Raw genomic sequence first — 127,655 nt, 5'->3', positions numbered from 1 at the left:
GGCGAAGGGGTCCGATGTGGTCTACGTAATGTAAAAGCCTTACAGCTAGGTGAATATCAAAATAAGACGGACACAACTTTTCTTTGAGTGTTTGAGAAACACTAAGTCCCACAACTATTTCTGAATTACAACGATAAAGCTATGATACCGTATTGCCTTTAACGGAGGAGAAAAAGTGGATAGCTCGTTAGTTTTAGCCCCATTTTCAGGCCACTAGTCACACCACAGGTAGGATCTCTCACAAGCAAATACTCCCACTGGAAGAGAGGGAGATGAATAGATAGCGACAGGACAGAGGATAGCTAGCAACAGGTATCCATTTGATAGCAAAGGAGAGACAAAAGAACAAGTGGCCAAAAGCCTCTTGAGCTAACTTAGAGATGACGGTGAAAGTCTTTTGTTTTCTTCAAGGATAGGTCAGGATTTAGTCTGCCTTAGTCTATCTTAATCCAACATTAGTATGCCATACGCACAGCGAAGGAGTTCTGGTTCGCTGTAGTTGTTCCTGCTGTAGTGATTCCTTCCAGGAGCAGCTACACTGTGAAAGACAGGAGGCACAATCCACAGTCCTTGTTCCTTATTCATTTTCAGCTGACGCTAATATAAGGCTTCACCTGTCTGAGCTACACTAACTAACATTAGCTAAGCCCTTCCCCTGCCCAATCACAACCTAGCAACAAAAGCTAGGGACAGCAGGCCCGTGTTCATGGGACCTATTCAGCTTTTTTTTTTTGTTCTTTTAGTACAGTACAGTGCAGTGTATAACCATATAACCATCAACTGCATGTTTAAGAGCCCTTTAGGGCCCTCATTTTAAAACAAATCAGTTAGAGTATGAGTTTTCAGCCAGCTATGGAGCTAATGTTGGCTTAATTCGCTAGCTACAGCTACAGCTCATACAGTTGTCTTTTCAGAAAAAAAATGACGGTTGCTGCCTAAAGATGAGAGGCCTGCTTTTGCTCGATTTTCCTGCTCTGCCTGAAATCGAGCCAGAGTTTTGAAAATTGAAAAAATTTGAGCGGTAGTGTCTATAGCCTTGTTTCCTGTAGCAAGTTCCCTCTTTGTATTCCCCTGGACGGCGTTTCCTTGCTGAGTTGTGGCACAGGATACTTACAGGAGCAACAATACCAGAGTTAATGAGATTAACAGTTTCCTCACGTGAACGTTTTTTCCGACTCTGTTGCTTGTAATTTTATTCTAAAGTATATGCTGCAGATCAGGAGCAAGATTCAGACAGCTAAAGCCTCGTATTAGCTTCAGCTAAACGTTTGAATGCATTGTTGGAATGGGTTGTGTCTCATCTTTTACAACATGGTCATGTCAGGAAAGGATCACTTCAGGGCCCGTATGGAGAGGATGAATGATTACAGAGACCAGTAGCTCTTTCGGTGCACATATTGACACGTGAATACTGTATTAAGAATGACTTGAAAAAAATTCCAAATAAGAAGAAAATTAAAAGCCATGAAATTGCAGTACTTTAAAGTGATGGAAATGTGGGACTAAAATAAACAGGCTGGTCAAACAGGGAAACCAAGTGTACCGACCGGTCTTTTTAGACCCAAAGTTAAGTTTTGTTTGACGGTAGATGCAGAACGATGCAGGGCTCACCAGAGCCCCAACAAAAGACTCAGCCCTTCCTGCCTGTGAAAGGAGAGATGGAGCGAGTACAGAGAGAGGCAGGTGGAGATGAACAACTAATGTACTTTTCACAAGAGGGGAAAAAGGGAAAGCAAAAGGACTGGGTGTGTCTTTTGTAATAAGAACTCTGCACACATGCCTGGAGGGGGGAAAGGGAAAATCACGCCACACATAAAGAATGAAATTTAGCTTTTTTAGTTTTTCTTTTTTTTTTTAACTTTCCATTCCTTTTTCTTTGACTCCTCTCTGGTCTTTGTGGGTTTTTTTTTTTTAATTTTTTGTGTGTGCCACCAGCAAACTAGAGGGCAGCGCTAACCATGTGAATGTCAAAAACTTTTTTGAAATTTTTGCAAGAGTGTAAACATATTTTGTTCCATATAATTACTGAAAATGTATTTATTTATTTTCCGTGTATTTGTTGAAAGTGTGATTTTTTTTTTTTTCCCCTGACTGGAACAGCAGGAGATGGGTGAAGACAGGGAAATGTCACTTTCAAGATGTCTGACACTGCAGAGCAAACCAGCTTTTCCCTGAGGAAACATACTTTCTAAAAAAAACCTGATGCTTCAAAAGTACCTTCCAGCCAACCACCAGCAGGTCAAAGATTTCACTCAGCCGGTGAAATATCTCAACATCTACTTGATGAATTGGCTCCAAATTTTTAACATTCGTTTTCTCCAGATGAAGGATAGTATCCTTCTGACTTTGGGATCCTCTGGCTTTTCACTTAGCGCAGTTGTCAGGTCAGATTCCAATTTGTCCAGTACTCCGGTTTTATGGCCAAATACTGCAAAACTAACATTTCCTTTAGCCTCAGCTGCGCTTTGTGTGTAGTGCTAACTAGCTAAATGTTAGCATGCTAACACACTACACTAAGAAGGTGAACATGGAAAACATTATAGCTGTTACACATTAGCATGTCGGCGTCGTTTTTGTGAGCATGATAGCATGCTGGCGTTTCAGCTCAGAGCATCGCCGTGCCTATGTCCAACCTGACATAGCTGCTAGCATGGCTTCAGGCCTTCGGTCTTGTTCAGAGTGTTGAATCATTCATGAACAGTGACTGCAAACACAAGTGTATTTCCCTGTATTTCCACCCATTTTCATTCCCGGTGAAACATTCCGTGTGTATTCATGCAAACCGACACGCCACTGACACCACCATACGTTCCTAATTGACTTTCAGTAGCCTCTTCACTTACTCCACACACTTAACAGAAGCAGCTGAAAGAGACAGGAAAGAAGCACTCGTTTGCAGTTTCACCGGCCAAGTGCCGTCCTAGTCTTTCACTAATTCCTGGAAAGCTGAAAAATGCGGTTAGGAATTGTACTTCGACATCCTAGACTGAGTTTACACAAGGGATTAACATCCAGATGCAAACTGAACCTTCTCAGAATATCATCATACCCTCAGGTGAGGTTTTGGCATGGAACAGTTATTGAACGCTTTGGGAAAACAATTTGCCTACTCGTCTTGACAGTTTTGTACTTGTTTGTGGCACAGCACCCTTAGTAGACATAATCGAAGATCTTCAGTCTGTGCTGGGTTTTAGCATCAGAAGTAAATGTGTTTTTCCCCCCTCTTGTGTAATTGGAGGCTTTCCGATCCCATCCTGGTGCTCAAAGAAGGCCCCTTAGGAGACTCCAGCGGTGAGGTGCACACATCGGAAAGGTCAGAGGTCAGGGAGGTTTAAAGTTACACGCACGTACACAAAAGAGATTGTTATGTCGTGGCTCTTTTTTTTAACACAAGGTCAGAGTCCACTTCACCTTCGTCCACTTTTAGGAAGACAGAATCTAGTTAAAGGATAGAAATGGGGAGAACACAGAAGAAGAAAAAAGGCTTCTCCAGAGTCTGCTCTACTCTGAGCAAATTCTGCATCAAAGTCCATGCAAAGACACAACGGGACCCTCGGCACAATTGTTATCTGAGAGGCCCCCCTGCTAGCTAAACTCTCCTATTGAAAGAAATCTCATCCCTCGCTCCCTCCCTCATTCCTCCTTTACTCCCCCGTCCACCCATTCATGTTACATGTGCTTCCGCCCCATTCCTGCTCCACGCCCATCCTTGTCCAAACTGCACATATTGCACCCCCTTATATAATCAACAACCCCCTCCCCTTGTATACATTTTATACACTGTATACTTCAACGCAGATGCTGTATACATTTGTATACACTGTATGCCTGTCTCTGTCTCCATTGTATTCCATTCATATCTATGTAGCATTCACTATCTTTTATCAACATTGTAGTCACTGTACCACTCTTCTTCTCATCATTATTGCTCATTCTTCTTCTGCAGATAGAATTGTACAACTATAATCTCTTGTCTCCCGCCCATATTCCCCTCCACCTGTGCCCTGCCACAGCCCATCCATGACCATCCACGACCCCCTCATCTTGTGACCCCCCACCCCAAAATTCACAATGTCAGAAAAAACTTGAGGGAGGAGGAGGTATGTGGGGGAGGGTGAGTCGAGAAAACAGCTAACACAAATAATGATGACAACAATGACGAAGAGAAATGTCTGTAGTATAATTACAAAAAAGGAAAAGTGCACTATAATGACAATGATTATTATTGCCTGAGAAATACTGACCAATAAACAACAATGGAAATATACGCGGGTGTTTGTGTTCTGTTTCATGGTACACTCATCAAGACATTCGGTAATTATCTTCACTTGGAATGAATGCAAAATCCCTATGATAGTTCAGTGAGTCAGGTCAGCTAAATGTAGAATACGTGGAGCATTAATGTTTGACGTCTAGGATCTTACCTCGTCGCTCCCCGCGAGCAAACGTGAAGCTTAACTCGGCAGGGAGCGCGGGGTGACGATACTGGCCTCCCCCCGGGATGGAGGCTTTTGAAATGCTGACAGCAGCAGTGGCAGCGAGCAGCAGCATAGCTTTTGGGCGAGCGGCGTGGCAGCCAGCAGTTCAGCGTTTTGGGAAACACTCTTGTTCACTTTTTTGCTGAGAGCTAGAAGAGAGCTAGAAGAGACGAACATGAAGCTACCACAAGCAGCCAGTTAGCTCAGCTCAGCGCAAAGACTGAAAACAGGCAGGGCGACGGCTAGCCTGGCCCTGTCTGAAGGAAGCAAAGTTCAACCACAAGCACCACTGAAGTTCACTGACTGACACGTTATTCGTTTTTTTTTATTTAATCAACAAAAAAACAAAAAAAAAAAAAAAGTGTGGTTTTTTTTTTTTTTTGGGGGTTCTGGAGTCTCTGCTGGCTGGCGACGTCATAGGGGACAGCAAAAACTCCAGGAAGTCTCTGCACCAGGCCAAGAAACATACTCAACACACAATAAAATGTAAAACATGTTGAAGTAGCGAGCTTTAGAGGTGCTTATGAGCTGGGACAGTTGTTTCAACATTTCCAGTCCATGCTAAGCTAACTGCCTGAGACTTGAGAGCGGCACTGTATCTTCTCGTCTGGAAGTGTAAAAAATAAGATCCCAGAATTGATTTGAATTGATTAATGCAGAAAACTGTGACAAAAAACGAAGGCACCGCGTCTTCAGATGAAATAATATTTATACTTTATTCCTCGAGCATATACACCAACGTGTATCGACTCTAGATCTTGATCAGGATGAGCCGGGGCTATGCAGCGCCTGCGTCCTCCTTTGTAAGCAGTTAAGTGCATCTCATAAAGTTCTTTTAAGTTTGCTTTTTTTGCAATGTGCATATATATTGTGTATAGTTGTGTATATTTATATATACATATATATATATATATATATATATCACACATATATACACATACATATATTATATAGTGTGTATAATAATATAATATATGATATACATAATATGTAATTTAATAGTTGAATGACTATCTGAAACTTTTAAAAGCTTTTTGGTGGCTTGACGTAAAATTTGGGGCGCTAGACTCCTGCCTCGGTGACTCTAAAATCCTTACTACGACCCTGTTCAGGCATGGTCTCTGCACTGAGTAGAGGAGATTTTGGATATTCGGATTGAGACGTGGTTTTTTGCTGCAATATTTTCACCTGAAAAATTGTAGAAAAACACTTACATAGGCCTACATACAGTATAACTGTCTGCATGTTTTGATGTATAATACAACTTTAGTGTTTCTTGAGTGGAAAAGGGGTGGAAAGGTAATATAAGGAGATAGTCATACGCATCATAATGACAACTCCCACTTGCGAAGGATAATTAGTGATCCAGCTTTTGCTTCTGTGTTAAATTTTTACTTTAAAAATCAAGATTTTATCTAGCTTTTTCTAGTCGTAGAAACAAGTAGGACAAGCTGTGAGGCTAAATGGGAAGTGATGTTGGCCATGTGACCAACTGTAAAATAAGCCTTAGGGAAAATGAAATTAAACAAAATAAGTGCAGTTCTATGTGTCATTCACAACATTTTTTATAAATAAATAAATCTTTGCATTTATTTTACATGACTTTTGCCTGCTGAGCAGGGCCCTGCCTGTTTGTCCTGCGCGTGCCTGCGTTTTTTAACACCCGGAACGACGCGGTCCCTGCGCGCGACGTCACTTAAAGCGTCCCGCGCGCAGAGGCTGTAAAGGAAAGAGCTCTCACTTTGACCGTGTCACCGATGACGTGTCAGTGAGGCGTTTCTGTAGAACCGAAAGTATTTTTTCTCAAATGAATGGCGATATAGCTGCGCTGCAGTTTACCAATAAATCGAGCTGGAAAAGGACTTAACGCTACTACTTTACTTACCTATTACTTTACGCAAAACAACAACAAAAAAAAGTTGTCATATCTTATTTCATCGTATCTTGTCTTATTGCCTAGAGCCCACGGTCGCAGCCCCGGCATACACTGTAGGTTATACCGTAAGTCGACGCCCACACGTCCACAGCCATGGTTCAGCCCCCCGGCTTTTCAGATGAGTGTGAGAGTGGCTCCTCCTCCCACGCCCAGACCATCTTTGCTCGCCGTGGCCGGTGCTGGTGCAGGCGGAGATCGGCCTGGTGGTAGCAAGAGGGAGCCGTCGAGCAGGCCCGCGAAGAAGGGAGCGGTCCGAACACACGGTTCTCTATCGGCCTTCTCACCGAGAAAACTCCTCGAAAGGCACCTCAGGTAACCTTTGAATGGAATTCACCTGGTCCGGCTTTCCTCCACGTTACATGTATCCCTCCGATGCGCTCGGCCGTCGTGCACCGTGCGGGGGTTGAGATGGTGCTGAGATGGAGATGGACCACTGAGTGTTGAACAGGAGTCCTGTTACGGTACTCTCGACACGGCGCCTGTGCCAACACACCGTACGTTCGCAGGAGTGCTGTACGTGTGTGTGTGTGTGTGTGTGTGTGTGTGTGTGGAGAATATCTGCTTCGGACTTGTTATTGTTTTGGTAGCCGCGGGTGTTTCTGTCCACCCACACAGGAAGGACGTAGTGATGGAGAGCAGAGCGACCGCGACGCGCAGTCACATTTTCTTCGACTGCACTGCTCCGGGCTCAGTCACGTTCAAACAAGTCCTGGCGGGTGCAGGCACTCGATGACAAACGCGTCCGTTTGTTAAAGTTCATTTTATTCACACGAGGAAAACCGCGTAGATACGTGTAGGGGCGACGTCAGCCCATTTCCCGGCAGCCTGTGCATTCAGAAATGAGGACTTCTCCGGCGCGAGAGGCTCTTCCGCACGGGGTATGGCAGATAAGCTAACCGTGGCACAGCCTTCCACCGAGGGAGAAAAATGACGGTAGCCGGAGTTCTGGGCTGAGAAACGAACAGACGGAAACTCCCCGGAGGGCCAAAGGCCTGGGTGTCCGGCTGATAAGTAACGGAAACGGTCACCTGCGGACTGTTGCATCTGCATTTCATTAAACTTTGGTCTAGTTGTGGTGAGTGTGAGTGAGTGTGTGTGTGTGTGTGTGTGTGTGAGTGAGTGAGTGAGTGTGTGTGTGTGTGTGTGTGTGTGAGTGTGAGTGTGTGTGAGTGTGTGTGTGTGTGTGTGTGTGTGTGTGTGTGAGAGTGAGAGTGAGTGTGTGAGAGAGAGAGTCCGCGCACGAGCCTCTCTTCCCGCCGTCCTCGCGTACGCGCGCACAGACTGACTGAACGAGCTTAGCTGCTGTAGCTGCCTTTCCGCTCTGGCAGGTAAAACCTGCTCGTCAGCTTCGTCCTGACAATGAAGTATCGACCAAAATATACCGCACAACTTAACTTCGGTCTCAGAGGTGCCGGAAGCAGAGTCAACACGCCCTTACCTCTTTGATTAGCGTTGCAGCTTGAGAAAGAGGTCAGGAATCTTTTTAATCGGGCACCGGACAGAATATTTTTTTTCATCCGGGTGGATAGAAAAGCCTTTGAGGATTCTGTGAATATCTTCAAAGCACCGGTAAGTGTCGTGAAACGGCCCGGTATCTATTTTTAGTCAAAATCAGTTCCCTAGCTGGTGAGAGGCACCAGCTGGGACTATATTTGGATGAGATGGGTCAGCCAGATACGCCGAGTGTTGCAGTAGTGAGCCGGGTATGTGACCAGCAGACAAAAATGTTTCAACTTTAGATTAGGAACCTGTCTGCGGTACTTGCCATAGACAGGTTCATCCTTTCCTAGCCAAGAGTGAGCACTGGACTGGGCCCTGTGCAGCACTCTGTAGGCAACAGTGGAGCTTTTCCAACAGGGAAGTTGTTCAGACCAGTCACTGCTTCGTGATGACGTACTAGTCCTGGCTAGAACTGGGTTAGAGTTTAGAGTAGAGGCAAGGGTCAAGATAAAGGCAACACTTTGGCCTTTGGGTTTAGACTGGAATTAAGTCAAGTTTGGGGCAAGGAGAACGGTTAGTGCGAATGCCAATCATCTGGAGGTCCTCCAGAGTCCGTGGATAAAGCATCGGCCGCCGCACAGCTACTGTGAGCTGCCTAACAGGGCCACGCTTTTCCTCCCATCTTCGTTCTCTCCAGCTCATTTATGCACTTCACACGCAAACGGTGAAATAGCTGTGGGAAGTGAGAAATATGCGGCAATGGGTCGCTCGGCTGGACAGAGAGAAGAAGAGATGAGAGAGGTCTGCACCCACAGCTAGTACGCATGCGCGGAGATTGTTGGCAGACGACCTCATAGGGACCACACACCGACCAGTCACCACATTAAAACCGGCACCTGGTTTTAGTGTGGTGGCTGGTCGGTGCATGATGACCTACTTTCTATAGGCCCTGTGACTGTTGCTGTGTTCTTGTCATCTCATCATCCAGTGTGTACCGGAGCCCTCGTTCAGCTGTAACAGCTGTGCATAAGCGTTCCTTCAGACAGTGCGGGGCTGTCTCACGCACACATTCACCGTCGAAAACCTGAGAAGCTTTTCTCCAAGGTGTCATTCTCTATTTAGCCTGTAAAAATTGAGCTGCAAAGCAATGACTAAAAGTTTCTTTTAGTTGTCACCCATGTGTCACATTGTAAAGAATTAACATAAGAAGTAAAGGAATTTAGAAAACAAACCAAGGCAACAGGGGCACTTTCTGTCAGATTCCTGCTGCTTCGCGTTGGTGTAGCCACACTCTGGACTGGAACATTTATAATTCAGCCCTCAGCAGCAGACAGTCAAAGTTACTAAACCTAGATAAGGAATTTAGAGATGCAAAACCATATGCTTCTGAAAAAAACATGGATGTTGTACGTGCAATGTCACGTAGGCTTGTAGGCTTGTTAAGTGATGTTTTAAAGCCGCGAATTGGAAGTACACTTGCTGGACACTTTGTCATCGGAGTGCAGAAGAAAGAACGCTCCAGTCAGTCCAAGCATGAAAACACCCTAAGATAAAGATGGGGACAGAGGAGCATTATACCCAAAAATAGTTATACGCACGTCTTAAAAAGCACTGAATTCAGTTTAATTCAACCATTGTAATTTAATGCTGAGAAGAACTGAGATATAATAATGACTAATCTAAAGCCTTCTTGTCTCTACTGGTTTTCCATCATGCTTTCATACTTTGACCAGTATGATCATGAAAAAAGGTATTAAATTACCTTCTGTGTGGTATTGAAAAGGTGTCTCAAACTCAACTTGGTGAACCGCACAGAAACCCTGACACAGGTCTGTGTAGTGTTGATTTGTAAAGATTTGCTCGCTTGCTATTTACTCAGAGTCAAATGAATGTGACTGGCCCTCATTTTTCCAACATCCGTCCATTCACCCATCCATCGTAACTTCGCTGGGGACAGGAGTGCCTTTTCAGCTACGCCCTGCTTTTTTACTTGCACACTAGCCGGTTACTGTGCCTTGCTCAAGGGTGAGCGGTGGCCCGTTGGAATGTTTACTGGTCACGTTCTGTCCAGTCGCCTCTTTTAGCAGGCTCACTTGGCTGGGCAGGAGGCTATAGGTTTATTACGACTATTATTATTTTTTATTTGACAAAGGGAGAAAAATGTTGCCAAAACCACCGGATTATCTTTTTTTACCCCTAGAAACGTGATGTGATTAGGTAGCGTGGACAACATACACGTAATTCATGTTGATGCCCAGCTTAAAGGCCTTTTTCACAGCAGACATTGTGACTTGTCATAGAAGGAAAAGCACAGGTGTTACCAATAAACATTAACAACGCTCCTGTTCTATCCAAGTGTCCCCGGTAAGCCGTGACAGTGTGAGAGTGAGCCCGCATGTACAATACCGGGACCCTGAGACTGAAGCAGAGAAATGAAATTCAGCCCTCATTCATTTGGAGAACTTCGGATGTTACGTAGATTGGGTAAAGAACAACTTGGGAGAACATATTTATTGACAACCGGGATGTTAGGAATGGCCTCAGTGGCTTCTGAAATGTGTTGTGTTTTTCACTTACGAAGCAAAACCTTTTGCTTAAGAAAACAAAATAATCAACTGGATTACTTGTTTTTGGTTGAAGTACTTTCAGGATTTTTCTTGCTCAACCCCCTCTGCAGAGACAGAACTCACCTCTGCTACCCTGTCTGTGGTGGGACGTGTTGCATAAACCAGCAGTTATGCCGATAAAATGGATGTACAGTTACATATTTACGTAGTGCAGCCTTTTAAAAGAAGAGAATAGTCGAATGTCCTATGTCCTGGCCATACCTTTTGAATCTGGTTTTTAGTTTGTTTATTGAATCTGCTTAACCAATTAGTTGCATCTGCTTAGCTGCCAGTATGATGCCAGAGCTTGTAGCTTATAAGTTTCCAATAATTCAAAATGTCAAACAGAGGCTTGTGCTTGCTCAGGCAGGGCACCAGGTTACTCCACAGTGTATTAACTGCAGGCAGCACTGTGTTTCCTAGCATTTTTCATAAACCAAATCAGCCATGCCACAAAGAAGAATGACCTTCCATCAGTTTGACCATTACCTCTCCACATTTCTTTGACTTCCCTAATGTAAGAATCAGAGTCCCTTTCAAAGTAAAAGTGCAGGAATTTGTTATGGGAACCTCGATGAACCAAGAGCCAGTCGGCAATATAAGAACATGCCTACACCAATGTAGGACATACGGGCTGTTCTTGTAAATTACTTTGCATTTTTAAAGGCTGCGTGACTGACACAGATTTGTGGTGTACATTGCACCTGATACCTCCTAGATACATGCTAAGAGGCTCATGATTTTTGTGCATAACTCTGTTTAAAATTACGAAAAATGATGGAGCTTTGTTTTTCAAAATTTGGTTCAAGTTGTATGTCTACTAACTAAACATACTGTTAAACAGAGGGCTTTGCATTGTGTCACATTGCATGGCAGAACAGCGTGCTAGGAGCAGTTTCTACCCAGTGTTCTTGGTGCTGTGGCAGGTTTCAGTGAGACAACAGCATTCCACTGACACATTAAATTACTCAAGTATTGTCACACAGAGCATTCACACAAGAGAGACGGCAAACACACTGCGCTGTTTGCTGGCTCATAAAACTAGCTGTTATTGCCAGTTACTGTCATGAAACTAATTAAAAAGCAGTTATTCACAGATTATTAAATCTTGTTTAAAGTCAGTCAAATTATCCCCAAGTCCCAGTGAAGTAATGGATGTTTTCAAGTTGTAGGCTTTAAGTAATGTCAAATACTATTTTTTTTTTTTTTAAGGAAAAAAATAGACTGGTCATTTGTTGAAAATAAACAATACCGTATTCATTGGTGAGTTACATGTAGACATCGCTGTCTTCGTTCTAATAAACTATTCACCATGAATTAAGACAGAGTGATATTTGTGTTTACATTTTTGTTCACTTGTGTTTCCATAGCGATGGCGGAAGCCCACCAGGCGGTGGCATTCCAGTTCACCATAACGCCAGAGGGCATTGACCTGCAGCTGTCCTATCAGGCCCTGAACCAGATCTACCTGTCCGGAGTGCGATCGTGGAAGAAACGAGTCAGCCGCTTGAGGGTGAGCGTGATGGGAAATCCCTGCGTGTGTCCAGCGCTGTGCGCACGGGGGTGCGCCTGTGTACTCGTGCTTCTGTCTTTGTGAAGAGCAGTTTGACTATTAGACCTTAAAGAGTGGGGACATTTTGTCCAGTCGGCACAGCTTCAAAGGGCTGTCTGCAGGCCCAGACCTGGTTTTAGGGTTCGGCTTAGAATCGGGTATAGGTTAGGGTTAGGGTAAGGGGCTGGTGAATGCATTATGTCAATGAGTGTCTTGAAAAAGATATGAGTAAACGAATGTGTGCGTGCGCACGTACAGTACTTCTCCTCGTATTCTACATTTAGGCTGTCATCATTTAGTATTGGCATTATATTGGCATTCGCCAATACACATCTAAGGGTTTGTGTGTGCGATAAGTGTGTAGGGACGTAAATTGTGTGTGAGGGATGGGGGAGCTGAATGCAGACGGCCTTATTACAGAGCGTGAATTCCCATCTGTACAGGTCAGGAATGATGAGCTTTTCCTAACATGTACGGACGTGCATATTTTCCTCCTGCTGCGGTGACAGAGACACAGCTGTGCATGTATATGTGCATGTGCAGTTGTGTGTTGTTGTTGTAGTGGTGCTCAAAAACAAGCTTCTCAAATCTCCTTAATAATCTTGCCAGTCCTGCTGATGAGTCCATGCAAGTGAATGTTGTGAGGCCAAACATTGTTCAAACCCACAAAAATGTCTTTATTTTCTTCCAGTCAAGCAAAGTCAGAACGTTTAACAAGCTGCCTCCTCAAGGCATCCCGTAAAGGGAGCATTCGCTCTTAACGGAAATCCAGTCCTTTCTCAAATTAACCCTTGTTTTCTGCAGTTTTGCCCCAGTGTAAAAGAGGCGAAAGATGTTTCACTAATCGCAATTCCTGTTGTTTCTTCCTCTGTGGCAACAGAACAGGGTGATAAAGGGCGTATACCCCGCCAGCCCTTCCTCTTGGCTCTTTGTTGTCATAGCGATCCTGGCCACCATGTACATGCGCTCGGATCCCAGCATGGGGCTCATCGCCAAGATACAGCAACACCTGCCGCTAAGGTACACAGACACGCACAGACACACAAAGACACACAGCTACACCAGTAGAGGCGGATATATCACTAATGGTATACACTGTATGTCAGCCAGTAACTAACAAGAAGTTGCAGTTTGTCCACCAGAGAGCACTGACAAGTTAATTATTACGCCGCAAAATTTCCTGCCTAGTACATATCTTGTTCACAAGAAACGAAAAAAAAAGAAGGGATATACATCCGGGGCGGGTCCGCGGTACAGCGGTTAGCGCTGTTGCCTCACAGCAGGAAGGTTCGGGGTTTGAACCTGCCGGCCGGACGGGGCCTTTCTGTGTGCGGTTTGCATGTATCCCCGTGCGTACGTGTGTTTCCTCCGGCTTCTTCCCACGGTCCAGAGACGTGAAGGTTAACTGGCAACTCTACATTGCCCGTAGGTGTGAATGTGAGCGTGACTGATTGTTTGTCTCTAGGGCGTACCCCGCCCCTCGCCCAGTGTCAGCTGGGATTGGCTCCAGCCCCCCTGCGACTCTCACGGGATGAGCGATATAGCTACTGGATGGATGGATGGATGGATGGATATCTATCAGCTGATATGACGTAATCGGACTTTTAAAAACTGATACTTAACGTATCAGTCTCAAAAAATCCAGTAACGCTCAGAATATACGGCCAGCTGCAAGTCACAGCTCCACTTATAGTATAAGCAAGTCTTATACTCTGTGTACCAGTAATATTCAGGATGGAAAAGGGTTGGAGTTTGGCTGATCCAAACAAAGAGATATTAATGTCATATAAAGCTGACGAGTCATAATGGAGAAGCGTGGGTGTGGCACCTGCACCTCACCTTTCCCCTACTTCCCTCCCAGTCTATTACACTAACTGTTGCTTTAGATACTTGCAGCGTTGCTGACTCACTGTCTGTCACATACACACACCTGCCACATTCCACCCTGATAATATGAGAAATGCGTGATTACAAATCTCTTTTTATTGTCGTTGTATGCGGTATCAATTTGAATCATGTCCTATCATATGTATATCACACACAATAGATTATACATACATGTATGTGACATACGAAAAACAAAAGACAACATGGAAATGATGGAGACTGACGGTGGCATTCCTTTGACTCACATCAGTGTTTTCCCTATATGTACCTAACAGCGGCGTTACGCTGCCACTGACATATGACGGCTGCTGTTGTGTTATTGATTTATTGATTGATAGATTGATTGATTGATTGGTAAGGGGAGGAGAGGAGAGGAGAGGAGAGGGCTCCGTCTGATCTCTTCAGAAACTAACGTTATATTATTTTGCGCTTCGGAGGCTTCATATCCAGGTCAGTTCACACACCTGTGAGTAAAGCATATAAACGAGAAACGTTGTAGAGCCTGATCATGACTGAACAATGACTATAACAGCAAGCACCGGGTAGAGGTTAACAATGAAGCAAGCGGTGCTGATCATGGATTCAGGATTATCATTCGCCGAAGGGAAAACAGTCCAGCAACTTCACGTGAGCGTCACACAGTAATGTTACGGCAAACGCGCTCGTTTGATAGGAATACCCAAGGATGCGCATATCTGTGAAATAAACAACTGTTGGAAGATCCATCTTGATACAAAGATGGTAGGTATTCCACATACACCGCTTGTTTTCTTCTTCCTGGAGGCGGGCCTTGGCGCAAGGGCCAACGTGATGCGCGAAAGCTGTCGATCTCAAAGACAACTGACAGATTCCCTCACGGAGATATTAACCTTACATAATATTTGGATGGGATTCCCGTAAAGAAACGTCGTAAATGTGAGTTATTTTATCATTGAAAATGTCAGTACATTTAAGTAAATGAACACCGTCTGACTATACAACAGTGTAGCGATGCAAGTTAATTCCGGGAAAAAAAGACCGTTAAGAATGAATGGCAGCTAGCTAGCCGCTAGCTAACACCCAGTGGATGTAAACAGTCACCCGGTGGGTGACTCGGGTCACACATAAACTAATAGCTTGTTTGTCAAATCACATGTTTGACTTTACAGATGAGTCTAAAAGACTGGCTGATCAAAAGAAGAAAGAGAAGTGATGCCAGCGGCGATGAGGGGGCAGGGGAGGGGGGTCTCTCTGCTCTCTGGCAGCAGTGTTTTTGAAAGGGGAGCAAATGGATACACACTGTCTATACCTAGGCCTGAAGTGCCCCTCTGGTGGTGGCAGATACATACAAACCTCCCGGCAGCGAGGTTACCATCATTAATTACCATCAAGTATTCCTCTGATATCTCCTAATGTTGAGGATATGCAAATGTTGTCATAAAAACGGCCTTATAACGTTGGATCATATAATAAGTATAGCATAAGCATAAATATGACTTTTTTACACTATGCACACACTATTGCAACGATATTACCGTCGTAAGCTTGTTGATATCACTTATTCCATAATTATGAATGTCAACTGCTGAAAAGGGGAAATGATTCTATATAATTATTTTACAATCAGTCATGACTCAGCTGAAAGTTTCTACATACTACTGGCTTAATGAGTGATTGATTGTTTATGCCGTTATCCATACTTTTATGTGTACTGATGCCAGGTCAACAAAATAACTTCAGCTAATAACATTACCTCAACTCTGTCTACAGCAGGTCTCTCTGCTCTTGAACTGGCAGTAGTCATCCTGGTCAAAATGCTCAAAGCAAACCTGATGGTCTGCCAGGCGCGGTTTAGGGACGGGAGTGTTTTCATCCATTTTTAGCACAACTAGCCGCAACTTCAGATTGTCCCCGTGAAAGCTTTGCGAAGTGTGGCACGTCATTTTGTTGCTACAATTCAGATATGTGCAAACACGAACCATTGTTTGTTTGTTTGTTTTTAATCTTTTAGATAACGGTAAGCTACGCCTTCTGTACTCCAACTCTGTAACGTCACTCCGCTCTCCTCTGGACGACTCTCTCTTCCTCTCACTCAAGTTTACACTGTTGTCTTCCTACAACAACTCACTCAGATGGGAAAACAGGGCCCTCATTTAAAAATACCAATTTTTATCTTTTAAAGGACAGCCGAACAACAGGAACTCGACAACAAAACATGCTTTTCCCATACCTAAATCAATATTCAGGTGCTGAACCCAAAATTGGGGTTTCTATTTTTGGATATTTGTACTTGGACACCTCAGAGAGCATTACATGACTTCTACCATGGCCAGTTACCACAGGATACAGATAGACTGTTTATTCGTGATTCATTTTTAAGGGATTGTTTGTAGCCTGTCTGAACCATGGTCATGTCCGTTTCACCGCTGAGTCAGGTGGCGATGCGAAGCGAAGGTATTGCTGCTGTGGTTACGCGCAGTTTAATTTACCTGGAGGAGGACAGTGAAATGATGTTTTGTTAATATATAATGCTAACAGACATCTCCCAGCCAATCAGAAACGAGCATGTGCTATGGCAATGGTGTAAGACATGGTACACTGTACAATACTCAGTTATGTAGATCAGCAATAACATATACAAATTATATTTGTTATTTAATTGTTCAACCTTTCAATGAAAAATCGCACTTTCCTCTAATTCGCACATCTAATATCAGTTTATTTGTGTCATTCTGTCTTACTGTTGATGCTGTGCATATCCCATATTATTATACCCCATTTTCTGTATTCAGGTTTTTCTTTTTCTTTGTTTTTTTTATGCTTTGTGTGATTCTAAAAAAAAAATCATAAATTCACTAGCTCATTGACCCAGCAGATGTTGCTGTTGTACTTTCATGATGTTTACTTGTCTTTCCTCACTGTGAAATGTGAAATGAGAAATGTGGAATGGCTGTAGAGACTCATGCCTTTTTTAAAGTTTTGCATTATTTACATTATTTAAGGTAGTTAACTTGCATTCATGAGCCTTTACAGATTACCATCCCTGCGTCTGTAATTGGTCTCGGTCTCATCACTGTGTACAGAGTGCGTCAGTCTGCTGGTTGTAATGGTGCATGAATTTGGACAGATTACAGTAGTATCTCTATAACATACTCTATAACACAGTTTAGTATTGGTACAGTAACACTACTTTCCCCATCCCTCCGTCCAGTCTCCACGTCTCCCTCAGTGCCCAGGGTCAGACGATGGTGTCAGCGCTGGTCTTCAGCACTCTCCTGTGGCTCTCCCTCATCCTCGCACTCAGGTTCTGCCTCAAGCTGCTGCTCTCCTACCACCAATGGATGTTCGAGCAGCACGGCCGAATTTCCAACACCACTAAAGTCTGGGTGGTAAGACATACTTTTACTTGATATCACAGCTCGCTCCTGTCGCCGCTCTGCAGAGGTTGTTTTAGGCCATGTACACAAAAATGCCGCAATCATATAATTTTGGTTACTGGTAATGAAAAAAAATTATATCAACATGGTATTAAATCTAACTCCCATGCACAGGAAGATCTACAAATGGAAGGGACTATAATCCCAACATTTTAAAGATCATGTTGCTGTTACTCATAATAAACCAACAGAATATATGGAAATATGTTTTAATGTACAACGCAGTGACGTCACTTAGATTTTAAATAGTTACTGGAAAAAGTCACAAGTCTTTTTTTTTTTTTTTTTTTGTTTCTCGCAGACTCTGGTGAGGTTACTATCGAGCAGGAAGCCTCTGCTGTACAGCTATCAAACCTCTCTGCCTCACCTGCCTGTTCCTGCCATCAAAGACACACTGAGCAGGGTGAGTATACACACATGAACACACCTGTACACATGCTTAAACATATTTATGGGCACATCTTGCATTCAGTTCACACCTTTGTTTGGCTTATCTTCTCCATGTATGAATCAATATACATGTATATACTGTGCACACTGTATCTTCATGTAAATTAAATAATGAAATAGCCCATTACCCTAAATCACAGAACCAAATTTTCTCTCTCTGACCCCCCAGTACTTGGAGTCAGTGCGCCCTCTGTTGACTGATCCAGAGTTTAAACGGATGACTGAACTGGGCAATCAGTTTGAGTGTAGCCTGGGAAACCGTCTCCAGCGCTACCTGAAACTTAAAGCTCTGTGGGCCACGAACTATGTAAGTGTGCTCATTCATACACACACACATCCATGTGCTCACTCTCACACACATACCCTTGCACACCCTTGTTAAGACATTTCTCTCTGACATTCATACCCCAATGTCAGTCTTAACCACTAGCACCACTGGACCCTTTTTCCAAACCAAGTGTCCAAATTCCAAATGACCAAATTCTTTGTCCATAGTTGCAGAAGAGTTCCAATTATAAATAGTCATAAAAATTCTGAAGTGTTTTTTTCCTTTTGTTTATAATAAGTGGAAACCACTGGTAACATTCAAGAACAGAAAGGCCTGGTTAGACTTGGCCAGAAAACATCTTTAGAAAAAGCCTCCCCCGTTCTGGAACTAGATTCTTTGGACAAATGAAACCCAGATTAACTTGTACCAGAATGATGGGAAGAGAAGAGTATGGAGAAGGACAGGACTGCTCGTGATCCAAGGCCACCACATCATATGTCAAACATGGTGGAGGCAGTGTTATGGCATGGCCGTGTACGGCTGCCAATGGAACTGGGTCACCGGTGTTTATTGATGATGTTTCATGGCCAGCTGTGAGCTGTTCCCTCATTATTTCATGATATATTAAGCAAAAAAAGATGTGTAGTTTATTCAAAGTGTTGAATTTGCATTCAATAGCTGTTCATGGGAATTCTCAATATTTGGTTCAAAGAGGTGTTGGTACAATTTAGGGAGGCCTTCATCCATCTGAAAAACTAAACAAACCTATCAGACAGAGTGCAGAAACTTGGAGGAGTGGACAAATCAACAATGTGGTTGATTCTTAAAAAAAAGGAATGCACTGGCAAGTTCAGCAACACACAACTTACAACACAACAGAATGATGGGAAGAGAAGAGTACTGAGAAGGACAGGACAGCTCTTGATCCAAAGCCACCACATCATCTGTCAAACATGGTGGAGGCAGTGTTATGGCATGGCCATGTATGGCCGCCAATGGAACTGGGTCACCGGTGTTTATTGATGATGTGACTGCTGGTAGAAGTAGCAGGACCATTTCTCTATAGTTCTGTACTAATCTGCTCAGATTCAGCCAAATGCTGCAGGAATGATAGGACGGTGCTTCACAGTACAGGTGGATAATGACCCAAAACATACTGGGAGAGCAACCCCAGAGCTTCTCAAGGCAAAGAAATGGAATATTATTCAATGGCCAAGTCAGTCACCTGACCTCAACCCAAGTGAGCAGGCCTTTCACTTCCTGAAGACCCAGTGTCCAAATTCCAAATGACCAAACTCTTTTTCCATAGCTGCAGAAGAGTTCCAATTATAAATAGTCATAAAATCATTAACTGTTTTTTCCTTTTGAGTAGAAGAACAAATTTAATGTCCTGTTTTGGTGTCAGGTGAGCGACTGGTGGGAGGAATACATCTACTTGAGGAGCCGAAGTCCTATCATGGTCAACAGTAACTACTATGGAATGGTAACCAGCTGCTGTGTCAGTTTTACACCGTAGAAAAAGACTGCTATATTTGTGAAATGTTACATATCTTTTGGAAGGAGAAAACTTAGGTTGGGCCAAAATGGATGGAATCATCTTTGTTATTCATTAGCTTTGCTCTTGCTTGCCTCCATCCTTCCTAGCCTCCTTCTGTTCCTTAACTTCCTGTCCTTCCTTACGTGGTCCTTACAATCCCTGCCTAACCTTCTGCCATCTCTTATTGTTTATTTTTAATTACAGTTAGATAAGAGTTTAATATAACAGTTCTCTCTTCTTCTGTTTGTTCTTATGTCTTCAAAAACATAAATCTTAAGATTCTAATTTTGTATTATAGTTAGTTACATAAGTATTTGGACAGTGGCACAACAAGGGGTTTAACAAAAATATCACAGCCTTTTGGGTATTACAGCCATGTTTAAACATAGTCCCTCATTTTCAGAGGCTCAAAAGCAATTGGACAATTTACTGACAATCAGTTTCATGGCCAGCTGTGGCTTGTCTCTCATTATTTCATGACATATTAAGCAAATAAAAGGTCTGTAGTTGATTCGAAGTGTTGAATTTGCCAGAAAACATCCTTAGAAAAAGCCTCCCCCGTTCTGGAACTAGATTCTTTGGACAAATGAAACCCAGATTAACTTGTACCAGAATGATGGGAAGAGAAGAGTATGGAGAAGGACAGGACAGCTCGTGATCCAAGGCCACCACATCATCTGTCAAACATGGTGGAGGCAGTGTTATGGCATGGCCATGTATGGCCGCCAATGGAACTGGGTCACCGGTGTTTATTGATGATGTGACTGCTGGTAGAAGTAGCAGGACCATTTCTCTATAGTTCTGTACTAATCTGCTCAGATTCAGCCAAATGCTGCAGGAATGATAGGACGGTGCTTCACAGTACAGATGGATAATGAGCCAAAACATACTGGGAGAGCAACCCCAGAGCTTCTCAAGGCAAAGAAATGGAATGTTCTTCAATGGCCAAGTCAGTCACCTGACCTCAACCCAAGTGAGCAGGCCTTTCATTTCCTGAAGACAAAACTGAGGGCAGAGCGACCCACAAACATGCAGCAACTGAAGGCGGCTGCAGTAAAGACCCGGCAAAGCATCTCAAGGGAGGAGACTCAGTATTTGGTGATTTCCATGGGTTCCAGACTTCAGGCAGCCATTGAATGCAAGGGATTTTCATCCAAGTATTAAAAATATAATATAATATAATAAAATTATGTTGGTTTGTCCAATTACTTTTGAGCCTCTGAAAATGAGGGACTATGTATAAAAACGGCTTTAATTCCTAAACAGTCAATGTGATATTTTCGTTAAACCCCTTGAATTAAAGCTGAAAGTCTACACTTCAATCACATCTTGATGGCTTTGTTTCAAATTCCTTGTTGGTTGTGTACAGAGGCAAAATTACCAAAATTGTGTCGCTTTCCAAATACTTATAGACCTAATTGTAATTCTAATTCCCTGTGTGCGTGCCTGTCCAGGACTTTCTGTATGTGACCCCAACCCCAGTGCAGGCTGCCAGAGCAGGCAACACCATTACTGCCTTGCTGCTCTACCGCCGCAAAGTAAACCGGGAGGAACTCAAACCGGTAAGGCTGCATACATTTCTGTGGAGTTTATTCATGAGTAGCATTGTGTGTGTGCATTTGTGTGTTTTGTGGGAATGGTGGCGCATTTGCAAGGGGTCTGGAACAAAACAGTGTAGTTTTAATATCTATATCATCAATTAAAATTGCCTTTTTAGTAGTGATTTCAGTACTGAAATGAATGCCAACAGTCAGTAAGGAAACAAGCTTTCAGGAATTTCCTGAGTCTAACCAGGGATGTTGGAACAATGATTGCTCACTTGAATTTTGGACTTGACCGGGTCTCTTGGGGCAGTGGGTTAAAGGGTGGTAAGAGGAAGCATTTAAAGTCAGATCTGATGTCTCTGACCCCTCACTCAAACAAACGCACACTTCACGGAGCAAAGAGAAAAATATTCTTACATAAAGGACCTCGGTTGCTTCATAAATTTCACACTGTTGAGTATTGGTACATGTACTATTCTATAAATATAGATTTAGCCACCAGAGCTAAACAAAAATATGTGTTATACCCTACATTCATTCAGTTTATTCTTCATCCAACATGTTGGCAGATTACTGTGGCAAAAACTACACCCTGCAACTAATTTTTACACTCAGAGTGTATTGACAGCTCAGAGAAGGACATTTCTAAAGAAGGTGAATTAATTAACATAAATACCAGAGTTCACTCTCTCCATTAATTCCTAAACTGTCAACATCATTGGTTCAAATTGACCAGCGCTGATTTTGAGCCATGCCAGTGGTCTGAATATGTTGGTCGGTTGTCTGATCGGTCCATCACTTTGGTCCAGATTAAAATATTTCAACACTATTGCATGGATTAACCTGAAATCTGGTACAGATATCCATGGTTCCAAGAGGATGACTCCTACTGACTTTGGTGATCTGAGGGTGTTTCCGCTAGCTCAACTCTGAGTTCTAACATTTCTGGTTTTGATTGAAGTGTCTCAACATCTTTTGGAAAAAAATTGCCGTGAAATGTGGGTCCGACATTCATGTTTCATTCAGGATTAATTGTAATGACTTTGGTGATCCTGCAACTTCTGCTCTAGCTTTCATCAGTTCAAAACTTTAATTTGTCCAGCACTTTTGTTTATGACCAAATACTTGCTAAACTGACATTCCCATCAGCCTCAGCTTTACTTTTTGTTAAGCGCTAATTAGCAAAAGTTAACATAACATGCTAAACTAAGATGAACATTTTTCCTGCTAAACATTAGCATGTTAGCATTGTCATTGTGAGCATGTTAGCATGCTGATACTACCATTTAGCTCAACACACCGCTGTGCCTCACAGAGCTGCTAGTATGAGCTAACAGGATTCCAGACAAGCTCCACAGGTGAACAAATATATTGCCAATCAACACTTGTTAGTTTGTCAATAATAGTTACAGATAAATTGCAGAAGAATTTGCCATGTGGTAATGAACAATGTGCAAAAAACACAAGAAAACAAAAAGAAATTTGTAACATCAGTTTAGTTTCATTGCAACATGCTTTGTTGGCTTGAATGCCATAAAATTGATCTAATTTATCTAATCTAAAGCATCCGTCAAAAACGATCTAATACAGATATTTTTCATTTCAAATTTTTATGTTCCTACGTAAACAAAAACTAAATGCTTGTATATGCATAACGGTCTTCCTTTCTAGTTTAGAAATAATTACAACCAAAGTGAAACCAGCATTAAAATGAGAGAATGCTCCATTAAACAATGAATATTAATAGTAGATGTGTGTGTGTCTCTGTGTCAGAGCCGTGTTCCAGGTACTGTCATCCCTCTGTGTGCCGCTCAGTGTGAGCGGATGTTCAACACAACACGCACTCCAGGAGCTGAGACCGGTAACATACACACACAAGCACAGCTACACAGACTTTATTGCTGCAGATGTGTACTATGGTTTATTGTTTATCAGATGGAATTCTGTTAGCTGATGTTCATAAGCCAAGCTAGTCCTCCAGAAATCAACAGGTAACGTCGAGTCTTATATAAAAGTATAATATACAACTATAAACTAGAAATGAATTATAAACGAACAAAACAAACACATAAATAGCCTCGTCTTTTATCTGCTAACATAATTGGCAAGCTTCAGTAAAACGAATCATTGTTAGAGCAGATTATAGAAATTACTGCTTCGCCAGTGGAATAATCTTCGTTTCCTCCTCAGATGTGCTGCAGCACTGGCAAGACAGTGAATTTGTGGCAGTGTACCACAAGGGGCGCTATTTCCGCCTGTGGGTGTACCGGGCAGGCCGACTGCTGTCTCCCAGGGAGATCGAGTACCAGATCCAGAGGATCCTGGATGATTCCTCACCACCACATCCTGGAGAGGAAAAATTGGGGGCTCTCACTGCTGGAGACAGGTAGGAACAGTGGAGTGGGCGCCAAGTCATAACAGAAGTTATCTCGGAGCACTTTCACAGGGAGCAAATCTAGACCGAACTCTGTGTATTTATATTGACAGAGACCCAACATTCTCAACATTCCATGAGCAAGCACGTGGAGACATCCGCCAGGAAAAACTCCCTTTTAACAGATAGAAACCTTGAACAGAACCTGGCTCATGGTGGGCTCATTGGTTTGGTTGAGAGAGAAGAAGGGGGGCAGTTAGTAACAAGCATTGATGGGATATGAATGTAATATGTATGGAGAGGGAGAGGAGGAGAGAGGAGCTTGGTGCATCGTGGGAAGTCCCCTGGCAGTCTAGACCTATAGCAGCATAACTAGGGGATGGTTAAAGACAGGCCTGAGTAGCCCTAACTGTAAGCTTTATCCAAAAGGAAGGTTTTAAGCCTCCTCTTAAATTCTTAAATTACAAAACCCCAAAATTTCTACCCTATGGTGGTGCTACTTTTTGGATCAACTACATGTATCAAATCCTCCTACAGACTTTCTGCTTGAGTTAACAAATTCAATCTTGACAAAAAAGTTATTTTTTGTTTCAAAATGATTTTTTTTTATGTGCATTATCGTGACACAGTAATGGGTTGTCCCGTAGCCCCAAATCATCAATCATCAAACTTTTCTGTGGTAACATTTGAGTTTGGTTACATTCATAATAGCAATCCATTTTCTAAGTAAATTGAATATTTTTGGCAATCCTTGTTAGATAAAACTTTTAACGAAGTGAAACAAATGAATCGTAATGAACTTCAGGTCGTTGAACCTAGCAAAGGGCCGACATCACGTATAACTCTCATGTCTACGTAGTTTAAGGTCTCTGAAAGATGTGGCACATCTTACTAGAAATTTTCCTTGTGTACAATTGTGTACAGTCTTGTTAAAGGCAGATTCAAATGTAACACCACTTTTCTTTTGTATTTACTTTAATGTCCATGTGATTATATTTTATGTTGGAAAAACAAAATATAATGTAAAAAACTCATCAGGAATCATGATGATAAGTCTCCTGTAGCCAGACATTTCAGCGCTTATAATCATAAGGTTTATGACCTTTGCTTTATGGACATTGAGGTTGTTCAGGTTCCCTGACGGGGCAGTGATCGAGAAAAGAGGGGAGTGTTTATGGATTCATTACCTGGGTACTTTGACGCTGCCTGGCTTGAATGAGGACTTCGCATTACTCCGTTTATTGTAGTGGCCTTTTTGGAATATGATTTCCTGTTTAGTGAGGATTGTCTTTTGTTGCAACTCCCTTTTTGGTATGAGTGTTGTTTGAAATATGAGACCTCTTATCGGCTACATTGTTGTACGGTCAAATTGTTATACAGCTCAACTGTGCTTGGCTGTCACACCGTGGTCAGTTTGCATGCAAAGGAAGGGCAGCTGCCTGAAACGTCTGCGCAATGCATGAAGAAAACCATTTAAGTGGAGTCCTGTCCTACATCTGATTATTTATAGTTGCCTCTGATGATTCAGCACCCATCTGTATAAACTGAGTTTGAGCACGGTGATACAGTACTCAATTCATAGTTCAGCCTGAGCCAAAGTGGTGGACTGACCGACGTTGCCATCCGTGGTGGCATGGCAGAAAATTTTTAAAAACATCCTAACTAAATATGGCAAAGCCAAGATGCAGTGTCTTAACCAGCTCCTTGCTGAAGAAATGCCAAATAAATCTAGCATGTTCTTACAGTTGAATCTGACATTTTAATCATAAATGGAAATTTACAGTGTCCTTCATGAACTCTCTGTGCTCATGAGACTCATTCTGCACTCTGTTTTTTTTTTTCATTTTCTTCAGAAATGTCTGTTTTTATTAGCATTGTGATCGGTGATGGTAATGATAATGATTATGAGTCCAAAGTGTCTCACTATTTGTACGTGTCACCTCCATTCCTAGGATACCTTGGTCTCAAACGAGGAAGCAGTACTTCAGCTCTGGCGTCAACAAGCGATCACTGGACGCCATCGAGAGAGCAGCCTTCTTTGTAACTTTGGATGATGAAGAGCAAGGCATGAGGGGAGAGGACCCTGCAGGAAACTTGGACTGCTACGCCAAGTCCCTGCTCCATGGGAAATGTTATGATAGGTGAGGAGGAAAGAAAGTTCCTGGGCCTTACAAAACCGCTAAGGGCCTTGAGATCACAGCCTGATACATTATCTTGATCTCTTGGTTACTTTTGAATCCTAAAATAACCACAGGTAAAATCATACTTTGTCAGCCTCTAAACTGCAAAACCCCATACAGTACTGAATTCTCATTTCTCAGTCATCAATATAGATCTCCTTTATACACCTTAAGCAAATGTCGTAAATTCAATTTATATTTAAACTGGATTAAACTGTTGAACATCGTGTTCCTGGATCAAACAGATGGCATCCCATGTTTATTATCAAAGTGACAACATGCTCTTCCAAACACCCCAGTCAAATGAAAAAAAGAAAGTAGAGGAAGTAATTATGGCAGGATTTCTCCTACATGCCACTGCAGAGTTGTGGACAGGACAGGCAGAGGAAGATATAAAAGATTTTCTCTCATCTCAGTTTTCTTTCACTTTGATCTTCTATCTGCTGCATATCCTGCATGAATCACAACAGACTTTACTCCACCCTCACTGGTCACCTGTCACCACAAACAGTATTTCCGCATATCCTCTCGTCTGGCTGTCATAATGCCTGTTTGACTCTCAGACAAACAGATTGCCCGACACAATTTTTAGATACTCTTTGGATCATATCAGAACCGATTGTTTTCTTCACATTATCTTTCATAATCATACTTTTGTTTTTTGTTTTTTGAACACGCCTGCAGTACAGGGTGAGATTAGTCCTGCTCTCAGTCCTTAAATGGTAAGCGGTATCTGAGTTTAATCAAATAGTAAAGTGCTTTCTTAAGCTCTGTGATTCATAGCAAAGAGCTTAAGTGGTGACATGCTGTAAAAAACAGACAAACAAATGAGAATGCTGTGGAGAGGTGCCTTAATTTATCTATATTTCATCAAAAAATACATTCAGTACTAGTTGAAATGAAGCAGACAGGTAGAGGAATGCATATCTCCTACGACATCCACAGGGTTGGATATCAATTTTCAAATCTACTCAGAACCAGTTGTACTCTCTAGCACCAAATATCACGTATCAAATATCAAAAACTATCGAGAACTGAAAGTTGGCACTAAATGTTTGGGCAGATTCTTTAAAGAGTAGTTTTTGAACTTTGGACTAGACGCTTCTTTGCTTTGCTGCCAAGAAACCATGGATGGTAATGATGAAAGTAACCAAAGGAAACCTACCAGTGCCCGTAAGGCTCATTCATTATCAGGTTGGATCAAATTTTTTTGATCCGTACAAAAAAAATTAAAAAAAAAAAAAAACGACATGATGCGGTTTAACCAAGGGAGTGCTGAGGTTTAGAAGTGGTGGTAGGAGGTAGGTGGAATACACAATCATTGGAAAAGGAGTGGCTGTAAAACACAAACCCCGCTGCTGCCAGTGGCTGCACAGGACACGAGAGTGGTATCAGTCATATCATCTAACTCTCAACAAGAAAAGCAAAGAAAGCGTATTTCCTGAAATATTTGTTTCTTTTTTTTTTTTCTTCAATCCGTAGATAGACTTCTCCTGCTGTTGCACGATTAGCAGTTCTTTTTTTGCTGTCAGAATCATTATCTAGATCTCCATGTCCTAAAGTCGTTCATTTCCGCTCAGTCTCCGTACACTCAGTCTGTCATCCTCTGTCTTTTTCTCCCTCCAACCAACTCCTAAGACCTTCTTAAATTCTTGTCAGCAGCAAAAGTAATCTGTTTCTCACAGATCAGGACAATGACCCAATGTTCTGCATTTACTTGCTTGTGTGTTAACTGCTGACATTGGTCTGGATGTGTCAGTGGGTTGCCGTCTTTCTGAAGGCCTAATTGACTGAAATGCTTTCGCCAACAGCAAGACATTTACCAGTCACATTTTTAACGTTTCCAAAAAATGGCCAGTGTATATATAGAATAAAGACTATAAAGCATACATAAACTATTTGATGGCTTGCATGAAATTTTGTACAGATATTCATGGTTCCTACTGACTTTGGTGATTCCCCTGACCTTTCCTTTTGGTTTCCACCAGCGGGTCAAAATTTTCTCTTTTTTTGGGAAATATCTCAACATCTATTTGATGGATTGGTGAGAAATTTGATACCATACATTTATGGATATCCATGGCTCCCAGAGGACGCATCCTCATGAATTTGATTATTCCCCGACTTTTTCTTTAGCACCACCGTGAGATTTACATTTGTGGTTTTAGGTGAAATGTCTCAACAACTAGTAGATGGATTGGCATAAAACTTTGTACAGGCTTACATTCTCCCCTCAGGACAAACTGAAATTACTTTGTAACTACTCAGTAACTGTACAAGGCCTATTCTCTCTACTCTGCCTATAAGAAGCACTACTTACCTCTCTGTGTTTGCAGCTGTATTACATTTTATTCAAGAAATTTTGTTCCTTTTTTTGAATTACCCGGGGGGAAAAAGTGATAAAAGAGCATAAAATCTGTCTTCTCAGCTGACATTTGCATGAATATTGACTTGTGCATCTATTCTTTTAAATTCAAGTAGAACATGAGTGTATGAATATATAAATACACATTTCATCACTTTCTCAGCAGTTTTTTTAAATACGATATAATGCACTCTGTCACATCTAACCTCTCCTTTTGCTGTTTCTCCATCTTTCTTCTCTCGTGCCCCAGATGGTTTGATAAATCATTCTCCATTGTGATCTACAAAAATGGGAAGAATGGCCTGAACGCAGAGCACTCCTGGGCTGATGCACCAACTGTGGCTCACCTTTGGGAGGTGCGTTTGTCTGTGTGTGTGTGTGTGTGTGTGTGTGTGTGTGTGTGTGTTTGTGTGTGTGTTTGTGTGTGTGTGTGTGTGTGTGTGTCTAGGTTCATGGGCTCGTGTTTGTCTCACAAATGTAAATTTATGCTTACTAGCATTTATCCATCACAGTCTGTTCCTCATAGCTCAAGAACTGCCACTGCGAGATACCCTTTTACGAGAAATGGCAGTGTGCGACTAGAAGAACAGAAAAATATACTGAGAGAAAAAGCAGCACAGATAATGATGGCACTGCTGCCATCACCACAGCTGCAAAGCAGCATCAAACCACCACTGTTGTAGAGTGAGTCAGCTGCATATTTGTGTAATCAAAAAAGTAACAATGACCCAGCAAAGGCAATATCACTGTCAATATATCATACGGTGCATGTGTATAATTCTACCAATGAAGTGCATGTTTGCAAAGTTTGTCATTTCAACAATGAAAAATATAGCTGAATGAAATATCGATTATCTCAGAAACACATTAACAAAACATCCAAGAACTCTGCCTTAAATGATGCATTATCACCAGAATGACTGATCTTTGACTTGATTAGCCAAGTACCAACTATTTCTTGCTACTACTTCTAGTGATTCACTTTGTTGTCAGTACCATCAAAAACGCACATACAGGATATGTGTGCATTAACTGAACCCATCCATAGCCCAATGTATTATTCACAGACAATTATACACACAGTGGAAGGGCTTTTATCATTCCAGTGCATATATCAATAAGTCTCTTTGTTTGGTGTCTTGAACAGACTTATTATATTTTTCGTGTTGATCATGGGTGCTGAGGATTGTATCAACGCAAGTAGCAACTTTATGTTAGAGTACATACTTGGCATTTCAGCCCCACGAAGCGTGATGATTTGATTCTCAAGAAGCTTTTTATAATTGTCAAATAATTTAATAAATTATTGTTATTATTTTAACTTATTTATACATCAAGTTTTAGGTAAAGAGATGCCATACAGCGTGTTTCACAAAAGACAAAAAAGAAACATTGAAAACAAAGCAAAAAGGGTTTTTCAAAGTGTCGACCCCAAAAAAAGTCACAGTGAGAATTTGTGGGGATTTCTCACAGCAGCAGCTGGTCACAGTGTAGAGAGCTAGGTCTCATCTTTTAGCTGCCAGCCACAGCCAACGGTGCATATACTCTTGCTGTGTTCATAAACAGCAGCTGTAAGTAGTAGTGGATATCAGAAGAATAGAATAGTAGATAATAAAAAATATATCATAAAACAGCCATACTATTGTAAGAGCTCAGCCCTTGTCCGTGGGTCAAAGGGAATGCAAAAACATATTGTGAGTTAACTCAACACATTGAGTGGGAATGCTAAAGTTAATGTGAGGTAAGGCAGAAATATTGCAACGGAATGCAATAGTAATTGATTAAAACGAAATCCCGCTTTCAGGGTCTCCGTATAAAAGAGAAAACAAATCAAAAAGATGTTTAAAATGAATGGTTTGAGTCATTTTAGTGTGTATTTGTAGCGTGTGTTTGGATGAAAATATGAGCATGTCTCTCCCTTTCCCCAGTACACCCTGGCCACAGATGCCTTCCAGCTTGGCTACACTGAGGACGGGCACTGTAAAGGCGAGGTGGACCGCTCGCTTCCCCACCCTCAGAGGCTTCTCTGGGACATCCCCTCAGAGGTACATACACCCGGTCAAATGTGTATGCTTGTGTATGTGCGTGTCTTTTGAAACATTGTATATTGACTCACTAACTGTCGCTGTAGTTATCGCCACTCGACACACGACACACGACACACATAGCTATACGGCTGTGATCATATCGTACATTGTTATGAACATGCCTGAATGATTCCATTCTGTCACTTGTACCTGGCTGTATAAGCAGGCACAAATCCCACGACGTCTCATCTCCCACATTGGTTGCCCATGTTGTCTGGACCCACTTGAGAATGACCAACTAACACGCTTCAGCAATTTCGTATGGATTTTTTCCCCTAGGACCTGTTTGTGTACAGTCTGTCAGGCATGTTGTTATGACCATGACTGATCCTTTTCATTCAGTTATTTTCATTGGTTTAATAACAAGTCTTCTTCACACCAAGCTGAGTTTTTGGGCTCTTTTGAACATTCACAACATATAGACTACTGGTCAAAACTTTTAAAACACCCCCATTTTTCCAGTCTTTATTGAAATTTCAGCAGTTCAAGACTGAGACACTTAATTATGTCAATTTAAATAACTGGAAAAATGAAAGTGTTATAAGACTTTTGACCGATAGTGTATTAACTAAATGCTATGCTGTGTATTATGTCAGAGTAGCTGTAGTGGTTTAAATTATCATTTTTGTAGCTGTTGGATAAGAAGATAAAACCGTCTTTGCTCCCCTGGAGGATGACATGCAGCCGTAGCCTACGCACAGAGCAATGACCCCTTTCCTCTTGTTGTCGTGTTTCTCAGAAAACCGCCCACGCAGCCTTGGATGTCAGACTTAGGCAACAACCCATTAATATCATACAATTGTTAAAAAGCAACATATGGATGAAATCTAAGACGCTACTTACAGACAGGATTGTTTTTATTTCACTTTTACTTTCCATTCTATTTTACATATCACTTTAGATAATGGTGTCAGATGTGTTTATAGATCCATACATGTGTAGATCCAGTTCAAAGTGATACCACTGTAAAAATGATTAAGCACCACATATATACATATGTGGCGCGAAACTATATAAAACACAATTTATGTCAGAGCTGTACGAGCAATATAAGTTCAAAAAAAAAAATGTATGTAATTTATACATTTCATACATTTATGATTCTAACAGAGCAAGTTCTATAACCACTGCAATGTCAGTGGTTATAGAACTTGATCAAAATTTACAAAAGTTCCAACTTATATCTGTCATTGCTACATTTCATTAATTTGTACCACCAGGGCCCTGTGACAGGCACAGCCATAACAAATTACAATTATTCTGGAGAGCAGTATGCTCACACAGCCCTGCCAGCATGGCTTTGATAGTCGGTCCAGCTCCAAATATGGGGGCCACAGTATCAAACCAAACTATACTGTGGCGAAAATACAAGAATCCTATAGGCCAGCAAGTAATGTTGTCAACTGCAAGTAATGTCATCAACTGTTTACAGACAGTTGATGATGTGCGCACAGGGGTTAGAATGTCATAATAGGTTATATACGGTCATTTTCAGTATTTAGACATAAAGCACCTTGCTGGAAACCAGTTTAAAAAAAAACTTTTTGGAGGTGAGGTGAATAGATATGTGACACTTGCCCTTGTATTTTCTTTTTACCACACACAGAAATCTGTCGGTTCTATCTAAGAGCACAGAGCCTCCCCAGATATTATATCAATTATGTTGGCATTTATGGAAATCCCGCTCATACACTAGATACTAGAATCACAGCCATTTTACACATAGTCCCTCATTCTCAGAGGCTCAAAAGTGATTGGACAAACCCACATAATTATATATATATAAGGATTATTTTTAATATTTGGATGAAAATCCTTTGCAGTCAATGGTTGCCTGAAGTCTGGAACCCATGGACATCACCAAATACTGAGTCTCCTCCCTTGAGATGGTTTGTCAGGTCTTTACAGCAGCCACCTACAGTTGCTGTTTATTTGTGGGTCTCTCTGCCCTCAGTTTTGTCTTCAGGAAATGAAAGGCCTGCTCACTTGGGTTGAGGTGAGGTGACTGACTTGGCCATTGAATAATATTCCATTTCTTTGCCTTGAGAAGCTCTGGGGTTGCTTTCCCAGTATGTTTTGGGTCATTATCCATCTGTACTGTGAAGCACCGTCCTATCATTCCTGCAGCATTTGGCTGAATCTTTGCAGATTAGTACAGAACTATAGAGAAATGGTCCTGCTACTTCTACCAGCAGTCACATCATCAATAAACACCGGTGACCCAGTTCCATTGGCGGCCATACACGGCCATGCCATAACACTGCCTCCACCATGTTTGACAGATGATGTGGTGGCCTTGGATCAAGAGCTGTCCTGTCCTTCTCAGTACTCTTCTCTTCCCATCATTCTGTTGTGTTGTAAGCTGTGTGTTGCTGAACTTGCCAGTGCATTCCTTTTTTTTAAGAATCAACCACATTGTTGATTTGTCCACTCCTCCAAGTTTCTGCACTCTGTCTGATAGGTTTGTTTAGTTTTTCAGATGGATGAAGGCCTCCCTAAGTTGTACCAACACCTCTTTGAACCAAATATTGAGAATTCCCATGAACAGCTATTGAATGCAAATTCAACACTTTGAATAAACTACACATCTTTTTTTGCTTAATATATCATGAAATAATGAGGGAACAGCTCACAGCTGGCCATGAAACTGATTGTCAGTCAGATTATCAGTCCAATTACTTTTGAGCCTCAGTTAATGTTAATTGTTAATGTGATATTTTTGTTATACCCCTTGAATTAAAGCTGAAAGTCTACATTTGAATCACATTTTGATGGCTTTGTTTCAAATCCCTTGTTAGTGGTGTACAGAGGCAAAATTACGAAAATGTTGTCAATGTCCAAATAATCATGGACCTAACTGTATGCCAGATATGTTTAATTCATGTGGGATAATGGATTGAGTGTTCCTCACTTCTGCTTCTAGATAAGGAACACACAATCCAGGTGTGATGGAGAACACAAACCCTTTAGCACTGCAGTGCTACACTGACATCAGTATAATCGATTGAAAATGAAAGTATTTACAATGGCCTGATTAAACTCAGAGGAATAAAGAAATGAAAGGTCAGTAACAGGACAAATCTCGGAAATGAACAGAGTAGAAGTCTAGACTACATAAACACGAAACCCGTCCAGGCCCACAGTTTATATGTTGGTGTGTCTAAATGCTCCTTATATTTATACAAGTCTGTGGCTCATATTCATCTGACACCAAAATCACACCAAAATCCAAACATTAACATTCTCAAAACAGCCCTTATATGTCATAGATGTGACCTCTTACTTTTAGGTTGAGATGATAATGTAGTTCAGCCAGTACCCAAGTATGTAGGTGTTTTATTTGAATAAAAAAATCCTATGAAATATGTGTAGTGGTTAATAACCTTGTTAATGAACATTAATGCTCTAGTGCATTTTGTATTTGTAGACAAAGGGGAGGAGTTCATGTAGTTAAAGTGGCACATAAGGGTGGCTAACCAAAGGAGCCTGTGACATTACATGAGGAAGGGCGGACTTTAGTTTCAGTTAAAACAACCACAAATTCAAGATTCACAATTTTCCTTGGAAATTTTTGGTCAGAGTTTTGGAAACAGGTTTCAGGTCACAGCGTCACAGGTTCATCTTTTTTTCTCCTCTTTGGTGGTTGGACCCATTTTTTAAAAGACGATAATGAACTGGGGTAAATTGGAAAGAATCACATTCTGAGGGAGACATGATATATGTTTTCTGCCATTTGTTTTTTTTCTGTTCTTTATTTATGATACTTTTATCAGAACTTCCACAGTCCACAGCACTTAAAAATGTACTTAATCATAGCCTACCATAAAGACTTTACCGAGTCAAAAGCTTTATGGATAGCATATGTTTGATGAGCGTAGGTGATACAGGAAGGTCTGTACAGCATACCTATCTGAAACATGACTGTAGTAACTTTGCACTGCAGCATCCCTCCAGCATAGAGTTCACTGCACATAAATTACTTACACCTTTGGACTGGCCAAAATGAGTTAGGCCAAATTATCTTCTTCCTCCAGGATAGCTCACCTTCCTCTGACATCTTCCTTCCGGTGTTTCTATAACTTGCTCATTGGAATAATTGTTTGAGGTTTTCAGCTGCACTGTACTGAGAGGGGCTTCCAACATTGTCACAAAATAATTATTCCACAGTCTGATCTACATTCAGTTTCAACCATACTTGCACATCCATGAACCAAACAGCGGGTGCTCTTGGAGACACCGATACAGTCCATGACCTACCACTTTGCGCTTGTAGTTGCTCCTGCACTGTTAAAATAGGGCCCTAAGATTTAAGTGCTGCTCGCATTAGTTTCGGTGTTAAATGTTGTGTGTAAAAATATTAAGGAGGTTAATTAAACAAAATAAATACAAGTAATATTGAATTTTACACTATGCAGTCCAAATCACCACCACCACTAACTTGCCTCAAAAATTGCCGTTAGAGTTAAGTCAGCATCTCTGAGTCACTCTCAGTGTCAATAAAAACTCAACATTATTTGAAAGGACCTAATTGCAGGGCAAATTATATTGGATTGCAGTAGAGTGCACATGGTAATGTTTTTTAATTTGCTGCTGAATGTTTACAAAAAAATAAAAATTGTACCTTGTGGTTTGAACACTGAACTCATTTAATTTGTGATTTTGATATAAAAATGATCAATTGCTCTTTGCTATCTCATGCGATACCAAGCGTATCTACTGTATCAGTTATGGGATCTTTTTTAAAGCATGTATTCATAATTATGACTCATAATATCAACATTATGAATATACTGTCTCATTGCTATGAGATAATAAGTCATAAATATGAGATAATAGCTCACTAATACGTCATAACTGTAAGACATAGTAAGTCATAATTCTGCAATACTTAAGGTGGAGTGAGCCACAGCTAGTAGGCATCTGGTATCACTCACTGCGGACTCTCACAGTGACCACCAGAGCGGGGATTGAGTTTAAAGACCCAACGAGTGGCTTGAATTTGTCGGAAAATCAATACTTCTTGGAAGAAAGTGTGTCTCTAGTGCTGACTGCTGCTGCACTAGTAGACGCAATTGGAAAGCCCAACCAGACAAGGCCATCTCACACGTGCTAACGGTCCTGTCATGTCAAGATTATAAGATTTATATGCATAACGCACCATAAATAGGGGATAGTAGCTCACACTTACATGGTGTCTTTTCTTATATTTTTGGAATTTTCTGCCCCCACAAAGAGTGCTCCTTCTGGAACAAATGAGTAACTCAATTTGTCCCCAGCAGCTGACATTCAACACCATTAGAGCTGTGTGTTCTTGCCAAGTGATGTGAGTGCTACTCTGCAACATTTTGGCAAGAAACCGTGAGACACCATAATTTAAGGGGAAGGCTGAGGCAAATGACAACACTTTAAGAGAATAGGAAGGAAGAAGGATAGTGAAAGAGAAAAGAAAAACAGAATGTGTCCTGCAGATATGAAATGTGAAACAGATCACGTCTGATGGTGGCCAAACGTTTAATTCTTATCTCAAGTCATCCACATGAAAAGTATACTTATTCAATTTATTCTTTGCACAGTAAATGGACTGGAACCAAGAAAACTGGTGGTTAAACTGTTTCGTATTTTGCCAGCACACTCATTTTGTAACTGACCTGATTTTCAGACTCTTGCGAAAATCACAGCTCGGTCTCTGCAGGCCCGCTTGGCTCTGCACGTGTTGCAGCGTATTCTATTCTTACTGTTTTGTGCATAAAGAAATCCAGCACATCTGCATCAAATCAGATGCAGCAGCAAACATTGTACAGTGCTGTGTAGAAGCTGCAGAGTAGCGAATGTGTCAGGAATTTACTGAAGATAAATGCTGTGTGTGCGAAACCTCACAATGAAAGCAGGAAGCTGGGAAAGGTTGAGGAAAAGCCAGTAAGCCCTTTGTCCATGGGTTAAATTCTTCTAGGGACAGAGTTTTTTCCCTCCTTTTTAGAAAGAGATTTTGTGATGAAGGAAGACTCAGTCACATTCAGTCAGCCGAAAGGGAACGGTTATGTAAGAACGGAGGGAAATAAAGGGGAAAGGCATGGATTTTCCCTTTGCTCTTTCTCTGAGCTGACAGACTGCCATCAGACGGTGGCTGGTTTCATATTTGAAATTCCCCCTGAGAAAAACCAACGGATGAGGATACAGGCCATAGAAAAACCTTTTGAAGACTATCTTGTCAAGACTTTTGAAGAACCACGGTTTCACTTTGATTCGTAGTCCATTCACTGCGGTCTGTATACTTTTTCCCTTGATCATGTTGCAGTCTATGTACTGCATGTAACCTTTTTAAACACGTACTCATCTTTTTACCTTTTTATATTTAAGTATATTACTTCCTTGTAAGGGCCCGAAATTGCATGATCCGGTTAGGCTAAAAGTAGCCTAGCATGCCATTCGAACAGAAAAGTAGTTTCAAAATGGCTACAGTACAGAGACGTCAGGCTCATCCTCCCTGCACCAGCAAAGAGGCATTTTCCTTCAGTGCCTTGATGTTCTATCCGTGCCTGCATTGACTTAGTATGGTTTAGGAGTAACTCTGCTTTTCTCTGAGAGTAACACTCTGCAGGAGAACCCAAACTGTCAGTATGTCTTGATGGGAAAGACCTGTGTTTAAAGGGGATGAAAGTAGCGTTTGTGATTGGCCACAAATGACACAGTCTCTGACACACTCCCTCCCACACACACTGTATTACACAAGAGAAGGCACACTGTCGGGTGCAACAGAGGGTGATACTGTACAGCCACATACATGAACACCCTGAGGCAGCTGTCGAAGTGAGAGAAATACTAGTGCTGCTACTACTACTACTACGAATTTAAGTTCTTGTGCAGAAATACACCAACCGGATCGTGAAATCTAAAATATCTCTCAGTTAATTGACAGCCATGGTGATGATGGATAGATATTTTTTGTAGTGAATTTCAGTATCATATTTTAACTCCAAATTCATTCGGATTGGGGCATCATAATTCTGTAGTCAGACAAGTGGTTCATTTTACCCATGGGAAGAAAGGCAGACCATCGGAACATGGCTCGTACAACAGGCCTGGACCAGTTGTACATTTCATTTGTACCAAGGAGAAATTTCTCCTTATGAGAAAATTAGTGAATTCCACAAATTCTCGTATTTCACTCTTACATGACACGTAAGAACAAATCTGTTTGTACGGCTGGTTCTTGCATGAGGTCCAGTGTATTTTTCCTGATCCCACTCTGTAACCAGGTGCACTACAGGTGTGTCATGTGTGTCTGACAAAGAAAATCAGTCGGCGCATCCTGCGCCCGGATTCGTGACAGTTGAGCATTTTGTGTGTACCCAGAGATCACCGTCTTTAGTCATGCTAGCAGCCTTAATCTAGGGATAGTAATGTTGGTGTGTTGGTCAATGGGTCCACTACTTTGTTCCAGACTGAAATATCTCCTACTGCTGTTTGATGGATTACTGTGACATTTAGCACAGACATTCGTGCTCCTCAGAGAACGAATTCTTTTGACTTTGTCCAATACTTTGGTTTACAATGAAAACCTGCACATCTGATGACATTCCCAACAGCGTCAGCTGTACGTTGTGTTTGTTGCGAATTAGCAAGTGTTTGCACACTAACAGACTAATCCAAGATGGTGAACATGGTAAACAGTTTATCTGCTTAACATCAGCAAGTTAGCATTGTCACTGAATGTTAGCATGCAGACATGAGCATTTAGCTAACAGTCTCACTGAGCCGCTAGCATGGCTGTAGACTTATTTAGTCTTGCTAAAATCACAGCTAATTGAATTACTCACTTATTGTTATCAAAACTGAAGAGAAGGGCTCTGATTATGTAAGTCAAAACAGAAAGAGGAAGGATGATAGAGAGGGAAAAAAGAGAAGCTGATCTCCTTCTGTTTTTGTCCTTTTTCTCCTTGAATATTTAATGACAACTTTTCTCATATTTTCCTAAATGTTTCTAACTGTCAAATGTATGTAATGTCTGCTTGAAGCATACAATAGGAAGGCCACGCTGCTCTATGTAGTCCCTGTGGGTTTTTGTCTGTGGGCTGTACAGAAAGTAGGCCAAGACATTAGAAATCTGTTGTACGTGATAGCATTTTTCTTATGTCATTGTATGTATGATTTATTATGTAAACTCGAACTTGCTCTTCATTCATTTGACTCTATATAAACAAGATACTTCCACTGAGACTTTTCACAGTAGTGATATATTCAGTGACATGAAGAGCTCATTTGACCTAATCCAATGATGCCGCATAGTGTCTCAGTGGTGCTTGATTTTCCTTAAAAAAAAACCAAACCAAAAACAAACAAACATGGAGTGCAGGAAGAGAGTTTATTGGACAGAGTTTGGGTATCCTACCATAAAACAGGACCGTAGAGACTGCAGAGCGAGGCGGGGCAAACCTTTACCCAGTTCAGTGCCCTTTTGACCTTGTCTGGTGTTCATAGCAGTAAAGGTCATCTCAGGGACTGGCTGTCTAATGAGGAAGTCCAGAGCACAGTTTTCTCTCAATTCTTACTGTCTGAATTGAAAACTGAGATCCACATTTTCAGGTATATTCTGTGGCTGTTGAATGGCACCCAAATTCATATGGCCCAAACTTCAATAGAGCACGCTAAAGAAATTAACAGTCTGCAGTGAAATGAACAGCGCCAGACTGAAACAGGAACACGCGCTGTGTTTGTCAGGATGTTGCGGCTGTCGTAACACCGCAGGTAAATAAATGAGTACGCGTGCCAGTCGCGTTCTACATCCTCAAGCTACCTCTCTTCTAAAAGTAATGTCTATGCAGGATATGTAAATGATGAGATGTCAAGACCACATGATTGAGTCTATCATAGAAGGCTCACTGATCAAAGAAGTGAACCCGAGCTACTGTTGATGTGTGGTAGAGGTAATGTGTAATTCACTTTCTTGTTGTCGTCCTTATACTGTGTCTATGTTTTAGTTACTAACGTTAATGTGTTGTGCCTATCATTAGCTATTAGCTATCTCAAAATATAAAAAATAAATTGAATTTGTTACATGGTAAGGTCTGGCACAGATACACCACACATGCACGTCTGTCTGAAAGAAGACGGGGACAGTTATTTTGGAGAGTATGCACCAGTGAATAACAAGCTTCCTTCCTCTGCACCGTTTGAACTGGCGTTCACCTCACCTCACATTTTTTCCAGCAGCTGGATTCAGGGAGTGCGCAGTAAAGCTGATAAATCATGAAGAGCTGATGGAGTGGGTCCTCTCTAAAACTTTATTTCCTGTTATTTTACTGTTTCCTGCCTCTGATTTATTGTTTGGATCACAGGGGCCCTTCTGCCAATCTTTTGAAAGTCTGTCCAACAAACAAGGATGTCAGAAACAATCTTGTTTATGCAAGTTGTTAAAGCAAGTAAAACGCTCCATTCTGAATGTAGCTGTCAGACTGTAGAGACAACAGAGGATTATAGTCTGTTTACCTGTGTGTCATCAATTTGTTGGCCAGTTTTTTTGTTTGTTTTTTTTTTTCCCAATAAAATTTGGAGTGGAGTTGGCTGACATCAGATCAGAATCAGGCTGATGCATCTGATGCCTCATCAGATTCGTTGGAACGTGAAGCAGTGCGTTTCTGACAGATTCTGCCTGGAGTCACGCCTGTCGCTTTTTCAAACGTGCACAGCAGCGTAGAAGTGCGATTTGTTGACCATTTGCCACTTTATGTATCAGAACTGAGGTGGACCTGCTTTATTGCTTATGCGTTTCAGAGAGGACCACACATACACCAGAACGAGGAACGAGAAGTAATAAGGGATTTAACAATTTGTGAGGGTCAGTTTTTTGTAGAATTCCCACCTTTGAGGTGCAGCTGCAAATGGGATGGGGGTCTTAAAAAGTAAGAGAGGTAGTTACATTGAAAAAGGAAGGAGCAAAGGACGAACTAACATTTCTTTAACAGAAATCTCAGCGTTACTAGAAACAGGTTGAGCGTGACTCTGAAATGTTTAGGAAGCATTGAATGCACTGCATTAGTTAACTAATAAATTAATGGAGAAGACTAATAGTCAGCCATGCTAATAGCCCTGCGGGGGTGCATTTGGGAACAGTGGTACTTTGAGCTAAATGCTAAAAGCGACACGCTAAGATGCTAACAATGACAGTGCTGACATGCTGATGTTAAGCAGGTAATAATAATTAGGTTTAATATATTCACCATCTTAGTGTAGCATGCTAGCATTTGCTAATTATCACGAAAAACAAAGTACAGCTGCACAGTAGTTTTTGAGATATTTAAATCTGGACCGAGGTGGTGGACTGATGGAGCAACCGACATAGCCGTCCCTGGAGCCACAGCGCCAGCACGGCTAAAACTAGAGTCCTTAAAAACTGATTCTTGGACAGAGAAAGAGAGCAGGAACGATAAAAGAGCACAATATCCGACTACACCAAACAACAACGGGATCAGGGAGCTGTTGTTTAGTGGTTATTGATATGAAACTCAAAGTTGACCTTTAGTGAACTGTGAACACTGTAGCTGCCCTGCTCCTGCTCTCTTCCCTACATCATGCTGTTTCGTAGGATCATAGCGTTCTCGGCCTTGCGAGGTGAAGTGCAACAAAAATGTACTAACTACTTTTTGGACTGATGATTCTATTTCTCATTGTGCTCCTAACTTTAAAGAACAACACAGAAAGCAAATTAAAGAAAAACAGAAGAGGATGTTTCACTCCTGGCAGGGGCAATCTCCGTGCTCTATTTGAAGGATTTGTTGTCTCACCAACACTGTGATGACTTCATATCTCTTTTCTCCTCTCCCCCTTTTGCCTTAAAAGCTTTTATGTAATGTCGGTGAAAGTCCAGGTTACCATCTTTGTTGCAGTTTTGAAGTCTTTTTCTCTGTCAATCTCTCTGTCTGTCAGGTTCAGGCTCAGGTGCACAGTTCCCTGGCTGTTGCCCAGGCGCTGGCAGATGACGTGGACTGCCACGTGTTCCCCTTCAAAGAGTTTGGAAAAGGACGGATCAAGAAGCTTCGCATCAGCCCGGACGCATTCATACAGATCGGCTTACAGCTGGCATACTACAGGGTAACACTGACAGGCGTGAACACGCACACGCACATCCACACACCCACTTCCACATGTTCATTACACACCAGCCACAGACACTCACAACGAAGCATGTATACTCACCGTATCCGCAGCCTGTGATGCGAGAAAGGAAGAAAAGGAAATTGTGACTTTAAACGTTTGAAAACAGCTTCAATATTCAGCTTCGGTAATGACTGTACCGCACCTGTGAAGACTATAATTACGACCAGAATTGGAAATTAACTCTGTGTAAATTTTAGAATTTTATCCCGAAATGGGCTCGGTCACCATTTGAGATCATCAGCGAGACCTTTCTGTTTTAAAATGCAGCATTTTGCCTCTGCTGGTTTGACCTTATTGACTGCCATGAGCACCAGGTCCAGTATTTGTTTCCAAAAATATGTCAGAGGCAGCTGGTAGTGGCACACTAGTAGCACTAGCACTATAGCACTATAGTGGCGCAAATGTATACTTTATTCAACCAAGAAGCTTACAATAATAAAACAATATGGGGCTGGAGCTGACTAACAAGCTCTGACCTTGGATTCGACTTGTACACAGAAACACCAGTCACAGGGAAAATGAAATGACTTTGTTCATTGTTGCCCTGCAGCAGCTTATTCAAAGATTATTCCCTGTGGGTCTAAAGTATAGATGGTTGGTTGACTGTGAGGCCAAATGTGCACATTCATTCGGTCCTGACAGCGGTACAGGTTCAGCGAAAGTAGAATGCATGTAGATGCAAGCTTCTTAGTTGCTGCCTCTGTCGGTCACTTCTAACTGACTGAGGAGACATCTGGAGCGCTCTGAAATTACTGGGAGCTGAGAGCAAGACTTAACACTTAGTAACTTACATGTATATGCATGGTACTTATTCTTAATTTTAAGAATAAGAACAAAATGCTATCACTCGTACAATAATTCCCACCCACCGAAGACCAAAGTCTGACTGGGGGACTTTGTATACACCAGCTCAGGTCAGATGTTTTCTTGTTGTGTTGTTGTCCTTATCTGCACTGGTTGTAGCAGCAAAGACTTGTATGCTAAATGATGGCGCACACAAAGATAAAAAGATTTCTCTAGCTTTTAAACTCGGGCCTGACTCAAGCTTTAAATCTGACCTTTAACAAGCCAAGAAACTGACACAGATTCAAAGACTCGAGCCCTGTTTTGCATTTGCACTCACTAACTGCAACAGATATTCTTCCTGTCCAAATTGGGCTGAAATCTATGCTACAATAAACAATCGCACATGACTTCAGTCTTAATTCGTCAGTACGTGCTAGTTGCTTTCTCCTGTTGGATCGTTTCTGTCTAATTACAGTATAACAAGTTCTGGACCCTGGGGCTGGACTGTGGAGTAATTGGTTGGTTGAACTTCAGGCTAGATTTGATACGGTTGTTGTGGTTGTTAAACAAATTTTGTGTATCGTCCAGTCTCGTGTCCAAACAAAGCAGTAACCCCTGTAGCTGAATGTTAAAGCAAATGCCAAGCGGATTAAGATGCAGTTCTACTACTGGCTGCTAGGAAAGCACAGACTTAATTAAAGTCAAGTTGTTTATCTTTGTTTTTTTCTCTCTGACTGGGCTGGTATTTTTGTTGAACAATCTTAAAACGTTTTTTAACAATGAGCATGTTTCCATCTATTTCATCCTCTGCCGTCTTCCTCTCAAACCTCTTCTCTTCCAGGATCGTGGTGGTTTCTGTCTGACCTACGAGGCATCAATGACCCGTCTGTTCAGGGAGGGCAGGACAGAGACTGTGCGATCCTGCTCCAACGAAAGCTGTGCCTTTGTCAAAGCTCTAGAGGGTGGAGAGGTACTAATGAATCCCTTAATTCTGCGCTCTTTAAGTCTTTAAAGTAAAAGCCCAGACAAAATTTTAAAGTCCTGCTGACCCCAATGTCTTCCTATGTCCATCCAAAATCACTATATTGTCAAGGTAAAAATTACAGTGTAATAGTTGCTCGGACTTGTTAATCGTCAGCCTATTTTGTGCTGTATTTCTGGTAAACTTAAAGTTTATTTGAGGGGATTCAGTGAAAGTCTGATGTGGGATTTGGTTTGACAGGCGGAGGAACAATGCAGGCATCTCTTCCGACTGGCTTCCGAGAGGCACCAGAACCTTTATCGAATGGCTATGACTGGAGCTGGAATTGACAGACACCTCTTCTGCCTTTACGTGGTGTCCAAATACCTGGGGGTGGAGTCACCTTTCCTTAAAGGGGTAAGCTTTTTGGTTTAGTTGGCTGTCGATGTTGCTTTGTCGTTTTAGTCTTCACCTCATTTTCTCATACTGTACACCCAAATTGTACATATAGATGACAACAGTGTCAAAACACCACTTAAGTGTAGGCTTAGAGTAACAACACGCCAGGTTTTTCAGCCATATTGATTCATGGTCTTAATATGAACACTGACGGGTTTTAGACTGATTGCTGTTCACTCTGTGAGGGGGAAACAGGATTAAGTGGCTCCAGCCACGCTAGCAGCTCTGCGAGGCTCCGCTGAGGTGCTTTGAGCTACATGCTAACATCAGCACGTTACCATGCTCAAAGCGACAACGCTAACATGCCGATCTTTAGCAGGTATAATGTTAACAATGTTCGCCATTTTAGTGTTGCATGTTAGCGTGCTGATATTTGCAAAAAACACAAACTACAACTGAAGCTGATGGGAATGTCGTCAGTATTGCAGGTATTTTGATATAAATCAAAAGTACTTGGATGAATTCAAATATTTGACCCGATGGTGGCGCTAGACGGAAGGTCAGGGGATCACAGTTGTTACGAGTCATTCTCAGGGGACCGCGAACGTGTGTGTCAAATCTGATGACGATCCATCCAATAGTCGTTGAGATACTGCAATCTGCACCAAAGTGTTGGACTGACTGACCATAACTGACAGCAGCAACAGTAGATGGGGAAAAAATGAATCAGTCTGATTATTCCAGAAACACAATGAGAGCCACAAACTCTCTCCTGCTCCAATTCCAGGTTTTGTCGGAGCCTTGGCGTCTCTCCACCAGTCAGACCCCGGTTCAGCAGATGGAGCTGTTCGACCTGAAGAACCACCCCGACTTCATTTCTCTGGGCGGAGGGTTCGGACCTGTGAGTAAAGTTGGAAACGCAGACATGCGCACGGCATCTTAGTACAGCGAGTGGCCTGCGAGGCTGTCGTACTAACCTCATATGATCTCCGTGGCCATGTTAGGTTGCCGATGACGGTTATGGGGTTTCGTACATCATTGTGGGTGAGGATATGATCAACTTCCACGTGTCATCCAAGTACTCGTGCGGTGAAACTGTAAGTAAAACCCGTGTTACTTTCACCCGTGTTTAGAAAAGGTATTGGTGGTTAAATGGAAACACAACTGGAATGACGTCCCGCTGAGATGTTAAAGTGCAAGCACAATTTGATTAGTAGAAGATGTTTGACAGCAGTGACAGAGAACTGCCATTTTGCACATACAATACATTAAAAATTTGAATTATACGGGGAGGAAGACAGGAGATCTGTTTTTTTACTGAATAAAGTGAGTAGAGCAGAAATATAAATTGCAACACCGTTTGAACATCACAAACTGCAGTGCTGGCAAGACGTGGAAAAATAGTTCTTTTTTTGTTTTTTTTGTTTTATTTATTCAGTTGCCTCAGCTTCGCTGGAATTGTGAGCCAGTGAATGGGCTTCACTACAGCTTCAACTGTTTTCATTCCAGCTGGGGTTGTAATGTTTGTTGAACTAAGGCCAAGGCAATGACTATAGAGGAGGCAGCTGTCTTTTTAGTGCCTAAAAACAGATGTGCAGAGACAAAAGACAAGCAGTTTCTACTCTCTTACTCAATCTGTAACTTCCTGGTGTGTTTCCACTTCATTTACATGTTCTGTGCAAACATGCTATGAAGTTACAGAGTAAGTGAGAGGCAAGCCTCTCACTTACTCTGTAACTCGGCTATAATGCATGTGGCTGTTTTGCACCTTTCCTTACCTTTTGCACCCATTAAGCTTTATTTGCACAGTAAATCAACCTGACACTCTAAGTGCTACTTGTAAGCACTGCAACGAAATAATTTGTTTGTACAGGGCCTGTTGCTAATGATGCTGTATTCACCCGGTCTATCGGTGCAAACATGAACCATGGAAGACAGAAAAATACCACTGTGTCATCCTGTTTGTAGGGGCATGCAGGATGATCCATGCAGCTTTATTATTCACTCAAAACTTTCAGTGATTTAATGCACAACAACAGACTGATATTAGTTTTATTTTAGTGTAGTCTGGCCTTCCAAGCATAAGGCACCTTCCATCTTTCCTAAACCACAAAGCACATGACAGGACAGCACAAATTGTGCAGTGCTTCGCTGTCTATATTCAGTTCCCTTTTCATATTCTTCTTGATGAATGGACCTAACAGAGCTAGAGCCGCGTGGCTTATTTATCACTCTATCAGCCAGTCTTAGATTTTTGCAGATGTAGCATCTGTATCGTGTACATGTGCAAGAGATTGCAGGACAGAAATGCCAACCTCGGTCTGACTGTTTGTTTGTTTGTTTGTTTAAAAAGTTCCAAATACCAATATCCGTATCTGCCTCAAAAATGCAGTATTGGTGGGGCTAAAGTGCTTAACTTGTATAACTTTACCCACTTCTCTCTCTCTCTCTACATCATGTTGTCTCTCCCTCCTCTCTGTGTGGTTTTGATTCTCTGCCCACATCATTTTTTCTTTCTTCATTTTAGGATTCCCACAGGTTTGGAGCTCAGATCAGTAAAGCTCTCCAAGACATGATGACTCTCCTTACTCCCCACACCAAAGCCTCCTCGTCCTCCAAAGGCACAGCCCAGCCTCAGCCCAAGAAGCTCCTCTGAATGCATTTGAAAGCACCTCACCGGGTGGGCAAATATTCCCTACGCTGAGTGTAGACACCGAGAAGAGCCCATTATACAGAACCTTAATGTCAAAGGCACAAACCATTATACGACTGACTTGGGACATTAAAGCATTCATTAAACTGTCAAAAGTGAATTCAATGAGTACACAACAAGGCGCACCGAGGAAACGACAGGTCTGTCGCACCCATTTCCAATCGCACCTGCTGCCACACCTCGCCTGAATCTTATGGTTTGCATTCTTCCACTGACAAACACGGAGTAGACGGGCGCTAACAAATGCATTTGACAGCTGTTCAGCACAAACACATAGACTTTGGTTTATATCTGTAATATTATGAGCTGCGTCTTTCAGCTTCAGCTAGACGACATGTGAGAATTCAAAACGCTTCCAGCTCTGCTTTCTCTGAGAATAGAAACCGGTGGTTGGCGATTTTTTAAGGAAGAGGGAGCAAAGGCCATCACTTAAAAAGGAAGACTATAGGATAAACGTACTAAAGACAAATCTCCCCGAGAATAGGCGTAAAGAATTTCCAGTTTCTAAATCTCAATAAAAGTGAAGGGGGAAATGTTTTTTTTAGTTTGTAAACAGACCCAAGTGCCCCCAGTGTGAAATGATATCTGTGATGAATTACAGGGCCGCCCTATAAACGTCAATGTCGCTGACTGACTGACCGAAGTTTCGCCATTGGTCGTTGCTCTTTCAAATTGAATTTGCGCAAACGGTTTCTATTGCGTCATCAGGGGGCTGTTTACAGGCGGTGCTGCCAACTTAGAGCCTTTGTCACTAGATTTACTGACTTTGAACCCGTTTCTTCACAAAACAGCTTCGTTGGGAATTCGGCTGTGTATGTGAGCACAGAGAGTAGGAGAGAAGCTAACAGATAAAGGTAGAGTCCGGCCACATACGAGGTTTTGACCTAGTCTTGTTTAGGTCCATGTTTGCTAGCTCGCAGTTTTTCTCTTCACCACCTTGGCCGGCGCATTGCTACGCTTCTATGTGCATCACTGTCACCGGCTGTCGTACAGTGGAATGGTGTGAGAGTAGCCGCAGGAATGTCAGCGCGTCACTTGCACGCTGGCCCGGGCACATCTGCCTCCTCATCCGCATGCATGATACAAACATAAGAGGGACCCCCTTGTAAAACTGCTGGTCCACGGTGCCGCTAGTTGTCAGAAACTCCACAGGGTTCCTTCAGAGTTCCTTCAGATATCTACTGAAATTATCATATATTATTATTATTATTATTATTATTATTATTATTATTATTATTATTATTATTATATTAATGATTGATTAACATTTAAGTAGGGTTTAATGTTATAGCTGGTTTAAAAATGTTAATCTTCATTTGGCCCTCAGATAAGTGTGGTTGAGTAAAGTAGAGTACAGGTACCTCAAACTTGTGCCTAAGCACAGTACTGGAGTAAATGTACTTCATTGTACTTCATCACTCTGGCTTGGAGATTTTTCTTTTGGTTCAGCTGCAGAATTGAGAAACCTTTTTTTTTGTTTTTTTTTTTTGTTTTCTTCATCAGGTTCAGTGTGAGCTCGAATGCAGTGGCTTGGGACTGGAAGGGGTTTCTGGGGTTTTGCCTCTGTGCCCGTGGCCAGAGACTTTGTGTTTTCATGGCGTCCGTCCCTGCGTCCCATTCTGGTGAACGCGATGTCTCAGGAAGGTCCATGAGGGAATTTATTCAACTTTGGCACAACTGTCCACTTGGACTCAAGAATGAATCGATTAGAATTTGGTGGTCAAAGGTCACTGTGACCTCCAAAAACACATTTTAGGCCGTAAATCAAGAATTCGTACGTTATGAGTTATGACAAAATACACTCACCACGTTTTATTAAGTTCCTTCAAAGCCTTCACTACGTACATTATAGGAGTCTGGACAGACAGGGATGTAAACTGCAACTCGACTGGTTGGCGGAGGCGTAGACCCGCGAGGCGGTGATTCTGGTTTCAGACGTGGGGATATCGGTTTTGATTCCGGGTCGCCGCGTGTCAGCTTCTGAGCTTTGTATCGCAGCGACGTGCTCCAAGGGAAAACCAAATACAAAATGACAGTTGAAAGTCTCAGTACACAACTTGTCATTTTGTTTGATGCCCCATAACATTGAAGTTCAATTTCAGTCTTTCACAAAATAGTTTGAATTCAGTGGTTCCGTATGAATATGGATTTACAAGACTCAGGCACAGCCTCTGACGATACAAATAGTTTCTTAATATTAAACAAGACCTTAAGAGAAATAACATTTTTTTTTTTTTTTTTTTTTTTTTTGACCAAGATCAGGTGATAACTGGTCATGTAAGACGTGACTTATAGCCATGCATAGGAAGGAAAAGGAGTGCAAATCACAGTCTTTTCATTTGTACTTTTTATTGTGACTTCGGTGGATTGATTTAATAAGGTGTGACACAGTTGTTTCACTGCTGTTGCAGTGTGGCATACAGCGGCATGGCCTTGTGATTATTCTCACTCACTGAACCATTTACTTTTATTTTTCAAACGGTCTTTCCTGAATGCTCATGAAAGAGAAATGTAGCTGCTCTCAGGCACCCTTCCGTATCCCTGAACGTGGAAGGGTGTTGCTTCCCATTACTTCTTCCCCAACCTATTGTGTCAGTGCATGCCAATGCGATGGATGTGACAAATATTAATCACAATAGTAATAATGAGATTAAAGGAAGAAGCGAAATTTTTGGTGTAAATGAAAGGGATAAAAGGCCCCCATTTTAAAGGTGGGAGGCCACGATGAGGATATAGGTTCATAAATGTACAAGAATGCAGTCCACTTCTAGGCCGGTGGTACCCTTAATCAGGGGAGGAGGAGCTTGAAATGTCCCCCCCCCCCCCCTTCTGAAACTTGCGCAATGACTCGTCCCTGTTTCGAAGCTATGAAATGTGTGTGCCTGAATTCAAGTCCCCACTCACTTAAACAGTTTCAATGCAGTTTTTAAATCAATGCAATTCCCGAGGGAAACCTTGTAACATACTGTGTATTGTTTAACTGTCTTTTCTGTGTGTGTTAATAAGAATGTAGCGCAGTTGGTCAGATGGCTCCCGTTAGCATCGTCATGTGCAGTGGTGTCGTGGTAAAAACAAAAAGAGGAGGCCGTTCACGGTAACACATGAAACCAGCATGTATGAACGTACATTTCAGAGTCATTCCTGTTCCCTAAGATGACCGGAAGGTTCGCGTACTAGTACAAGCGCGGACTTTGCCTAAAAATCTTCCAGTTTTGTTAAGGGGGCGCTAACCTTGCACTACGTCTCTGCTCGTGTTTTCTAACTGTACTCTAATATTATGATATCTGTCTATAGAGAGATTGTTGGCTTAATATGTTAATAACCTCAGAGCACAGCGGCTTCTGTTTCCGCCTCAGGTTCCACATGTAGTGCCTCATTTCCCGAACTGTTGAACACCAGAGCAACCATTTGCTTTTTAGGATCACCATGTTCCACAGCCAAAAGCCCCTTCTCTCAGTTCTGTAAAAGATTCGTAAGGACACTTGCTACAGCTGCAGCAATGTACACTGACAACTTCTCTACCTCTCTCCATCCATGACTTCACCAAGAGTTTCTATATGTGGACGGCCCAGAGGAACCTGCCTTATGTAATTTCTTGTCTGGTTTTCCTTTTAACACTGTATAAACAGAGTTTTGCTTTCAGGTTATCACAAAAAGATAAATTCATGATCTTAAGTGTTGCAGAGTTGACCAACCAGAAACCAACAACAACAACAAAAAAAAAAACACCCTTTTGAGGATGGACCAGTTTGTCGGGTGGCCACGGTCACAAAGACACGACTGTTTAATTGTCATCATAAAAGATCAAGCATCAGAGACATTTGTCACAATCACACGAAATACATTTTAAATTTGGAAACCCATCTCCTCTCCTGCCTTCCTGTAACCGACAAGAGTATTTTTGTAAACCTGTTTCAGGAAAACCAGAGGGTCCCTTGGTCTCTCTCTCTCTCTCTCTCTAATAAGGGCTTCTTATAATGTTGGTGCATTTAAAGTCACGCTTGTTGTTGCAGCCTAGAAAGGAGCCTGAGTGAAATGCATTACATGTGATACAGATATGTCATTTCAGTCTCATTAATATAATAATGTTGCTGCCACAGCCTGCAAGGAAGAAACCGATTGTGTGCCTCAGCCTGCTCCACTGTGCCACACATATATTATTCTCAGCTCATGATATGGAGTCAGTGTCCTCTGGCTTTCAATGGTTTGGACCATGAACTTCTCACAGAAAAGCAGCGAAGATGGCGTTTAGCAGCAGGGTTACCATTTACTTTTAGGACTAAAGGTCAACATCATCTTATTTGGATTTGTCTATTTCTGCGGAGCCTGGTTCAACAGCTGTTTTTACTCCTGGTTAATGATGGTGATGCTTGAACATTTCCGATGACTCTTTGGGTCCAGTAGTTTAAGATGATATGATATCCCATGTGTACTGACTTCACGCTCCAAAAGATCCTGTTTGTTGCTGTGTTTTCATTGTGAAACTTTAAAAAAAAAACAAAAAAAAACTGCGGACTTTGTGAAGAAGGCCTTTTACAGACAGTGATGGCATGTTATGTAAAATAAAAACACTTACTGACCCTACAGTGCATCTGCATTTGGTCTATTCTTTATTGATGTCTTCATTTATTTGTTAAATATCTGTTTAGTACAGTTTTTCACAGATTTGTTTAAGTGATCACGTATGAGGGTCTGTGAAAAGTAAAATGCCAGGACACTTGAAAGGAGGGTCGTTTGAGACTGACATTGGTAATCTTTTCAAAAGTAATCACGTGGACCCCCTTGTAAAACTGCTGGTCCACGGTGCCGCTAGTTGTCAGAAACTCCACAGGGTTCCTTCAGAGCCGACTTCCTTCGACCTCCTCAGACTGCCGTCTTTATTTCATGTTGTGCAGGAGGGTTTGGAGCAGTGGCGGACAGAGCGTTGAGATTCTTTACCAAAGTTATGGTATAAAAATACTCCACGTAAAAGTCCTGCATTCAAAATGTTACTCAAGTACAGAAGTATTATCAGCAAATGTACTTTTACTCAGCAAAAGAAAGAGTCCTTGTTATGCTGAATATCTACTTACAGTGAACTCAAAGTTTTCAGACCCCTTCACTTTTTTCACATGTTATGTTTTAGCCTGATGCTAAAATTTTTTAAATTCATTTTTCCCCTCATCAGTCTACACTCAGTGCACCATAACCACAAAGTGAAAACAGAATTTTAGACGTTTTGGCAAATTTATTAAAAAGGAAAAACTGAAATCTCGCATTGACGGTAGTATTCATTTGCTGTGACACTTGACATTTAGCTCAGGTGCCTCCCATTTCTCCTGATCATCGTTGAGATGTTCCTGCACCTTGACTGGAGTCCACCTGCGGTAAATTCAACCGATTGGACATGATTTAGAAAGGCACACACTTGTCTAGAGAAGGTCTCACAGCTGACAATGCACTTCAGAGCAAAAACCAGGCCATGAGGTCCAAGGAGCTGCCTGCTGAGCTCAGAGACAGGATTGTGTCGAGGCACAAATCTGGGGAAGGCTACAAAGAAGTTTCTGCTGCGTTGAAGGTTCCAAGGAGAACGGTGGCCTCCATAATCCTTCATTTGAAGAAGTATGGAACCACCAGGACTCTACCTAGAGCTGCCGCCCGGCCAAACTGAGCAATTGGGGGACAAGGGGCCTTGTTAACAGAGTTGACCGAGAACCCGATGGTCACTCTGGCTGAGCTCCAGAGATCCTGTGTGGAGATGGGAGAAACTTCCAGAAGGACAATCAATTCTAAGTTTCATGTCTGGAGAAAAACAAACATGATGCTTAGAACTGAGGCCAAACAGGTCACTTTTGGTTTCCTCAGACCAGTGAATCTTGTTTCTCACAGTCTGAGGCTTTTTTGCAAACTTTACCTGAGGAGAGGCTTCGGTCAGGTCGCTCTGCCAAAAAGTCCAGATCGTGGAGTGCTGCAGTGATGGTTGTCCTTTTCAAAGTTTCTCCCCCCTCCACACAGAATCTCAGGAGCTCAGCCAGAGTGACCACCTTCCACCCATACTGGACCGCAGCTTCCACTCCCAATAGACCACCAGATGTGATGCCAAGTGGCGAAGCATGGTGAACCATGTTCAGGACATCCATGAAGATGGCACTCCTGCATTTCCCAGCTGTGCACATCCACAACAGCAAGGAGTGGCTGGAACCAGATACAGCTTCCTCTGTACAGTGTGTAGCTGAAAATGTTTAGTGGTCCAATCTTAAGTGTGCTTGTTGGTGCCTGGTTTATTTCGGTTCCAGTAGACTCCATCAAAATGTAACCCAGAATGTGCTGAGAGGTTCTTGTGTTGTTTATATTATGAGGGAGACACACAACACCGAAATGTGTTAAATCCTCCACCTCTATGACGTAGGAATCCTACTCGTCGTCTGCGGTTTTAGCCCAACAGCCTTTTTCAAGATAGAGTAAAACACATGAAAAAGGCGTTCACCTGACAGTAATCACACAATCATGCCTTTTCATGTCTTAGATGCATATGTAGACAGGTCTCGTAACATCAGGACAGAACGTGTTTATGCAGGATCAGCGGTAGCCAGAGGATAAGGTTGAGTTTTAATATTTTCTCCAATTAACTATATGTCCACACATAAATATTTCTCGGTTGTACTCTTTAAAAGTTCAAATTGCTAAAGTATGTGGTTTAGAAACCTGCTGAACATTCAGGATCAATATCTACTTTATTAGCTTGATCCCCTGTGATTTCATTCAAATATACAATGGGATGATTGAAAGAACTCAGCAGAATAACAGGCCTTTTTCACAGCAGCACGACTTGAGCTTGACATGAAATGGCAGGTAAACACAGGTGTTGCTAATAATATTAATGAAGGTTCTGTTCCGTTGAGGTACAGGCCTTAATTCAAGTGATAATGTAGAGTCACAAGGGTCTTGTTAGGAAACATTAAATGACAGAATGTGCATTTTAAATCACATTCAGATATGAAGATATGTGATTTTGAGGATTCAACTTAATTCTTCTTGTGAGATTATTAATTATTCTAATTTATTATCTCAAATGAGCCCTAGATTATATGACGTTATACTGTTAGTCATATGCCGAATCGTAATTTGCATAATGAGTACAGTATTCTGGCTCCTGTGGAGACGTCCACTGGACATCCAAATACAGTATAACGTCTTTTAGACGTTTTATTTGTGACGTAAATACAACGTCCACAAATGACAATAAAAAACCTTGATTCTGACTCCTGTGGAAACGTCTTTTGGAGGTTCTAATCTAACGTCTTTTAGACGCGATTAAGACGTGATTGTGCTCACCGTCTATTTTTCTAATCCCGTGAGTTTTAAAATACTGGACGCTCAAACTGGGAAGTGTTAATCTTCGAGTTGGGATTTATGAAGAATGAACCTAGTCTGAGACCTGAGACGGTCAAGGAAATGTCCAGGTCTGTCCTCTGGAAAATGCTTCGCCTTTGAGTTTAATAAGGTGGATGTTTAGAGGAAGGGGAGTAAGAATCACCTGCTTTAAGGTTGATATATTTCAAGACTGTGCTGCTGTCTGTCCAGAAAAAAGGATTCCTCCAATCGAAGCTGTAATTCTGCTTTTACCATCTTGACTACCTGAACAGCCACGATAGTGGCAGTGAGCTCCAAACGGGGGATAGTTACTGGTTTAAGTGGTGTCACTCTGGCTATTCCAAGAAGGTAAGAAACATGTACATCACCTGGTTCATTCTGTAACCTCAGATATGTTACTGTGTCATACCCTCCTTCACTGGGATCAGCAAAGTGGTGCAACTGGGCATGGACAGGTGGTCCAAAGTCATTCGGTTTCAAGCACCTGCTCACTTGGATCACTGAAAGCCCTTTCAGGTCAGTCAACCAGTTGATCGATTGTTGTCTTAGGACTCGTGGAACCTCTTCAACCCAACCATAGTTCTTTCTGCACAACTCTTGTAAAATGTGTTTGGCTAAGTGATGCAGGGTATACCAAGTGTTTGCATCCGTTCTTGGCAGCACGTGCAGAAGATGAGTCACTTCAGTGTTTCCCGGATGAAAGATAGAGTTGTAGCAGCGGAGGTGAAGCTTACTAGCCTACATATGAGGTGTCTGAAGATTTAGGAAAATACAATTTTATTGAACATAAAAAAAAGTGCAATCATTTATTGCACAAAAAAATTTTTTTTTAAAATACGTCAACCACCCACACTGTTGTATAGTCAGACGGTGTTCATTTACTTAAACGTACTGAAATTTTCAATGATAAAATAACTCACATTTACGACGTTTCTTTACGGGAATCCCATCCAAATATTATGTAAGGTTAATATCTCCGTGAGGGAATCTGTCAGTTGTCTTTGAGATCGACAGCTTTCGCGCATCACGTTGGCCCTTGCGCCAAGGCCCGCCTCCAGGAAGAAGAAAACAAGCGGTGTATGTGGAATACCTACCATCTTTGTATCAAGATGGATCTTCCAACAGTTGTTTATTTCACAGATATGCGCATCCTTGGGTATTCCTATCAAACGAGCGCGTTTGCCGTAACATTACTGTGTGACGCTCACGTGAAGTTGCTGGACTGTTTTCCCTTCGGCGAATGATAATCCTGAATCCATGATCAGCACCGCTTGCTTCATTGTTAACCTCTACCCGGTGCTTGCTGTTATAGTCATTGTTCAGTCATGATCAGGCTCTACAACGTTTCTCGTTTATATGCTTTACTCACAGGTGTGTGAACTGACCTGGATATGAAGCCTCCGTAGAACTGAAGAAAGGCCTTGTCTCCTCCGCCACTTTGACTAGGAAAAACATGGATTTTACATCAGACGTAAAAGCAATGGATTCTTGTTTTAATCCTAGGAGCACTCTTACTAAGGAACTTGTAAGGTTTGTGCCCCTCAGAAGCCTTTGCTTGGGTGGTAAACACCATGATGCAGAATGTAAAACGGGAACTTTACCACAATGCAGTTCATCCTGTGGGACCATTTCAGTGTATCCATTGCTGATGACATCCTGAAGAAATGATCCCCACGGAGTCACTGTGTAAACAGAAAAAACTGTTTTTGTCACTCTGTTTGGATTCTTTTGTCTCCATGTGTTGTAGTTTATTAATAGCACAGACATTTGTAGCCAAGTTTTTATCATTCCACTTTTGGTTTTGCTGTGTACACATCCCTTTTGATATGTATTCCTGTTTCTTTGGTTTGAATATCCTCAAAAATTGGATCAGACAAAGGCTTGACTGGATGTTTACCAAAGTGCACAATGTCATTAAAGTTTGGTTTGCGCTTCTGTTATTCACTAATTTCCGATGCAACCCTTCTGAATCCTTCCCTCAGTTTAAAAGGAAGTGGAGAAATGACCAGTTTGTGATTGGCAGTACTGAGTTACTTACTTAGTTTAGATGTTCTTAGTTTCTCTAAATTCCTTATTTTGGAAAGTTCTGCCCTTGCTGCAAGTTTAACGTCATCCTTTTCTGACAGAGGCAGCTCCCTCACTGTCGGTCTGAGCATCAGCGGGCGCTCTCACCAAATCAGTGCTAGGTGCTATCTTTTCACGCAAATTGACGTAATTGACTTGATGGTCGTCCATTTTACCCTTTGTGCTCAACGACAGACAAACTGCTTTCATTCAAACATTTAAGACATAAATAAGGGATTTAATGTAAACTTTTACACTTTTTTCGTGTGAACTTAATTTACATAAAATGTCTCTTACTTTGAACTAAACACCAATGCTTTGGGATTTCTCCGGCAGTTCTTTTGTTTGAGGCGGCTGTGGTAGAGCGGGTCGTCCACTAAGAGGAAGGTCGGTTTTTTTTCGATCCCCGGCTCCCCCAGTCCGCATGACAAAGTGTCCCTGGGCGAAAAACCGAACCCCACATAGCCCCCATCGTGTGTGTGTGTGTGTGTGTGTGTGTGTGTATAGAAAGCGCTGTTTGTGTAGAAAAGCGCTGTATGAGTGTGTGTGTGTGAATGGGTGAATGTGGCAGTGGTGAAAAGCGCTATGTAACTGCCGTCCGTTTACCATTTTGTGTGCACACATTTTAAATGCCACGTGCTTTTTATGGTAGCTCTACCATTTAGCTCTTTTCACTTGGCCTTGGACCGAAAGAAACTGTCTTCTGCTGTTCTACGTTGCATTGCACCAGCGGAGTGTCCAATCTCTGCGCACAAGGTCATCCTGGGCGTCCAACCGCCCACACCTTCCCATGGCTGGTCCACCGCCTGGTTCCGACCTCGAATGTCGCCCAATGCAGCAGCGTTTCCAACTCCCCGGTTCTCTCCGTGTGCCCGGTGCGACCCACGGTCGCGATGGCCAACGAACGGCTGATCCGGATTATCACCGTTACCGCTGCTATACCTAACTCATAGAGAGGAAGGTTTTTGACTGATGGTTGACGCACCCATTGTATGTGTGTTTGGTCAGTAATGTATGCGTGCTTCCACTGTAGGCTCTTTGGATCCTCTGTTGTCACCAAAAATTGTCAAAAAACCAGCACCTTCTGGGCGCCGACATCCGTTGAGGTGCCGTGCAGATAATGCCAGGTACACCCTGCATGACCTTCAAAGTCGTCGGATTGCTGTAGCCTTCACACAACACCACGTCCTGTCTTGCAATCTGGAAATTCCAAGACAGGACGTGGGGTCAGCGACGGCGGGTCACAATTGACAAGGTCTCTCACCAAGGGTCTGCCTGGTCTCCAAACTACCTTTTGACGTGAAAACACGTGGGAGTATTAATACAATCTTTATCGTATGCACAAAGTCCGGCCAATGCGAGTAACAAACAGTCCAGATCAATAAAAAGAAGGGGGAAGAAAAGGAGCAAATAAAGAGGTCAGAGCTCTAATCAGAAAGCAATGTACTCATCTTTTCGTAACTAAGAGGCTTGTTGGGGCTCTTCTCGGGGATCTCCAAACTCTATGTAGTCACTAGGGCCGGATCGCTCCACCTACGGTCCGAGAGAGTCCGCAAGTTTCCAGCGAGCCGACGTCAAAGGGCTTAGTTTAAGCCGCCGCCCCTCGTGTGGAAAGTCCGGAGCGGCATCATGAATGAGGAACGAGAGGAGGAGGCAGAAAAAGTGGAAAGTGAAAGAAAAGTTGCCGAAGGGAGAATGTGCGTGCAGCCCTGGATCAGAGCAGATGAACGCCGCCGACAGCAAAGCACGGTAGGTTCAACGACACACTGGCTCTGCCCGGGTTTCTGCAGGGTGGGGCGCAGCAGGCGAACATCTCCCTCACCTGCGGGGCCGCTGGGACGGGGCCGACGAGCGCCACCGAGCCTGCAGGGCTGCTCTCTGGCAGCCAGCTGCGCAGAGGGTTTGGGATGCCCGCACAGCTGCTCGGGCATCCGTGCTTGTGTGTGTGTGTGTGTGTGTGTAGGCACGTGGAACAGTTGGAACAAAGGTTGGGTCTCTCTCCGGTGAGTCGTGGCAACGGGCAGTGCAGCGGCCGCGAGAGCATTCGCTCCCTAAAGATGGACGCAGAGGCCCCGTGGCGTCCGAACCCCAGCTCCGGCTGAGTCCACGATCCAGACAGCAGTCCTGCGCTCGTAGAGCCTGGGCTGAATAGCGGTCAGAGCCGTGGCTCTGCACGCTCCTTCATATCTAAGGCCATATTTCGGTGCAGTTATGGCAGACCGCGGGCGTGTCAGCGGCAGTTTCATTTGGCGCGATGTTTCAGTTGGTGCGGATTTCTCCATGGGACTCTCTGACTGACTGGAGATGCGTGAGGCTGTTTTTACACACTGGGAAATTCACAAAGAAATGAAAGGGATATATTTTTTACAACTAAGTGTAATTTTTCAACTTTTCAATAATCGTTTCTGAATATATATATATTTTTATCAATATCAGCTGTAAACATGTATTTAGTTCTTTACGTAAACCATTAAGACAGTCAGTCTTTTAGCTATGCAATTGCTAAAAAAAAAAAATATATATATATATATATATATATATATATATATTTTTTTTTTTTTTTTTTTTTTAAATGTATGGTAGCACGAAAACCCACCAGATTGTTCCGGTCTCATCCAAGTTTCTGTTTTCCTGATGGTGGCAGTGATCTGAATTTAAAATCGAGTCATTGTCGATTAATTGTTGAGTCACTCTTCAAGCAAAAATGCCAAAATGGCTGGATGAGGGTTTGCTGCTTTTCCTTGGTCGTTGCATCTTTGTAAATGAAGTATCTTTGGGTTCTGGACTGCTGCGCGGACAGAACGGGCCATTTGAAGATGTCCAAATTGTGTTGAAAATTTTTCACCGTTTTCTAGAATCAAAAAAACGAATAAGTCAATTGATCACAAATGATAATAATCATTAGATGCAGCCCTGAATTTCTCTGGAACAGCTTCAGTGTGAGGGTGAGTCCTTTCAGAATGAACTTCTTTTTTTTTTTTTTAAGAAAGAGACATAGAATATGGTCAGAACCAGCAGACAGACACAGTCAGAGACCAGCGAAAGAGCCAGATGTTTCCCTCAGGAGCTGGTGGAGACCAAAACCAGAGCTAAAAGAGAGGGAGTACTGGACCTAGATTCATCAGGTGGACTCAGACACCAGATCCAGATGAATGGTAATGTTGATCTTTAACTTCTGGATTTGGAAATAAGAAACTGTTTCCCCACAAGTTCCCCATATCACCTTAGAAGGTCATGATATGTTAAAGTCGTGTTAACAACTTGTTTTTTCCCACCCCCAAGTGGCCAAACAAATCAGTTATTGTAGGTTTAAGAAAACTCTAAACCAGAGCTTGCCCCACATTACACGAAAGGCCAGATTCTGCCTGTGGGGCACTCTTTACTGACCACTACAGTAGAAAGACTGCTAGAAACCTGCTAGCCTAGCAACATAAAGGCATAAAAAAAAGCCACAATTCAGCACTCTGAAAATGACAGGCTCAGAGTCCCACGGGTAGTTGCATGCCATGGACGTTACTAACCACAAAACAAGTAAGTTGAATAACTTGGGTTTTGGACGGTTGGTCAGACAAAACAAGACATTTAATGAAGTCATCTTGTGCTCTAGGATACTGGGATGGGCCCTTTTCGCGATTAACCAGAAAATAACCAGCAAATTAATCAACAATACGAATGGTCATCTAGCTTAGTCCTCTAAGATAACACGACCCCAATTTTTCAAGTATAATTTTCCATTCCGTTCTGCACACACTTGGGCTTCGTTTTCATTGTGTAAGTTGTACGATATGCACTGATGTGTATGTGAGGTCTGTCTTGTCCCGTCCTGTGCTCTCATGTGGTAACACGACGGCGCAGACACAGAGTCGTAGAGGAAAATGAGTTTCACTTCCTTTCTGAAAAGTGTGTGTCTACCTCTATACTATTCCCTCATCTATCCTCATTGTGTGCTGTTGTTTTTGGCACTGAGGTGCAGCTGATTAATGATTGACCCGATGAGTTATAGTTTATTTAGGCTATGTTCAGTCTCCGTTGGCCCAGAGAATGTTTAAAATGATGAGTAACGGGCATCACGATGCACAGATATTGAAATGTCCTCAGTGGCATGTGAGTGATGCTAATAACAGGTTTGGTTGTTGGTTTTTCATTTGCGTACGTCTGCCATGACTGTCTTGCATTCGCTTACACTCACACACACATGCAATTGGAAAAAGTTTGATTCTGTAAAATAGCCGCTTTACATTTACTTGTATAATTTGGCCAAAGTTAACTTTTACATTTTTACATTTTTTCTAGACTTTTTTACAATTTATTTTGCTGATCTAATCTACTAATTCAGTCTGAGACTGAAATTATTTTTTAAACTTCCTAGAAGAAATAGATATATTTCACAGTAACATAGAAATAACAAAGGTGTCCAAGCGTCCACAAATTGTAAATCTGAACGGGGTGAGTATAGGACCCACAACCTGAGAGTCCCAGTCCCCTTCAGCTTCGAGCCTGGGGTGAGGAACAGCCAGCGAGCCCCGATGATAAAATGTCAGACACCGACTCGTAAAGTTTCACTTCACATTATTCGTGCAGATTTGACCACTGGAGTGTGTTTCCGCTCTCTGTTTATTCCATACAGCCAATGTACCATGTGTGCAGATATTAGCTGCAGCTAGCAAGCATTGTGAGCCCTGACTGTATGTGGAGTGGTTGAGTAAAACCTCTGACAGGTGGCGTGAATAACATTGATTATCTGGCTACAGTGGCACCTGTCGAGGGCTGGGATCTATCAGGCAGCGGGTGAACAGTCAGTTCTCGAAGTTGATGTGCTGGAAGCGGGAGAAATGGCCAAGCGTAGGACGACTGGGTCAGAGCATCCCCAAGAAGGCAGGTCCTGTTGGGTGTATGCAGCGGTCAGTGCCCACCAAAAGTGGTCCAAGGAAGGACAACCGGTGAACCATCCACAGAGTCCTGGGCACCCAAGGCTCACTGGTGCACTCGGCGAGAGAAGGACTTAAAGAATCTGATACTAACGTCTCGGTGCCCTCCTTCAGAGGTCTTGTGGAGTCCATGTCTCCACGGGTCAGGGCTGTTTCGGCGGTACGAGGGGGGACCTACGGTGCATTAGGCAGGTGGTTTTGATGTTGAGGCCGATTGGTGTATATTCATGTGGCAGCTCAGCCATCGACCCATCTCAGAAGTCAGGTCTCTCGGTTATTTTCCTCCGTACGTTCATCGTTTTTCAGTCAAGTTTGTATCTTTGCATCTTTGCATTATACAATCGTGCCGCCTCTGTGATTTAATTTGCGGTGTAAAGAAGTTGAGATCAATGAGACATTCGACCTTTTGGACGACCTGAGCTCAGAGGTTTGCACAGTCTATGCCAAGGAGCACTGAAGCTGTTTTTCCCTTATTTTGTCACTGCTCTGAATGTGTACCCTGACCAGTGATGCCACGAGTGGCCTAAACTCCCCCGGACAGACAACAGTCCCTGGTAACCTCTAGCTACTTTTCGAGAACAGTTTTTTTATTTTATTTTATGGTTGATATGATGCTGAACTGAACCTCGTTTGTGTGCAAGCGATGACAGACCCAATGACACACCTAAATACTGCTCTATAATATGCCTTTCCCCTGCTTTCTGCTTCTTCTTCCATAGTGTGAGTCTGGATGGTTACGGTGGCAGCATGACATCATGGAGATGCGTGACCTGCCTGTTTCTCTTCGTAAGTGTCACCTGTGCGGCTCGTACCTCTGACGTGGGAGCTGGGAGCCTTGATGTGACGACTTGTTATTTAAGTGCAGCAGTGGTGATAATGTTTAATGTGTGTCATAATTAACGGTTTCGGAAGCAGCTGAAATGCTTTGCATCATTGTGAGGTCCAGCACAAACATCTTTCTAACAGTGAGCCGTCGAAGACGCTCCCTAGCATTTTAGGTACTCGCTTTCAGTCGGCTCAGGGTTAAATTCAGAAAAACTGAACTGGTAGACTGCACAGCTTAATTTTAAATGCAGTGGCATTCATTGATACATTACTACATGACCTATTATCATTATGTATTGGCAATATCTTTGCTCTTCCTATTACAAAACAGTCTTTCAATGCTGCTGTTAATTTTTGTCTGCTAGGTTTTCCTGATTGACCTGTCAAAGGAAGACTGTTTCGACTATTTCAACATGGGGACATGGGTATATGTTCATCGTTTTTTATTCAGTGGTTACTTGCTTAATGTACTGTTTTTGGTGTTTGCAAGTCATCTGTCTGAACAGCTTGTGAAAACCGTCTTTCTCAGGGCGTCTGCAGCTACATTAAATGCTGTTTGCCCCCGTGTCTTTTTTGACACTACAGTCGAGCGTGTCAAAGTAAGAGATTTTCAGATCCCGCACATACCATAGGGTCTCACGTAAGAACTGCTCGTAGAATTTTCTCTTATGTCTGGATGAAATTCATGAGAGGTCCAGCCCTGCTGTACATGTCATGTCCAGATAGACTGCCTCTCTCCACAGCGAAAATAGGCTTAGAGCGCCGAAAAATACATAAATAAATAAATAAATAAAGTACTGAGACCAACTTAATGGAAAATCAATATTCTGTTCAGCATATTATCAACATCATTGTGGCTTGCCAAGTTACTGAGAGTCATAGTTCCTGTGTACCCGACTCGATGATTTTTTGGGCCTATTTCAGCACAGCAACATGCAGTAGTTGTCTCCCGACAGCTGCCCCTGGATTTTTCAGGAGGCTCTGTGTCCGGTATTAAAAGAAATCGTCCCGTCTAACATCCCTGCGACCGCCTCTCGGATTAGACCGCTCGGCTTTAGAAATAGCTCCGGCATCTAACCTCATGTTAAATCACTCCCTCTTTATGTCGGTTGGAGTACAGCACTCATAACATGCAGTTGACAAACATACCCTTGATATTTTCCAACCTTTTTGAGTCCTCTACTACCACTTGACTGACTATGCTAAACTCGTTGGCAGCTTTTACACCAGCACTTGAAGCACTTGAAGCCCTGCGGTATGGAGCTCTTTGTTTTACTCTGCGGGAACATTTTTGTGAATGAAATTTGCCTACACGCGGAGCAGAACAGGAAGCCTCGTACGGCAGTTTTAGGGTCATGTGGGATGGAAATGATCCAAACTCGCAAGTTCTCATCGGGCTGATGAGAAGAGCACAGAAATCTCCCCGCATAAGGGAATGTGCAAATATGGCTTTAAAAAGTCTGAAGAAGTGGTATATTGTCAAAAATACTACCTTTAGCAGTATCTCCTAGTATTCTGTTTTTGGCTATACACCAAACAAATCGTCCCTCCCACAATACTTTCCATCCTCCCCAGCCGATCTCCGGCATTCAGCCCTGAGCCGAGCGGTGCCCGCTGAGGATGTGAAACTGTAAGAATGGGTCACAAATCTTTAAACAAAAATCATCATGTCCCGGGAACTATGGTTCTTCGCAAACGTTAGTTTGGAAATAATGCGTTTCTCGGTGACTATCTTCAACAGCAGATGTGAATGACGTTAGCGAATATCCCACAGCAGACTCAAAATAAACTACTGTGGCCCTGATCATGATGACACCCGGTGCAATGTCGCGGCTCATCGGTGTGTTTTTAATAGGTTCTGGCCAACAGTGGAGCTCCGTGGCACAGTGGGATCAGATATATCAGGCTTTGGCTGCGCAGACATTAGTTTTCCAGGTGGATCAATTCATTGGGATCTGTTGACAGTAAAAAGAAAAAAAGATACCACGGGACTTATCCTTTTACACAAAACAGGGTTACACTGTCGTATGCGTTGTACCTTAACTGTTTTAAAGAGCACAGTTACTGCACTTTCCACGACACATAAAAAAAATGTATGTCCTCTTTTCTTACTTTAGTCTCCCTGAATTTAATTGTTGAATTATTATTCAGTTCTAAAGTCTTAAACTCCACTTTCTGAAACAGGTGTAGGCACCAAGAGGGCACAGAAAAAAAAAATTCAAATCGCTATAAAATGATCAAAACCCTCGTGCTTGGGTCATTCTTTAGAGTGATAACTGGTAGAGGACGAAAAATGAAAAGTAAACTATTGATAAACGGCGACCCTCTGGAGCCCTCTTAGGACCCCTGGCAGACTATGTTTCGGTAACCACCGGTCAGTATTTCACTGTGATTGGGAACATAACGACCGCAGAAACAACAATCATTAGCTAATAAAAAACCAGACATGAACGGTGAATAATATCTTCTGTTTGTCGACTTCTCTGATCCACTTTCAAGGAGGCAAGACATCTGACACGCAGTTTCCCCCTTGCGAGAGCTAAGGACTCCAGGGTAACTCACTGAAACAGTGTAAAAGAAATGACATTCTGCGTAACTATGTGTAGATGCGTATTGTTCAATAGGCAATTACTGGACTGAATTGCATTTGATGAAGTGCGCGTATGTCCTTTTCCCAATACAGGACTTAATCGAATGTACTTTGGAGAAGGTGTGCAATAGGACAGGAGAACTGTGTCACATACTACATGGCTGCTTTAAAGTGAGTGAAGGATCCAACCTTTTTACATTTTCAGTCATTTTCTTCAAATGGGGTTTTTTTGTTTTCTTCGACTGTGGCGTTTGTGAACGATTCTGCAGTTTCAGGTTTCACTTTTCACTTATCAATTGCTGGGTCTGATTAACGTGTTTCTTCTTCCCCCCCAGAATGGTGAAAAGACAAGGAATCTAACGTGTGAAGTGGAGAGTTCTCAGAACGTCTCTTTCTATCACCTCATGTGCCTGACAGCCAAAGCACTCAATCATACTTCTGAAGGTATCCATCATACTGACCCTACTCTCACCGTCAGTGGTGGCTGGTTTACCTGGGTGGGCCTGCGGGTGGAACTACTGCTTTTTATTCCAAAACTTGACACACATCACTTGCGCGCCTCACTCGGAAAGGCTGAGGGATGACCAAACTCACTACAGTGCATTCTAAGAGGGGACATGACTGATCTTACCGCCCGGGTAAACCAGCTGCCTCTGACATATTTTTGGAAACAAATACTGGACCTGGTGCTCATGGCAGTCAATAAGGTCAAACCAGCAGAGGCAAAATGCTGCATTTTAAAACAGAAAGGTCTCGCTGATGATCTCAAATGGTGACCGAGCCCATTTCGGGATAAAATTCTAAAATTTACACAGAGTTAATTTCCAATTCTGGTCGTAATTATAGTCTTCACAGGTGCGGTACAGTCATTACCGAAGCTGAATATTGAAGCTGTTTTCAAACGTTTAAAGTCACAATTTCCTTTTCTTCCTTTCTCGCATCACAGGCTGCGGATACGGTGAGTATACATGCTTCGTTGTGAGCGTCTGTGGCTGGTGTGTAATGAACATGTTGAAGTGGGTGTGTGTGTGTCCCTTTTGTTGTCGTGTCTGCCTGGATGGACATGTGAGTGCTGGAAACAAGACACAAATTCAGCTCTTTCTGTCATATCAAGTTTAAAGTTTCTCCTGGAAAGTATAAACTTTTTCAGTTCCTCACCTCGACTGATGTAACGTTGTCCTCATCTTTTTAGAAAATGTGTGCAGGCTCCATTCTGAAATAACGTCTGTTGGTAAGTCACACGGTTTTGTTTAGCCATGCTTAAGAGGTGCAAGCTGATGCTGTGCAATTGAGATCCCAGAAGTCAAGCTCACTGTTGTAATAACGGCCGTTCTGGTACATAGTTATAACAGCTTCTGTAGTTTGGGAATGCCTTTGACCACATTTTCTTCCTAGATGTTTTATCTCATCATTGTTGCTGGAGTAGTCTTTGATTTGGTCGCTTCATTCATTCATTATTCATTATTTCCCTGGGTAAGGATCTGAAAATTTGATTTAAAACAACTACTTGTTTGCTCCCCACCCCCTGGCGTATTAATCCCGTCTGATTAGATCCCATCGGGGCTCTAGTGTAACTTAAAGTGAAAAAGGCTGATGATAAAAACTTGGAAACATCTATTTTGACTTTGTGTGGGGAAATTTTGTACCCGAAACCACATAACGTAAAGCGTCATCTGCTCCTGTTGTAAGGTATAGCCACAGCAAAATTCCTCACTTGTGTATTACACCAGCCGCTGTGTTGTGTCTGTGGTTACGATGACAGCACTGTTTTTTGTGCAACTTTGAATCTTGAGCTGGAGTCGGAGGGAAATTTGAAGTAGAACTGCTTTTTGTTCCGTGTCTATATGTAGGCAGACATGCTGAGTATTTCACAAACCATTAGGAGTTACTGAAAACGTAAGATTAAGAATAAAAAGAAAAGAGGCTCCAGCCACGCTAGCGGCTCTGCGAAGCTCTGCTTAGGCTCAGAGGTGCTTTGGGCTAAATGCTGATGTCAACATGCTAACATGCTCACAGTGACAATGCTAACATGCAGATGTTTGGCAGGTGTAATGTCTTACCATGTTCACCATCTTAGTTTAGCATGGTAGCATGCCAACATTTGCTAATGAGACACAAAGTACAGCTGAGGCTGATGGGATGTCAATAGTTAAGGGGAGTTAAGGGCATGTGTGAACCGTATTTTATGTCAATCCATCCAATAGTTGTTGAGATATTTCACCTAAAACTACAAATGTGAAACCTATGGTGCTGCTAAAGAAAAAGTCAGGGAATCAGCAAGGTCAGTGGGGCTTCTTAATCTCGGGAGCGTGAATGGCAATATTTGTCGAGCTACTTCAGTCCTCATGTCGCCATCTCAAGAGCCGCGCTGCTAGCATGCGGATAGTCACCCCTCTTCCCCTGAGATGCAAATCAAATGAGGTCGCCTGTAGCTTGGCATGCCTTGGTATTACTCAAACATGGAACACAAGAATGACTTAAGGCAAAAACACTACTGAGCAGTTTCACCAAGTTCAACCCGGCAAGAAACCAAATGGAAACAAGTGGTTTCGCTAACCCTACACCAGTGGAATCAGACTAACTTAACCAACCCCACACATGACAAAACCAGCGTTTTCTTCCACTCTCTGTGGACTGTTTACCACAGAAAGAGAGAGGGATTTAATTAACTTGACAAGATGTTCGGCGTTATACACGCACTTACAGCTGCAACAGTAAAAAATGCCCTCCGCTATTTCGCGCTCCATTCTCACCTGTTGCCGAGCTTCACAAAATATCACCTGCACTAAATTGCACTTTAATTTTTTGAATCCAATTCTAGAAGAAATTTGTCCTGCAAACGATTCAACTTTTTCTTTGTCATTTGTCGACTTTGATGGTGAAAAATCCAGCTAGATTCACGTGTTTATCCCGTAACAATCCTCATTGGTATTCTCTCAACACAGATTAGCCTAGTGAATTTCAGTCAGACGTCAAAGGTGCCACCCCGGTGATGAAACACAGCCGAACTGAAAAAATCAAGTCAATTTCCAAAAACTAACGGCATGACCAACCACTAAATGAACACATACAGTATATAGTTACAAACTGACCGTTTTTGAGTTTCCTGTCCCTTAAATCCTGCCTTTAATTTTTCCTATTCTACCACTATGTCATTTTCCAAGGGTATTTCTGCTTCTTCTTACTGAAATGTATATTTTTGCCCTCGGTGCCTGCAAAGCCCGCACTGTAAGATTTTGTTACTGACTGAGTTGCCTGCAATTTTAGATCAAACAACATTGCCACCACCACCAGCAGCACCAACAACACTGCAACCAACAATAACAACACTGCAGGAAACAAGAACAGCAACAACAGCAGTCTTAGAGAGCAAAGTTGGAGAAAGGAACGGTAAGCTATACAAAGTATATATCCTTCACGGCCTTTGCAGCTGCCCACACTAGTTTACTGACTTTATTAAGATGTAAATCAGGAAACCTCAGACATAGTTCCTGTTGATAGTTTAACCAGCATTGTAAATTAGTGCTGAAAGTTCGTGACACTGCAGATGATCATAACAATAATGTGGGACTGTAGTATATGCAATCAGCTTGGTGGAGTAAAAGACAGACTGCTTTGCATCTTTGTGTTCTTTGGCTCCGTTTTGTGGATTATTTTCTTGTCAGAGTGCGTTATCGTTTCCTCAGAAGAAATCAGTGTCATCCAGGGTGCTCCTCTTCTTACAGTTCTCCCCGCTGGTGTCAACACTGTTAGCATAGCTGGATATTACACCACACAGAGGAAAAATTAACAGAGCAGCTAACAAGAAGTTACCCAGTTCACAGTTCTGTTTTTTTTATTATTATTCCTTTGTACCTGAGACAAGTGTTGTTGTGTCGTGTCAGCTTACTTTTCCTTGCTCAAAAATCAGAACAAGACAGCTTTAATTTCGTCATATCCGCGTCTTCTGTAAACCTGGCTCAGAGAGTATGAACTAGACCTGCAGGCAGGTATCAACGAGGTCCAATCCCCCCTGCGCAATTTGCACCCAGCCGATCGTCAGTTCGATGCAAGTCAGACCTGCAGGGCCATGGGCACAATGCAAGTCTCAAATTGAGAGCAGCGCGGACATTGTAAAACATTCCATCACGGCTGGACTGTTTCTGAGGGGTAATCCAGAACGCGCGGTTATCCTAGCCTGGCATAAATCCTGGATTTGGGGTTGGGTGAAACTGTTGCAACTTATCCCCAAGTTTTGTGGTAAGTGATCCCACAATCATGAAGGTCCTTAAATACTACGTGTAACAATTTATACATATTGGGCTTCAACCTAGGAAGTGTTGGAAAAAGTACGTTTTTCAACTTCGCCTGAAAGCGCCACCTAGTGGCCAACATACACCAACTTGTGTACAGAACATCAGTGTGGCACGGTAAATTACTGCCCAAGTTTTGAGTTACAAGTTTTTCCTTTATGACTTGCATTTTTTTGGAGCACCAAAACTCTTTTCACGACTTGTGATCGTGAGAGTACATAGATGATACGTGCAAGTTTTCATCCAGATCACACTTACAGCCTAAGACTACTTTGGAAAAACAATTTTAGCACAATTTTCATGCTAAAGATTTTGCAACAAAAGTACCACCTAGTGGCTGATTGGTGCCAAATTTTGCACAAAGTCTCAGTGGACCATGGGAAACTATTGATCCGAATTAATAGGAGTAACTGTTGACAAGATATGCAACACTTCCTGTTTTGACTGCCACCTACAGGAAGTTGTTCCTTTATAACTTGCGGATTTTTGGGATTTTCAAAATTCTTTTAATAACTTGATCATGAAAGTCCATCAACTCTATTTGAAGGAGTTTGAAGACGTAAGTTTCTTATATTTCGAATTCTGTGAAATAAAAAAATGTATGCGCAGAAATGGGCTTGGTCTGTACCATGAGATTCGGTTAGATGCAGGGAATGCGTGCATGTAAGGTTTTTAACTTTAACTTTTACGGCGTATGCTGCAGTACCAGTTTTACCAACGGAAGAATTAAAAAATAAATACATTTAAAAAAAAAAAATAAAGCCCCAAGTGATGTAAGTGATAGGGCTCTCCGCACCGCTGGTACTGGGACAGTGGGGCCCTGCCTTCCAATATGTTGCCAGTCCTTAACGTACGTGCACGTCCTACATCACCACACTGAGAGCATATGCTGCTTGATTCCATGTTTTTTTTCCAGTGGTAGCAACGATTTAAAACACCAACATCTGCTTTAGCTGCATGGGCTGTGTCTTTTATGGCCGGTGCTGCATGCAGCAAATTAAATCTAACCATTCACTAGACAAGACACCGGTAACAGTTTTCTCCTTGATTTTTGTGATTCTGTTTTTAATAATAATATTTCAAGAGTGAAATTGTCAAACAGTAAGAAAATTGTAATGTTCTGTTTTTTCCCCCCCATCTATACATAGCCTCATCCTCCAAAATTAATAATGAAGCAGGTAAGATTTTTTTTTTTTAATTAAAATTTGGATGTTTGGATCAATACAAATGCTTTATGTCCGATAGACAAAAAATTTATAAAATGTCAGAAAATAGTAAAAAATAATCATCACAGTTTCCTACAACTGAAGGTTGATGTCGTCAAACTACGTGATTTGTCTGACCAACGGTCCAAAAGGATAAAAGCAAAGGGAGACAAATCAAAAATCCTCACGTTTGAGTTTTTTTGTTAATTAATTACTTTAACAATTAATCAGATATTAAAACGGTTGCCGATTAATTATCTTCTTTTTTATTATTATTTTCAAGATGCTACAAGTGTGAAAAATAAAGTTTTCTTAGTTCACTACTTTACTAGAAGTAGAACAGCTAATAGGGCCCTTGTCTCTGTGTATTGTAAAAACCGACATAATAATCAAAGATACAACTGAACAATAATATCTTCCTCTTACACTGTAGGTTTGTAATTGTACTGACATAGTTTTTTTTAATCCTTCCGTAGACAATGGCAACAGAGACAACACAGTTTTGATTTTTTAAACAAGTCTCTAGTTGTACTGATGAAATCAGCTGGGCTAAAGCTAATGTACCTTACTTGGTAAATATTTGTATGTAAATTTATTGGGATAAATCATTTTTAATTTTCTTCCCCGGCCATCGGGCGCCCTTACATTACCCTGGAACATGACCCTTTTTCCTGTACTGCCTATGTCAGCAGACACCATTGAGCAGGTCTTATCTTGTTTATTGTTACTAACCCTATTTCTGTCCTAACTGAAGTGATATGACTCCAAAATTGTATGTTTGTTGTTATTATTAAACATAAACCATATTGGAAATATACTTTTTTTCCTTTCTACTTCCTGACAGATGCCTGTAGTGTAGTTGGAAAGTACAACTAAAACTACTGATTTAGCGAAGGGATTTTAAAACTAATGAACTAATCCGCATATACTTCTGTTGTTGTTGTTGTTGTTGTTGTTGTTGTTGTTAATGGAAGTGGTCTCTGTCTCTGATCTCTCCTTGACAAGATGCCGTAAGCCTGAAGAATTTGTTAATCATTTCCGTGATCCTCAATGTGGTCCTGCCACTGGCTGTTTACCTATGGATATACATGAGGACACAGCACAGGACAGAAAGGGTGAGTGTAAGCAGAAATGTGATTGTTGTTTAAATGTAATGGCTCATCTACACCGATCAGCCACAACATTAAAACTGGTGACCACTTTTAATGTTGTGGCTGATCGGTTTAGATGACAACCAATTCAACAGCAACACCTAAGGAGTGGAGGCCCAACGGCACGCATACAGGTATACTGTCAGCACTATCAGCATAAAAGCCAAACATGTTCAAGTAACTTTTATTCTGATTTGTTCAAGGATCCGTGAAGTGCATGTCACCATTTTCCAGCCTAGCTGGTAGTTTAAGGAAGATTTTAAAAGCTCAGTATTACGAAAAACCTTTAATGTTCATCAATAAATGAACCTTTGCTTGTGGTTCAAATAGCAAATTTACATAGCAGAAGAAAGCATTTTTTTTCTTTTTCAGGATGGACCCTGGATGGATCCAGGAGCTCAGCCAATGACAGTGTTGCAGGTACTATTGCAGATATTTTTCAGTTATGGTAAAAATATACTGTGAATACATCTTTTCAACCTGATTCACACTTCATTTTCCTGTTATTAAGAGTCCAGCGCTTCCTACTAAGCCTCCAGTATTGATGTTGTAACGCATTGGTTTTGGAAAATATTTGGACCACATCACTTTTCGTTTTATTGTGTTGTGGATTCGGTCAGTTTATCCAATTTTTCCAGCCAGATCCTCTCAAACTCCATCTTCAGGTCTCTTTACAGATATTGGGGGGGATTTGGTTGGGCTCTGGTTGAGTCACTCAAGGACAGAGACTTGTCCCGAAGCCACTCCGAGGTTGTCTTGGCCGAATGCTTCGGGTCATTGTCGCGCTGAAACGGATCAATGCGCTGTGCAGTAGGTTGAAATGTCACCCCAGTCTCAGATCACGTGCGCTCTGGAGCAGGTTTTGTTCAAGGACGTCTCTGTATTTGGCTGCATTCATCCTTCTCTCAGTTCTGACCCGTCTCCCTGTCCCTGCCACGGAGAAGCCCCCCCCCCCAATAACATGATGCTGCCACCACCATTCTTCACCGTAGGGATGGTATCAGCCAGGTGATGAGCAGTACTTAGTGTTCACCAGACGTGGTGTTTGGAGTTCTGCTCAAAGGGTTCAGTTTTTGTCTCATCAGACCAGCCAATGTTTTTCCTGGTGCTGCTGAGATGTCTCGCTTCTGGCAGGTTCTCCCATCTCCGTAGAGCTCTGTTTGAGGGACCGTTGGGCTCGTCTTACCTGGTTACACGTGGCCAGCATCTAAGACTTCTAGGTTCCAGACTTATTGAGGCCACTGTGCTCCTCGGAACACTCAGAGCTTTAGAGATGGCTTTATACCCTTCCCCTGATCAATGCCTTCCCACTGTTTTATCTCCAGGTTATCTCCTGTTTAAGTCACCCCCATTAGGCTGCTGCTTCTAGCTTTAACTACGCGTCCACCTTGAGTGAAATGTGTTTATGAGAGGTGAATTGATGTGTGATCAACACTTATCTCTCTTTCAGTTAAACACGCCGCTGGTATTTGGAAATGAGGCTGAAGTAGAGACCAAACAATTAATGGAGGTAAGTTAGGTAAGGAAGTTCTATTGTACCATACAGGGACTTTCCTACAAAGTGTTTTTCCCCCACGTGGCCTTTAAAAGAACTTTGTTTTCAAGGTTTCACCCGTGACTAATGTCTCGTATTGAATGCTGCATGAAGCGACCAGCTAGGGTCCAGGCCAAAAAACATATTTGGGTGTGTAGCTGCTTGATAATGGACCTCCATCTCTGCTGGGGAAATAGTGAACTTGGACTTGTCTGAGCTTGTTGGAGGTTTATGTGGAAGGGTTGATGAGAATGGTGATTATATAAGAAAATCTCAAGAAAATCGGCCCCAAGAATGACTCTTTTTAGATTCCACTGAGTAATCAGATTTAGTGTTAATCATCTCTAAAAATATTCAGGAGTGGAGGTTGTACTATTGAATCTTTGTCTTGAGAGTGATTTGTCTCTACATGCAGTGGTCATTATTGTTTGTTTTTAAGTTTATTTTTGTCATCTGTGTTTTATCTGAGTTTTTATTGTACATTTTAAAGGAACCCAAAAGTGTGAACTAAGATTTTTAAGGGAGAATTTTTTTTAAAACAATTAGGCATCGGCCATTCGCATGGTAACATGGGTCTGCTAGTGACTGCATGACGTAAAATAAGGCGTAAAGACACACCTCCTGACTTGCTTGAAGCTCCCCATAGAAATTTCCTCTCAGTCTGTGTTTACATTTTAAAAGTCAATATAGAGGAGTTTAAAAGCACAAGAAGAGCAGCTGTCTAACCTGACTGTAGCTGACGGATTTCAGCGAGAGCAGAGTAGTATATTGGAAAGGAAGTCTTCACATTAAATCAAGACTACAGAAGATGTTTCTACACAGAATATTGTACAGTATGTTCAACACAGCCTCTGCTGACAGCCATGCACTAGTGTTGCTTTGAGTTATATGTAGAGTCATACTAAGAAACATTTGATTTTGTATAATGTGATTGAATAAACGTAATCTAACGACTCCAAAATTTACAGAACTCAGATCATAAAAGTGTCAGTTTCCCCAGCAAAGAACTTAGGTTACCCCGTCTCCTGTAAATGGATCAAAAATATGGCCTTACCTATAAAACAAATATGCCAAACATTTAAAAAGACATCATTTGTTAAAAAATAAATAAATAACTTCCCTAAAAATACAATTGCACAGAGATTCCTTGTGCTCCAAATTCACACTAATGAACACCAATATTTGTACTATTTGGAAGCTTTTACTCATATCATTTTAGTCCCAATCATAGAGAGTCTGCCTGCGCAGTGATGAGAGAATAAAACAGGCTTTAATGATGAGTACATTTATTTCATGGGTAAGAAGGGACACGGTGAAAAATTGCGAATAAAAGTGAAGGATTTGGTGAAGGGGCCATGGTAAGCACAACTTACAGACCATGCAATAGACTGTCAACTAAGACCAATCAGGAGGAGAGGGACGGGGAGCACCAGGTCTTCCACATGAACCCATCAGCCACGTAGGTGTGGTCCCAAAACCTGCATGGATAGCAGAATATTTAGACAGAGAATGCATTTATCTGTGTGCGACAGCCATACATAACCATATGTGAGCTTTAAATCACGTATTCTCTCAGACAGATACAAGAACAAAAAAACGGAATAAACTAACAACAGTAGTGTTGCCGAAAGTACAACAGTCAGCGTTTACAAGAAAACAAGTAAGGGGTAATTCCTCACTGAGACCCTCTGGATGTAGAGCGTAGAAGATCTGTTCGCATTCCGATGTACGTAGTTTAAAACCTCTTCGTGAATGACAATGTTGAGACTGAATTACCAAGTTCTTTGAAAATGTCCTGCAACAGATGACTTGCGTTTTTGTCAGTGTGAGGGCAGTTTTTCTACGAATTGGACAGGTGACTCTGGCCACTCTCACCTGACACTGTCTTTTGAATTCGAGGTCGCAGACCCTGTAAAAATTCTTGACTCTAATCTTTTTTCGCCACACTTGTTTTGGTTGGTCCATCCTGTTACATGTCTCAGCCTCTTCCGGGTGGATTGGCACAAACTGCTGCACTAACACTGATGGTTCCCCAACGATGTGTTCGAGTGAGTTTGGTGCCCCCTGTGAGTTTTGAGGCAGCGTGATATTTCTTAGCTAGCAAAGGAAGTTTGGCAATTTGGTTAGCAAATGTTAGCATGAAGAAGCAATACACTACGATGGTGCAAATGGTAAACATTATTTGCTACACATAAGCAGGTAAACATTGGCAATGGGAGCATGTTACCAGGTCGATGTTAGCATTTAGCTCGTTAAGTACAGCCCCACAGAGCTGCTAGCATGGCTGGAGAATCTTGTTAATGATAGACACTCATCTCTCTTGCGTCTCTCTTTGTCATAAAGCCCACCGAGTGTGACTCCGTCGTCAGACCTTCAGCTGATTCAACGAGGAATGGACGCACTTTTGGAAATGGATTGCCGCATTAAAGACCGTGCTCACAACATTGCCTCTGTATATTTTCAAAGCAACGCAGCTGTGGGATGTGACACAGTATCAGGATGCCAGGAGGATCAGCTCCACAATGCTTGGTAACAGGAAGGGAGAACTGAATGACTGCGGTTTGCAAATGCCTTTAAGGGAGGTGAAACTCTAAGGGTGAACTTTAACTTCAAACGTGAGGAGGAGAGAGAGTGAACAAGCCGCAGCATGCCAGTTTACTCAACCACATAGCAATCTGTAATCAAGATAAGCTGTTGCATTACCCTGGCACTAAGTAAAAGCGAAATGGGCAACAGGACCACAAGGCTCCGACGGACTGGAACAAAGTTTGGGGAATTTGTGTGTCCTGTGACAAGTTTTTGTTTTGCTCCCGTATTTGTTTTCCCTGAACAGGAGCTGACCAGTCACAAACAAACTGCTATAGCAGACAGCTATAATAGAGATAAACTAATAGAGACTGTTTACCAACGACAACAGAGAGGGCAATAGGATGAAATAGGTGAATGAAATATTAAATGTCAAAGCAAAATGCTCTGACTGGAATTACAGCCACCGAGAATGTAATAGGAAACAAAGCTGGCTTAGATCATCAGTTTCTGGTGAACTTTTTGTTGATCTTTTACTGGAATTGTTGTCTGAGCTACAGAACAGTCAACAGGCGGATGAGAAAGGCGTGTTCTGCTGTTGGTCTCCATGAGTCATGGCAACACTTGCAAAATACGTCAAATGCTATTTGAGTTGTGTAGTTGTTCCTGATACATGAAATAAAGTTAGGATTGCGGTATGAAGGCAAATGTTTGCTGGCACTACTAACCATGTCAGGTGAGACCTGACTGGCTCATCTGCGAGTCACAATGTGTAGAGAGTTCATAAATGTGCTTGCCTTGTTTTTCTTTTACATGACTCCACTTTACAGTTTGATATATCGAGGAGGGAACAGAAAGCAAGAGTCGCAAAGAACCAGAAAGTTTATTCAAAGACTGAACTAGTAGTGGGGCATTGGGCTGGGGAGGGCAGAGGCTGTGACGACCCGGGAGAGGGTGGAGGGGCTTGCTGGATGCAGGGGTCTGGGGCGACTGTGGGGCGGAGGTTGCCAGTGGAGGGAGCGGGTTGCGGGGTGAAGAGGATGGCGGAGTCCCGAGGTGGTGCCAGTAACCGACGGAGGGCGCGGTGAAGCTCTCCCCGCTTCACCGCTGCACGCCCCAGACACAGACCCACAGAAACACGGGGAAGAAACCAGAGTCGGGGCCGGTGCCGGGACAATTGGGACAGCGATCTCATAGCTTCTGCTGCAGGGACTCACCTCCTCTGTCTCCTTAACATCTTGTCCTGTCTAGTCCAACTGTCCAAATGATTAATAAAGAAGTATGCATGTTAAGTAATCTGCACTGCTGGTTACAGGTAACGTTTTTTTTTTTTTTCATTGCATGCAGTGACTTTAAATGAGCTAGTCGTACTTGCTGGCTATCTCTAGTGTTCAAGTATGCAGCTGTTTCCATAACTTTATTAGCAGTTATTTCATAAGCTGTGAAAACACACTGACTTAGATGTGAAAAAGTTGTGATTATTCTGGGTAGGTTCTCCTCCCCCGACATGCTTCATTAACAGATGTCTAATAGCGTGTGTGTGTGTGTGTATGTGTGTGTGTGTGTGTGTGAGTGTGTGTGTGTGTGTGTGTGTGTGTGTGTGTGTGTACATACAGTATATTCTTTCCACATGTTTCAAATGGCCCTCAAACACTTATACTTGACTGTCTTTTCTGGCTTCCTGATGCATTTTCTGCACATTATCAAGCTTATCAAGGCACATAATAATGACAGTTGATAACATGAAAGTGACATGTAATAATCCTAAAGCAAGTGACCTAACTACATTCAGAGTCATGTATTCTGTTTTATATGCTTTTTACAGTGTTAGTGTTGAAAACATTTGTGGTTTCATTTGTTTAACCATTTAGCAAGTGTAATGATTTGCTTTTATATTTTTTAAGTCATTCAGTTTATTTATGACATTTTGAACAGAACAGAGCAGAATAAGACTGCGTGTGTGTGTGTGTGTGTGTGTGTGTGTGTGTGTGTGTCTGTGTGTGTATGAACAGGATATGTTGGCCTGTTTGTAGTGGTGATGTCAGGTTTTGCTCTGTGTTTTACTGTTTCCTTCGCCTGCCCAGGGATGCAGATGGAAATTAGCTTATAGCTAAATCTGGTGAAAATCAACTTTTCCCCTTTTATGAGATTAATGTATTTTGTACATGGTCCCAGATATATATATATATATATATATATATATATATATATATATATATATAAAAATCTCCCTCATAAGTGTGCTACTGACAAAGATCCAAAGTCAAATCTTGGGAGATTGTTGAGTGTTTATCATTTTGGCAGCATGTCTCTGAGATAAAATGGATTGTGCCTCAACATGTTGTGAATAGTGACCAGAACATCTAAGCTATCCCTGGCCTGGGTTTGTATTATTTAACTCTGGTGGCCTTTTGTTTATATGTGTTTTGTAAAAATGTGAAGAAATGTATCCATTGTTTATTTGTATATATGTGAAGAATATAATGTGATGGTTTCTCTCAAACTATTCTGTTGGCAGACATTTTTGGAGAAAAATTAGTCACTGGTAAAAGCGGATGCAGCTAAATGTTTTGCTTCAGGCCCGTTCAGCTCAGAGTCACAAGGACACTTCCATTGCCCTGTGCCCGGGTGTCCTCTTTGATACTACCACTGGGGAACACCAAAGTCTGAAATTTAAAATACTACGTGTAGTAGCTTGAAAAAGCGTATACAGTGTGACATTGCTTAACGAATAAAGTCATTTCAATTTCATTTCTTCTAACGTTGCTTGTCTGAGGGTCATTAGTTTCCCCCGAAAATTACAGTTCTTCATAGAACACACAACATTAACATATTATTACATTAGTAATTCTACTTTATAAAATATGGCAACAATGTAAGTTAACAATTGCTTATTTACAGACTGAGCAGATATAGAGCATCATTAGCAGGTGGTGTACTGTACAACGGGTTTATCAGGGATGAAAACAACTGTATGCATCTGGTAACGACATTGATGAGAACGGTGAGACTTAACCAAAACACTGTAGTTGCAGGCCATAAAACCCAAACAATAAGCTAAAAGAAAACTCAGGGGAACAACAGATTCAGCTAAAAATTCTCTGGGTTCGTCACAATTAGTGACTCCTTTCACATAACACATTCAATCCACTGCTAATATAACAAGACTAGGTCAAAACCTCATATGTGGCTGGACCACCCTTTATCTCTTTACTTCTCTCCTGCTCTCTGTGCTCACATATACAGTAGTTTAATCCAGCCGAATTCCCAATGAAGCTGTTCTCATTTCCATTTTTGTCTGTTTCTGTTGTCAGACAACGGAACAAGTATGAAACAGTGACTGAAACACAGCCTATCGATACCACATGTTAACCAGCGCTCACTTCCAAGATATTTCCAGGCTGCTGCTCTTCACTGCTTAAATCCTGGTTTTATAACCACGACGTCGTCTGACAGAATCACCAGACACATGAGTTACAGACAACGGCTGAGCTGTGATTTTCCTGACCTCGTGCTCACGGGGCAACACTGGCGACTCTCTTCCACGGAAAGTAGCTGAGGTTTGTCCAGAAAGTCACTCAATTTGTCGCTTGGTGCTTTGGGGAAGAAAACTCGCTAAAGGGTCTGAAAAGTGGGTAAATCTGGTGACAAAGGTGCTAAATTGGCAACACTGCCTGTAAACGACCCCCTGGTGACGCAATAGAGACTGTTTGCACCAATTCAGTTTGAAAGAGCAATGGCCAATCGTGTAGCTTCAGTCAGTCAGTCAGTCAGTCAGTCCGTCGGGGACACTATAACATGTGTTGGCAAGAAATTTGGTGCACATATCCATGCGGCCCATACAATGTATCTAGCACCACCATGAGTTTGATTTTTTAGTTCTTGAAAACTGAAATATGGTGTCTCGACAACTATTGGATGGACTGCTGTGAAATTTGATACACACATTCCTCGCCCCAAGAGGATGAACAGTAATAACTTTCATCTCCTGACTTTTATCCTTGCACACTCATCTGGCCAAAATTCTACTTTGGCCAATATTTTGGTTTGCCTGCAAAACTCATGACATTTCCATCAGCCTCAGGTGTACATTCTGTTTGATGCTAATTAGCAAATGTTTGCTTGCTAACACTCTAAACCAACAGCGTAACCATGGTAAACATCAACATGCAAGCATTACTCTTATAAGCATGTAAGCATTAGCGTTTAGCTCAAGTACAGCCTCATAGAGCCACTACTGTAGCTGTAGACTCCTACTGTAGTCTTGCTAAAAGTTAACGTTCCATCCAAACATTATTGGAGAAACGGCAATTGGATCTGGCAATTGCAAGATGATTAAAAAAATATTTTAAAATAAAAGGATCTGACGGAAGATATGTAGATATGATAAGTATCTGCATAGTATGAATGCCACAATAAAGGAAATGTAAGTATACATCACACTGAATTCATATGGTGAACAGGGTAAGGCATTATGATCCTCAAGTGAAACAAGTTATTTTTCCCCACAATAAAAATGCAGGCTATTCTTTCAGGTATGGACAGTCTAATGAATTTTACAATTTTCTTGTTTCCATATGAGAACACTGGTGACAGCAACAGGTTCTCTTGGTGCACTTGTACTTAATATGCCACTTAAGAGCCAATCTGTTTGTACGAGTTGTTTTTGCATAATTCAAAAAGTCTTTAATCTGAGAAAGTGCAAGTCTAAACAAAGGGCATCTGTTTCTGTTGCATTCAGTAACCCTTTCACTGTTGAAAGCTTTGGTGATGAGGTCAAAGAGACGAAGAGTATTAACATGGATACTGGCAATGATCATCAGACTGCATTCCATGCACATGATTGCATCGAAGCTTTGTAGTTCAACTCAGGTCAAAAAACCCACCCCAAAGATGGGTGCGGAAAGGCAGATAGAGTCAGTCGTCTTACGCAACACTATGGACGTGTAAGAAACCAGCAGCAGATCAAGACCGTAATACCTACCAGTAAGTTCCTGGGATCAAATGACAGTCCTTAGTCCTCTCCAAAACCTTCTGTATGTCCCAACTATGCGAGTATGGAATTTGTTTGCAAGTTGGACCTTTTCAGCAGTCTAGATCTAAAGGTTAGGTGTCATTGTCATCTCAACAGTGCAATGGCCCATTCAACTCTATTGAAGAAATGATTTACTGTGTGATGTTAAAATGGACAAATAAAGGTCTGGTATGGGTTCAAATTATGATCAACAACATTTTAGGCTTGTAAAGTGATGTTCACAAATAAATCCAAAATTTGTAGTTGTAAATCAACCTTTGTAAACCTATTAATTGAATCTGCATGAGAAATTCAAGTTTGTACGTATGTGGAAAGGTTTGTATTTGTAAAAAAAAAGAGAAACAATTAGAGCATGAGGGTCTGTGTCTCAGCCATCTCTGCTGAGTGCAGGTAGGATGTTTTAGTTATAGAGTGATTATCTCACAAGTACAGTTACAGATCTTCCAGTGGGTGGTGAAAGTCGAAGAGTAAGTATTTTAATGATCCAGATACTTACTCTGTAGGTCGGTGAAACTAAACAACCGTTAGACAAACGCATGGCTCAACACAGGAGGGCCAACTCATCAGGTCAAGACTCAGCAGTTTACCTACACATGAAAGATACGGGACACTCCTTCGAGGACAACAACGCACATATTCTGGATAGGGAGGACATGTGTTTTGAAAGCGGAGTGAAGGAGGCGATCTACGTTAAAGTAGAGCAACCGTCACCCAACAGAGGAGGAGCTCTACAACACCACTTATCCCCCCACCTACAATGCCGTCCTCTCATCTGTTCCCAGGAGATTTAACAACCATTCACACACACACACACACACGATACCTGGGACTCCACAATATTGAATATTTAGCAGGATTACTTGGAGTTGTACAGAATCTGACAATGGCTATGATTTCAGTTTTTTATCCCATTATTTCAAGATCATGAATTAATTTGCTCATTATTTCAGGATTACAAAATGTTCTCTTATGCTATGCTCATATTATCTACTTCCTACTTCCATTGTGTTTGACTGCCAATATTTAAACTGGCTTTTATCTGGTTTTGAGCTGCTTTTTATGATACACGTTTAGATATTGGATCTTTTTAAAAGAACCTTTTACTAGATAAGGAATTTTTAAGTTTTTTTAGAGCAACAGGCTGAGCAACTGCTCAGCAATGGTTCTGCTTACCTCACCCTCTGGCTGCGAAAGATGTCTCTGTCTCAGTGAGAAGATCGCTGTGTTGGAGGAAAGAATCCACAACCTCTACAAAATCCAGAAGCTCTGCACAGGGCCCCGTCCTGGAGAGCGGGCCGCACTGCATCCTGTCCGGCTTTCGCTGCTTCTCCTTTGGCTGCAGCCTCTGCTCCACTCTCTTCTGCTGCGCATCCAGCTGTTGTCTCTGCTGCTGGTGCAATTTATGTTCCCGCAGACCCCTGGCTCCTGCTCAGGGCTAAACCAAAATCCAAGGGTAGCTGCTCCACTCCATTAAACCTGGAACACTGGGAGGTGGTCAGGGACCGCAGAAAGAGGGGGAGACTTTCCCTTCAACTGGACATTGAGCTGGTGAACCGTTTTTACATCCTGGGTGAAGCTTTCCTACTACTTGCATCGGGCCAATGGTCTCTTCCAGCTTTCCCGACTCCCAGGTCAAAGCCCTGACTTTCATCTCCAGAATATTTCACTGCACGTCTACCGTGCATTGTGAATAAAGTTGCAGCACCATCTCCATCCTGAAGTGTCTCTGCTGCTCTGGAGGCCCCGGAGGAAGAGTGACTCTTCGTCTCTACGGCTCTAGCGCCAGACACGTGACGGAGGTCACAGCGCCAGGCTTCATACCACCACCGTCCTACCGAGATGGCAGCCAGTCCAGTAACCTGCGGAGCTGCTGTCTGCTCCAACAGCCCCTATCACCAGGTGCTGTCTCCCTCCTCTGCTCTCTTTATTGGTGACTCGATCATCAGACATGTGAGAGTCTGCAGAGCGCACACTCTCTGCTTCCCAGGTGCTACTGTACAAGACATTGTTGATAAAATACAAGGTATTTTAAATTCCTATCCTTACGTTGCCAGGTTCCTTGTTCGTGTCAGTTTGAACAACATCAGAAGACAGCAGTCCAAGCTGTTATACCAAGATTTCCCCCATCTCCTTGACATCCTTAATAAGTCCCAGAGCAATGTTTGTGCCCAGGCATACCCCAACCGCAGTTGTGGCAAGGGACCTGGCTCGCCTCTGCCTGTGACACCAACAGTGTACACTTTGTTGATAATTGCAAACTCTTCTGGAAACTTGGTCACCTAGTCGGAATACCGTGTCCTCCATCCCTGTGCTTCAATTCACATCTGCTGCCCATCAAAGCATCACGTTCAGTCCAGTGCTGACCTGTCCACCCCACGTTACTGACAGTTCACATCTCACACATCCCTCTTGAAACATCCACCTCCGGCTATTCATCAGAGTGCTGTCCCCCACGCTAGCTCCCCCCACCAGCCTCAGCCGTCAGTAACCCTCTCACCTGACTTTTTCCCCGTACAGACAATTATAAGGCGCAGGCCTTCCCGTCCGAATTCCAACTGTGCGCAGTGGCCTGCCAGGCTGTTGTTATCAATGGGTCTGTGATCCTCAGGATGGCGCTGTTTAATGATCATTCCACTGTATATAAATCCTTTATACTGAATAATTTTTTTTCAAAAACTCTGGATTTTCTATTTCTAACTGAGACTTGGCAGAGAAATATGGATTACAGCCCTCGAATAGAACTTTGCATGCCTGATTGAACTTTTATTTGCACTCCGAGGTCCTCGGGCCGGGGTGGATGACTCGCTGTGGTTTTACGGAACTGTTTTAGTTTTTTTTCGCTTTTGAATTGCAGATACCTAAAGTTGGTCGTTCTAATCCCTTTTATTGCTTCTTAATCTACTGTCCCCCTGGTTTTAACAGTTCTTTTATATCTGAATTCAATTATTTATTTATTTTCAATCCCCCATCATAAGGTTGGGCAGAGTTATTATGGTGGATGATATACAGCCTGGTATACTCTAGACCTTGCTTTTATGCATGGTTTAAATATCGACTCCATTTGTTCTGAAGAGCTGACTGTTACTGACCATAATTGTATCTTTTTCAACCTGTCTTTTAACATCGATTCTCTTCCCAGTAAACGTCTTGAAGTGCTTTCTTATCTTTAATTATCTCACTGCTAAAAATTTCTCTGTACCTTTTGACCCAAAAGCAGTGTTGTCTTCTCATGCACATGTAGATTGTTCATTTGGTCCTTTAACTCTCATTGCTCCTTCATTTTGGATAAAGTGGTTCCTGTTAAAATGCGATTTATCCCCCCCCCCTTTAATTCATCCCTCTGGTCAAACGACTCAATTTGTTGTTTCCGGCTTAAATGTCAGAGGGCAGAACGACTGTGGAAATCCACTGAGGTTAATACTCACCTTTTAACTGAGCTAAATAACATGATAAAATGCGAGGGTTTCTTATTTTGCCTTATTTATTTGTATATGTTTTATATATTTTCTTATTTCCACTAGTAAACACAACCCCAAAGTCCTGTTTGAAACTATTAATAACATTGTCACTCCTGCACCTCCTGATATGCAAGTTTTGTCAAATAAGGACTGCAGTCATTCTTGTGGATAAGATCAGAAGTGTCAGGTCTAGCATTACCCCCTCATCTGTTCCCCTTGCCACTTAATCAATTTAGCCGTCATTTTTGGACTCTTTCTCTCCCATTTCCCTGACTTCACTGAGCTGGCGGGCTAGTATGAAATCCTTCTCCAGTCCTGCTGATATTTTGCCTACGTCCAAGCTTAAAAATGCTCTCGAGTCTAATTGTCCACGCCTGATCTCTACGATAAACAGCTCCCTGCTATTTGGCTGTGTCCCGGCTTGTTTTAAAAATGCAGTTGTTCGGCCTCTTCTGAAAAAAAGCAAACTTTGATTCTTCTGTTCTAAATAACTACAGGTCCATATCCAAGCTGCTTTTATGTCAATAATTTTAGAAAAAGTTGTTGCTGAACAGCTCACTGCTTTGTTGAGTCTGGTTTCTGTCAGAAGCATTCAACAGAAACTGCTCTTCTCAGAATCTCCATTGACATAATGATGTCTACTGATGTGGGTGAGTTTTCAATTTTGTTGCTGCTGGATCTTAGCGTGCTTTCGACACTGCAGATCACAGAATCAAGACTGAAAGGCTTAGGCAGTGGGTGGGTGTCTCTGGGAGTCCCCTTGACTGGTTTTCCTCCTATCTCTCGGATAGGAGGTTTTCTGTGTCGCTTGGTCCCTACAGGTCTGATACTGCTGCTCTGTACTGTGGTGTACCTCAGGGTTCCGTCTTGGCTCCTATACTTGTTACTTTAGATACGCTTCACATTATTAGCAAATTCATTGGTATATCCTATCACTGTTATGCTGACGACGTTAAGCTGTATGTGTCCTTTAAGCCTGTTAACGCCGAAAAACTCTGTTTTGCACAACTGTTTGATTGCCATTAAGGAGTGGTTGTCTAACAGCTTCTTACAGCTAAACACAGATAAGACAGAGGTTCTGATCATTGCTCCAGACAGTATTGCTCCTAAGGTTGCCCAGAGTATTGGGTCCCTTTCCTCAGCTATATGTGCAAATTTAAGAAATCTCAGCGTTATCTTTGATCAGGCTATGCATTTTGACTACCATATTAAATCATTGACCCATACATGTTTTTTACAGCTCAGAAATATTGCAAAGCTCAGGTCTGTTGTGTCACAGCCTGACCTAGAGATGAATATTCACACTTTTGTGTCCGCCAGACAAGACTACTGTAATTCCCTTTTCACTTGTCTTGTCAAATCATCTCTGGATCATCAACAAATGGTCCAAAGTGCTGCTGGGATGTTAACCAGATCCAGGAGGGCAACTCACATCACACCCAGTTTGCATTCTTTACACTGACTTCCCATCAGGTTTAGGATTCATTTTAAGGTACTTGTTCTCACGTGAAAAAAAACCCTGAATGGTCATGAGTGACCTTCTACATCCGTGAACTTCTCCATCCCTATATCACCAGTGGGTCTCTTAGGATCTTCTGACCAGGGCCTGCTGACTTTGTTGCGCTCTAGACTAAAACGAAAAGGTGATACCAAAAGACTAATGTGTTCAAATTGGCCTTTTTCCCACGCTAAGATGTCTAGTGCTTGTTCTTTGGTGTGTTTATTTGCAGTCCTTGGTTGCTTGGGTTTTTTTTGTTTTTATGTTTTTTTTTTTTTTTTTTTTTTTTTTTCTTTTTTTTTTTTTTATGTTTGTATGTTTTGTTTTTTTGTGTTGTATGTTTTATGTTTTCATTTTTTTATTTTTTTTTTTCTTAATTTGAGTTTTATTTCTTTGATGAAAGCTATACCAAATAAATGTATCATTATTTTTACTCACCCCTCGGTCTAGAGTCCAGATCATTTGCCATTTTCTATTTTTCGTATGCACTTTGGCTTTTTTAGAATGTACCCAACTGTTGATTTTGCAAAACCAGCTACCTTTCTATATATCTGATAGATTTTTGGTTTGTTTTGAGCATCATTATTATCGCTTTCACTTGCACGGACAGTTCCGGCTTAATCGAAACAACAACTCTCAACTCTCAGTCCACTCGGAGCCACGTGTACACGAACTAACATTGAAACCACACACAGCTGCTGAATAAAAATTTAGTAGTCAGGTGTCCAAGTACTTTGTGAGTAAGTGTCAAGAACTTTTGCAGTTTGGGTACTTGGGCCCTATGCGTTGGGTGCAGTTCTTTCTATATGATGTAAACCTGCTCAAATTAAAGATTTGACGCTTTAATGTAGTATCCATCATTTCCTTTTTTCATGAGCCTGAAAGATAAAAATTGTGTAACTGTCCAAATACTAAAATTCTGGCCTGCATGTAAGTCTTGCCGGTGTGTGGACATGAGAGAGGTTATTCATCAGGTTCACAACAGGGCCTTACTACTGAGGAATGAATTGTTCTTTCTGAAAAAGGACAGGAGCAGACACAAAAACCCTTTTTTGTCATCCACTGCAGAAGAAAAGCACATTTAAGCACATTATTCTGGGGGGTGTTAGATTTGGCAACGGAGTCAACTGCCTCAAGCAAGCGGAGGCCCAACCTGGCCTCTGTCATACACAAAAGGCAAATGCTTGGGAGTTGATTTAGGGTTAGGGCACTGTAGGGGAACACCTCATCCATTAGAAATAAATGGGTGATGAAAATAAGAACCATGACGTATAAAAAAATACGGTAATCACACGACGATCCACCAGCAGGTCAAAGTGTTCACTTATCCCAAAATATTTCACTGTGAACTGGATGGATTGGTTTAGTGCTAGTGCTAAGATGGCAAAACATGATAAACGTTATACCTGCTTAACATGAGCGTGTTAAGCAGTTTCATTATGAGCATGTTAGCATACTGATGTTAGCACTTACCTCAATGAAGGGCTGTGCCTATCAGAGCTCACAGAGCCTCACAGGGCTGCTAGCATGATTGTAGAGTCTTAAAATGGAATTACCCTTCTGAGGGGTTCCTTTGTTGTGTTCCTTTGTTCCCATAGCTGTTTCTTTTACACTTGTTATGTGCAACTTTTATTTTTAACGTTCAATGTGCCAAGTCCAAAATGTCTTTTCTTCTGCTGTCAATATGCTCTTACACTGGTCCCAACTGTTGGCATCCAGTTTTGGTAAAATGGGTGGCTTATGACAGTGGACTTTACATGACCCTATGTTTTCCGTCTGTGAGACCACACACAATGCTAAGTCACACACAAGCAATTACTGCAGTTACAATTGCCACAAATCAGAGGGAGCCTTGAAGGACAGTGGGAAGTGGGAAGTGGATTTGCATACCACACATACTGGGCTTGGCTGGCCCAGCGCAAGCCTGGTCATGTGGACTAGCTGGTGTGCTTTTGCTCTGATAACTCAAAATGCTCTGCCATCAGCAGAAGACAAGGATTTAGAAGATTAAAAAAAACTAGTCTCCTCACTGTTGCATTTCAACTAGCCATGTCCATCTTGTCTTACCAGTTGTTTTCAGCTATTCAGAGATCTAATCGTTGAAGTTTTAGGTATCCACAAAACAAAACATTAATCATTATGTTTTTGAAGTTTTTCTTCCTATTTTTTATTCAAATATCTGCTCAGTGTTCTGTGTATAAAAACAGAAAAGCAAACTGTCTGGTGCATTACATTAGTGATTATCACAGACAAATACATACTAATTTCCGATATTGGAAAACAATGGAAATTTAGCGTAAATGTTGCCGTCTTAAGATGTCTCCCGGGCCCAGCTACATTGCCTAATCCTTCTCTGACAGCACCAACTGAAGAACAAGTGCTCTAAGATTACAGAACCCTCACGTAATTTCATATTCATTTGGCATACCAAAGCACAGTATAAGAAAGATACCAAAAATACTATACTATGCTTCCTCTTGGGGCATTTAGCACTGTCACCTCACAACATGAAGGTTCTGGGTTCCAACCTGCCAGCCAGATGGGACCTCTCTGTGTGGAGTTTGCATGTTCTCCCTGTGCTTACGTGGGTTTCCTCCGGCCTCCTCCCACAGTCCAAAGACATGCAGGTTAACTGGCAACTCTATATTGCCCGAAGGTGTGAATGTGAGCGTGACTGGTTGTTTGTCTCTGTTTGTCGGCCCTGTGATAGAATGGTCACCTGTCCAGGGTGCACCCAGCCTGTCGCCCAGTGTCGGTTGGGATGGCTCCAGCCCCCCCCCCACAACCCTCAGAGGATAATCAGCAAATCCGATGGATGGAAGGATGGATGCTTCCATACGCTGTACATATTGAATATTAATCCAGTGTTCCTCCCACACCTACAAAGAGTGCAATTGTGTACAATTTATCTATGCTGGAAAACTACCAGGTGGTTTGCTGCTGTTGTTTAGTTAGTAATGTATAACATATATGAGAAACTGAAATAATAAGAGTCTTCAAACTGAGTTTTAAGAGAGGGAGCAGCACTGGAGAGAAACTGATTACATTTTCTGAAGTGCTGTACTTCAGTACAGTTTTGAAATTCTTCTTCTTTACTTCATTACATTTCAGAGCTAAATCAGTAATTTACTTTTTAGATCAACATTTTGCATAAAAAAATATGATACGCCTGTTGAAAACAATACATTGATAAAGATGAAACCAGTTGTTTGTCTTGTGACTCCCAAAAATTAGTGTATAGTTGTCATGTCTGTTTATCCTAGGGAAGGTCTAGACTACTTAACAGTTGATCGTATTTAAAATGAGCTTCACCTCGACCAGCTACAGCATTAAAATGCTACTTACACACTGATGCATCTATATTAACCATCTAATAATGTCATACAATAATAATATTTCGGTCACAGCAACCAAATGTAGTAAAGTATGTAAAATACCATTGTGAATGCAGGGCATTTACTCTTAAGAGAGTATTTTTCTACTGTTCGATTGGTATTCTTAATCAAACAGGCTACAAGATTTGATTACTTCTTCCACCAATGACAGGAAATCTCTTCAAGACTGGGCCTCAAGATCAGGTGATATTGAAGAGCCCATTTTAGGGTTCTTATCGTGCCAGATGATACTGTGCTTTAGTGGTGCATATTGCCAAACACATTTTCAGTTCAATTAGTACAAACCACTTGACACAGTACGTTTGGTGCTTTCTGGGACCCTGAAGTATTTGGACTTTGCCTTGTAGGCAATGTAGTGTTGATTTTTTTTTTTTTTTAATGCAATGTTTCACATCAATGAAATTTATGCATTTTTTTGAAAACCATATTGCTATTTTATGATGTTAGGGTGAGAATACAGGACAAGACAAGTTGTACAGCAGACGCTTCAAAGGTATGACTTGATCTGAGTGATTGCATGTTACTTAAATGCCACAGGTTGAATGTAGTGAGAGAATAAAGTACAGATCTTTAGGATTATTTTGACAGTGAAATCGTTCAGTCTCCGGGAAAAAAACAGTTTATTTTAGTTTGGATTTTTGGAAGCTTTTATTGTGAAGAATCCGGATCGGAAGTGGGGTTGTTACCGCGTTGGACGTCGGTGGGACATCTCCGAGCAGTTACCAGTACGGGTGGCCAGGTAAACACACGTTTGTCTGGGTGTTTTGAGACGTGAGGGGAGCGACACAGTGAGCACAACAGCCCACACAACAGAGCGCGAAACGTCTCCATGTAGACAGCAAAGAGCGAAGCTGGTCGGCTGGTAGACGGTGCTTGGAGGCTAAGGCTAAGCTAACGTCGCCAGACGGGAAGCAGCATGAACGAAACACCTTATCGTGACCCATGTAACCAGGGCGACGGCAGGCATAACTTTTGCGCGTATTTCTTGCCCTTATCAGTGATTATCGGTGATACTGGCGCCTGAGTTTGGAGAAATGTAACTCTGTTTGAAGAAAAACTCCATCCTAGGATTATTAAATGATGATTACAAATAACTTGATATCTAATAACTCACGGTATTATCAGTTCAGTGCCATTTCTTGTGCTAAGTAAATGTTAGTTTCGTCGTGACATGCATGCCCATGTCTCCGACTGGCTTACGGCTGGTGTTACATGCCTATCAATGAAAAAACGTTAGGAGTGTGCAGTGGTTACTTGTCGGGAGTGGTTCAGTCCGGGCTGCATGATGTGTAAAATGTCTGCTTTGTGGAAATCGACTTATTACAACTGGTGTGGTCACGATGCCAAAATTATGACTTCGATACGATACCTGCCTAAATATCTCGATACCGATACCACGAGCCTCTTCTCATTCATTTTCATTTTAAAATCTAAATAGAAAACTAGAAAATGTGCTCCGTAGAGTACAGACCTCTGCCAAGGAGGCCCATTGAGTCATTTGTGTTCAGTCCACGTTAGTGCACTCCAGTGGTGTGCAGGCTAATGATCCTGGGTTTGAGCGTCATCACCATGAAGCACCAGACTTTCAGTTAATGTCATTTATGTTTATTATTTTCATGCTCAGTAAAATTGTAGTTTACATGCTGTTAAGTGTTTTCATATGTGTTTTTTCATACACGTAGGTGTGTTTTTGACAATGAATTAGTTCATTAATAACATCAGTAACTGGATCATTGTGAATAATTAGATCAAGGTCAAAGTGTTACCAAAGCTTTTACGTTGTATGTAGTATTTTGATGTCCCATTACTTGAGTTTATGTGATTTCTTTGATAGTGAACTTTATATTTGCAACCAGATATCACGTATTGAACAGCGTTTAATAAGACTCAGTACAGCTCCTTGGCGGAGTTCGCCAGGTTTCTAGTAATATAAATAATTATTGACAAAAACGTACATGACATGATTACCATTACCAGTACTGACTGAGTATAAATTGATCATTTTTAACTGGTGGTGTTGGTCTGTAAACTTGTGAACGGCTGTTTTTTAGCATCTTAAATTATGGTAAAGTTAACTTTACCAGTGTGAACGTTGCATTTGCATCTAGAGATGTTTTTGCCACATTGGTAAGTTAGCTAAAAAGATTAAGCCAGATTAAACAGTTATCATTCCCCTCTACTGCCTCATCAAACCCCAATGGTGAAGAAGATTTGCTTGTCACAAAGTAAATCGCATGCGAGACCATTCTAGTGTCAGTGTACTGTGCAACACTAATTACAACGTCCGCAAAAGTTTTCTGAAATTACATGGAAAAAGTAAACATTCCAAACGATCGTGTATGCATATCTGAAAGTTGTTGCAAGAAGAAGGAGTTTGCCCTGTCAAATCATATCAAAGTTGTGCAGTAAGTAATTTTTTGACTAGACATTAATTCGTTACTTTTCGTTCCTTTTCAGATATCTATTCTGTTATTGTTTTTTGGTTTGTTTCATGTTTCATATTGTTCTATAATGATGTTATGTAGGGTTGCTGAGGGTGATAGCAGAAGTATTAGCGACCCTTTCAAGTTACAGGGAGTTATTTGATCAAAAGTAAATCATTAATTGTTAAATTTTGTATTTGAATGTTGAATAATGATGTTGAATGATCATTGACTGAGTTTTTCCTGTAGCCATGACAACAGACTCCTCACTCCTCAACTCTGAACTGGAGTTACAGCAGCAAGAGGAGCTGTATCAGCAGCTGCTGTCACAGGTAATATGGCTTTTGGGTTAAAGCCAGACTTTCCACAGTGACAATGGTCACTGTGACCAAGCAGAGAGAGAATAGAAGGAAAAGGAAAGTCACTGAGTCAAACTGACTCAGTAACGTCAGATACACAGCCTTAACCTTTAAAACACTAGCTAACACCAGCTACCGTAAGCTCCTGGTCATTGCGGACCAAGTAAGGTTGCAGCAGCAAAACCCTTCAGTGTATAGAGTTGAGCTACTGATACCTGATTTTATTGCTTATGAATTCACTTTTTGGATTGTACGATGTAGAATTTTCTTATTTCTTCATTCAAAAGTTACTTAGTCATGCTTTAAAGGAGTAGTTTGACATTTTAGGTAATGCGCTTGTTTGCTTTCTTGCCAGGAGTTAGGTGGGAAGAGTGATACCACTCCTCTCTCTGTATAGTAAACATGTAGCTGAGCTAGTCATTTAGCTTAGCTTAGCTCAAAAACTGGAAATGGGGAAACAGCTAGTCTGTCTCTGTCTAGCGATAACAAAATCCACCTACCAGCATCTATAAAAGTTCACTTAGGAACACATTATATCTCATGTTCACCATTTTATGGGGGGTTATGTGCCGGACTATTCCTTAGCCTGGAACAGTAACTTCCTGGAGTCAAGAAATATTACTGCACATAACCCCCATCAAATTTTTGTTTGGATTAAATAAATAAGGTATAACGTGGTAACTAGTGACATTTAGAGGAGCTTGTAGGCAAATATTATTACCTTGGGACACAGCCAGGCTACCTGTTTCCCCCTGGTACCAGTCTTTATGCTAAGCTAAGATAACCGGCTGTAGCTTCACATTTGCTGTAAATGTAAAGACACGGTGATGATATCCCTCTCCTCGTCTGACTCTTAGCAAGAAAGCAAATACGTGCATTTCCCAAAATGTGGATCTATTCCTTTGAGGGAAAACGTCTATTATTACTATTATTTATCCTTTATAAAACGATTTTTCTCTCTTCTCTCTCAAGAAGTTGTAATGCTGTTACATTTATAGAAAAGCGTGATGGTGCACAAATTGAAAAACATTTTTTAAAACCAAGTTGTCTTTCAGCTTTGGTAAGATGATCTACATGATCATTTAAGGCTAATGCTGTAACACCTGCACAGGCTAACTAATGTAATTGTATTTACTGTCCTTACCAAGGGAAATGCTGACACAGGGCTGAGTTTTGTTTGGACTGCTCTGTGGCATTCCCTTAGGCTAATGCTTAATTGCATCATGTGCAAAGCATTCCGTTTTTTATGAAGTCTAAATATTATTAGATTATCAATTTTCAACATCACAGTTGGTCATTTAAAAAAAATACTTGGGCTTGGGTGCTCTGGCTGCTTGAAATGCAACCAGAGAACTTTTTTGTTGTCCTGCCACCACTGTCACGTCATTAGAACACTTGTTTGCATTTCTTTTTGTTTGTGTTAGTTTGTCTTGGCTTCTTCCTTCCTCCTTTTTCCTACAGTAGTTTTTCTGTTGATGTAACTGAGTGTGTTTAAAACTAACAAATGGGTCTGAAATAACGACTAGTTATCTTTTTTAGACAATGGGGAAGATGCAGACTGAAAGTCCAGACTCTAAGGTTATCCGACCACAACCTGGTAAGTGTTTCCACTTGATATCAAATTGCACACACCCACACAAATACATTTGTGGGAGAGCCTGATTTGGAAAACAGTGCCACAGTTTGTTCATAAATATGATTTATTGGCCCATTACTGGGTATTGGAATTTTGCGTTCTCTTTCTCTTCCCTCCGAGGCATGTGTGTGAAGACTCTCTCAGAGCCAGACAAGCAGAAGGTCTTTGTCAACATTTGTCAGTCAAACTCAGTCCCGCCTCCTCCAGAACTCTCAAGAGAGGAGCTTGTGGAGCTGCTCCAATCAGAAGACCCCAGTGGCTACAGAGTTCCCATGAGCCTCGGCGAGCCACACACAGAAGTAGACAACAGTATGTAACTAAAATCAAAGATGATATTGTTTTCATAGGCAGGAGCGCACATTACTTAATCTTATGACAACTTAATTCATAGTTAGACTGTTTTTCCAATTTACAGTTTAAAATTGTTTATAGTTTAAGGGTAGTCGTACTCATTGTGAATGTGCATGCAGGCAGCTTTTTTTATTGATCCTCATAGTCATTGTCTCATTTCAATCCAAGTGTGATGCAGAATAGACCCACACTACAGAAAATGAATCGGTGTCCAAAAACGTGAAGAAATTACAGCAGTTCTCCTTCAGGGTCTAAATGTCTCCACAAAGTTAGAGTTTCACTGCACAACTATTAAAAAGGGGCAATATGTGACTCATCTCTGCCGCTGAACACGATTTCTTGCAGTTGGCTGTAGTGGTGGTGATGGTCGCTTGGTAAAAGCTCCAGCCATTGTTGTGTGAAAGAGGTTAGAATACACCCTCTGGGCAGCGCTACTTCTTCATCCTCTCATGTTGGAATGATAGCAGACTTCAGTAGAACAAAGGTTAGAACAAAGGAAGTGATAGAAAAATAAGTTTGACGCTGAACCTGCAATGTTTCCTCTGGGCTGGTAAGGAAACAGCTGTTAATGCTAACGTTGGCTGTGTAGCAGAAACTTACATATTGCAACTTAAAGTGTAACGCCTGATCACTACAAAAAATAATTACACAAGGGAAGGAGTGTTTTTCACATTACAGCATTTTATGTTATGATAGGATGGGACTGTCAATAGCAGCAACTTTCACGGTGGTTTAGTTGGTGTCGGCAATAAATAAACAGCCATGAACTGAAGGACTTGTGAAAGCCTTGTTAATGTCGTGCATCTTTTTTTAGGCCTGTGGGCTCAGTTACTCAAGCAAGGCACTGAACCGCTGGCACAGACTAAAACTCTGTTCACACCTGGCATTAACACGAGTGTCCACATGTGTCTCAAGTGACCTCTTGTGTTCAGATCTAACCTCTGCGCTCTATATGCAGATAAGCACGTACGTTATTTCAGGTTGCGAAGACCAAATGTGTTGTTGTTTCCAGCCAGTCCGACTCTGACAGACGGTCCACTGTGTGAGTGAGTGAGTGAGTGAGTGAGTGAGTGAGAGACAGAGACAGAGAGCGGAGCAAAGAGGGGCTGAATGAACAATGCGCTGCACACATCTCTACACTGAAGTAAGATTTCACCCATTTGAAATAGACAAAAAATAGAAAATCAGTATGTGTCAGTCAGTGTTTTGCCACCTCCGAATTGTTATAGAAATAACAATGTACTGCTTTTAATTTAAAGGAAAAAGTCACCAAGTGAAGTAGTGCTTTAAGAGATAAGATCATTAAGTTAAATTGTGTTTTCTTAAACATAGACCCCAATGAATAGAGGCGCTGCAACTCCAAGAGAACAACTGTCTCTGCATAGTTTATGCTTCATGCTGTTGTTGTGGTTTACAAGTGTTGCATGTGTAAAGCTGGCGGTCGAGTTGGGGAACTTAATTTTCCCTTAATTTTACCTCTTTCCTTTTCCAGGAGAATGCGCATTTGTGTGATCATCTGGCCTCCCCTAGTTGGAAATTTGGCCTGGAAGAATGCTTGCCGCTGTTTATAGCAGCAGAGTTGAGCCGGTTGAGGTAGCTTTGTGAGATTCCCTCAACAGTCCTAACTTCTCTTGGGACCACTCACTGGACGTATCTTAACCATTGTGCTGTTCAGAGCACTCTGAATGACTCTGCCATTCTCATGCTCCATTTTCTGCTTTTAAATGATCTGATTCATGAATGACACAAAAACTAGTTTGTCATTGTCAGTAGCCTCATGAAATCTTAATTTGCAGAGCTGCTGTCATCACATCCTTCCAATATCAAAGAAAATGATGCACCTTCATGTTACTGTGACAGTAAGCTATTGAAAACAGGCTTCTTGATCATTCTGTCTGTATTTATTCATAGTATCAGTGAGACATCAGTAGCATTATGAGGCCAAACGCTATCACTTCAGGAGCCAGTAGACTTAGAGACCAGAGAAAAACATTAGAAAAACAAGGCTTTTTATCATTTTTGACGTCAGAACATTGTTGAAGACAAATATTTTGAGGAATACCAGTGAGTGTATGTGTAACTACAATATGCTGATATCAATTTCATGTCAGTCTCTACCAGTATGACACACTGTTTGACACTGTATGACATTCTCAAACACAGTGAGACAAGCTTGAGGATGGACAAACCTTTATTGAAACATTTTCATAAAGACAGTTGTAATGCTGAGTGTTTGCTGCAGAGGAGTGTGATGTCCCAAGTTCAGATATGAGGATCTGCAGGGGACAGCCAACGCTGCTTCCTGTGACGCACGTCGTGATTTTCCATGAGACTGACAGCTGCTGACCTGCCACTTTCTACTTAGAAACTATCTTAGTGTTAGTAGGTAGCCTGTTGCTGCCCTGTTCATTTAGCTCCTAGCATAGCCCACCAGCTTAACTTCTAGTTACCCACTGCCAGCATTACTTTCTTAACTATGTTAACAGTGGTGTATGTCAGCTGTTCCCCTTTTGTAGACAGCGTGTCTCTCTAGAGAGACTTGTTCGTCAGTTAGAACAGCTCCTCTCTCCTAGCGTTACCTTGGATGTGACGGGCACTCCAGATAGTGTTAGCCACAGGCTTGATAGTTGGTCACTTAGCAATAGCACTAGCATAACCTCATTGGCAGGTGGTGTGGAAAGACTCGCAAGAGCAAGCAACTGGTTGTGTGGCCTGGTCTGCAGTCACCCCTCCCGACTGCAAACCTGATGTTGATCCTTGCCAGCCCTGTTGGTAGTCATGTTAGCCTGTGTGCCTCCTCCACCTTATTGTTAAAACAATGCTGATATTTGAGGACACCATTGCCTGCAACATTAGATTAACATCACCAGCCACAGTTTTCTGTCTATCCAGGGCCAGAGCCTCCGACATAGAGGCTAATCTTAGGGTGTTGGCGTCAGTTGGGGAGAAACAGGGAAACCAGGCAAACACCACCACTAGTTTTAGCAACTTCGTTACGCATGTTGGCACCAATAATGTGAGGATGAAGCAGTCGGAGACAAAAAAGAAGTCCTAGTCAGGACATTTGAGTTTGCCAGAAAGATGTGTCGGCATCAGTTAATTGTCTCCGGTCCCTTAACCGCAGGGTAATGATGAGATGTACAACAGGCTTTCTTCACAGACCTGCTGGCTGTCTCGTCAGTGTAGCGAGCAGGGATTTGGTTTTGCTGATAAGTGGCCTTCATATTCTGTATTGCTTTAATCCACAAATCTTTTTTTCAATCTAACCTTCAAACTAGATATTTCTTGTATTAAAAACATCTCCCTCAGCTATAAATTTCATTTGTCCAGGACAACAGACTCCAACCTATCCACCTTGCGGTACTTTTCGTACCACCTGGCCCTTATTCACTATTTTTAGAAGAATTGCTAGAATTTATCTGAGAGCTTGTTGCTCATTCTGAAGAGATTTTAATTAGAGGCGACTTCAGCATTCACCTGAATAAAGCCTCTTATCCTCTAAGTCAAGCCTTTTTGGCACTTATTGATACTTCTGGTTTCACCCAGTTTGTAAGTGAACCTACTCACTGCAGTGGTAACACGCTGGCTTCTGATCTGACTGTCTCCTTATCACATCCATTGTGTCAGATCACTACCTTCTCAAGTTTGAGCCGATACTAACCTGTACTCATAACGTTGGTGCTGATGTATTTTACCACTTGATACGTTGATCCATCAGCTTTAACTGCTCTTATCAAGCAATTAAGGGTGGTCCTGGTTCCTTTCACTGCACTGTACCGTTAAATTACACACAGCTCTGTCTAGTCTCATTGATTCGGTCGCACCTCTCACCACGAAAACTATAAGGTCAAAGAAGTCTACACCCTGGTTTACTGAAGAAACACCTGCCATTAAGCAGGCCTGTAAGAGGTTGGAGCGAAAATGGCGAGAATCCGAATTGGAAGTCGTCTACCTTCAGACTGCACTGAATTACAAGCGTGCTCTGTTCACTGCTAGAACAGCATATTTCTCTCGCTTAATCAGTAACAACAAACATGTTTTGTGATTTCTTTTTGACACTCTAGCTGAACTTGCTCAAAATCAGCCACCTCTGAATTGCTAACCCTTTACGGCTCATGATTTTTTAGACTTTTTCTGCAGGAATATAGATGAGATTAGATACAAAACTAGTTTCTCATCTTTAGCTTTTTCTGCAGAACCCCTTGAGCATTATGTTGAATCCCAGATAGTCTCCTTTTTAATACATTTTGAGACTATATCTCTTCAATTCTTGTCTAATTGGTACCTGCCTCCTCGACCCTCAGCTAAACAGCTAAACTGATCTCTCGCCAGTTTTGGGACCTACAATACCAAATATTGTTAATTTATCACTTACATCTGGCATTGTCTCCACCAGCTTTAAAACTGCTGGGGTTTAAACGGTTACTCCAGAAACCACACCTTGACCCAGAGTCTGTTAATACTTGTCGACCAGTCTCTAACTTTCCATTAATTTCAAAAGTACTAGAAAGAGTTGTGTTTGAGCAGCTTTCAGCCCATATTGTGTGGCTCAGGTCCAGTCTTTTAGCAGCACCTGGAAGTTGCTCGATGTCCTCCCAAATCATATTCATCATTAATGTTTACAGTCTCTATTGTTGTCATTCTGATTGTCCGTACTATAAATCTACTCTGTTGCTCGATTATGCACACACAACATCTATGCGTATCTGCCCATCCTTGTCCAAAGTGAGGGTCTAAGGTCTCAATTGTGTTGTAATACCGTACAGATTGTTAAGCCCCTAGAGGCAAATTTGTGATTTCTGATATTGGGCTATATAAATAAAATTAAACTTGACTAACAACCAGGAAGAAGGATGACCAAAACATCTAGATTTGCAAGGAGCAACACAGGAGACGTGCTGGGCAAAAGGGAAATTTGGATTTAAACAGCAAAGATTATACATCAGCTGCTGATGCATTTATGCAAAAACATTTGATTAGACATTTATACCACAATTTCCTCGTGCATTAGGCAGCTTTGACGGAGGCTAACCAGTGGTGTAGTTCAGCAATCAATAATCTGGACCGGGGGGGTTGGAAAGTGTTTATGAGGTACGCAAACACTGCAGGCCCTTGATTTTTTTTGATGTTGTGGCTGATCGGTGTATTTGTTGGGTCCCATATTTTACTTTACAGTATGGTGCCAACAGAAGGGAAGCTTTTAAAAAAAAATCATTTGTTTGCACTGGTTCCCAGCCCTTTGTGAATATTTTCCTATTTTAAAACTTCTATAACAGAAGGTTTATCGAATTCAACCTTTTCTGCATTTATAAAATGTGTTCGGTAGATTGATGTCATATGTCTCCCTCTCCGTTTCAGGCTCTCAGGGTTGCACAGCCTATGACGTGGTCATCAACCAGGAGTTCTTCCAGAGGTGTCAGGTGTGTTTGTCTGTGTGTGGTCTTGTTTTTTCGTCTATACATCCATAATAGTTTTATTTGGCTGTTAAAGAAAAGAGGAAATAGTAGAACTGCTATACAGTACTTGTTTTGATTGATGATTTATGCTAAAGTGTCAAGGTTTAAGTGCCCATCTGTATAATCTGTATAAGAGTTAGTTATTACTTTTTTAATTGCCTTAATCGTCTTTTAAAGCCAGAATGTTATTTATTATCTCGCAAACTGAAGAACCTGATTGAATTTTTAACTGGTTCAACGCTTGAAGTCCAGTGTATATACAAAGAGGATCTGTGGATTTATAGAATTATAGTCAGCCGAGCCACATGTACATGATCTATAAAAGATATTGAAAATAAAAACTATCAGAGAGATCATCAGTAACAAATAAAAATTATGGTTGAATTGACCGTTTGCTGAACCCCTCTCCCCGGACAGTTATTGTCAGTGACAGTGACAATCACGGTTTAGAAGCTGTAACTTGTTCAGCAGTCCTTTCAAGCTTTGGGTTTCTCCAAATTAAAGTGGTGTGTTTGCGGGTGTTAGTGTGAGTGAAAGTCTGCTCTTTAAGAATTTGGTGGGTGGAGTTTTATCCAAAACCAGAAACTGTAAGAAATGGATTAAACAATGGATGTGTTTGTCTGCTCTAATGTAAGCTACAAACATTAGCATGTTGGGCTACTAGTTTACTACGTACAGTAGTAACCTAACACAGCACTACTTCCTTGGCCAACTAGCATTTTATCTGCTATCTACATTCTGTGGGATTACAGGTTATGTTATATAAAAGCCCTGTTCCCGATAGTACATCCCCTATGTAGTATTTCCCTACTGTGGATGTAGGCTACGTTAGCGGTTCTGTCCTTCTGATTTTGGGGAAGTTTACACTGAAGTAACTGCAGACAAACAGACAAACGTGTTATCCGAGATAGCATTATGTTCATTTATCTTTTGAGGTCAAACATACCGTTTGAAAATACAATAAATAAAGCATAAATAACCTGTGTATTGCTTGTCCAAGTAGGAGCTAAGCAGCTAAATAGGGTTATGCTAGGAAGAAACAAAATGTAACACACAAAATGCAAGAGCAGACTTTTGTAACACTTTATGGTGACAGATGCAATACTAGACAAACCACTGCAGATCTACAATGTAATACGAGAGCATTTTCTATGTTTACATGGAGCTTTAGCCTCACTCTTTTAGCACATTTTGTTATTCTTTATTTAGACAGGTACTCTCACTGAGATCATGATATATTTTTCAAGAGACCTTTGTACAGGTATAGACATATACAGTTCAAATATGGACAGACAGAAAATTCACACATAGAAGTTACATTTGTTTCGTATTAAGAAGAGCAGTTACAAGTGGAACTGCAGATGCTTGAGTGTAGTCTTTTAAAATCATCAAGTGATGTCTGCGAAGTTTCAAAGTACCTGAAACCAGTTCTTCCAAGCTCTTTTTGAACATGTTGTAAAGCTAAAGTTAAAAATATCCTGTGACCTGACCCATGAAGGGGTGTACTTGGTCTGCAACAATGTTTGGGTCAGTGGTACGTGCAAAAGTAACATCCACATGGACGCCAGGACCCACAGTCCCCCAGCAGAACATCACCAGCCTGCCTTCCTCCCATCGTACATCCCTCTTCCATCTCTTCTCCAAGTTAATGACGCACACGCCCCTGGCCGTCTGCATGATGTTAAGTAGAAATGATTGATCAGACCAGGCCACCTTCTTCCAGTGCTCCATGGTCCAGTTCTGACGCTCACGTGCCCATTGTGTAGGAACCGTCGGCGGTGGACAGGGGTCAGCATGGGCTCTCTGACCGGCCGCGCAGCGCCATAAGCAGCATACTGCGATGCGGCATGTGTGTTCTGACAGCTTTATGTCGTAGCCAGCATTAACGTCTTCAGCAATTTGTGCTACAGTAGCTCTTCTGTGGGACTGGACCACACGGGCCAGCCTTCGCTCCCCACTTGTATCTGTTGCCATCGGTTGTCCTTCCTTGGACCACTTTTGGTGGGCACTGACCGCTGCATACACCCAACAGGACCTGCCTTCTTGGGGATGCTCTGACCCAGTCGTCCTACGCTTGGCCATTTCTCCCGCTTCCAGCACATCAACTTCGAGAACTGACTGTTCACCCGCTGCCTGATAGATCCCAGCCCTCGACAGGTGCCACTGTAGCCAGATAATCAATGTTATTCACGCCACCTGTCAGAGGTTTTAGCGTTGTGGCTGATCGGTGTAAGTGCCATGTGAGAAAAAGCTTGACATGCGTAGCAACAGTAACTGAGGAGAGCGTGGCTTAAGGAACTGTCAATTATAAGACTACGCTCACAATTTTATTTGTCACTTGTACCAATTGTTCATAATAAATATTAATCATAATATATTCTTATAGAATATGATTTCAATTTGTACTTACAATGATTGATATTTCTGATATTCAAAAGAATAAAAACTCTACAAATGATAACACATTTTTTAATTTAAAGGAATTTTCTGATTTTTTTTTTTCTTAGCAATTGCTGAAATATCATGCTAAATGAAAAAGTCAGAAATTAAAAAAAAAAAAAATCAAACCAGTTGCGTATTTTACCTTTGCTAAGAGGAATGTGAAACATAGGGTGATGTGATGTAGTGTTTGAATCATCTGTGTACTTCTGATTATCTGTAATTTCTTCCACTTGACCAACAGGGGGCCAGTCGTACACAGTTAAGTCCACCTTTGGAACTGCCATGATTACAATAGCCGTGCTGAATTAAAACAATCAAATGTCTTCCCATGTGTATTATGTAACAATATGAAATATCTCTATATATGTTTGTGTCTTGCAGAAGGATCCCTTGTTCCAGCAGTTTGTTATTCTGGTGTCTTTAGAGGGTTTGGAGAACAAATACAACCTAGAGCTCAGTAGAGGTAGGTGTGTGTGTGTGAGTCTATATGAGTGTACTGTTTCTTAAAATTGATAACAGCGGTTATCTTTTTTGTGATTCTGCAGACTGGAAGGTACTGAAGAACAGAAAGTTCTTGGGTTCTGTTTGCGAGCAGAACATCCGGACAAAGAGCAGGCCGGTGATTCAAGAGCTGCAGCCTCGGTACGTCCCTCTGAATGGACTTGTTAACAGAAAACAGACTGACGCTGGCGCCTGTGGCAGGGTTCTTCTTTAGTGGCAACACTTTAAGTCCTATTTAGCATTTATAAGCAGTATGTAAACATTTAATAACTGGTTTTAATGAATCTATCTGTCCTGTCAACAACTACCTCCTCCTGTGGCACCCATAAACGGAGGCTGCTGTGTAAACGGACCATGAATTACATTACACAACTCTTATAGTATAAGATGTCATTAATACATTGTACATTGCTATACATTGATAAAAACTTATGCTTATAACTACACTAGTGTGTTATAAGCATTCATTAAGTGTTTATATCATGCTAATAAATGCTTAAAGTAAAGTGTTGCCCTGACATCTCTGAGTATACTGAGGTTTGTCAAAAAGACAGTAAACTTCAAATATGAAAACAATACAAAGAGGAGTGTGACTCTCTTTTAGAAACATTGTTCTCCCTTTAGCATGAATCAGGCACCCACCATCCCTGCAGAGCCCATTTCTTAGAAGTCAGCCCACTTCCTGTAATGTTTTTTGCAGCTTGTAAAATGAAAGTTAAGTGGCTACAACTGATAAAATCAGATGTGATGAAGATAAAAATCCTGCTGCTGCCCAAGTAATCTTCCTGTACTCCTGTGGTCTTTGTATTGATTTGGTTGTAGTTTGTTCTTCGCATGGCTTGCTCTCATGCAGATCTAAAAAGTTGACAACAACGAGGAGACTATAGATCATGATTAGTGTGAGAATTTCATCAAGTATGTCCATTAAAGCCGAGGGCCGAAACATGTTTATTTCACTAATATTCTGACTTAAAGAAAAAAACAAAAAAATAACAGGGAGACAGGCAGTTTTCCAGTGACTTTAGGATTAATGGCTTTATGATTTGTATCAGACGCTAAAATCTCCCGCTCTTTGTCCTTACATACTCTTACAGGGAGAGCTCCACTGCTACAGCCAAAAGGTAAATCTCTTCTTATTTGTCGTCTATGATTCTTATGCAAAGTCACAGTAACATGGCACACACGTTTATATCTCTTCTCACTTTATCTCTGTCTGCCTGTTTTTCCTTTTCTTTTGTTACTCTATACCCCCCTCCTCTCACGTTTCGCTTTTTTCTCTCCCTTGCCCATTCACTCACACCTCACTCTTTCCTTCATCTTCTTTATGGTCATCTCTCACTTTCCTCAGACCAGAGTTCACTTTGCTTGTGGAGCCTCCTGCTGGTGAACCTGAGTACCTCGTTGCAGAAATAGAGCTGCCTGGGGTGGTGAGACATGCAGTACACACACACGCACACACACACACACACACACACACACACACACACACACACACACACTCTCTACAGTACATAAAACACACTTGTTTCTTCCATTTCTTCTCGTCTGCCCTGTTTCTTCCTCTCCCATCATTAGCCTCAAATACAAATCTGACCCATTCGCTTACTTTCCTCTTAAAGAAGTATGGTTTCCAAGCAGGATACAATGGAAAAGGCCAAATTAAAACCAACAACACATAATAGGAAAATAGGGCATGCAACCAAATTGCCAGTATTCTGGATTTTTCATAGCCCCTGCAGTGTGGTAGATATTCAGTTGTTCTGATCGTTTTAACACTTTCTTCTGGCATACAAAGTTGCTCTGAAGAAATCCATATTTTTGTGTCATTAAGATTTCATTAATAGGACACAATCTATCCAAGAGCTTATACCACCAGGCGCTGAATTTGCATAAAAGCAGAGGGCGTTAGTGTGAAACAAAATGTTCATTGTCTGTTCCCTGAACCACACCCTCAAAGAGTTACTGTTGCTGTAACTGCAGTCTTTATTGATATGACCATAAAGCATAAAGTTAACCGCTCATCATTTGTATGTTTTTCTATAGTAAACTGTCAAACCGTCCAAGTGTTACGTTGGAATGAACAACACTTAAGTTATATTTTTATTCATATTCGATATTTTACTGTGACGCTAAGGCTAAATAGCTCTACACTGCAATACAAGAACAACGCTACTTTTTGTTTCCATGTCTGCTACATGGATCCTCGGCTGGTGAGGATGCTGAGATGCCTCAGTCTTTTAGCACCGCCTTGTGTATGATGCCAGCAAGTGCTTATTTAAGATTTTTCCAACAAATCTGTTGAAAACAATAAAAGTCAGCTCTTCTTCAGTTTTCAACCAGCTAACAGAGTTTTGGCGTGGGCATTAGCTTATGCTAGCTCACTACAGCTGACAGTGAGTTGTAATTTCTTTCAACCGAATCCGCAATTGTTGGCAAAAACAAGAAGCCTGCTCTTTTGTACTTCTGTGTGAAACCTGCCGCAACTTACTGTACTTTCAGTTCAGATGAAGGCTTCTCATAGCCAACCCACGCTGTATTGATCTGTGTACAAACGTGATCAGAGAAGCTACATGTCATACCATGTTATGATATCTTATCTCATGAAATCCTATACGGTACAAGTGCAGACACGGTCAAAAGCTCAGTGTGCCAGAATCTCAGCGGGGCATATTTTTCTGCCGTGCAGCCCTCGTCTCGCTCTCTGGTTCTGGACGTCGGAGAAGACCGATTGGTGTTGACGGCCCGGCCCTCGCTCTTCAAACTCGACATCTTCCACCCCTTCCTCATCGATCAGGAGAACAGTGTGGCACAGTACAACAACAGCACTGAGGTACGAAATGCACACGTGCATAAAGTATATACTGCACACAATCAGGCACAAACTGTGAGAATGACTGCTGTGCTGCTGACAGCAGTGTACAGTACCAACCGGCTAAAACGCACAAATGCAGACATGAGTATACTAATAGCTGTACAACCTACAGCTAAAATACACACAAATATACGGTATGTACCCTATGGTATGAAACGCTAGACAACCAAAGAGGGAGAAAGATGCACAGTGACGCTAAATCTACACCGTGACAAAACAAACGCACGCACACATTCACATACACACGTGACACCAGCCCAGTGCAAGCACCACCACCCAGAAGGGGCCTTGGTATGATTGGGTCTCAACATAACATTCCAACACAGTGTACAGAAATAACGCAACAACAACACGTAACAGTAATGTGCTAAACAAACACATTACACACGTCTCTTAACACACTGTACACTTCTTTCTGTTTCTGTTTTATTTTTCTCAGATCCTTACAGTCACTATGCCTGTGGTGTCTTCATGAAACTGGAGTCGTCCAGTGTGTCCAGTTATTTATTGTTGTTGTTCAAAAATTACGCTGTGCTAATAAAAGAGTCTTTTTATAAGTCAGATCTCTCTGTTTTATTTGAGTCACTTAGACTTAGATGCCCATTCGGCAGAACTCTGAGCAGGTTCAAACAGCGGCAGGTCCTAAAGTCTACCGAACGACTGTCTGCGTGCAGGAACAGGTTTCTGAGCGGTGCAGACTCGGACTGTTGGAAGCAAGGCCTCTACTCCTTCTGGTTTTTGAAGTAGGCATTAGATGCATTGTCAGGTGGCATTGGAAGTGTCTGCAAAGGTAAGTGTATGGCATATTGAAATCCGCAGATGCTGTCCAGCAGGGCTGTCGCTGTTTATTCAAATTTCAAACATTCGTTCGAGCGTTGGGGAGAAAGTTAATGTTCAGACTGTAACGACCTGTTACCGGATTAGAAATGTACAGTCTAGAAGGGCTACAGACCGTTTGCAGTAGTGTGCCTCGTGATCCGGCAGAGGGCGCTCTGAAGCTTCACCATCAGCTTGACCTGTGCTACGCGCCATTGACGGTAGCTAAGCTAGTAGCGTTGAGTTGTTTGCCATGAAAAAGGAGGACGAGAGCCGGCACGGACAGTCACGAAACCAAAGCATCTGAGGGCCAGCGTGCGGAAGTACTTCTGGTTCTACACCGTAGACGGCGAAGTAACTGACAAAGAGTCGTACAAAGCAGCCATCTTACACTCCGACGACAACAAATCCGCGGACTCACCTGCTAGCTCGCCACTTCAGTGCGGCAGCGGAGCCACGACACGTGTACGGCCTCGTCCGGCCGCTCGCCCGCTGTTCAGCTCGCTCAGCTCCCGCAGGGCCGCCCGCCAGACGGGCGTGCCAAATGGCGTCGCCGATAAGATACAAAGACACCAAACTTAAAATCCGGCCCTCATTTCACAGCATACCTTACCTCACCAGAGCAGCAGCTGCTCCCTGCTGCTTGACGCAGAATCAACAGAGTTGTAAATCCTTACAGTTCAAAACACCGGCCCCTTCAAATCTAATGCGCACGATTCTCTGTCAAAGTATGACCATGGTGAACGGCTGTAGAAATTCATGGATTTTTGAATACACATTTTGGTGTTTAAAAAAAAAAAAAAAAAAAGGTGCGTCTCTGCTTCATGGGATGGGCAGGTCGTTAAAAAGTCACTGTTTAACCTTAGGAACACTAGTTTGACAGACTAGGTCTCAAGGTCCCCAATAGTTGGTGGACCCTGAGTTAACAATTGTGCTCTTTGGAGTCAAGGGTCACAGCAGATGCAACACAGAAAGAACAAGTCTTTCTTGTTGACACATTGCAGTACCTGTTAAATGTAGCCACTCAAGTTAATTGGAATTTATCGGTGTCTTTAGCACATATCTTTGACCATAGCTGTATATAAGTAGAAAATTTTAATTCTGCTATAGGGCACACGTGGAGCTCTTTCTGCGAACTGGAAAGCTCTCCTTTCATGGAAAAAGCAAATGAGTGAAGCAGTCACTTCTCTATTTCTGTATCTGCTCTGGTCAATCCCTTTGTCTGCCCCCCCGTCCTCTTTTATCTCTCTCTTCCTACTGTTGCATGAGCATCCACATCGGTTCAGCTGGCTCCGCTCAAGTTTCTTCTGGCTATTGTGTCGCGAAGTGGGTGTGTCCACAAGTACATGTGGCCTAAATTTCTCCCACAGGTGATGTAGACAGTTGGCTGTTTTCCCATTGAGAGTGTGTGGTGTTTCCAAAAACAAATGGTCATGAAACGTCCCTAGTTGTATTACAAGTAAAAAGAAGCCATGAGTTCTTTTGACAAAGCTGTGGGTCACCTCATTGCTTTGGTTTAAGGGTCCACTACTTCACTGTTCTGGTTCACTCGCATCGCTCTCAAAGACCGGCAGACGGCCGACCAGCAGTTCATGGGGGCCAAAACAGAACCAAAAGGAGTCTGAATGTTTGACTTACCATCGTCAGGTGGCCCGAAACACCACTCCTAATGAATGCTAATGTTGCTGAGTCTGCTGGATGTGTTAGCAAAAAAGTCTTCGCTAACACTCTTGCCATGAAAACGTTGGTGACCAAAAAAAAATTGCCGTTCCATATCTGTCATGTTTACATCTTGTTCCGTTGCCTCCAAGTGGCTATAAAAATCAAATAACACTGCTTTAAGTCGGGTGTGGTGTTTGTCCCTGATTGCATTGAAAGTGCGTTTTAAAACAATAGTTCAGCACTTTTGGAAATACACTTATTTGCTCTCTTGACGAGAGTCGGAGGAGAAGATCGACACCACACTTGGGGCTGTACCGTAAATATGAGGCTAATGCCAGCAGCGAGTTAGCTTAGCTTAGTACAAAGACTGGAAATGGGGAAACGGCTAGCCTGACGGTCTAAAAAGAAACAAAATTTGACAAGTTTAACACTAACTGAGTTTTTGTTCTGATGAAACAAATGAATAAAATGTGTTTCTCGCTGAGTTTTAGAGGTGCCGGTAGGTGGTCAGAGCCAGGCCAGCTGTTTCCCCCCGTTTCCAGTCTTTATGCTAAGCTTCATATTAACCCTTCAGACATGGCATTGGCGTCAGTCTTCTCTTCTAACTCTCAGCAAGTAAGGCAGTAAGTCTATTTCCCAAAACGTTGCGCTATTGCTTTGAAGAAGTTACAAACTGCCTCTCCTCCCCCCTCCACCTCTGCTCTGACAGCTCTGTCTCCCTCCATCCGTCACACCCTCGCTCTTCATTTTGTCACCCCCCTCTCCACCTGCCCTGTGTCACCCCACACCCCACCACACCCCCCATTTGTCCAGTGAGGTCATCCCTCTGTTCTCCCTAATCCTGCGAGGTGCTCATCTTTCTGCCTCCGCTTAATCCGCCTGTGGCCCCCAGCCCTAACCCACACACACACACACACACACACACACACACACACACACAAATCTGCACATTTGTACACACAGACTCACAGTTATTCTTGTATTGTATACTTGAACACTCAGTAATTCTCAAAGCATGAATACACACACATAGTCACGGAGACAGCGCACACACAGTGCCCCTCCACCTCTCTGTATAAAACTCCCTCTGTTTCTCAACAGTGGCCATTCTCTCTCCTGTCTCCGTCCCTCTTTCTGGTGACACCACACCTTCATACAGGTACGTCTGTCCGTCTGTTCTTTGTTGTGTCCTTTCTAGCTCATGCTGTTTCAGGACGACAGTAGAATAAACTATAACCCACAACTTTGAGATAAATGTCAGATTTTTCCAGGCAGCCACTGTTTTCGCTTCATTTCACTGTGGGATCATTCATCGGAGTGGACCCATGGTTGCATGTATTCAGTTTTGTCAGTGCTTTGAAAACTCTCCCTTGTTGGTTTGTTTAAGGATGCTCCATCATGAGAGTGACCGGCCAATCATCAACTCTTTTAATGCAAAAAAAACTCTGAAATTCAACCCAGTGTTACCGTACTTTACAGATCTTCAATGTCAGCTACATGTATTGCATAAGTTGTCAGCACCTCCTCTCAGTAGCAGACTCAGATCTTGGGTGTCTGAGCATCCCTGAATGCACCACCGAGGAAGACTTTTCTTTAAAAGAGAAAATCAACACGTGAGTGGCAGCAGAAATCTCACAGATGGATGTCTCCAAAACACCCGCAAATAAAGCTTGCAGGAAAGTCTGTCCGAATGAGTAAATATCACTAGACGAAAGTGACAAAATATGTTTTTGTGTTTTTTAATACTCATATTTTAATTTCAGAGGTTGCTGAAAAAAGCAATACATGTTGGACGCCCCTGACAAACGTAATGACTTGTTACCATGTATTGGTCTCAGACTTTTGGACCCCACTGTACATTGTAGTATATACCTGTGGTGTCTGTGTAGTGTCTTAGTGCAGCAGGCACTCGGAACTGACGTACAATATCAAACATGTAGAGAACCACAGGGCACGTCTGTTATTTAGGAGTAGATTATTTTAATGTACTGTGGTCCAGAACCTGGTTTAGGGTTTCATTCTGTAGCTGAGACAAAGGATGATGGCACGGCCCCCACGACAGGTCCCCACTTAGCCACCTGAGCCAAACTGTCCATATTCTTAGTCCCAAAGGTCCTCGTAAAAGCATTCAGGAAATGGCCGAAATTATCTGAAGGTTGTGGCATTTTGATTCCACAGCCACGCCGCACCGCAGCATTGTTAGCTAGCCCGCAATTCCTTCTTCAGAGCTAACTGTCAAAAGTCTGATAGCCAACTGGGCTTTCCTGAGTACAGTACCTGTGTGTGTGTGTGTGTGTGTGTGTGTGTGTGTGTGTGTGTGTGTGTGTGTGTGTGTGTGCGTGTGTGTGTGCGTGCACATGGCCTGCCACCCTTTGTTCGTTTGTGGTCACTGCCAACCATACACAAATGCTAGCAGTCTGAGATCACACTAGCTAACTTTAGCACTCAGAGGAAGGTGGAGGGTATTAAACAGGTGTCTGTGTACAGAAATGTCATCTATGCAATTGGTCGTGTGTGCGTGTGTGTGAAGTACATTAACAATGGCTAGTTCAGGTCAGTGTCAAGTCTTCTGGTTGTCATCTGGTTAATAAGTCTCTTCTCTTGTATCCTTGTCTGTGTCACATTTCACCAGCCACACTTTTTATATAAACATGCTGAGTCGTTTCTAAAGTAATATTAATACCAAGCAACATAGTGGCTATTTTCCCAGATTATTTTTCTAAGTGATTAAAAAGACCGTACACAACTTAAACCCAGTTCTGACCAACCTTTTTCATTTACTCAAGCTAGCTAGCGAGCTGTACACCCAAATGTATTGTTAGTTTGTTTTTAATCAAGTCCACACATAATAAAGAAATGGCCTCCAACCTGGCTTCTCATTTTGTGCCATGGAGTTTTCCTGCAGCTGGATACTTTTTCAGCAGGAAGTTACCGACCTGTTTCCTCCTCCTCTCCTCTCCTCTCTAAAATGTAATAACAGCCTCTCTTTAACACTAATGAGGTGTTGTTGCACACCCATTCTCCTTTACTCACACGCACACACACACACACACACACACACACACACACACACACACACACATTGTCCTTGACTAAAATTAACCCTGCTAAGGCCTATGCCTGTTGCCTGCTGGAACGTGACTCTTCTCTTAAATCCCCTGGTTCAACCCCCACCCCCATGAAATGTGCACCTCTCATTCATCTGTCTGTCATTTCTCGCCACCCCCCCACTCCACAGCCCTCTCATCAAAGGTCCAATTACATTTCAAAATGGCTTTTTCATGTTGATACCTTTTGTCCCCTCAGTGTATTGCTCTGCTCTCGGTATATACTGTAATATCATAAGATGCATATTTTATAAAAAAATCATGCTATTTTCTCCAGCTCGTAGTGATGAACCTACAGAGCGTTATCACTTGAATCTGCTGCTCCGCTCGGTTTCCCGGAGCTTAGCAGCGAGTTTCAGCTCACTGTTTAGCTGTCCAGACCGTAACGTTCCTGTCTTGATTCACTGCTCATATTGCACCATTTCGATCGCAGAAGGCAGCTCTTTTTCATTGAAAAAAAAAAGCTCACTGTCCACTACCTGCTCAGCAGCAACCAGCCGACAGACTCAGTCCGAAAGCAGCTGGTGCACATAGCGGAGCATTTAGCAGCTAAAGAGCCGGATGTTTCACTCAGGAGCTGGTGGAGACCAAAACCAGAGCTAAAAGAGAGGGAGTACTGGACTTAGATTCATCAGGTGTCCAGAATCATGACTACTAATAAACACTTAATGTTGCTCTGTAACTGCTTGATGAGTAAATAGCAACTGTTTGCTAACAAGTTTCCCACATCATCTTATGGATAATATGTCAGTGCTGTGTTTGTGCTGCCCCCCAAATAGCAAATGAGATATAATGTGTTAATTAGTTAGCTTTAGAGGTGCAGGTAGGAGGATTTTGTTTCCTTTTGAAAGAGCCAGGCTAGTAGTTTGCCCCTGTTTCCAGTCCGTGCGCTAAGCTGACTGGCTGCTGTTGTTAACTTCATGTTTACTGTGCAGACACGAAAGTCGTATCGATCTTCTCACCTAACTCTTGGCAAGAAAGCGAATGAGTGTATTTCCAAAACTGTTGAACTGTTCTTTTAAGAGTCTGTTTCTGTGTTGCCCAAGCTTGATAATGAAAAGAAATTAAGGATCTGGAATGGGTAGATTATGAAACTGAAGTTAAAAACTGTGATGGCTGAAACTGATTGCTTTGCAGACTGTCTTCTTTTTGTACTGTATAAACACGGACAGAGGAAGGATCGATGGCAGCGCGCAGAAGATCGGAAACTTACTGATTTCCCGCTGAAAGGAGTTACGTTTTCCAACCATGCCAAGCTGCAGGGTCTGGCACGGCAACGGCATCAGAGAGAGGGCAGAGCTTTCGACGACAACAAGCAACTTTTTTTTTGAGGTTTTTGAATAAAGGCAAACGGAGTATACAAACTTGTTTGGGCGCTTAAAAGAGTGAAAAGGACCCTTGACCCACGTCAAAGTACCCCCAGCCAGGAAGATGACACAATTTCCCTTGTCAGTTGCTCAGGAAACATGTCAAACTGCGAAGCCGGTTGTTAATATAGTGGTGTGAAGTTTCTCTACACTTGCACTGTACAATCTGAATGGCTTACAGTTACAGGCTTTCAGCAATAATCTTTTTCGCCTGCACAGTGTTTCAAAGTAAATCACCCCATCTAGTTGGTCGGAAAGACCAGTACAGAGGAGGAAACTGTGCGTGAGGACAAAGGCGGACAGAGAGATGTGGGGGCATCTAGAAAGTGAGAGAAACTCTATCTCCCCAGGTCTTTCTGTGTTTAACCCTTGTCACATTCTCACCTGTTGACACTCCATCAATCTCCCCGTGCCCCCTGCCAGGAAGGTGTCAGCACACACCCGCTGCTTATGTCTGTCTGTGCGTGGTTTTATGTCAGGACAATGGCAGCTCAGAGAGACAATTTATAGCAAAAACCATCTCACCATGCCTTGTCTCTCTCTGTGTGTGTTTGTATCTCCAAAGTGATTAATCACAGGAGGGTAGTAACTGTTGCCACCTGTGATTTAGTGATGATGACTCACTCACGTACCTATGCAGAGCCAGCCCTTCAAGTCTGCATATACATCGCATTGATTGTTTGGTATTTAAAAAAACAAAAACAAACACCTGATCTGGCCTAAAGTGCTCTTAATCCAGGTTGCTAATATCTTTGGAGTAATGCATAATGTAACCTAACATTCCTTCAACTTCCCTAGGCAAGCAAGGAGCAGTGTGAATTTTTGTTCTGTTTTGTTCTTCATGTAGATGGTGGACATTCTCATTTAGTAAGAAAGCTTTTCATTGATGAATACAAGCATAACGTAAGCATTTCAACCATATAACAAGACTACGAGTCATTAACCGTGCTAGTCTTACTGTGAGACTGTACTTTGAATCAAATGCTAACATCATTGTGCTAACACACTGATGTTTAGCAGGTATAGTATTTACTATGTTCACCATCTTAGTTTAGTATGCTAGCATGCTAACATTTGCCAATCAGTACCAAACACAAAGTACAAGTGAGGCTGATGGGAATGTCATTGGTTTTTCAGGTACTTGGTCATAAACCATACAACATACTGGACAAATCAAAATTTTGACCAATGGATGGTTAGCAGTATGGAGAGTTAAGGGATCCCTAAAGCTGTTACAGTTCATCCTGAGGGGAGCATGAATGACTGTAGCAACTTTCATTTCAGTTCATCCTGTAATTGTCTAGAAATCTCACTCAAAACCAATATGTCAATTTTTGGTTGCAGTAGAGGAAAATTCAGGGGCTCACCAAGTTATTTGGGTTCATCCTCTGGGTACCCCGAATGTCTGTACCAAATTTCATGAAAATCTGTCCAGCAGTTCATAGATATTAAAGGATATTTCAGTCTGGCCAAAGCGGTGCACCAACCAAAGGACCGACTGACTGACCAACATAGTGGCGTGGCTCTAGGGATGTCAAAGAAAATCTTAAGTCTAAGGAAGCTTAAAGACTTATTGGCCCCTTCGAGTTGCTTTGCCAGTATTTGGTCAAAGAATTATTATTTTTTTTTTCATGAGGTTGGCACTTAAAGAAAGTTCATGACTGCTTTTAAAATAAATTTAAAAAAATAAAAAATCTTTTTGGGCGAAGGACATTTTCTCAGCATATTTCACTGCAGTCTGCCTCATATATCATATAATATTAGTAGTGTGGAGGAGGGAAGACCACTTGAGATTACTCTAGGGACCATGAATATCCAGAGGCCAAACTGACACCTTCAGATAGCTTTTTTTTTTTTTTCTTTAAATCTTACCAACAGTCCAAAATTCAGTGGTATTCAGTTTACACTGATCTTAAACTACAAAACAAAATGGCAAATGTTTAGATTTGAGGAGCTGTAAACAATGAATGTCGTCTGCATTTTTCCTTTAGTAATGTCTTATACCAATTATTGACTAATTGCTTCAGCACTACCTCAAAATATGATCACTTTGTGGCAGTTTTTGAACCAGTTAAGCTAGTTGCCCTATCAATGGAAAAACGTCCTGATAGGTTCCTTGTACTTCAGATAGCTGTGCCGTGTTCTGCTGCTTCATTCATTATCTTCTTGATGAGATTGTCATGTGCTTCTCTTTATTGCAGACATGTCAGATGTAGAAGAGGAATACGAGTGAGTAGAGCAGCATCCGTCACTGTTTATCATTCGACGTCACTTGTCATCTGTTCGTTCCAGTGTAAATGCATCAACTGCGTTGTTAACTGACAAACAATATGTTTCTGTATTCCTTCTCCATGTCTCTCCAGGGAGCAGGCAGAGGGTAGGTCCAGGCGGATGTGTCTATATTTTGTCACAAAATGAACAATGAACATCTACGAAGATTTATATGGGACGTGAAACTATGTTCATTTGTCTGGGTCTCCTTTCTCCCAGAGGCTGAGGAGGAGCAGGAGGCCGAGCCTGAGGAGGAGGAAGAGACTGAGCTGCTGGAGGAGGATGAAGGAGGTAAGGTCAGGAAGACTACAAGAATGCAAAGCACACATACAGCACCGCTGCCCGTTGGGGTATAAAACTTGTTCTCTCATATGCTTTGAAAAGACGGCACAAAAATGTAGAGAGTGAGAGTGACTAAAGGTGTTGCAATTATGAAATAAAGGTCTTTCCTTGTTGTCTGAAGAGAGCCGAGCAGTCATTCCCCCTCTCCTTCTTCATAACTGTGTGAGTTATGAGCGACACTGTACTAACTCTGACCTATCAACTCCCCCTCTGTCCCGCTTTTCCATTGGCTGACACTGCTGGTGCGGGTTATCAGAGCAGCAAGAGTACCAAGGTAAGGTCATCATGAGTCACACATTTATACACCATCAAACGCTAGCCTTAAAAGCCAATGCAGGTGGAACTTGTATCTAGATATGTCTTCATTTATTTGTTAATTAAAGAGAAGAAGGATTTTATTGGCACCTAGTTTAAAATCACACCTGGACTCCTATTGAGAAAGAATCTAGATACATATTTCACCTGTATTGCATTCGTACTTTTCCACGTGAAAAGATTAAAGTCATACGTCATATCTAAGCACATTGCCATTGCCATTTTTATCATGCCCTATGTCAGTATTGTGAACATTTTACTGCATTTCTCATTGCCTGCTGTTGCAGCCAGTGTTGTAAAGGTATAAGGTATCAAATATGATATTTTTATGATCTTGTCCCCTTCAGTAAGTATGTTTGATTCTAAAATTAGATACATCCATTAAACACAAAATATCACAATCTAAAAATGGTCATTTGAAGCTGCAGCAATCGATATTTCTATATCCACAATGTAACAGATGAGTGCAACGTGAAAGGTGTCACTCATTTGGTTTTAGTACTTTACTGTTTTAATTCAGGCTGACTGCTCTCATCAACCAGCAGGCAACTATTTTCAGTGAAAATGCTCTCAAAACCCCACCGTACGCTACTTGCCCCAAACAAAACCGCAGACAGACAAAGTTATTGATCAGCTGATGAACATGGTGGATCCCGAGTGGGTAAAGAGCCAGAAACTTCCCTCGGGAGTTGGTAGCGACCAAAAAACAGAGCTAAAAGGAGGGTGAATATTGGACTAACATTCTCCAGGTGGATAAAAACACGACCGTAAATGAATGCTAGTGTTGCTCCTCGGTGGCTGGCTCTGTAAAAAGGAAACTCTTTAAGGTGAGAATACTGTTTGTTTGCAGTTTTGTTTTCAGGTTGTTCTGAGCTTCAAGGGCTTCTATAGTCAGGGCACTACTCTGTAATGGTACAAATCACTGTCAATTTGGTTTATTTTGCGCTATATGTTCAGGGTAGTCCAGACTTTTTCACATATTAGATTGTCTCAATTTTGGACAGAGTTTTAATTATAATTTTTTTTTTTTTTTTTTTTTTTTTTTTAAACCAGCCAACTAGATATATATAATGCTCTGCTCCCAGCCTGGAGGTACATGTAACCCACACGCAGCAAGCTGTAGGTTTATTTGGGGCTGCTTCAGCGATGGGCTCTATAAAGTTATCAGAGAGTCATAACTTTGTTTTGTCTAACTCTTGGAGAGAATTAAACCAATAAATCTTGACCAGTTCAAGATCATAGACATATCACACTGGTATGCAACCTCTGCTTTGGAACATGTTTTGCCTTTAAAAGTTGTACAATGCAGTATTCATTTCCGAAGCTGCAACCATTGTACGTATTCTGACATTCATTCTTATACACATGCACATACCTGATGTGAGTTTTAGTTCTACAAGATGTTCTCTGGGGGTTTAAACGTCGGTGGGCAGGGCCAAAGTTCCACCATATTTTGGAGCACACATCAGGTCAAAATAATTCTACAGATTATTGACTGGTGATGTCTGTGCAGTCATGGCCATTAAACCCATGGTCCTGGAGGGTGACCAGGTTTGCCAAATGGCTAGATTCCTGTTCTTTAGCCCCACCCATTAAGGTTTAACCTAACCAATGAGATTAATTTGACCTCAGAGAAAAGTTTCTGTGAATAAAACTCATATGTGCATTTTGTAATAATCAATGTTTAAAAAATGTTCCACAAAACTACATTTCCCTACACCCACATTGGTTGGTACATATTAGTGCCAATAGTGTGGCTCACACTGCATGATGGGAAATGATAGTTTTAAAGCAACAGTTTACCATTTTTGAAAAAACTGCTTATTCACTATCCAGCCAAGACTTTGATGAGAAGATTGATCCCACTCTCATGTCTGTACAATAGATATGAAGCTACAGCCAGCAGCTGGTTAGGTTATCTTAGCATAAACAGCTATAGCTAGCTGCCAGCACCTCTTCAGCTGTGTTAATTAGTGACTTTTAGAGGTGCTCGTAGGAGGATTTTGTTACCTATTTACCAGGCTAACCCATATCCAGCCTTTGTGCTAAGCTAACCTGACCGACTGCTGGGTGCTTCATATTTACTGTGCAGACATGAGAGTTGCGTCAATCCTCTCCTCCTCTAACCTTGAGCAAGTGAGCGAATAAGGGTGTTTTCCAAAAATGCCAAACCATGTCTTTAAGCTAGCCGCCTTTGCAGAATCAAATGTTAACTTGGGACTTCTTTCAATCATTCCACACCTCTTCTCTCCTCCTGTTTTTTTCTCTATCTTTCCATTGTCACTTCCTGATCTCCTGGTTTGTTGATTTCCTCCTTCCTTCCTTTAACTCTTCACATCTTCTTCATTTCTTCCGTCTGTATGTATTTCATTCTCACTTTAACGTTCCTTCCTTCCTTCCTTCCTTCCGTACTCCCGCTCCTCACCCATCCTTTCTTCCTTGCTCCCTCTCTTTCACCCACCATTTTTCCTCATGGGTACTACTTCACCCATCACTAATGCCTCCTTTGTTGCTCCATGTGTTATGTTCGTTACCATCATGCCATCTTTCATTCTGTCTGTATGTGGCTGGTACGTCAGATCAAGATGCCCAGGAGGAAGGTGAGAAACTGTAGAAGTGTGGTTCCCTGAATAGTAAAACCCATGATTTTCTCCTCAAGCTCAGCACCACGTTGGTTGACTCAGACATTTCTTCCCCACATTAATAATCTTTAACATGTGAAAATTAGATCTACTCTTGCAAATCTCTCTGGACTCGGGACTGTTTTCATTCTTGCAAAACTCACAAGCAGAAAAAAAAAATTGCAAAAGCTATGCTTAATGGAGTAATTGGTCTCCTAAATAATTAAAAAGCCACACCCTTCAGACTATAATCCTCTTCGTTGTTTAGAAAATGCTTTAGAATGGTCTAATAAATATGGTTAAAATCTAATAGTGAAGCAGTTGGGTGTAAGCGAGGATCAGCAGGGAAGGCGTTTTGGTGTTATAAACATTATGTCTTTGCACTTTGGGTTTTTCATAACTTACAATAACTTTAACTAACTTTTAACTTTATTTTATCTTGCCTTGTCTTTTCTCAGTCACATGCTTGCTGTGCTTTCAGTCACACTAATAGCTTTATTAACAGCTTTCAGATTTCCTATTTTTTATTCGATCGTACGATCATTTTTTGCTCATCCTTCTCTCTTTCATCAACAGAGGAGGAGCGCCCCAAACCCAAGTATGTTCAGTCGTGCTACTTTATTTGTGTTTGGTTTGGCCGTAGTTCTTGTTTTCTCAGTTTTCTCACAATTCCATCATTAAAGTTTTGCTTCTTTTCTCCAGGCCTATGGTGCCTCAACTTGCTCCTCCAAAGATCCCTGAGGGAGAGAGGGTGGATTTTGATGTAAGTTATGATAAGGGGGATTAAAGCCAGATTGCTTTCTTTTGTGTCCTTTTTTTTTTTTTTTTTAACTTTGAAGCAGCAGCTTCATTTGTCATCAGGGAACCGCATCTATCTGAGTTATAGCGTGAGAAGTAGCTTAGTTAACCTGAACAAACTGTTACCTCTGCGTACACAGGAGATGCGCTTGTGTTTTGCTAGCTGTCACTGACTGTCTATCCAGTAGCAGTCTTCTTGATCAGTTTCGGTCTGGGTTCAGATCCAAACCTTCCACTGAAACTGGGCTGACCAGGGCAGTGATCGACTGGCTAACTGCCATCGATTCTGATCTTACATCTGTCTCACTGCTAGACCTGAGAGCCGCCTTTGACACCTTGGACCAGGACACTCTCGTAAGGCATCTTGAGAACCTAATTGGTCTCAAGGGGCCGGTGTTTGCCTGGTTCCGCTCATATTTGAGTGGCTGATCAAAATGTGTTTAATACATTACAGCAAATTGAATCCATTCTTCCTGTTCTTCATCAGATTTGTTGTTCCACAGGGGTCAAAACTTGGACTGCTTTCGTCCTGTCTGCACATTGTCTCGCTTGGTCGCATTTTCAAAAAATTAAACATAAATGATCATTTCTATGGCAACGACACACACAAATCTATCTTCCTGTAACAACTAATGACTCGGACCAACTTCAAGACCCTCAGAAGTTCTTTTGTTCCGTCCCGTTTTATCCAAGTCAGGTGCAGGAATCCTTTTATATACTTTCAAAATTATTCAGAGGAAGTGAGAGCCAATAGAATGGCTGTAAATGGATTTCAAAAGATCTTATCCAGATAGGAGGTCCGGATACTCACAGAATCCAACAGATGTATCAGTGGTAAAATAATCAGCTTCGGTTGAACCGTACCTTATCAGTTCCGAGTTGCCCACATGGAAGTAAACTCTCTTGTTCCGATAGGACATCCACAGGAAGCGTATGGAGAAGGACTTACTGGAGCTGCATACTCTGATCGATGTCCACTTTGAGCAGAGGAAGAAGGATGAGGAAGAACTGATCGGCCTCAAAGATCGAATTGTAAGCTCACTTTACTCCTCCTGATCAGTGGAAACAGAGATTTAGTACTTTCGTTTTAGTGAGCGATTTAAGTGATGTACTTAAGTATATGTACTTACTCGCTTGTACTTACATTAACTCAATATATTGCGTTAAGATTGTGGCTTCTTTGCTTTTCTTTCCATCAGGAGCGTCGCCGATCAGAGAGAGCTGAGATCCAGAGGGTTAGAGCTGAGAAGGAGAAGGACAGACAGAACAGGATTGCGGTAACACACACGTGCACACACACGCACACACACACACACACACACGCACACACACACACACACACACACACACACACACAAATAAATGTGCTTATTTATAACCCATTCTACACAATAGGCTATAAACAGACTGAATTTTATTAAATGATTTTATAAAAAAGTGTGTTTTTCTAAGTGGTATCTCAAGGATGCACTGGCTTAGTATGATACAAAAATTGCCAAATCATTGAATGTTCAAATTTGATGACCAATATCTATTCTTATATATTTAGCCATGAAGTGTATAAGAAAAACTACTCAAAGCCTGAAGCTTGAAGTATACCCCACAGCTCAAAATCTACCCTCCTGGTGCTCAAAAATATAATTCAACATGTAAACGTGGTTTTCCTGCTCCTTCATCACTCCATCCTCCTTCGTCTGTCAGGAGGAGCGTCACAGAAAAGAGGAAGAGGAGGCCAAGAAGAAGGCTGATGACGAGGCCAAGAAGAAGAAAGTGCTTTCTGGCATGGGAGCAAACTTTGGAGGCTTCCTGGCCAAGGTCAGACAACTGCTGTTATTCTCAGTGGTGATGATGGTTAGGTGATGGTGACACACAGGATGATTGTGGACTGTGCATCTTCTGTCCCAGGCTGAGTCGAGGAAGGGCAAGCGTCTGACGGGCAGAGAGATCAAAAGGAAGACTCTGGTTGATAGAAAGCAGCCCCTAGGCATCGACAATTTGAGGGAGGATGCGCTCAAGTGAGTCTCCTCCAGTTGTATTTCAGACAGCTAACCACTGATGCTACACCATTACAGAAGCTTTAGACTGGCTATTGATGACCTGAAAGAGGATCGGACTAGTTCATTTCTAGATTTATATTGTATTTTATCCTATTGCGAAAATTGGCATTACCAATCGACCGTTTGCTAAACCTGCGAACAGCAATTGTCCAATCAATCAAAGCATAGCAACCATAACTAGGCATGGTGGGCCTGTCAAGGATTTCTCCACATGGCGGCGAGGAGGCGTGTGTGTGGGACTGGAGTAGGTGCAATATTCAATATCTAAAGAGCTTGGCTAGTGGGTTTTTTTTTTTTTTTTTTGGTTTTTTTAAAGTGTAAGGAATGGATTAAACAACTGTAGACTTCAAACGTTAGCATGTCCAGCTAACTAACTTACTACCCACAGTAGAAACCAAATCCAGTATTACTTAGTACATTCTTTCATTTCATAGTACATTATCCTGTGGGGTTACAGGTTACGTTAAAAAAGCACATCCGTTGTCTGGGAGCGGGTCCTGGATGCCAATATGTATAAGCGTGTACGCTAACGTTAACGGATCTAGAAGTAAACCCAGTCAAACCTGTTACAGTGCTGTTTCTTTATTTCCATGTCTTCTTTGTGGATCGTCTTCTGGTGAGGATGCAAAATTTTTGCCTGGGCCATGTAGCTTTAGCTTTAGTTGTTTAACATGATATCACGTATATAGCTACTAAGTGCATATTTAAGACCCTCTTTTACAGGCTTCATTGTAAAACAAGTCAGCCATTGAAAAAGAAAATCGATGGAGCTAACAGTAGCTTAATTAGCCAGCTAGCTGCAGCTGATAAAATCTGCCAACAACAGTCGTCACCCGAACAAAATCGATAGTCACCAGCTAGAAATGAGAAGCCTGCTTTTGTCCAAATCATCAAGGACACATTGGTTTGACAGTTACCAAGAATTGTGATGGCACATCTGCCACCATTATCACCGTAAGCTGCGTATGTGCCAAACAAGAGCAAAAAGCTTGACAAGTGTAACAACATGAACTAAAGGGATAGGGCTTGGTGAACAGCCAGTTACATAACAGCATTATGACGTCACACAGGACTCACTAGCCAATCAGATTCATGCATCACAGTCCAAACAGACTGAGCTTTGTCCAAAGTCACTATGCACTATAAAGTGTACTATGGTAACCTTCCGCCATTTTATCTGAGTGTCTGAGTTCTGTAAATTTATCCAGTGTCCTCACAAATTCCACAACGCTACATAAAAAGTAGCGTCAATTGGTGCCAGGAGGTTCGCGTGTTCGATTCCCTCGGTATGTACCGGGTCTGGACCTCTAAATGTAGGGAGCGCCTCCAGTAGTGAGCGTTGCGCACCTTTCAGGCCACAAGAGCGCAGGACGCACTCACACGATATGCCTGTTTCAAGTGGGAGTAAAGCGATATGAATCATTATCCTTCCAAAATAATACGCTGCTGGCTGCATAAAGCTGATGCCTTACGAAATCACTCAGGGTTTTTGCTGAACTCACTGTGATAACTGTGCTGATGCTACATGCGAATTTTGACAGTAAATACACAAACTCAAACTAATCTGCAGCAGCAACTCTCTGGCCAGCAGTGTCAACGGCATAACGACTCCTATCTGCTAACAATGCCACGACGCCATACACCACACTGTATAGATGCGAAAGATTAACGCCGCACAACTCTACAGCAGTCAGTGGCCACACAAATGATGCTGATTAGTAAGTGTCGGACATCTCGAGTCACTGCTCCCTGCGGAGTAAACCGCTGGGCGTCTATTACATAGGGAGTCGTGAACGGGCAAACGAGGGAATCATTTCAGACGGTCTGTGTGGCTTCCGTTTGCCTTCACAGCAATTTCCGAAAACTTAAATCAACAGGGGGAGAAAAAGGCAGAATCCTCTCTAAATTTTGTCTTTGTGTTTCCAAGGCAACGGGCCCAGGACATGTGGAACTGGATCTACCAGCTGGAGTCCGAGAAGTTTGACTTGATGGAGCACATGAAACACCAGAAATACGAGGTACTACTGTGACTGCTCACAGAAATGGTCAGGAAAAATAACAGGAGTGAAGTCCTCTGGTGTATAGACGCCATTTGCTGATCCTTACTGTTCTCCCTGCTTGCTCTAAATTCTTTTTATTTGCCTCCTGCAGATCATCGTGCTGCTGAACAGGATCCAACATGCTCAGAAATTGTGAGTAGTTGCTTTAATACAAAATATGAAAAACTGCATTTTTTTCCTGTTTATGTGTTTCTACTCGCACATCCTTTTTTACTTCCCCTCTCTTTCCTCCTCCCTTTCTCCTGCAGTAAAAAGGGCCATGGCAAAGGGAAGGTGGGTGGTCGCTGGAAGTAAAGGAGGAAAATACGGAAAAGAGAAAACAAAAATACACTGAATAGAAAAAAAGGGGGTAGCAGTATAGGAATGAAGGAATGCCACATGGTCTCTCCGTGGTCTTGTAGTGCCAGAGCCACTGTATTAGGCCTTCCCTGTATGTGTGAAAGATATTGAATATTTCTTGATAATAAAATGACGTGCACTCACTTGTCACTGTTCCACTTTTATTCGGACATACAGCGCAGGTTGTGGATGAGTAGCATAGAAAACAAGGTAAACTAAATCGAGACTTTTTTTATTTTATTAATCCCTGCCCTGGTCAGCCCTTGTGGATCACAAGCCCAGTACTGGTCACTGGTCTGTTCTTAGCTGGTGCGATGATACCGGGGAACCCAAACTGTAGTCGCTTGATAACTGCTTTCCATTTTTGGCGAATGTGCCTCCCTGGGGGCTGTTAAGGCACTGTGGGGGGGGGGCCCAAAAAGAGGGGGAAAATGAGGAGGCGGACTGAAGTGGAATGAATCTGATTCATCTGGAAACAAACAAGAGAGCTCTGACATCAGCACGGCTATCAAAATTCAGGTTAACGGGGTTTATTCAAACAACAAACAAGATGGGCAGTTTTTGACAGGGAATAAAATATTGTCAGCTTCCTAAGAATTTAGGAACCACTGGTCCAAAGCATGGGGAGTGACAATTGTAATTATCAGTGGCCTTGCAACTTGGCTTTTATAGGAGGTCCTACACTTTAAAAGTCTGATTTTAAAGTCTGTCGTAGATCAGTAGTCAGGTGCTGTATCAACACTGAAAAAGGTTTTTGTTGCTGTAACCGTTCCTCCTGTTCATACTGGCTATCACAAGCTCCCTTCTCAACGCACTTCCACTGGGATCGAAGACTAAATTCACAATCCTCAGTCCGTGCAATAACACATTCTAAACTTTATCTGTCGTCAATATCCACTACAGCTCAGTAAGACATCCGTCAGGCAGGCGGTGACAGGGAATTGTGTACTAGAAAGTCTGTTGTTTGATTTGATCAACTCAGACTGCTGAAGCCTCGCACCTACTGGCTTTAAGTAGACGTGTTTGAATATATTTTTTTTGTCCTGTACTGTTATGAGTTACATTGGAAGGAGGTTAGGAAGGGAGCTCTTCATGACCCGTGTGGACAGGAAGGATAACAGCAAGTAGGGATGCACCGATCCGACTCTTCCAGTCCCGATACCGATACTGATACCTGGGCCTTGGGTATCGGCCGATACCGAGTACCGTTCCCACACCGGTGTTTAATTAATAAGCTGTATGGATCATTCTTTTACGTGTAAGGCAACATCAGGCTTGACTCAAGCATTGCTTTTCTAACTTGGTAAAACAAATTGTAACAGATAAATACATATGTGTGTGTGTGTATATATATATATATATATATATATATACATGTAGTGAATTGTTATTTATTATTAAAATAATACATAATCATGTACCAGCAAGTTGGTCAAAAAAATCTTCAAAAGTAACAGGAATTACAATTCAAGTGTAGGAATGAATCATAGAATGACATAGAACTGAATCAGCCCCACTGATTGAACAAGGGTGTGTTTTACTGCTTATGAACTCAACCTTTCATTTGTAAGACGAAGGTTGCGTGTTTTTCCTTTCCAAACTTATATAGTCCAGCTTTAAAGGCCATGGGACAGAGGTTTCCCCTTAATACCACCTCTTTCTAAAGCTCGTGAGGGATGCTTGCGTTTCGGGGCCAGACGTATTAAAAAGTACAGCGTGAATGTGTTAAATCTATAGCCCCTCAGTTTGTGGGGACGGGGCTCTGTGATCAGCGGGCGCTCCGGCGTGCTTGCTGGTGTTGTTTGTGATGGTCTGCGTGGTGGTGGTGGTGGTGTTCGTGCAGAGACAAACATTAATAGCCGCACAGCAGTCTCTCCGAAACGCTGCGTAGGACCCATGGCTATGTGAGGGCTTTTAGCTTTAGTGGTGGATCTCAGGTTTATCAGAGGTCGTCTCACCTGCTGCATGAAACAAGAAGATCGTACTCTGCCGCCAGAGTGCCGGAGCTACGAAGAGATAAGAGAGGCTGTGGAGAAATGAATAAATGGATGAATAAAAACAGATGAAGAGACGGAACACACACACGTGGAGTTTCCTGTCCCTTAGATGACTCTCTGTTGTGCAGTTATCAATAATAGTTTTCGATACTTTCAATGCAATTCTTCTGTAGTTACCAGTACAGTTATTACCCAACTCAGCTACTTTTTATATTGTAGGATATAATAAAGCTCACTGGCCCGAGGGCAGCAAATGGCTCCTCCCATCTGGGCCGAGGGAGGAGTTGAATTTTTTACTGAGAAGTTTCCATGCAAACGTATTTTCATGAGACATATTTAACGACATTTAACCTTTAGGTTTTGAATGAGATGATTTTTTTTTAAATCAGATCTACTTGTGTGGCCATATAAACTAAAGTTTTATGGTACTGCTTCTCTTTCTCTCCTCTATGTGATAATTATGTTTCCTGTTCGTCTCTGCCGTCTCTTAATTCCTGCCTCACATGTTTGGCTCACAGCGTGAGACAAGGACTAAAGAGGACACACTGTTAATCCAGTCTGTCACTCGCTGCATTGAATCAGGACACACACACACACACACGTGTACACAGGCTGACCTCCCTGAAATCAAATATGTCAGTGAAGGCTCCTCTGCCTGTGGAGTGTTAAGGCTACAGTTTGCTCAGAAAAAGCCTTGATATTCACAGTTGCATCACTGGGACAAATGGCAGCAGTAATCACAGGGTGAAGGATTAGTTACCCTCGGAAAATTACAGCGATAGGTTCTGTAATTCTGACCGCAGGGTTAACACTACCACAGATTGTATTAGAGGGGATGATCCCATTCTGAAGCATGATACATCATAAATATTTAAAGGTTCCAAAGGATTTTTCAGAAGACTGTTCTCTTTAACCCTAAAAATGCATTTACCTGATTCCACTGGTGTGTGTGTGTGTGTGTGTGTGTGTGTGTGTGGCTTTCCGCTTGTGCGCAAATAAAAGGATATCATGTTTGCACATGAGGGTGTTATAGTGTGTGTGCACGTGCAAATCCATCCATCCACCATCTGTTGTTGTTTGGAAACCTTTTATTTATCCAGCTATTTATTTGCAGTCACATAGTATATATACAAAGTGAAACCACAAACAGCTGTCCATTTTTTATGATATACAACACACACACACACACACACACACACACACACACACACACACACACACACACACATATCACAATGCTCATTCACCAGACCCTCCAAGCAGGATCCTCCTCTCAGTCAGAGACAGACCAATAATCAGTAAAAACATAAAACTAAAAGCAACAAATTTCATAGGAAAAATCACGTTTAGACTGTTTGGAAGGTGAGAGGGTTGTCAGGGTTAAGAGGAGGAAGACATAAGGGAGACAGAGTATTAGTATTACACAGAAGGACAGAAAGAATTTAGGGGTTTTTCTATTTTCTTTCTCACAGACTGGATAAAGTTCTAGCACCACCCTCTCTAGAGGTTTGTCTATAAAGCATTATTTCTCAGACACGGGTAAATGAAGTTGAATTTGGCCGGGACGTCTGCTGGACCGCTTCACGGAACAAAAGGGGACAGCTGTCGTCCAAGTGCAAACTGAGCTGAAATGTCCAGCGGTGGAACTGATTCTCATTCTGCTCTAATCATACCACGGTATTAAAATGAATTTGACGGTACTAAAGTATACTGAGGCCAAAAAAAGATCCGTTTAGCCTTGACGAAGAGGACGACGGTTACGTGGAAGGAGGTGAAGCTCAGTAAAGTACAGGTGGTCAAGAAAATAAGCACTAAAGAGGTACTCCACCAATTTTACCCATGAAGTTGCTGTGGGAGCTGTATAATGTTATCTGTTGCTCAGGAGGAGCAACGTCTGAGAAGATACGCCGATGGTCCCATCAGGCTCGTCTCAAACTGGTCTCCGGGCCTTAGCTTTTTAACAGCGAGCCGGTGTTCGAGTTTGAAAGACGAACGCATTCCCCTGGCAGGAAGGGCGCAGTGAAAAAGGCTTTCAAAGACTATCACGCTGCATGATGGAAAGTGTGGGCTCCAGGGTCCTAGGGGCTAGAAGTCAGGATATCTTGGCCTCTGCTGCGTTGATTTTAACAGTTCTTTTTTCTTCCAATCTGTCAACTTTATGAAAGTGCAGTGCCAAATTGCTGGAGCACCCCTTTAATTTTTAGACTATGTCAGTCACGACCGAACCGGTCGTTCGGTTTAAATGTGCAGTTTGAGTTTGAGCATGAGCCAGTGCACAAACACACTGTAGACATTCAGCTGTACTATGCATAGGTTTGTATAAATCTGTGCACGTAATGTTCAATATAAAGAACGCATGTAGTCAAACAAAGACATCCCATGATGAAATATTAGAAAAGGAATGTTGGTGTGAAACTGAAGCACATTAAAGATTGCTATTCAGGTTACAGGTCATTTTGTAAAACCTAAGGTTGTTTGGTGTCATATGAAAAAATACCCATCCTGTGCAGATGGTGCTGTATACACGTGTGTGTCTCTGTGAGTGTGTTTAGCGAATGGGGGCCTTCAGAGCAGCATCCACCTCCTCCTCGGGCAGCAGCGTGTGCCACTGGGCCACAGGACGCCTGGGATTGGCCAGCATGTCTGACCAGTGGCGCAGCCCGACGCCCGAGGCGCCGTAGCCGATCCAGCACTTGCCGATGGGGTCGTTGCTGCCGAGCTTGTCGTAGTCGTACACAGTGATCAGCACCTGGACTTTCTGTGTGCGGAGACAGCAGAGGAGAAGGAGCTGTGGTCAGACCAAATTCTACTGTATGAATCCAAATTCTGTTGTGGGTCCTTTATGTATTTCAATTAGGCTAACAGGTAGAGGTCATATAATAATATGAATACAATAATGTCTATTCTCAGTGTATGTGCGCACTTCTGTGGGCTGGACCCGGATTAGGTTCCACTAGTTTGATGTCCCAAAGTCATGCTCGTATGTGCATGACTTAAGCTGAGATCTAGGGTGAGCGCTGAGAACCTTTCCTCCTCAGCACATGAAAGTGAAAACAGCCTTCTAGTGTCAAAACTCACTTTTGTACAGTGAAGGTTAAACATCCAAGTGAATTAACAATAAGCTAAACACACTTTTGAATGGATGCAGAGTTTAAACAAAGCAGCTTATACATGAGTTTGTAATTTGCTAGTTCTTAATCCATGGCTAAAACACGGTGGAGTTTGTTAATGCTACGATGTAGCTTGACAGGTGCACAGACCCCATAAAAAGCTGCAATATGCAGGATGCTTTCGGTATTCCTTGGAGCTACCCGGTCTTTGCCCCAAAATAGTATTATTGTGTAGATTACATGTACATTATCATGTATCGTGTAGTATTTATCCTGTTTCGTATCTTAGTTTATTACCACTGCTAATTAGCAACAAAAAAAACAAGGCTTACTGAGGCTAAAGGGAATTTCCATAGTTTTGTAATTATTTGGAACCAAACCAAAGTATTGGAAAAGTTCAAATTTTGACCTGATGATGGCGCTAGATGAAAAGTCAGAGGATCATCGACGTTATTATGTCGATGTATCCTTTTGGGATCTATGCATGTTCTGTACATGCATATTTACATTTCATTTCATGACAAACCCATTCGAGAGTTACTTAGGTATTTCAGTCTGGACCAACCAACCAACACTGCCATGCCTAGAGACTTGGCTAACAATGCAGTCGTAATAGAATGACAAAGACAGTTGGAATATTTTACGCAATTTTAGCTGAATACGGCTGAAATGATCAGGTAAAAAGTTTTTACATGTCAATGTAGTTGTGTGTTATATCTAATGTTGAAAATACGTCTTTTAAGGGAAATATTGGGAAATTTTGTGT

The 127,655-nt window shown here is 42.0% G+C and overlaps 5 protein-coding genes and 1 long non-coding RNA gene across 12 annotated transcripts in view; 5 read left to right on the top strand and 1 right to left on the bottom strand.

Moving 5' to 3' along the window:
* Positions 1 to 6,431: 6,431 nt before the first annotated feature.
* Positions 6,432 to 46,222, top strand: cpt1a2b (carnitine palmitoyltransferase 1A2b). 4 transcript variants are annotated; one of them, XM_040123889.1, is made up of 19 exons: positions 6,432 to 6,726; positions 11,831 to 11,973; positions 12,893 to 13,032; positions 17,090 to 17,267; positions 17,617 to 17,718; positions 17,935 to 18,072; positions 19,439 to 19,516; positions 21,025 to 21,132; positions 22,888 to 22,975; positions 23,305 to 23,500; positions 25,441 to 25,629; positions 28,284 to 28,389; positions 29,962 to 30,078; positions 41,044 to 41,208; positions 42,902 to 43,030; positions 43,283 to 43,438; positions 44,208 to 44,321; positions 44,425 to 44,517; positions 45,948 to 46,222. In XM_040123889.1, the coding sequence occupies exons 2-19, from the start codon at positions 11,833 to 11,835 to the stop codon at positions 46,074 to 46,076; spliced, it is 2,367 nt and encodes a 788-aa protein (XP_039979823.1). In that variant the 5' UTR covers positions 6,432 to 6,726; positions 11,831 to 11,832; the 3' UTR covers positions 46,077 to 46,222. The 4 variants fall into 4 exon arrangements, with proteins under 4 accessions (XP_039979823.1, XP_039979825.1, XP_039979824.1 ...); XM_040123891.1 differs by lacking the exon at positions 6,432 to 6,726 and adding an exon at positions 6,826 to 6,908; XM_040123890.1 differs by lacking the exon at positions 6,432 to 6,726 and adding an exon at positions 7,663 to 7,983.
* Positions 46,223 to 57,155: 10,933 nt separating this feature from the next.
* Positions 57,156 to 77,328, top strand: LOC120783418. 2 transcript variants are annotated; one of them, XM_040116416.1, is made up of 14 exons: positions 57,156 to 57,299; positions 61,198 to 61,264; positions 61,669 to 61,728; positions 63,803 to 63,856; positions 63,987 to 64,064; positions 64,229 to 64,337; positions 64,840 to 64,851; positions 65,086 to 65,124; positions 67,161 to 67,283; positions 69,334 to 69,363; positions 70,396 to 70,505; positions 70,914 to 70,961; positions 71,992 to 72,051; positions 74,419 to 77,328. In XM_040116416.1, exons 1-14 carry the CDS (start codon positions 57,184 to 57,186, stop codon positions 74,500 to 74,502), a joined length of 990 nt encoding a protein of 329 aa, XP_039972350.1. In that variant the 5' UTR covers positions 57,156 to 57,183; the 3' UTR covers positions 74,503 to 77,328. The 2 variants fall into 2 exon arrangements, with proteins under 2 accessions (XP_039972350.1, XP_039972359.1); XM_040116425.1 differs by lacking the exon at positions 71,992 to 72,051.
* An 11,266-nt stretch (positions 77,329 to 88,594) lies between these two features.
* On the top strand, positions 88,595 to 104,584 carry pih1d1 (PIH1 domain containing 1). Of its 2 annotated transcripts, none has more exons than XM_040120553.1 (11): positions 88,595 to 88,726; positions 90,660 to 90,742; positions 92,309 to 92,366; positions 92,526 to 92,714; positions 98,115 to 98,176; positions 101,036 to 101,117; positions 101,200 to 101,296; positions 102,250 to 102,276; positions 102,504 to 102,582; positions 103,842 to 103,985; positions 104,467 to 104,584. In XM_040120553.1, exons 2-11 carry the CDS (start codon positions 90,662 to 90,664, stop codon positions 104,500 to 104,502), a joined length of 855 nt encoding a protein of 284 aa, XP_039976487.1. In that variant the 5' UTR covers positions 88,595 to 88,726; positions 90,660 to 90,661; the 3' UTR covers positions 104,503 to 104,584. The 2 variants fall into 2 exon arrangements, with proteins under 2 accessions (XP_039976487.1, XP_039976493.1); XM_040120559.1 differs by lacking the exon at positions 88,595 to 88,726 and adding an exon at positions 88,757 to 90,392.
* Positions 104,585 to 104,715: 131 nt separating this feature from the next.
* On the top strand, positions 104,716 to 113,209 carry LOC120785706. 2 transcript variants are annotated; one of them, XR_005706638.1, is made up of 3 exons: positions 104,716 to 104,817; positions 107,607 to 107,664; positions 113,181 to 113,209. It is a non-coding gene; the product is annotated as an uncharacterized LOC120785706 (long non-coding RNA). The 2 variants fall into 2 exon arrangements; XR_005706637.1 differs by lacking the exon at positions 104,716 to 104,817 and adding an exon at positions 105,109 to 105,214 and having other exon boundaries at positions 113,181 to 113,206.
* Positions 113,210 to 113,330: 121 nt separating this feature from the next.
* On the top strand, positions 113,331 to 121,906 carry tnnt1 (troponin T type 1 (skeletal, slow)). Its single transcript, XM_040116498.1, has 13 exons — positions 113,331 to 113,349; positions 113,470 to 113,541; positions 113,849 to 113,866; positions 116,487 to 116,507; positions 117,105 to 117,126; positions 117,231 to 117,291; positions 118,242 to 118,358; positions 118,526 to 118,603; positions 119,028 to 119,141; positions 119,232 to 119,341; positions 121,311 to 121,401; positions 121,535 to 121,575; positions 121,692 to 121,906. The coding sequence occupies exons 1-13, from the start codon at positions 113,331 to 113,333 to the stop codon at positions 121,735 to 121,737; spliced, it is 810 nt and encodes a 269-aa protein (XP_039972432.1). The 3' UTR covers positions 121,738 to 121,906.
* Positions 121,907 to 126,051: 4,145 nt separating this feature from the next.
* Positions 126,052 to 127,655, bottom strand: part of syt5a (synaptotagmin Va) — a 7,195-nt gene continuing 5,591 nt past the window's right edge. The window contains exon 9 of the mRNA XM_040123477.1: positions 126,052 to 126,537. Within this exon, the coding sequence (XP_039979411.1) occupies positions 126,328 to 126,537 (210 nt within the window). The 3' untranslated portion in view covers positions 126,052 to 126,327. The remainder of the gene's footprint in view (positions 126,538 to 127,655) is intronic.

The sequence above is a fragment of the Xiphias gladius genome, chromosome 3, assembly GCF_016859285.1.
Source record: "Xiphias gladius isolate SHS-SW01 ecotype Sanya breed wild chromosome 3, ASM1685928v1, whole genome shotgun sequence".
Taxonomy (NCBI): Eukaryota; Metazoa; Chordata; class Actinopteri; order Istiophoriformes; family Xiphiidae; genus Xiphias; species Xiphias gladius.
This window is presented reverse-complemented; position numbering and strand designations above follow the sequence as displayed.

Bases quoted from the DNA above. Each gene is read 5' to 3' on its own strand.
- tnnt1 (XM_040116498.1), top strand. The intron at 119,142-119,231 runs GTCAGACAACTG...CTTCTGTCCCAG, and splicing joins TTGGAGGCTTCCTGGCCAAG to GCTGAGTCGAGGAAGGGCAA. The intron at 121,576-121,691 runs GTGAGTAGTTGC...TTTCTCCTGCAG, and splicing joins ATCCAACATGCTCAGAAATT to TAAAAAGGGCCATGGCAAAG.
- pih1d1 (XM_040120553.1), top strand. From the start codon at position 90,662: ATGACAACAGACTCCTCACTCCTCAACTCTGAACTGGAGTTACAGCAG. The intron at 90,743-92,308 runs GTAATATGGCTT...TATCTTTTTTAG, and splicing joins ATCAGCAGCTGCTGTCACAG to ACAATGGGGAAGATGCAGAC. The intron at 102,583-103,841 runs GTGAGACATGCA...TCTGCCGTGCAG, and splicing joins AAATAGAGCTGCCTGGGGTG to CCCTCGTCTCGCTCTCTGGT.
- cpt1a2b (XM_040123888.1), top strand. The intron at 17,268-17,616 runs GTAAGACATACT...TGTTTCTCGCAG, and splicing joins ACACCACTAAAGTCTGGGTG to ACTCTGGTGAGGTTACTATC. The intron at 21,133-22,887 runs GTAAGGCTGCAT...TCTCTGTGTCAG, and splicing joins ACCGGGAGGAACTCAAACCG to AGCCGTGTTCCAGGTACTGT.
- LOC120783418 (XM_040116416.1), top strand. From the start codon at position 57,184: ATGAGGAACGAGAGGAGGAGGCAGAAAAAGTGGAAAGTGAAAGAAAAG. The intron at 57,300-61,197 runs GTAGGTTCAACG...CTTCTTCCATAG, and splicing joins GCCGCCGACAGCAAAGCACG to TGTGAGTCTGGATGGTTACG. The intron at 72,052-74,418 runs GTAAGTTAGGTA...TTTGTCATAAAG, and splicing joins AGACCAAACAATTAATGGAG to CCCACCGAGTGTGACTCCGT.